The following is a 140,760-nucleotide window of genomic DNA, read 5'->3' on the forward strand; positions in this document are numbered from 1 at the left end:
GACTTTGTCTATGTCGGCCCCGAGTTAGAAAACGAGTGATTGCTTTACATGACATGGCTTTTCTCAACTGCTCTTTGACTGGTTTCGTACGCATTGGCTCCAACTATGACCAAGTATATGATATCTAATTTTACTAGTGTCAGATGTTTCTTGTCTTAATTAAATATCATTTTCTTGACAGTGATGTGTGGTGCATTTTCTAGGAATCAGTCCTGCATGCATTTCGGGACTCAGGTGAGATGGAGAAACATTCATAATTACTACTCAGCCGAACACATCACCACAGAGTAGCTATTATATGGCTGTATACCCTGCATTGCTTCTTTGAAGGGAAAACATGTCTTAAAAGGTAACTCATAAAGTTTATATAAAATAGTTTAATCAGCCATCATAGACCATTTCAATATGTTGGTCGGTTCCAGTTGGCCAAGTCTATTATTGCTCACGAGTTCATGCACTGCTTGCTGCGCCTATATAAACACATACATTCCCGGCATATCCAAACCATCACTCACGCCACAACCACAAACAGGAACACAAGACAGGGAAATCAATAAGATGGCATCCTCCTGTTCCTTCCTTCTCCTCGCTGCTCTTCTTGCGTTGGTCTCATGGCAGGCCACTTCCTCCGACCCTAGCCCACTCCAAGACTTTTGTGTGGCCGACATGCATTCACCAGGTACAGTACGGCTTCTTACCATGCTTTCACCAAATACATATGCTGAAATTAATTTCTAAAAATTATATGCATGTTCATATCACTTCCTAGTAATACCCAAGCTTACACTCTACATCTCCTCTATTCACCAGTGCGTGTAAATGGGTTTGTTTGCAAGAACCCTATGGATGTAAACGCTGATGACTTCTTCAAGGCAGCCGCCCTCGACAAGCCTAGGGTGACAAACAAGGTTGGCTCCAACGTCACCTTGATCAACGTCATGCAGATTGCTGGACTCAACACCCTCGGCATCTCAATTGCGCGCATCGACTATGCTCCCTTGGGTCAGAACCCGCCACATACGCACCCTCGCGCCACTGAGATCCTCACGGTACTCGAGGGGACACTGTATGTCGGATTTGTCACATCCAACCTGCCTGCACCCAACAGAAACAAGTTCCTCTCGAAGGTGCTCAACAAAGGTGATGTATTTGTCTTCCCCGTGGGGCTCATTCACTTTCAGTTCAACCCCAACCCCCACCAGCCCGCTATTGCAATTGCCGCGCTCAGCAGCCAGAACCCAGGGGCTATCACAATTGCCAATGCAGTGTTTGGGTCAGACCCAGCAATATCAGATGATGTTCTTGCCAAGGCGTTTCAGGTGGAAAAGAATACTATAGACTGGCTCCAGGCTCAGTTCTGGGAGAACAACCACAATTAAGTCACACATTGGGTGATTACACACGTGCGTAAATTAAGGGCATGGTTGAGTTCCTAGATATGCATCCTAATTTATAAAATAAAAGGAGCATATGTAATTGTGTGCCTGTAATCAGTGAATGTATTTCTACCTTTTAAATAATCAAAAATATCGTTTTTTATCACACTGATATGATCTCACATGCTTTTTTTTGGTTCTACTGTGTCGTATTTCTCATAATTGATCAATATTTTGGGTTCTTTTCCCCTTATTCTGAAATAATATATGATTAGGTTAAAAAAAAGAAACAATACAAGATTATTTGGTAATGCAGTATTTGTTTGACGCTGGTGTTGAACACGTATTATTATCTGGCAATACATGTGAAGTATGCGATGGGTGGAGCCCGATTGTGCTCAGGATTTAAATGTGAATGTGGAATGTGCAAAAGTTGCTTCCTGGACTTGTTGTTCTGGTCTCTCGCTTTCTGGTGCATGAAATTAGAAATATACAGTTCCTCCATGTAATATTTTTAGCTTCCTTTTGGTTCAAAGCTCTTGTAAGTTTGATTGACGGCTGCTTTGATGGAAATCGATGAGGTGGCTCATTTTATCTAAATTCTTATGAGTAGTATTTTTGATTTTCTTAAGTTGGGAACTAAAAACATGTTTTTTTTAATAAGTTTTGGAAACTGGGCACAACGGAGTCGAGATTTTAAACATTAGCTCCAACATACATATAAAAAATATGCATAAATGTAGAAAATAAACTTATTACCGGAAGTGCCTAATGACACACCTCCAGCATGCTGGCGGAAGGGAGCAGATGAGAAGCTGGACCACCTTAAGACTCAACCAGGACCGACGACGACATTCATCCACGAGCCACCTGGAAGAAAACACTTGACTTCGTCGTACTGTCACCTTTGAACTACAGTTGCATGTCGGAGACGACCCGCTGCTTAAACCAAGTAGTGTCTTGACCATACCAGCAGACATGATGAAAGGAGGACATTGTTGCATGTACTACAAGATATATGCATGCAATACCGTGAGTCATTTGATTTAAGGCAGGGTCGATTGGATCGCCATACCATTCCGAACACACCACCGTAAATGGAGAGTGTTGATTGCACACATTCTGTAGCAACTTAAAAGAATGGAGAGTGTTAGAACTAGCCGCTTGCCGTAGATCAGATCGCCGTCGTACGCCAACACGACTATAACCGAAACTAGAACAAAACCTGCACGCTACGAGCTAAAAGCAAGCAAGCTGGCTGGTGGATCGATTGTTGGGCTAGCTAGCTATGGAACTGATGTATTCTGCCGTCCGGCTAGATAAATCTCAATCGGGACTACACCAAAGTATAGCACGCAAACACACGAGATAATCTTACAGGAGAGTAGATCAAGCTAAGCAGACGACTTTGTCTGTGTAGAAAACGATTGCTTTACATAACTTACATCTCTCAACTCCTCTTTGACCTCGTGTGCATCAGTTCTCACCATGACCAAGTATACGTATATGATATCTAATAAACTATGATGATGGGTGGCGACTTTTCATGAAACCAGCGCTCCATGCATTGTGCTGACTTGGTTGAGATGGATAAATAATTGTAATTACTACTCAGCCATACATCGGATGATGCATTAGCGCTTAAGCATATTAAAAAGCAAACTTGAAAATTTTATGCAAAATACTATTCAGAAGCCAATAGATGATTATTTAGTAATGTGCTCAGAGGTTTCAACGTGCAAGTTGAATGTGCAAACGTTGCTTCCTTGAGTCGTTGTTGTGGTCTGCCTTTCCAGGGCATGTAATAAGTAGTTTACGGTAGTTCCTGGAGTATAGCCCACATACTTGGGCTATACTTCTCTCAGTGATAAAACTTCTCTCTGTGTACCATCACGAGTTTACTCATAGATTTCTTCCGTAACTAATAGTGTCAAGTTATACACTTATATATACCTTAGTTTTCTCTAAAAGAAACAGATATACCTTACTTGATGTCCTTCTCTTAATCTAGAAAGGTGTTAATTATAAATATTTCCATCTTGAGTGTTTGTATCCTCCGTATATGTTTTGATTACAGGCTCAGAGTTTCAATTGAAGGTTTTCTTGATGTTTTTTATCCCAATACATCTGGGACTCCAACGGGAATATTTACAACTTGCACTGAGATTCGTTGTATTCTCTGTCTCCTAGAAATTTGAGGACACTGTTTATTTTGTGAAGAAATGAATAAGACGGACGACTCTAGGGCGGTAGTTATCTTTTTTATGGGGCACTGAACCTTTATGCCTTTCTGTTGTAATTCTGAATATGCCTTATTTTTCTCGCAAAAAATAAAGAATATGCCTTGTTTTTATGCAGTCGTCTAGCTTTGAATGTGTTCCAATGTCGGTTTTGGAGCGAGTAAATAACTTTCTGAATGTAAGCACTTGAACTTGAGCTATCTTGTCGTGTTGGCTTGAAACTGCCCAGCCCTGGACGAGTTCTCGTTCCCGGAGAAGACGATGGTGGTGCTGGGCAGTTAGGAGGGCATCCCGGTGGACATCATCCAGGAGGCGGTGGACGTGTGCGTTGAGATCCTGCAGCTGGGCGTCGTCCGGTCGCTCAACGTCCATGTCAACGCCGCCATCGCAATCTGGGACTACACCCGCCAACAGCGGGCCCGCTCCTCCTCCTCCTCGGGGTTGGTAGCTTCCCGTTCTTCCTTGTTGGAGTGTAAATCAGCCACGCTTCTTGTTGTAAGATACATGGACCAGAACATCCATGACAAAAACTAGTCATGAACCTTTGTCAGGACTAGATCGTTAGATTTATGCACTGAATTGGTCATGATGAGATCTCTTTGACAAGGAAATTTTAACTGCTCTTGCTCTCCTTCATCCATTAATTAATGTCGTTGCTTCTTCCTGCAAAGTACACAACCATTTGGAGAGAAATTTGACCAGGCAACTCTATATCTGGTTGATGTAATCATATGATACGTAATAGGCGCGTTATTGCGTGGATCGACCCGCCATGATTTTGTCCTTGTTTGACACAATCAAAACTATACCTCATAGTAATTGTTACTAAGAGGTCTATGTCAGATGGAGTACCTTAATTTGCTTCTTCATATTTAAATTTATTATTAAAGGGGAAATGTGTCGCTTTGGCATATTAATTACAAATGGGAGATCTGATGATAATACATCAAAGATTTGAATATGGCTGACCACATCTCAAAAGTTTATGCAGACTAATCTACATCAGACCATTTCTATCTGTTGCGAGGTTCCACTTGACTATATCTATTGCTCACGAGTTCCCACTAGTCACCGTGCCTATATAAACACATACATCCCCTGCATACTCAAACCATCACTCACCCAACAAACACAACAGGAATACAAGAGAAAAGAAGATCCGAAGGAGCCGAAAACAAATGGCATCCTCCCCTACCTACCTTCTCCTCGTTGCTCTTTTCGCCTTGGTCTCATGGCAGGCTGTTGCCTCCGACCCTGGCCCGCTCCAGGACTTTTGTGTCGCCGACATGCATTCACCAGGTACTGCCTACTTCCTGCTTTCCCGTCCTACTATCACCAAATACGCATGTTGAAATTAATTTATAAAAATTATATGCATGTTAAAATAAATTTCTAGTAATACCTAAGCTGACACTCTACATCTCCTCTGTGCACCAGTGCGTGTCAATGGGTTTGTTTGCAAGAACCCAATGGATGCCAACGCTGATGACTTCTTCAAGGCAGCCGCCCTCGACAAGCCTAGGGTGACCAACAAGGTTGGGTCCAACGTTACCTTGATCAACGTCATGCAGATTGCTGGACTCAACACCCTCGGCATCTCAATTGCACGCATCGACTATGCTCCCTTGGGTCAGAACCCACCACACACGCACCCTCGTGCCACTGAGATCCTCACGGTGCTCGAGGGGACACTATATGTCGGATTTGTCACGTCCAACCTGCCCGCCCCCAACAGAAACAAGTTCCTCTCCAAGGTGCTCAACAAAGGTGATGTGTTTGTCTTCCCCGTGGGGCTCATTCACTTTCAATTCAACCCCAACCCCCACCAGCCCGCCGTTGCCATTGCCGCGCTCAGCAGCCAGAACCCAGGGGCTATCACAATTGCCAATGCTGTTTTTGCGTCAGACCCAACAATATCAGATGATGTTCTTGCCAAGGCGTTTCAGGTGGAAAAGAATACAATAGATTGGCTCCAGGCTCAGTTCTGGGAGAACAACCAAAACTAAGTCAGGCATTGGGTGATTACCCGGAAGATTAGTGCATAAACCAAGGAATTAGTTAAGTTTCTAGACATGCATCTTAAGCTGTAAAATTAATGGAGCACATGTCAGGTCGGTGTGTGTATGTAAACATTGAATGCATTTCTTCCTTCCAAATAATTGACAATACCATTTTTTTTATCACACTGATATGATCTCATATGCTTTTTTGGTTATGATGTCTCGTATTTCTCACAACAAATCAAAATTTCGGTTCTTTTCCCCTTGTTCTGAAACAATAGATGATTAGGTTAAAAAAGAAACAATACACAATTATGTGGTAATTTAAATATGTTTGATGCTAGGGTTGAACACCTAGGACTTTCTTGCAATACATGTGAAGTATGCGATGGTTGGAGCCCGATTGTGCTCATGATTGAAACGTGAAAGTTGAGTGTGCAAAAGTTGCTTCCTTGAGTCGTTGTTCTGGTATCTCGCTTTCTGGTGCATGTAATAGGAAATTTACGGTTCCTATGTAATGTTTTAGATTCATATTGGTTCAAACTCTTGCAAGTTCGATTGGCGGATGCTTTGATGGGAGTTAATGAGGTGATTCGTTTTATCAAAAAACTCGTAGCATTATTTGTTTTTCTTAAGTTGAGAACTAGAAATACTCCCTCGATTCCTAAATATAGATCTTTGTAGAGGCTCCTACATGGACTATATACGGATGTGTGTAGACATATTTTAGAGTGTAGTCCATATTAAAATCTCTAGAAATACTTATATTTAAGAAGAGAGGGAGTACGATTTTCACCCAAGTTCTAGAACCTGGATATACCGGAGACCAGGTTCAAAAAATCAGCTCCATCAATATACAGAATAAACGATTATTACCTACCCCCTCCCCCCCCCCCCCAAAATAACAGATTATAATTTGAGTTGCTTGTTTGTAACAAGCTTGTCATAGAAGTATTTTATCCCTAAAACGTACTTCGGCCTGCTTCCCATACATAAAGTCCAATGCTTACAAGGTGTGGAGGAAATCATCATACACGATGATGGAAGAAAGCTTGGCAAAACAAGCCAAACATGCTAACAAGCACATGAAGTGCACAATTAGATGCCTCCAACATGCCATCGAGAGGAAGAACATGAGAGGTTGGACCAACTGAAGATTCAACTAGCACCGCTGACGACATTCAACCACGCGCCAGTTGGAGGAAACTGCTGGACTTCATCGCGCCATCGCCAGCCAATGGATGTCGAAGAGGACCATCTAACTAAAGCAAGGAACGTTGACTGCGAGCAGACATGATGAAAGGATGACGTTGTTGCGTGTAGAAGATAGGTGCAAGCAAAACCGTGAGTCACGGGAGGTGAGGTAGGGTCAATTGTTTCGTCATATCGTTCCAAACAAGCCACCACAAATGAAGGACAACTGCACTCACTAGTGACTCCCCGAAGAGGGTCACGACGCAATACGCCGCTGTTGGAATTATGCCCTAGAGGCAATAATAAATATAGTTATTATTATAATTCCTGTATCAAGATAATAGTTTATTATCCATGCTATAATTGTATTGAATGAAGACTCATTTACATGTGTGGATACATAGACAAAACACCATCCCTAGCATGCCTCTAGTTGGCTAGCCAGTTGATCGATGATAGTCAGTGTCTTCTGATTATGAACAAGGTGTTGTTGCTTGATAACTGGATCACGTCATTGGGAGAATCACGTGATGGACTAGACCCAAACTAATAGACGTAGCATGTTGATCGTGTCATTTTGTTGCTACTGTTTTCTGCGTGTCAAGTATTTATTCCTATGACCATGAGATCATATAACTCACTGACACCGGAGGAATGCTTTCTGTGTATCAAACGTTGCAACGTAACTGGGTGACTATAAAGATGCTCTACAGGTATCTCCGAAGGTGTTAGTTGAGTTAGTATGGATCAAGAGTGGGATTTGTCACTCCGTGTGACGGAGAGGTATCTCGGGGCCCACTCGGTAATACAACATCACACAAAAGCCTTGCAAGCAATGTGACTTAGTGTAAGTTGCGGGATCTTGTATTACGGAACGAGTAAAGAGACTTGCCGGTAAACGAGATTGAAATAGGTATGCGGATACTGACGATCGAATCTCGGGCAAGTAACATACCGAAGGACAAAGGGAATGACATACGGGATTATACGAATCCTTGGCACTGAGGTTCAAACGATAAGATCTTCGTAGAATATGTAGGATCCAATATGGGCATCCAGGTCCCGCTATTGGATATTGACCGAGGAGTCTCTCGGGTCATGTCTACATAGTTCTCGAACCCACAGGGTCTGCACACTTAAGGTTCGACGTTGTTTTATGCGTATTTGAGTTATATGGTTGGTTACCGAATGTTGTTCGGAGTCCCGGATGAGATCACGGACGTCACGAGGGTTTCCGGAATGGTCCGGAAACGAAGATTGATATATAGGATGACCTCATTTGATTACCGGAAGGTTTTCGGAGTTACCGGGAATGACGAATGGGTTCCGGGAGTTCACCGGGGGGGGGGGCAACCCACCCCGGGGAAGCCCATAGGCATTGGGGGAGCCACACCTGGGCTGGTGGGACAGCCCACAAGTGTCCTATGCGCCAAGGAGAAGAAAATCAAGAGAGAAAGAAAAAAAAAGGAGGAGGTGGGAAGGAAGGGGGACTCCCTCCCACCAAACCTAGTCCAACTCGGTTTGGGGGGGGGGGGGAGAGTCCTCCCCCTTGGACTCGGCCGACCCCCTTGGGGCTCCTTGAGCCCCAAGGCAAGGCCCCCTCCCTCCCACCTATATATAAGGAGGTTTTAGGGCTGATTTGAGACGACTTTTCCACGGCAGCCCGACCACATACCTCCACGGTTTTTCCTCTAGATCGCGTTTCTGCGGAGCTCGGGCGGAGCCCTGCTGAGACAAGGTCATCACCAACCTCCGGAGCGCCGTCACGCTGCCGGAGAACTCTTCTACCTCTCCGTCTCTCTTGCTGGATCAAGAAGGCCAAGATCATCGTCGAGCTGTACGTGTGCTGAACGCGGAGGTGCCGTCCGTTCGGTACTAGATCGTGGGACTGATCGCGGGATTGTTCGCGGGGCGGATCGAGGGACGTGAGGACGTTCCACTACATCAACCGCATTCTCTAACGCTTCTGCTGTACGGTCTACGAGGGTACGTAGATCACTCATCCCCTCTCGTAGATGGACATCACCATGATAGGTCTTCGTGCGCGTAGGAAATTTTTTGTTTCCCATGCGACGTTCCCCAACAGCCGCCACCATCCATCTGTATGTGCGCATAAGGGTTTTCACCTTGAGTTGAGAGGGCGAGAGAGCCATGGCGACGACCCCAAGAGGGACATGACTACCAAGACATCACGTTACCAGCACGGAGGCGTCGAGCTTTCGCTTGGACCACAACTCACACTTAGTCAAGGGGACTTGGGCCACCAGATCCACCATGATGGGCCCCAGACTCCAGATTAGGCTCGACCAGGCCCAAGCCCACGACCATGAACAGATCCAGTCGAGCCTAGTAGTGCCGACGAACCCACCTAACCATTCCAGGTGGGTGCAGGGAGGAGCTCACCGGTGGCGGAACCTCTCCCATGAGAGGTGATGGGCAACCACGTCATGTCTGACCACAGTCACCCCTCACAAGTCAACGACCATGATGCTGGTTGATCTGGGAAAACACCGACTTTTGGCAGAGTTCCGTTACCCAGTCATGAACCAGGTGAACCACGTTCCCACAAGCCACGCCTTGCAACCTCATGCCAACGGCTTGCTTCGGCTGTGAGGGATAGCAGCGCCAAAAGTGTGAGGTCCTAGGAGCAACCCAGAGAGACCAGGGAGTGGAGTGGAGAGACGGGACACAACGCTGCTGCCTAAAGTAACCCCGGGCTTTGCTGTGCATGATGTTGATCGACGACGGTGTGGGAAGGATGAGAGTGTGGGGTCCTAGGGACGGCGGCCGAGATCGTCTCTCATGTCGTCCACGAGGATGATGTTGGGTCATGTATTTTTTGGATGCATTTTATTTGTCTGATGGGAACATATTTTTTGTATCAAAACTACCAACAACACTTAATGTAATTAACCATTTTAACAAAATTTTGACCGAGTAATATCTTATTGATGTGATGATAACAGGCGCAGTACATATAATAGTTGTGTATTAGGTGCATTCATGCATGGAGTAACACACCTCTGACTTATTCCTCATTGACACATGCGTCATCTTCCAACCTAATATTTTTTTATATCACTAGATGACTCAAATTGCAAAGTTTTTCAGTTTATTTTTTCCATTGGTTTTGATGAATGGTAAGATATTGCATTATATCTCTGGCCACGCTTTTTACCATATGTATGTTAAGTTGTTAACGCACATCGCTAAATGTATAATTATGTGAATGTTCTTTTTATCCCATGACATATCTCGTGCATAGTGTTGTTCATGACTAATCCGGTGGCAAATATATAGTTTGCTTATGTTAGTGGCCACATCTTGAAAAGCTTGATTGCATGCATTCTGTAGCAACTTAAAATAATGGAGAGAATAGACCAAGCTAACAAGGTGACCTTTTCTAGGTAGAAAACGATTGCTTTACATAACTTCACATATCTCAACTGCTCTTTGATCTCGTGCGCATCAATTCTCACTATGACCAAGTATAAGTATATGGTACCTAATAAACTATGGTGGTGGTTGGTGCCTTTTCATGGAACCAACCCTGCATGCATTGTGCTGACTTGGATGAGATGGATAACGTAATTACTACTGATATGTACATAAAAAGATTCAGTAGCGCTTAAGCAAATTAAAAGCAAACTTGAGAAGTTTATGACAAAATTAATCAGAAGCCAATAGACAATTATATGATTATATGGTAATGTGCTCACAGGTTGCAATGTGCAAGCTGAATGTGCAAAAGTTGCTTCCTGGAGTCGTTGTTATGGTCTGCCTTTCCTGGTGCATGTCATAAGTAGTTTACGGTATTTCTATTTTTCTTGAGTGTTTTGTTTTAGCTTCCTTTTGGTTCAAAAATCTAAGTTTGATTGATCATTCCCCAGCAAACTTTTTTAGATATTTGACCCCACAATAAAACTATTATTTGAGTTCTTTTTCTAACCAGCTTGTGATAGAAGTAATTAAATCATTTGATGAAAACTTCTTTCTATCTAAAACAGCCAACACACACCTCGAAGAAATTAATAAGTTTATGACTGGTTGCCCGACCTAGTCTAGTCATTGGATGAGTACTTACTGGTGCCGTGAACCTAGTCACGAAGGCAAACCAGATTGTTAGATTTATACACTGAACTGGTCATGCATGATAAAACTCTTAGCAAGAGGGTGTTGACTAGTCTTGCTAAGATCGTATGGAAACTTCCTGCTCTCCATCATCATGACCTTTGTATCAACTCTCCTTTTGGTTGGGTATTTCGTGCATTAATGTCGCCGCTTCTTCCTGTAATTAAGTACTCAACCACTTCGAGAGACATCTGACAAAGTAAATATCGAATTGACATGTTGATAACGTACAGGGGCTGCTATAAATCCTCTAACTACTCCGTCGTCTTATGTTGCTGGATTTCATGACAAATATATTGGCAAATAATATATAGTTTCATAGTTTGAAAAGCGGGACTGCGCACATGATTCTATATCAACTTCTGGAAAGAACCTGTAGTAGTAGTCACTCTGTATGTCTTTAGAAGTCATGCAGACATGAATCAAGCGCATGTGCAAATAGGTGACTTTGTCTATGTCGGCCCCGAGTTAGAAAATGAGTGATTGCTTTACATGACATGGCTTTTCTCAACTGCTCTTTGACTGGTTTCGTACGCATTGGCTCCAACTATGACCAAGTATATGATATCTAATTTTACTAGTGTCAGATGTTTCTTGTCTTAATTAAATATCATTTTCTTGACAGTGATGTGTGGTGCATTTTCTAGGAATCAGTCCTGCATGCATTTCGGGACTCAGGTGAGATGGAGAAACATTCATAATTACTACTCAGCCGAACACATCACCACAGAGTAGCTATTATATGGCTGTATACCCTGCATTGCTTCTTTGAAGGGAAAACATGTCTTAAAAGGTAACTCATAAAGTTTATATAAAATAGTTTAATCAGCCATCATAGACCATTTCAATATGTTGGTCGGTTCCAGTTGGCCAAGTCTATTATTGCTCACGAGTTCATGCACTGCTTGCTGCGCCTATATAAACACATACATTCCCGGCATATCCAAACCATCACTCACGCCACAACCACAAACAGGAACACAAGACAAGGAAATCAATAAGATGGCATCCTCCTGTTCCTTCCTTCTCCTCGCTGCTCTTCTTGCGTTGGTCTCATGGCAGGCAACTTCCTCCGACCCTAGCCCACTCCAAGACTTTTGTGTGGCCGACATGCATTCACCAGGTACAGTACGGCTTCTTACCATGCTTTCACCAAATACATATGCTGAAATTAATTTCTAAAAATTATATGCATGTTCATATCACTTCCTAGTAATACCCAAGCTTACACTCTACATCTCCTCTATTCACCAGTGCGTGTAAATGGGTTTGTTTGCAAGAACCCTATGGATGTAAACGCTGATGACTTCTTCAAGGCAGCCGCCCTCGACAAGCCTAGGGTGACAAACAAGGTTGGCTCCAACGTCACCTTGATCAACGTCATGCAGATTGCTGGACTCAACACCCTCGGCATCTCAATTGCGCGCATCGACTATGCTCCCTTGGGTCAGAACCCGCCACATACGCACCCTCGCGCCACTGAGATCCTCACGGTACTCGAGGGGACACTGTATGTCGGATTTGTCACATCCAACCTGCCTGCACCCAACAGAAACAAGTTCCTCTCGAAGGTGCTCAACAAAGGTGATGTATTTGTCTTCCCCGTGGGGCTCATTCACTTTCAGTTCAACCCCAACCCCCATCAGCCCGCTGTTGCAATTGCCGCGCTCAGCAGCCAGAACCCAGGGGCTATCACAATTGCCAATGCAGTGTTTGGGTCAGACCCAGCAATATCAGATGATGTTCTTGCCAAGGCGTTTCAGGTGGAAAAGAATACTATAGACTGGCTCCAGGCTCAGTTCTGGGAGAACAACCACAATTAAGTCACACATTGGGTGATTACACGGACGACACGTGCGTAAATTAAGGGCATGATTGAGTTCCTAGATATGCATCCTAATTTATAAAATAAAAGGAGCATATGTAATTGTGTGCCTGTAATCAGTGAATGTATTTCTACCTTTTAAATAATCAAAAATATTGTTTTTTATCACACTGATATGATCTCACATGCTTTTTTTTGGTTCTACTGTGTCGTATTTCTCATAATTGATCAATATTTTGGGTTTTTTTCCCCTTATTCTGAAATAATATATGATTAGGTTAAAAAAAAGAAACAATACAAGATTATTTGGTAATGCAGTATTTGTTTGACGCTGGTGTTGAACACGTATTATTATCTGGCAATACATGTGAAGTATGCGATGGGTGGAGCCCGATTGTGCTCAGGATTTAAATGTGAATGTGGAATGTGCAAAAGTTGCTTCCTGGACTTGTTGTTCTGGTCTCTCGCTTTCTGGTGCATGAAATTAGAAATATACAGTTCCTCCATGTAATATTTTTAGCTTCCTTTTGGTTCAAAGCTCTTGTAAGTTCGATTGACGGCTGCTTTGATGGAAATCGATGAGGTGGCTCATTTTATCTAAATTCTTATGAGTAGTATTTTTGATTTTCTTAAGTTGGGAACTAAAAACACGTTTTTTTACTAAGTTTTGGAAACTGGGCACAACGGAGTCGAGATTTTAAACATTAGCTCCAACATACATATAAAAAATATGCATAAATGTAGAAAATAAACTTATTACCGGAAGTGCCTAATGACACACCTCGAGCATGCTGGCGGAAGGGAGCAGATGAGAAGCTGGACCACCTTAAGACTCAACCAGGACCGATGACGACATTCATCCACGAGCCACCTGGAAGAAAACACCTGACTTCGTCGTACTGTCACCTTTGAACTACAGTTGCATGTCGGAGACGACCCGCTGCTTAAACCAAGTAGTGTCTTGACCATACCAGCAGACATGATGAAAGGAGGACATTGTTGCATGTACTACAAGATATGTGCATGCAATACCGTGAGTCATTTGATTTAAGGCAGGGTCGATTGGATCGCCATACCATTCCGAACACACCACCGTAAATGGAGAGTGTTGATTGCACACATTCTGTAGCAACTTAAAAGAATGGAGAGTGTTAGAACTAGCCGCTTGCCGTAGATCAGATCGCCGTCGTACGCCAACACAACTATAACCGAAACTAGAACAAAACCTGCACGCTACGAGCTAAAAGCAAGCAAGCTGGCTGGTGGATCGATTGTTGGGCTAGCTAGCTATGGAACTGATGTATTCTGCCGTCCGGCTAGATAAATCTCAATCGGGACTACACCAAAGTATAGCACGCAAACACACGAGATAATCTTACAGGAGAGTAGATCAAGCTAAGCAGACGACTTTGTCTGTGTAGAAAACGATTGCTTTACATAACTTACATCTCTCAACTCCTCTTTGACCTCGTGTGCATCAGTTCTCACCATGACCAAGTATACGTATATGATATCTAATAAACTATGATGATGGGTGGCGACTTTTCATGAAACCAGCGCTCCATGCATTGTGCTGACTTGGTTGAGATGGATAAATAATTGTAATTACTACTCAGTCATACATCGGATGATGCATTAGCGCTTAAGCATATTAAAAAGCAAACTTGAAAAGTTTATGCAAAATACTATTCAGAAGCCAATAGATGATTATTTAGTAATGTGCTCAGAGGTTTCAACGTGCAAGTTGAATGTGCAAACGTTGCTTCCTTGAGTCGTTGTTGTGGTCTGCCTTTCCGGGGCATGTAATAAGTAGTTTACGGTAGTTCCTGGAGTATAGCCCACATACTTGGGCTATACTTCTCTCAGTGATAAAACTTCTCTCTGTGTACCATCACGAGTTTACTCATAGATTTCTTCCGTAACTAATAGTGTCAAGTTATACACTTATATATACCTTAGTTTTCTCTAAAAGAAACCGATATACCTTACTTGATGTCCTTCTCTTAATCTAGAAAGGTGTTAATTATAAATATTTCCATCTTGAGTGTTTGTATCCTCCGTATATGTTTTGATTACAGGCTCAGAGTTTCAATTGAAGGTTTTCTTGATGTTTTTTATCCCAATACATCTGGGACTCCAACGGGAATATTTACAACTTGCACTGAGATTCGTTGTATTCTCTGTCTCCTAGAAATTTGAGGACACTGTTTATTTTGTGAAGAAATGAATAAGACGGACGACTCTAGGGCGGTAGTTATCTTTTTTATGGGGCACTGAACCTTTATGCCTTTCTGTTGTAATTCTGAATATGCCTTATTTTTCTCGCAAAAAATAAAGAATATGCCTTGTTTTTATGCAGTCGTCTAGCTTTGAATGTGTTCCAGTGTCGGTTTTGGAGCGAGTAAATAACTTTCTGAATGTAAGCACTTGAACTTGAGCTATCTTGTCGTGTTGGCTTGAAACTGCCCAGCCCTGGACGAGTTCTCGTTCCCGGAGAAGACGATGGTGGTGCTGGGCAGTTAGGAGGGCATCCCGGTGGACATCATCCAGGAGGCGGTGGACGTGTGCGTTGAGATCCTGCAGCTGGGCGTCGTCCGGTCGCTCAACGTCCATGTCAACGCCGCCATCGCAATCTGGGACTACACCCGCCAACAGCGGGCCCGCTCCTCCTCCTCCTCGGGGTTGGTAGCTTCCCGTTCTTCCTTGTTGGAGTGTAAATCAGCCACGCTTCTTGTTGTAAGATACATGGACCAGAACATCCATGACAAAAACTAGTCATGAACCTTTGTCAGGACTAGATCGTTAGATTTATGCACTGAATTGGTCATGATGAGATCTCTTTGACAAGGAAATTTTAACTGCTCTTGCTCTCCTTCATCCATTAATTAATGTCGTTGCTTCTTCCTGCAAAGTACACAACCATTTGGAGAGAAATTTGACCAGGCAACTCTATATCTGGTTGATGTAATCATATGATACGTAATAGGCGCGTTATTGCGTGGATCGACCCGCCATGATTTTGTCCTTGTTTGACACAATCAAAACTATACCTCATAGTAATTGTTACTAAGAGGTCTATGTCAGATGGAGTACCTTAATTTGCTTCTTCATATTTAAATTTATTATTAAAGGGGAAATGTGTCGCTTTGGCATATTAATTACAAATGGGAGATCTGATGATAATACATCAAAGATTTGAATATGGCTGACCACATCTCAAAAGTTTATGCAGACTAATCTACATCAGACCATTTCTATCTGTTGCGAGGTTCCACTTGACTATATCTATTGCTCACGAGTTCCCACTAGTCACCGTGCCTATATAAACACATACATCCCCTGCATACTCAAACCATCACTCACCCAACAAACACAACAGGAATACAAGAGAAAAGAAGATCCGAAGGAGCCGAAAACAAATGGCATCCTCCCCTACCTACCTTCTCCTCGTTGCTCTTTTCGCCTTGGTCTCATGGCAGGCTGTTGCCTCCGACCCTGGCCCGCTCCAGGACTTTTGTGTCGCCGACATGCATTCACCAGGTACTGCCTACTTCCTGCTTTCCCGTCCTACTATCACCAAATACGCATGTTGAAATTAATTTATAAAAATTATATGCATGTTAAAATAAATTTCTAGTAATACCTAAGCTGACACTCTACATCTCCTCTGTGCACCAGTGCGTGTCAATGGGTTTGTTTGCAAGAACCCAATGGATGCCAACGCTGATGACTTCTTCAAGGCAGCCGCCCTCGACAAGCCTAGGGTGACCAACAAGGTTGGGTCCAACGTTACCTTGATCAACGTCATGCAGATTGCTGGACTCAACACCCTCGGCATCTCAATTGCACGCATCGACTATGCTCCCTTGGGTCAGAACCCACCACACACGCACCCTCGTGCCACTGAGATCCTCACGGTGCTCGAGGGGACACTATATGTCGGATTTGTCACGTCCAACCTGCCCGCCCCCAACAGAAACAAGTTCCTCTCCAAGGTGCTCAACAAAGGTGATGTGTTTGTCTTCCCCGTGGGGCTCATTCACTTTCAATTCAACCCCAACCCCCACCAGCCCGCCGTTGCCATTGCCGCGCTCAGCAGCCAGAACCCAGGGGCTATCACAATTGCCAATGCTGTTTTTGGGTCAGACCCAACAATATCAGATGATGTTCTTGCCAAGGCGTTTCAGGTGGAAAAGAATACAATAGATTGGCTCCAGGCTCAGTTCTGGGAGAACAACCAAAACTAAGTCAGGCATTGGGTGATTACCCGGAAGATTAGTGCATAAACCAAGGAATTAGTTAAGTTTCTAGACATGCGTCATAAGCTGTAAAATTAATGGAGCACATGTCAGGTCGGTGTGTGTATGTAAACATTGAATGCATTTCTTCCTTCCAAATAATTGACAATACCATTTTTTTTATCACACTGATATGATCTCATATGCTTTTTTGGTTATGATGTCTCGTATTTCTCACAACAAATCAAAATTTCGGTTCTTTTCCCCTTGTTCTGAAACAATAGATGATTAGGTTAAAAAAGAAACAATACACAATTATGTGGTAATTTAAATATGTTTGATGCTACGGTTGAACACCTAGGACTTTCTTGCAATACATGTGAAGTATGCGATGGTTGGAGCCCGATTGTGCTCATGATTGAAACGTGAAAGTTGAGTGTGCAAAAGTTGCTTCCTTGAGTCGTTGTTCTGGTATCTCGCTTTCTGGTGCATGCAATAGGAAATTTACGGTTCCTATGTAATGTTTTAGATTCATATTGGTTCAAACTCTTGCAAGTTCGATTGGCGGATGCTTTGATGGGAGTTAATGAGGTGATTCGTTTTATCAAAAAACTCGTAGCATTATTTGTTTTTCTTAAGTTGAGAACTAGAAATACTCCCTCGATTCCTAAATATAGATCTTTGTAGAGGTTCCTACATGGACTATATATGGATGTGTGTAGACATATTTTAGAGTGTACGTTCACTCCTTTTGCTCCGTATGTAGTCCATATTAAAATCTCTAGAAATACTTATATTTAAGAAGTGAGGGAGTACGATTTTCACCCAAGTTCTAGAACCTGGACATACCGGAGACCAGGTTCAAAAAATCAGCTCCATCAATATACAGAATAAACGATTATTACCTACCCCCTACCCCCCCCCCCCAAAATAACAGATTATAATTTGAGTTGCTTGTTTGTAACAAGCTTTTCATAGAAGTATTTTATCCCTAAAACGTACTTCGGCCTGCTTCCCATACATAAAGTCCAATGCTTACAAGGTGTGGAGGAAATCATCATACACGATGATGGAAGAAAGCTTGGCAAAACAAGCCAAACATGCTAACAAGCACATGAAGTGCACAATTAGATGCCTCCAACATGCCATCGAGAGGAAGAACATGAGAGGTTGGACCAACTGAAGATTCAACTAGCACCGCTGACGACATTCAACCACGCGCCAGTTGGAGGAAAATGCTGGACTTCATCGCGCCATCGCCAGCCAATGGATGTCGAAGAGGACCATCTAACTAAAGCAAGGAACGTTGACTGCGAGCAGACATGATGAAAGGATGACGTTGTTGCGTGTAGAAGATAGGTGCAAGCAAAACCGTGAGTCACGGGAGGTGAGGTAGGGTCAATTGTTTCGTCATACCGTTCCAAACAAGCCACCACAAATGAAGGACAACTGCACTCACTAGTGACTCCCCGAAGAGGGTCACGACGCAATACGCCGCTGTTGGAATTATGCCATAGAGGCAATAATAAATATAGTTATTATTATAATTCCTGTATCAAGATAATAGTTTATTATCCATGCTATAATTGTATTGAATGAAGACTCATTTACATGTGTGGATACATAGACAAAACACCATCCCTAGCATGCCTCTAGTTGGCTAGCCAGTTGATCGATGATAGTCAGTGTCTTCTGATTATGAACAAGGTGTTGTTGCTTGATAACTGGATCACGTCATTGGGAGAATCACGTGATGGACTAGACCCAAACTAATAGACGTAGCATGTTGATCGTGTCATTTTGTTGCTACTGTTTTCTGCGTGTCAAGTATTTATTCCTATGACCATGAGATCATATAACTCACTGACACCGGAGGAATGCTTTGTGTGTATCAAACGTCGCAACGTAACTGGGTGACTATAAAGATGCTCTACAGGTATCTCCGAAGGTGTTAGTTGAGTTAGTATGGATCAAGACTGGGATTTGTCACTCCGTGTGACGGAGAGGTATCTCGGGGCCCACTCGGTAATACAACATCACACAAAAGCCTTGCAAGCAATGTGACTTAGTGTAAGTTGCGGGATCTTGTATTACGGAACGAGTAAAGAGACTTGCCGGTAAACGAGATTGAAATAGGTATGCGGATACTGACGATCGAATCTCGGGCAAGTAACATACCGAAGGACAAAGGGAATGACATACGGGATTATACGAATCCTTGGCACTGAGGTTCAAACGATAAGATCTTCGTAGAATATGTAGGATCCAATATGGGCATCCAGGTCCCGCTATTGGATATTGACCGAGGAGTCTCTCGGGTCATGTCTACATAGTTCTCGAACCCGCAGGGTCTGCACACTTAAGGTTCGACGTTGTTTTATGCGTATTTGAGTTATATGGTTGGTTACCGAATGTTGTTCGGAGTCCTGGATGAGATCACGGACGTCACGAGGGTTTCCGGAATGGTCCAGAAACAAAGATTGATATATAGGATGACCTCATTTGATTACCGGAAGGTTTTCGGAGTTACCGGGAATGACGAATGGGTTCCGGGAGTTCACCGGGGGGGGGGGGGGGCAACCCACCCCGGGGAAGCCCATAGGCATTGGGGGAGCCACACCAGCCCTTAGTGGGCTGGTGGGACAGCCCACAAGTGCCCCATGCGCCAAGGAGAAGAAAATCAAGAGAGAAATAAAAAAAGGAGGAGGTGGGAAGGAAGGGGGACTCCCTCCCACCAAACCTAGTCCAACTCGGTTTGGGGGGGGAGAGTCCTCCCCCTTGGACTCGGCCGACCCCCTTGGGGCTCCTTGAGCCCCAAGGCAAGGCCCCCTCCCTCCCACCTATATATAAGGAGGTTTTAGGGCTGATTTGAGACGACTTTTCCACGGCAGCCCGACCACATACCTCCACGGTTTTTCCTCTAGAGCGCGTTTCTGCGGAGCTCGGGCGGAGCCCTGCTGAGACAAGGTCATCACCAACCTCCGGAGCGCCGTCACGCTGCCGGAGAACTCTTCTACCTCTCCGTCTCTCTTGCTGGATCAAGAAGGCCGAGATCATCGTCGAGCTGTACGTGTGCTGAACGCGGAGGTGCCGTCCGTTCGGTACTAGATCGTGGGACTGATCGCGGGATTGTTCGCGGGGCGGATCGAGGGACGTGAGGACGTTCCACTACATCAACCGCGTTCTCTAACGCTTCTGCTGTACGGTCTACGAGGGTACGTAGATCACTCATCCCCTCTCGTAGATGGACATCACCATGATAGGTCTTCGTGCGCGTAGGAAATTTTTTGTTTCCCATGCGACGTTCCCCAACAGCCGCCACCATCCATCTGTATGTGCGCATAAGGGTTTTCACCTTGAGTTGAGAGGGCGAGAGAGCCATGGCGACGACCCCAAGAGGGACATGACTACCAAGACATCACGTTACCAGCACGGAGGCGTCGAGCTTTCGCTTGGACCACAACTCACACTTAGTCAAGGGGACTTGGGCCACCAGATCCACCATGATGGGCCCCAGACTCCAGATTAGGCTCGACCAGGCCCAAGCCCACGACCATGAACAGATCCAGTCGAGCCTAGTAGTGCCGACGAACCCACCTAACCATTCCGGGTGGGTGCAGGGAGGAGCTCACCGGTGGCGGAACCTCTCCCATGAGAGGTGATGGGCAACCACGTCATGTCTGACCACAGTCACCCCTCACAAGTCAACGACCATGATGCTGGTTGATCTGGGAAAACACCGACTTTTGGCAGAGTTCCGTTACCCAGTCAATGACCAGGTGAACCACGTTCCCACAAGCCACGCCTTGCAACCTCATGCCAACGGCTTGCTTCCGGCTGTGAGGGATAGCAGCGCCAAAAGTGTGAGGTCCTAGGAGCAACCCAGAGAGACCAGGGAGTGGAGTGGAGAGACGGGACACAACGCTGCTGCCTAAAGTAACCCCGGGCTTTGCTGTGCATGATGTTGATCGACGACGGTGTGGGAAGGATGAGAGTGTGGGGTCCTAGGGACGGCGGCCGAGATCGTCTCTCATGTCGTCCACGAGGATGATGTTGGGTCATGTATTTTTTGGATGCATTTTATTTGTCTGATGGGAACATATTTTTTGTATCAAAACTACCAACAACACTTAATGTAATTAACCATTTTAACAAAATTTTGACCGAGTAATATCTTATTGATGTGATGATAACAGGCGCAGTACATATAATAGTTGTGTATTAGGTGCATTCATGCATGGAGTAACACACCTCTGACTTATTCCTCATTGACACATGCGTCATCTTCCAACCTAATATTTTTTTATATCACTAGATGACTCAAATTGCAAAGTTTTTCAGTTTATTTTTTCCATTGGTTTTGATGAATGGTAAGATATTGCATTATATCTCTGGCCACGCTTTTTACCATATGTATGTTAAGTTGTTAACGCACATCGCTAAATGTATAATTATGTGAATGTTCTTTTTATCCCATGACATATCTCGTGCATAGTGTTGTTCATGACTAATCCGGTGGCAAATATATAGTTTGCTTATGTTAGTGGCCACATCTTGAAAAGCTTGATTGCATGCATTCTGTAGCAACTTAAAATAATGGAGAGAATAGACCAAGCTAACAAGGTGACCTTTTCTAGGTAGAAAACGATTGCTTTACATAACTTCACATATCTCAACTGCTCTTTGATCTCGTGCGCATCAATTCTCACTATGACCAAGTATAAGTATATGGTACCTAATAAACTATGGTGGTGGTTGGTGCCTTTTCATGGAACCAACCCTGCATGCATTGTGCTGACTTGGATGAGATGGATAACGTAATTACTACTGATATGTACATAAAAAGATTCAGTAGCGCTTAAGCAAATTAAAAGCAAACTTGAGAAGTTTATGACAAAATTAATCAGAAGCCAATAGACAATTATATGATTATATGGTAATGTGCTCACAGGTTGCAATGTGCAAGCTGAATGTGCAAAAGTTGCTTCCTGGAGTCGTTGTTATGGTCTGCCTTTCCTGGTGCATGTCATAAGTAGTTTACGGTATTTCTATTTTTCTTGAGTGTTTTGTTTTAGCTTCCTTTTGGTTCAAAAATCTAAGTTTGATTGATCATTCCCCAGCAAACTTTTTTAGATATTTGACCCCACAATAAAACTATTATTTGAGTTCTTTTTCTAACCAGCTTGTGATAGAAGTAATTAAATCATTTGATGAAAACTTCTTTCTATCTAAAACAGCCAACACACACCTCGAAGAAATTAATAAGTTTATGACTGGTTGCCCGACCTAGTCTAGTCATTGGATGAGTACTTACTGGTGCCGTGAACCTAGTCACGAAGGCAAACCAGATTGTTAGATTTATACACTGAACTGGTCATGCATGATAAAACTCTTAGCAAGAGGGTGTTGACTAGTCTTGCTAAGATCGTATGGAAACTTCCTGCTCTCCATCATCATGACCTTTGTATCAACTCTCCTTTTGGTTGGGTATTTCGTGCATTAATGTCGCCGCTTCTTCCTGTAATTAAGTACTCAACCACTTCGAGAGACATCTGACAAAGTAAATATCGAATTGACATGTTGATAACGTACAGGGGCTGCTATAAATCCTCTAACTACTCCGTCGTCTTATGTTGCTGGATTTCATGACAAATATATTGGCAAATAATATATAGTTTCATAGTTTGAAAAGCGGGACTGCGCACATGATTCTATATCAACTTCTGGAAAGAACCTGTAGTAGTAGTCACTCTGTATGTCTTTAGAAGTCATGCAGACATGAATCAAGCGCATGTGCAAATAGGTGACTTTGTCTATGTCGGCCCCGAGTTAGAAAATGAGTGATTGCTTTACATGACATGGCTTTTCTCAACTGCTCTTTGACTGGTTTCGTACGCATTGGCTCCAACTATGACCAAGTATATGATATCTAATTTTACTAGTGTCAGATGTTTCTTGTCTTAATTAAATATCATTTTCTTGACAGTGATGTGTGGTGCATTTTCTAGGAATCAGTCCTGCATGCATTTCGGGACTCAGGTGAGATGGAGAAACATTCATAATTACTACTCAGCCGAACACATCACCACAGAGTAGCTATTATATGGCTGTATACCCTGCATTGCTTCTTTGAAGGGAAAACATGTCTTAAAAGGTAACTCATAAAGTTTATATAAAATAGTTTAATCAGCCATCATAGACCATTTCAATATGTTGGTCGGTTCCAGTTGGCCAAGTCTATTATTGCTCACGAGTTCATGCACTGCTTGCTGCGCCTATATAAACACATACATTCCCGGCATATCCAAACCATCACTCACGCCACAACCACAAACAGGAACACAAGACAAGGAAATCAATAAGATGGCATCCTCCTGTTCCTTCCTTCTCCTCGCTGCTCTTCTTGCGTTGGTCTCATGGCAGGCAACTTCCTCCGACCCTAGCCCACTCCAAGACTTTTGTGTGGCCGACATGCATTCACCAGGTACAGTACGGCTTCTTACCATGCTTTCACCAAATACATATGCTGAAATTAATTTCTAAAAATTATATGCATGTTCATATCACTTCCTAGTAATACCCAAGCTTACACTCTACATCTCCTCTATTCACCAGTGCGTGTAAATGGGTTTGTTTGCAAGAACCCTATGGATGTAAACGCTGATGACTTCTTCAAGGCAGCCGCCCTCGACAAGCCTAGGGTGACAAACAAGGTTGGCTCCAACGTCACCTTGATCAACGTCATGCAGATTGCTGGACTCAACACCCTCGGCATCTCAATTGCGCGCATCGACTATGCTCCCTTGGGTCAGAACCCGCCACATACACACCCTCGCGCCACTGAGATCCTCACGGTACTCGAGGGGACACTGTATGTCGGATTTGTCACATCCAACCTGCCTGCACCCAACAGAAACAAGTTCCTCTCGAAGGTGCTCAACAAAGGTGATGTATTTGTCTTCCCCGTGGGGCTCATTCACTTTCAGTTCAACCCCAACCCCCATCAGCCCGCTGTTGCAATTGCCGCGCTCAGCAGCCAGAACCCAGGGGCTATCACAATTGCCAATGCAGTGTTTGGGTCAGACCCAGCAATATCAGATGATGTTCTTGCCAAGGCGTTTCAGGTGGAAAAGAATACTATAGACTGGCTCCAGGCTCAGTTCTGGGAGAACAACCACAATTAAGTCACACATTGGGTGATTACACGGACGACACGTGCGTAAATTAAGGGCATGATTGAGTTCCTAGATATGCATCCTAATTTATAAAATAAAAGGAGCATATGTAATTGTGTGCCTGTAATCAGTGAATGTATTTCTACCTTTTAAATAATCAAAAATATTGTTTTTTATCACACTGATATGATCTCACATGCTTTTTTTTGGTTCTACTGTGTCGTATTTCTCATAATTGATCAATATTTTGGGTTCTTTTCCCCTTATTCTGAAATAATATATGATTAGGTTAAAAAAAAGAAACAATACAAGATTATTTGGTAATGCAGTATTTGTTTGACGCTGGTGTTGAACACGTATTATTATCTGGCAATACATGTGAAGTATGCGATGGGTGGAGCCCGATTGTGCTCAGGATTTAAATGTGAATGTGGAATGTGCAAAAGTTGCTTCCTGGACTTGTTGTTCTGGTCTCTCGCTTTCTGGTGCATGAAATTAGAAATATACAGTTCCTCCATGTAATATTTTTAGCTTCCTTTTGGTTCAAAGCTCTTGTAAGTTCGATTGACGGCTGCTTTGATGGAAATCGATGAGGTGGCTCATTTTATCTAAATTCTTATGAGTAGTATTTTTGATTTTCTTAAGTTGGGAACTAAAAACACGTTTTTTTACTAAGTTTTGGAAACTGGGCACAACGGAGTCGAGATTTTAAACATTAGCTCCAACATACATATAAAAAATATGCATAAATGTAGAAAATAAACTTATTACCGGAAGTGCCTAATGACACACCTCGAGCATGCTGGCGGAAGGGAGCAGATGAGAAGCTGGACCACCTTAAGACTCAACCAGGACCGATGACGACATTCATCCACGAGCCACCTGGAAGAAAACACCTGACTTCGTCGTACTGTCACCTTTGAACTACAGTTGCATGTCGGAGACGACCCGCTGCTTAAACCAAGTAGTGTCTTGACCATACCAGCAGACATGATGAAAGGAGGACATTGTTGCATGTACTACAAGATATGTGCATGCAATACCGTGAGTCATTTGATTTAAGGCAGGGTCGATTGGATCGCCATACCATTCCGAACACACCACCGTAAATGGAGAGTGTTGATTGCACACATTCTGTAGCAACTTAAAAGAATGGAGAGTGTTAGAACTAGCCGCTTGCCGTAGATCAGATCGCCGTCGTACGCCAACACAACTATAACCGAAACTAGAACAAAACCTGCACGCTACGAGCTAAAAGCAAGCAAGCTGGCTGGTGGATCGATTGTTGGGCTAGCTAGCTATGGAACTGATGTATTCTGCCGTCCGGCTAGATAAATCTCAATCGGGACTACACCAAAGTATAGCACGCAAACACACGAGATAATCTTACAGGAGAGGAGATCAAGCTAAGCAGACGACTTTGTCTGTGTAGAAAACGATTGCTTTACATAACTTACATCTCTCAACTCCTCTTTGACCTCGTGTGCATCAGTTCTTACCATGACCAAGTATACGTATATGATATCTAATAAACTATGATGATGGGTGGCGACTTTTCATGAAACCAGCGCTCCATGCATTGTGCTGACTTGGTTGAGATGGATAAATAATTGTAATTACTACTCAGCCATACATCGGATGATGCATTAGCGCTTAAGCATATTAAAAAGCAAACTTGAAAAGTTTATGCAAAATACTATTCAGAAGCCAATAGATGATTATTTAGTAATGTGCTCAGAGGTTTCAACGTGCAAGTTGAATGTGCAAACGTTGCTTCCTTGAGTCGTTGTTGTGGTCTGCCTTTCCGGGGCATGTAATAAGTAGTTTACGGTAGTTCCTGGAGTATAGCCCACATACTTGGGCTATACTTCTCTCAGTGATAAAACTTCTCTCTGTGTACCATCACGAGTTTACTCATAGATTTCTTCCGTAACTAATAGTGTCAAGTTATACACTTATATATACCTTAGTTTTCTCTAAAAGAAACCGATATACCTTACTTGATGTCCTTCTCTTAATCTAGAAAGGTGTTAATTATAAATATTTCCATCTTGAGTGTTTGTATCCTCCGTATATGTTTTGATTACAGGCTCAGAGTTTCAATTGAAGGTTTTCTTGATGTTTTTTATCCCAATACATCTGGGACTCCAACGGGAATATTTACAACTTGCACTGAGATTCGTTGTATTCTCTGTCTCCTAGAAATTTGAGGACACTGTTTATTTTGTGAAGAAATGAATAAGACGGACGACTCTAGGGCGGTAGTTATGTTTTTTATGGGGCACTGAACCTTTCGGCCTTTCTGTTGTAATTCTGAATATGCCTTATTTTTCTCGCAAAAAATAAAGAATATGCCTTGTTTTTATGCAGTCGTCTAGCTTTGAATGTGTTCCAGTGTCGGTTTTGGAGCGAGTAAATAACTTTCTGAATGTAAGCACTTGAACTCGAGCTATCTTGTCGTGTTGGCTTGAAACTGCCCAGCCCTGGACGAGTTCTCGTTCCCGGAGAAGACGATGGTGGTGCTGGGCAGTTAGGAGGGCATCCCGGTGGACATCATCCAGGAGGCGGTGGACGTGTGCGTCGAGATCCCGCAGCTGGGCGTCGTCCGGTCGCTCAACGTCCGTGTCAGCGCCGCCATCGCCATCTGGGACTACACCCGCCAGCAGCGGGCCCGCTCCTCCTCCTCGCGGTAGGTAGCTTCCCGCTCTTCCTTGTTGGAGTGTAAATCAGCCATGCTTGTTGTTGTAAGATGCATGGACCTGAACATCCATGGCAAAAACTAGTCATGAACCTTAGTCAGGACTAGATTGTTAGATTTATGAACTGAATTGGTCATGACGAAAATTCTTTGGCAAGAAAATTTTAACTGCTCTTGCTCTCCATCGTCCATTAATTAATGTCGTTGCTTCTTCCTTCAAGTACTCAACCATTTGGAGAGAAATTTGACCAGGCAACTGTATATCTGGTTGACGTAATCATATGATACGTATTAGGTGCGTTAATGCATGGATCGACGCGCCATGATTTCTTCCTTGTTTGACACAATCAAAACTATTGCTCATAGAAATTGTTACTAAGAGGTCTACATCACATGGAGTACCTTAATTTGCTTCTCTATTTATTAAAGGGAAAAACGTGTATCAAAGATTTGAATATGGCTGACCACATCTCAAAAGTTTATGCAGACTAATCTAGTCGGCAGCCAAAGACCATTTCTATCCGTTGGGCGGTTCCACTTGACTATGTCCATTACTCATGAGTTCCACCTGCTCGCCATGCCTATATAAAAACATACATCCCCAGCATGTTCCAACCATCACTCACCCAACAAACATCTCAGGAATATAGGAGAAAACAAGACCCAAAGGAGCTGAAAAAATGGCATCCTCCCCTACCTTCCTTCTCCTCGTTGCTCTTTTCGCCTTGATCTCATGGCAGGCTGTTGCCTCCGACCCTGGCCCGCTCCAGGACTTTTGTGTTGCCGACATGCATTCACCAGGTACTGCTTACTTCCCGCTTTCCCGTCGTACTATCACCAAGAAATGAATTTCTGAAAATTACCTGTATGTTAAAATCACTTCCTAGTAATACCTAAGCTTACACCCTACATCTCCTCTATGCACCAGTGCGTGTCAATGGGTTTGTTTGCAAGAACCCGATGGATGTCAACGCTGATGACTTCTTCAAGGCAGCCGCCCTCGACAAGCCTAGGGTGACCAACAAGGTTGGGTCCAACGTTACCTTGATCAACGTCATGCAGATTGCTGGACTCAACACCCTCGGCATCTCAATTGCACGCATCGACTATGCTCCTTTGGGTCAGAACCCACCACACACGCACCCTCGTGCCACTGAGATCCTCACGGTACTCGAGGGGACACTGTATGTCGGATTTGTCACGTCCAACCTGCCCGCCCCCAACAGAAACAAGTTCCTCTCCAAGGTGCTCAACAAAGGTGATGTGTTTGTCTTCCCCATGGGGCTCATTCACTTTCAGTTCAACCCCAACCCCCACCAGCCCGCCGTTGCCATTGCCGCGCTCAGCAGCCAGAACCCAGGGGCTATCACAATTGCCAATGCTGTTTTTGGGTCAGACCCAACAATATCAGATGATGTTCTTGCCAAGGCGTTTCAGGTGGAAAAGAATACAATAGATTGGCTCCAGGCTCAGTTCTGGGAGAACAACCAAAACTAAGTCAGGCATTGGGTGATTACCCGGAAGATTAGTGCATAAACCAAGGAATTAGTTAAGTTTCTAGACATGCATCATAAGCTGTAAAATTAATGGAGCATATGTCAGGCCGGTGTGTGTATGTAAACATTGAATGCATTTCTTCCTTCCAAATAATTGACAATACCATTTTTTTATCACACTGATATGATCTCATATGCTTTTTTGGTTATGATGTCTCGTATTTCTCACAACAAATCAAAATTTCGGTTCTTTTCCCCTTGTTCTAAAACAATAGATGATTAGGTTAAAAAAGAAACAATACACAATTATGTGGTAATTTAAATATGTTTGATGCTAGGGTTGAACACCTACGACTTTCTTGCAATACATGTGAAGTATGCGATGGTTGGAGCCCGATTGTGCTCAAGATTGAAACGTGAAAGTTGAGTGTGCGAAAGTTGCTTCCTTGAGTCGTTGTTCTGGTATCTCGCTTTCTGGTGCATGCAATAGGAAATTTACGGTTCCTATGTAATGTTTTAGATTCATGTTGGTTCAAACTCTTGCAAGTTCGATTGGCGGATGCTTTGATGGGAGTTAATGAGGTGATTCGTTTTATCAAAAAACTCGTAGCATTATTTGTTTTTCTTAAGTTGAGAACTAGAAATACTCCCTCGATTCCTAAATATAGATCTTTGTAGAGGTTCCTACATGGACTATATACGGATGTGTGTAGACATATTTTAGAGTGTACGTTCACTCCTTTTTCTCCGTATGTAGTCCATATTAAAATCTCTAGAAATACTTATATTTAAGAAGAGAGGGAGTACGATTTTCACCAAGTTCTAGAACCTGGACATACCGGAGACCAGGTTCAAAAAATCAGCTCCATCAATATACAGAATAAACGATTATTACCTACCCCCTTGCCCCCCCCCCCCCCCCCCCAAAAAAAAACAGATTATAATTTGAGTTGCTTGTTTGTAACAAGCTTGTCATAGAAGTATTTTATCCCTAAAACGTACTTCGGCCTGCTTCCCATACATAAAGTCCAATGCTTACAAGGTGTGGAGGAAATCATCATACACGATGATGGAAGAAAGCTTGGCAAAACAAGCCAAACATGCTAACAAGCACATGAAGTGCACAATTAGATGCCTCCAACATGCCATCGAGAGGAAGAACATGAGAGGTTGGACCAACTGAAGATTCAACTAGCACCACTGGCGACATTCAACCACGCGCCAGTTGGAGGAAAATGCTGGACTTCATCGCGCCATCGCCAGCCAATGGATGTCGAAGAGGACCATCTAACTAAAGCAAGGAACGTTGACTGCGAGCAGACATGATGAAAGGATGACGTTGTTGCGTGTAGAAGATAGGTGCAAGAAAAACCGTGAGTCACGGGAGGTGAGGTAGGGTCAATTGTTTCGTCATACCGTTCCAAACAAGCCACCACAAATGAAGGACAACTGCACTCACTAGTGACTCCTCGAAGAGGGTCACGACGCAATACGCCGCCACCATCCATCTGTATGTGCGCATAAGGGTTTTCACCTTGAGTTGAGAGGGCGAGAGAGCCATGGCGACGACCCCAAGAGGGACATGACTACCAAGACATCACGTTACCAGCACGGAGGCGTCGAGCTTTCGCTTGGACCACAACTCACACTTAGTCAAGGGGACTTGGGCCACCAGATCCACCATGATGGGCCCCAGACTCCAGATTAGGCTCGACCAGGCCCAAGCCCACGACCATGAACAGATCCAGTCGAGCCTAGTAGTGCCGACGAACCCACCTAACCATTCCGGGTGGGTGCAGGGAGGAGCTCATCGGTGGCGGAACCTCTCCCATGAGAGGTGATGGGCAACCACGTCATGTCTGACCACAGTCACCCCTCACAAGTCAACGACCATGATGCTGGTTGATCTGGGAAAACACCGACTTTTCGCAGAGTTCCGTTACCCAGTCATGAACCAGGTGAACCACGTTCCCACAAGCCACGCCTTGCAACCTCATGCCAACGGCTTGCTTCCGGCTGTGAGGGATAGCAGCGCCAAAAGTGTGAGGTCCTAGGAGCAACCCAGAGAGACCAGGGAGTGGAGTGGAGAGACGGGACACAACGCTGCTGCCTAAAGTAACCCCGGGCTTTGCTGTGCATGATGTTGATCGACGACGGTGTGGGAAGGATGAGAGTGTGGGGTCCTAGGGACGGCGGCCGAGATCGTCTCTCATGTCGTCCACGAGGATGATGTTGGGTCATGTATTTTTTGGATGCATTTTATTTGTCTGATGGGAACATATTTTTTGTATCAAAACTACCAACAACACTTAATGTAATTAACCATTTTAACACAATTTTGACCGAGTAATATCTTATTGATGTGATGATAACAGGGGCGGTACATATAATAGCTGTGTATTAGGTGCATTCATGCATGGAGTAACACACCTCTGACTTATTCCTCATTGACACATGCGTCATCTTCCAACCTAATATTTTTTTATATCACTAGATGACTCAAATTGCAAAGTTTTTCAGTTTATTTTTTCCATTGGTTTTGATGAATGGTAAGATATTGCATTATATCTCTGGCCACGCTTTTTACCATATGTATGTTAAGTTGTTAACGCACATCGCTAAATGTATAATTATGTGAATGTTCTTTTTATCCCATGACATATCTCGTGCATAGTGTTGTTCATGACTAATCCGGTGGCAAATATATAGTTTGCTTATGTTAGTGGCCACATCTTGAAAAGCTTGATTGCACGCATTCTGTAGCAACTTAAAATAATGGAGAGAATAGACCAAGCTAACAAGGTGACCTTTTCTAGGTAGAAAACGATTGCTTTACATAACTTCACATATCTCAACTGCTCTTTGATCTCGTGCGCATCAATTCTCACTATGACCAAGTATAAGTATATGGTACCTAATAAACTATGGTGGTGGTTGGTGCCTTTTCATGGAACCAACCCTGCATGCATTGTGCTGACTTGAATGAGATGGATAACGTAATTACTACTGATATGTACATAAAAAGATTCAGTAGCGCTTAAGCAAATTAAAAGCAAACTTGAGAAGTTTATGACAAAATTAATCAGAAGCCAATAGACAATTATATGATTATATGGTAATGTGCTCACAGGTTGCAATGTGCAAGCTGAATGTGCAAAAGTTGCTTCCTGGAGTCGTTGTTATGGTCTGCCTTTCCTGGTGCATGTCATAAGTAGTTTACGGTATTTCTATTTTTCTTGAGTGTTTTGTTTTAGCTTCCTTTTGGTTCAAAAATCTAAGTTTGATTGATCATTCCCCAGCAAACTTTTTTAGATATTTGACCCCACAATAAAACTATTATTTGAGTTCTTTTTCTAACCAGCTTGTGATAGAAGTAATTAAATCATTTGATGAAAACTTCTTTCTATCTAAAACAGCCAACACACACCTCGAAGAAATTAATAAGTTTATGACTGGTTGCCCGACCTAGTCTAGTCATTGGATGAGTACTTACTGGTGCCGTGAACCTAGTCACGAAGGCAAACCAGATTGTTAGATTTATACACTGAACTGGTCATGCATGATAAAACTCTTAGCAAGAGGGTGTTGACTAGTCTTGCTAAGATCGTATGGAAACTTCCTGCTCTCCATCATCATGACCTTTGTATCAACTCTCCTTTTGGTTGGGTATTTCGTGCATTAATGTCGCCGCTTCTTCCTGTAATTAAGTACTCAACCACTTCGAGAGACATCTGACAAAGTAAATATCGAATTGACATGTTGATAACGTACAGGGGCTGCTATAAATCCTCTAACTACTCCGTCGTCTTATGTTGCTGGATTTCATGACAAATATATTGGCAAATAATATATAGTTTCATAGTTTGAAAAGCGGGACTGCGCACATGATTCTATATCAACTTCTGGAAAGAACCTGTAGTAGTAGTCACTCTGTATGTCTTTAGAAGTCATGCAGACATGAATCAAGCGCATGTGCAAATAGGTGACTTTGTCTATGTCGGCCCCGAGTTAGAAAATGAGTGATTGCTTTACATGACATGGCTTTTCTCAACTGCTCTTTGACTGGTTTCGTACGCATTGGCTCCAACTATGACCAAGTATATGATATCTAATTTTACTAGTGTCAGATGTTTCTTGTCTTAATTAAATATCATTTTCTTGACAGTGATGTGTGGTGCATTTTCTAGGAATCAGTCCTGCATGCATTTCGGGACTCAGGTGAGATGGAGAAACATTCATAATTACTACTCAGCCGAACACATCACCACAGAGTAGCTATTATATGGCTGTATACCCTGCATTGCTTCTTTGAAGGAAAAACATGTCTTAAAAGGTAACTCATAAAGTTTATATAAAATAGTTTAATCAGCCATCATAGACCATTTCAATATGTTGGTCGGTTCCAGTTGGCCAAGTCTATTATTGCTCACGAGTTCATGCACTGCTTGCTGCGCCTATATAAACACATACATTCCCAGCATATCCAAACCATCACTCACGCCACAACCACAAACAGGAACACAAGACAAGGAAATCAATAAGATGGCATCCTCCTGTTCCTTCCTTCTCCTCGCTGCTCTTCTTGCGTTGGTCTCATGGCAGGCAACTTCCTCCGACCCTAGCCCACTCCAAGACTTTTGTGTGGCCGACATGCATTCACCAGGTACAGTACGGCTTCTTACCATGCTTTCACCAAATACATATGCTGAAATTAATTTCTAAAAATTATATGCATGTTCATATCACTTCCTAGTAATACCCAAGCTTACACTCTACATCTCCTCTATTCACCAGTGCGTGTAAATGGGTTTGTTTGCAAGAACCCTATGGATGTAAACGCTGATGACTTCTTCAAGGCAGCCGCCCTCGACAAGCCTAGGGTGACAAACAAGGTTGGCTCCAACGTCACCTTGATCAACGTCATGCAGATTGCTGGACTCAACACCCTCGGCATCTCAATTGCGCGCATCGACTATGCTCCCTTGGGTCAGAACCCGCCACATACGCACCCTCGCGCCACTGAGATCCTCACGGTACTCGAGGGGACACTGTATGTCGGATTTGTCACATCCAACCTGCCTGCACCCAACAGAAACAAGTTCCTCTCGAAGGTGCTCAACAAAGGTGATGTATTTGTCTTCCCCGTGGGGCTCATTCACTTTCAGTTCAACCCCAACCCCCATCAGCCCGCTGTTGCAATTGCCGCGCTCAGCAGCCAGAACCCAGGGGCTATCACAATTGCCAATGCAGTGTTTGGGTCAGACCCAGCAATATCAGATGATGTTCTTGCCAAGGCGTTTCAGGTGGAAAAGAATACTATAGACTGGCTCCAGGCTCAGTTCTGGGAGAACAACCACAATTAAGTCACACATTGGGTGATTACACGGACGACACGTGCGTAAATTAAGGGCATGATTGAGTTCCTAGATATGCATCCTAATTTATAAAATAAAAGGAGCATATGTAATTGTGTGCCTGTAATCAGTGAATGTATTTCTACCTTTTAAATAATCAAAAATATTGTTTTTTATCACACTGATATGATCTCACATGCTTTTTTTTGGTTCTACTGTGTCGTATTTCTCATAATTGATCAATATTTTGGGTTCTTTTCCCCTTATTCTGAAATAATATATGATTAGGTTAAAAAAAAGAAACAATACAAGATTATTTGGTAATGCAGTATTTGTTTGACGCTGGTGTTGAACACGTATTATTATCTGGCAATACATGTGAAGTATGCGATGGGTGGAGCCCGATTGTGCTCAGGATTTAAATGTGAATGTGGAATGTGCAAAAGTTGCTTCCTGGACTTGTTGTTCTGGTCTCTCGCTTTCTGGTGCATGAAATTAGAAATATACAGTTCCTCCATGTAATATTTTTAGCTTCCTTTTGGTTCAAAGCTCTTGTAAGTTCGATTGACGGCTGCTTTGATGGAAATCGATGAGGTGGCTCATTTTATCTAAATTCTTATGAGTAGTATTTTTGATTTTCTTAAGTTGGGAACTAAAAACACGTTTTTTTACTAAGTTTTGGAAACTGGGCACAACGGAGTCGAGATTTTAAACATTAGCTCCAACATACATATAAAAAATATGCATAAATGTAGAAAATAAACTTATTACCGGAAGTGCCTAATGACACACCTCGAGCATGCTGGCGGAAGGGAGCAGATGAGAAGCTGGACCACCTTAAGACTCAACCAGGACCGATGACGACATTCATCCACGAGCCACCTGGAAGAAAACACCTGACTTCGTCGTACTGTCACCTTTGAACTACAGTTGCATGTCGGAGACGACCCGCTGCTTAAACCAAGTAGTGTCTTGACCATACCAGCAGACATGATGAAAGGAGGACATTGTTGCATGTACTACAAGATATGTGCATGCAATACCGTGAGTCATTTGATTTAAGGCAGGGTCGATTGGATCGCCATACCATTCCGAACACACCACCGTAAATGGAGAGTGTTGATTGCACACATTCTGTAGCAACTTAAAAGAATGGAGAGTGTTAGAACTAGCCGCTTGCCGTAGATCAGATCGCCGTCGTACGCCAACACAACTATAACCGAAACTAGAACAAAACCTGCACGCTACGAGCTAAAAGCAAGCAAGCTGGCTGGTGGATCGATTGTTGGGCTAGCTAGCTATGGAACTGATGTATTCTGCCGTCCGGCTAGATAAATCTCAATCGGAACTACACCAAAGTATAGCACGCAAACACACGAGATAATCTTACAGGAGAGGAGATCAAGCTAAGCAGACGACTTTGTCTGTGTAGAAAACGATTGCTTTACATAACTTACATCTCTCAACTCCTCTTTGACCTCGTGTGCATCAGTTCTCACCATGACCAAGTATACGTATATGATATCTAATAAACTATGATGATGGGTGGCGACTTTTCATGAAACCAGCGCTCCATGCATTGTGCTGACTTGGTTGAGATGGATAAATAATTGTAATTACTACTCAGCCATACATCGGATGATGCATTAGCGCTTAAGCATATTAAAAAGCAAACTTGAAAAGTTTATGCAAAATACTATTCAGAAGCCAATAGATGATTATTTAGTAATGTGCTCAGAGGTTTCAACGTGCAAGTTGAATGTGCAAACGTTGCTTCCTTGAGTCGTTGTTGTGGTCTGCCTTTCCGGGGCATGTAATAAGTAGTTTACGGTAGTTCCTGGAGTATAGCCCACATACTTGGGCTATACTTCTCTCAGTGATAAAACTTCTCTCTGTGTACCATCACGAGTTTACTCATAGATTTCTTCCGTAACTAATAGTGTCAAGTTATACACTTATATATACCTTAGTTTTCTCTAAAAGAAACCGATATACCTTACTTGATGTCCTTCTCTTAATCTAGAAAGGTGTTAATTATAAATATTTCCATCTTGAGTGTTTGTATCCTCCGTATATGTTTTGATTACAGGCTCAGAGTTTCAATTGAAGGTTTTCTTGATGTTTTTTATCCCAATACATCTGGGACTCCAACGGGAATATTTACAACTTGCACTGAGATTCGTTGTATTCTCTGTCTCCTAGAAATTTGAGGACACTGTTTATTTTGTGAAGAAATGAATAAGACGGACGACTCTAGGGCGGTAGTTATGTTTTTTATGGGGCACTGAACCTTTCGGCCTTTCTGTTGTAATTCTGAATATGCCTTATTTTTCTCGCAAAAAATAAAGAATATGCCTTGTTTTTATGCAGTCGTCTAGCTTTGAATGTGTTCCAGTGTCGGTTTTGGAGCGAGTAAATAACTTTCTGAATGTAAGCACTTGAACTTGAGCTATCTTGTCGTGTTGGCTTGAAACTGCCCAGCCCTGGACGAGTTCTCGTTCCCGGAGAAGACGATGGTGGTGCTGGGCAGTTAGGAGGGCATCCCGGTGGACATCATCCAGGAGGCGGTGGACGTGTGCGTCGAGATCCCGCAGCTGGGCGTCGTCCGGTCGCTCAACGTCCGTGTCAGCGCCGCCATCGCCATCTGGGACTACACCCGCCAGCAGCGGGCCCGCTCCTCCTCCTCGCGGTAGGTAGCTTCCCGCTCTTCCTTGTTGGAGTGTAAATCAGCCATGCTTGTTGTTGTAAGATGCATGGACCTGAACATCCATGGCAAAAACTAGTCATGAACCTTAGTCAGGACTAGATTGTTAGATTTATGAACTGAATTGGTCATGACGAAAATTCTTTGGCAAGAAAATTTTAACTGCTCTTGCTCTCCATCGTCCATTAATTAATGTCGTTGCTTCTTCCTTCAAGTACTCAACCATTTGGAGAGAAATTTGACCAGGCAACTGTATATCTGGTTGACGTAATCATATGATACGTATTAGGTGCGTTAATGCATGGATCGACGCGCCATGATTTCTTCCTTGTTTGACACAATCAAAACTATTGCTCATAGAAATTGTTACTAAGAGGTCTACATCACATGGAGTACCTTAATTTGCTTCTCTATTTATTAAAGGGAAAAACGTGTATCAAAGATTTGAATATGGCTGACCACATCTCAAAAGTTTATGCAGACTAATCTAGTCGGCAGCCAAAGACCATTTCTATCCGTTGGGCGGTTCCACTTGACTATGTCCATTACTCATGAGTTCCACCTGCTCGCCATGCCTATATAAAAACATACATCCCCAGCATGTTCCAACCATCACTCACCCAACAAACATCTCAGGAATATAGGAGAAAACAAGACCCAAAGGAGCTGAAAAAATGGCATCCTCCCCTACCTTCCTTCTCCTCGTTGCTCTTTTCGCCTTGATCTCATGGCAGGCTGTTGCCTCCGACCCTGGCCCGCTCCAGGACTTTTGTGTTGCCGACATGCATTCACCAGGTACTGCTTACTTCCCGCTTTCCCGTCGTACTATCACCAAGAAATGAATTTCTGAAAATTACCTGTATGTTAAAATCACTTCCTAGTAATACCTAAGCTTACACCCTACATCTCCTCTATGCACCAGTGCGTGTCAATGGGTTTGTTTGCAAGAACCCGATGGATGTCAACGCTGATGACTTCTTCAAGGCAGCCGCCCTCGACAAGCCTAGGGTGACCAACAAGGTTGGGTCCAACGTTACCTTGATCAACGTCATGCAGATTGCTGGACTCAACACCCTCGGCATCTCAATTGCACGCATCGACTATGCTCCTTTGGGTCAGAACCCACCACACACGCACCCTCGTGCCACTGAGATCCTCACGGTACTCGAGGGGACACTGTATGTCGGATTTGTCACGTCCAACCTGCCCGCCCCCAACAGAAACAAGTTCCTCTCCAAGGTGCTCAACAAAGGTGATGTGTTTGTCTTCCCCATGGGGCTCATTCACTTTCAGTTCAACCCCAACCCCCACCAGCCCGCCGTTGCCATTGCCGCGCTCAGCAGCCAGAACCCAGGGGCTATCACAATTGCCAATGCTGTTTTTGGGTCAGACCCAACAATATCAGATGATGTTCTTGCCAAGGCGTTTCAGGTGGAAAAGAATACAATAGATTGGCTCCAGGCTCAGTTCTGGGAGAACAACCAAAACTAAGTCAGGCATTGGGTGATTACCCGGAAGATTAGTGCATAAACCAAGGAATTAGTTAAGTTTCTAGACATGCATCATAAGCTGTAAAATTAATGGAGCATATGTCAGGCCGGTGTGTGTATGTAAACATTGAATGCATTTCTTCCTTCCAAATAATTGACAATACCATTTTTTTATCACACTGATATGATCTCATATGCTTTTTTGGTTATGATGTCTCGTATTTCTCACAACAAATCAAAATTTCGGTTCTTTTCCCCTTGTTCTAAAACAATAGATGATTAGGTTAAAAAAGAAACAATACACAATTATGTGGTAATTTAAATATGTTTGATGCTAGGGTTGAACACCTACGACTTTCTTGCAATACATGTGAAGTATGCGATGGTTGGAGCCCGATTGTGCTCAAGATTGAAACGTGAAAGTTGAGTGTGCGAAAGTTGCTTCCTTGAGTCGTTGTTCTGGTATCTCGCTTTCTGGTGCATGCAATAGGAAATTTACGGTTCCTATGTAATGTTTTAGATTCATGTTGGTTCAAACTCTTGCAAGTTCGATTGGCGGATGCTTTGATGGGAGTTAATGAGGTGATTCGTTTTATCAAAAAACTCGTAGCATTATTTGTTTTTCTTAAGTTGAGAACTAGAAATACTCCCTCGATTCCTAAATATAGATCTTTGTAGAGGTTCCTACATGGACTATATACGGATGTGTGTAGACATATTTTAGAGTGTACGTTCACTCCTTTTTCTCCGTATGTAGTCCATATTAAAATCTCTAGAAATACTTATATTTAAGAAGAGAGGGAGTACGATTTTCACCAAGTTCTAGAACCTGGACATACCGGAGACCAGGTTCAAAAAATCAGCTCCATCAATATACAGAATAAACGATTATTACCTACCCCCTTGCCCCCCCCCCAAAAAAAACAGATTATAATTTGAGTTGCTTGTTTGTAACAAGCTTGTCATAGAAGTATTTTATCCCTAAAACGTACTTCGGCCTGCTTCCCATACATAAAGTCCAATGCTTACAAGGTGTGGAGGAAATCATCATACACGATGATGGAAGAAAGCTTGGCAAAACAAGCCAAACATGCTAACAAGCACATGAAGTGCACAATTAGATGCCTCCAACATGCCATCGAGAGGAAGAACATGAGAGGTTGGACCAACTGAAGATTCAACTAGCACCACTGGCGACATTCAACCACGCGCCAGTTGGAGGAAAATGCTGGACTTCATCGCGCCATCGCCAGCCAATGGATGTCGAAGAGGACCATCTAACTAAAGCAAGGAACGTTGACTGCGAGCAGACATGATGAAAGGATGACGTTGTTGCGTGTAGAAGATAGGTGCAAGAAAAACCGTGAGTCACGGGAGGTGAGGTAGGGTCAATTGTTTCGTCATACCGTTCCAAACAAGCCACCACAAATGAAGGACAACTGCACTCACTAGTGACTCCCCGAAGAGGGTCACGACGCAATACGCCGCCACCATCCATCTGTATGTGCGCATAAGGGTTTTCACCTTGAGTTGAGAGGGCGAGAGAGCCATGGCGACGACCCCAAGAGGGACATGACTACCAAGACATCACGTTACCAGCACGGAGGCGTCGAGCTTTCGCTTGGACCACAACTCACACTTAGTCAAGGGGACTTGGGCCACCAGATCCACCATGATGGGCCCCAGACTCCAGATTAGGCTCGACCAAGCCCAAGCCCACGACCATGAACAGATCCAGTCGAGCCTAGTAGTGCCGACGAACCCACCTAACCATTCCGGGTGGGTGCAGGGAGGAGCTCATCGGTGGCGGAACCTCTCCCATGAGAGGTGATGGGCAACCACGTCATGTCTGACCACAGTCACCCCTCACAAGTCAACGACCATGATGCTGGTTGATCTGGGAAAACACCGACTTTTCGCAGAGTTCCGTTACCCAGTCATGAACCAGGTGAACCACGTTCCCACAAGCCACGCCTTGCAACCTCATGCCAACGGCTTGCTTCCGGCTGTGAGGGATAGCAGCGCCCAAAAGTGTGAGGTCCTAGGAGCAACCCAGAGAGACCAGGGAGTGGAGTGGAGAGACGGGACACAACGCTGCTGCCTAAAGTAACCCCGGGCTTTGCTGTGCATGATGTTGATCGACGACGGTGTGGGAAGGATGAGAGTGTGGGGTCCTAGGGACGGCGGCCGAGATCGTCTCTCATGTCGTCCACGAGGATGATGTTGGGTCATGTATTTTTTGGATGCATTTTATTTGTCTGATGGGAACATATTTTTTGTATCAAAACTACCAACAACACTTAATGTAATTAACCATTTTAACACAATTTTGACCGAGTAATATCTTATTGATGTGATGATAACAGGGGCGGTACATATAATAGTTGTGTATTAGGTGCATTCATGCATGGAGTAACACACCTCTGACTTATTCCTCATTGACACATGCGTCATCTTCCAACCTAATATTTTTTTATATCACTAGATGACTCAAATTGCAAAGTTTTTCAGTTTATTTTTTCCATTGGTTTTGATGAATGGTAAGATATTGCATTATATCTCTGGCCACGCTTTTTACCATATGTATGTTAAGTTGTTAACGCACATCGCTAAATGTATAATTATGTGAATGTTCTTTTTATCCCATGACATATCTCGTGCATAGTGTTGTTCATGACTAATCCGGTGGCAAATATATAGTTTGCTTATGTTAGTGGCCACATCTTGAAAAGCTTGATTGCACGCATTCTGTAGCAACTTAAAATAATGGAGAGAATAGACCAAGCTAACAAGGTGACCTTTTCTAGGTAGAAAACGATTGCTTTACATAACTTCACATATCTCAACTGCTCTTTGATCTCGTGCGCATCAATTCTCACTATGACCAAGTATAAGTATATGGTACCTAATAAACTATGGTGGTGGTTGGTGCCTTTTCATGGAACCAACCCTGCATGCATTGTGCTGACTTGAATGAGATGGATAACGTAATTACTACTGATATGTACATAAAAAGATTCAGTAGCGCTTAAGCAAATTAAAAGCAAACTTGAGAAGTTTATGACAAAATTAATCAGAAGCCAATAGACAATTATATGATTATATGGTAATGTGCTCACAGGTTGCAATGTGCAAGCTGAATGTGCAAAAGTTGCTTCCTGGAGTCGTTGTTATGGTCTGCCTTTCCTGGTGCATGTCATAAGTAGTTTATGGTATTTCTATTTTTCTTGACTGTTTTGTTTTAGCTTCCTTTTGGTTCAAAAATCTAAGTTTGATTGATCATTCCCCAGCAAACTTTTTTAGATATTTGACCCCACAATAAAACTATTATTTGAGTTCTTTTTGTAACCAGCTTGTGATAGAAGTAATTAAATCATTTGATGAAAACTTCTTTCTATCTAAAACAGCCAACACACACCTCGAAGAAATTAATAAGTTTATGACTGGTTGCCCGACCTAGTCTAGTCATTGGATGAGTACTTACTGGTGCCGTGAACCTAGTCACGAAGGCAAACCAGATTGTTAGATTTATACACTGAACTGGTCATGCATGATAAAACTCTTAGCAAGAGGGTGTTGACTAGTCTTGCTAAGATCGTATGGAAACTTCCTGCTCTCCATCATCATGATCTTTTTATCAACTCTCCTTTTGGTTGGGTATTTCGTGCATTAATGTCGCCGCTTCTTCCTGTAATTAAGTACTCAACCACTTTGAGAGATATCTGACAAAGTAAATATCGAATTGACATGTTGATAACGTACAGGGGCTGCTACAAATCCTCTAACTACTCCGTCGTCTTATGTTGCTGGATTTCATGACAAATATATTGGCAAATAATATATAGTTTCATAGTTTGAAAAGCGGGACTGCGCACATGATTCTATATCAACTTCTGGAAAGAACCTGTAGTAGTAGTCACTCTGTATGTCTTTAGAAGTCATGCAGACATGAATCAAGCGCATGTGCAAATAGGTGACTTTGTCTATGTCGGCCCCGAGTTAGAAAACGAGTGATTGCTTTACATGACATGGCTTTTCTCAACTGCTCTTTGACTGGTTTCGTACGCATTGGCTCCAACTATGACCAAGTATATGATATCTAATTTTACTAGTGTCAGATGTTTCTTGTCTTAATTAAATATCATTTTCTTGACAGTGATGTGTGGTGCATTTTCTAGGAATCAGTCCTGCATGCATTTCGGGACTCAGGTGAGATGGAGAAACATTCATAATTACTACTCAGCCGAACACATCACCACAGAGTAGCTATTATATGGCTGTATACCCTGCATTGCTTCTTTGAAGGGAAAACATGTCTTAAAAGGTAACTCATAAAGTTTATATAAAATAGTTTAATCAGCCATCATAGACCATTTCAATATTTTGGTCGGTTCCAGTTGGCCAAGTCTATTATTGCTCACGAGTTCATGCACTGCTTGCTGCGCCTATATAAACACATACATTCCCGGCATATCCAAACCATCACTCACGCCACAACCACAAACAGGAACACAAGACAGGGAAATCAATAAGATGGCATCCTCCTGTTCCTTCCTTCTCCTCGCTGCTCTTCTTGCGTTGGTCTCATGGCAGGCCACTTCCTCCGACCCTAGCCCACTCCAAGACTTTTGTGTGGCCGACATGCATTCACCAGGTACAGTACGGCTTCTTACCATGCTTTCACCAAATACATATGCTGAAATTAATTTCTAAAAATTATATGCATGTTCATATCACTTCCTAGTAATACCCAAGCTTACACTCTACATCTCCTCTATTCACCAGTGCGTGTAAATGGGTTTGTTTGCAAGAACCCTATGGATGTAAACGCTGATGACTTCTTCAAGGCAGCCGCCCTCGACAAGCCTAGGGTGACAAACAAGGTTGGCTCCAACGTCACCTTGATCAACGTCATGCAGATTGCTGGACTCAACACCCTCGGCATCTCAATTGCGCGCATCGACTATGCTCCCTTGGGTCAGAACCCGCCACATACGCACCCTCGCGCCACTGAGATCCTCACGGTACTCGAGGGGACACTGTATGTCGGATTTGTCACATCCAACCTGCCTGCACCCAACAGAAACAAGTTCCTCTCGAAGGTGCTCAACAAAGGTGATGTATTTGTCTTCCCCGTGGGGCTCATTCACTTTCAGTTCAACCCCAACCCCCATCAGCCCGCTGTTGCAATTGCCGCGCTCAGCAGCCAGAACCCAGGGGCTATCACAATTGCCAATGCAGTGTTTGGGTCAGACCCAGCAATATCAGATGATGTTCTTGCCAAGGCGTTTCAGGTGGAAAAGAATACTATAGACTGGCTCCAGGCTCAGTTCTGGGAGAACAACCACAATTAAGTCACACATTGGGTGATTATACACGTGCGTAAATTAAGGGCATGGTTGAGTTCCTAGATATGCATCCTAATTTATAAAATAAAAGGAGCATATGTAATTGTATGCCTGTAATCAGTGAATGTATTTCTACCTTTTAAATAATCAAAAATATTGTTTTTTATCACACTGATATGATCTCACATGCTTTTTTTTGGTTCTACTGTGTCGTATTTCTCATAATTGATCAATATTTTGGGTTCTTTTCCCCTTATTCTGAAATAATATATGATTAGGTTAAAAAAAAGAAACAATACAAGATTATTTGGTAATGCAGTATTTGTTTGACGCTGGTGTTGAACACGTATTATTATCTGGCAATACATGTGAAGTATGCGATGGGTGGAGCCCGATTGTGCTCAGGATTTAAATGTGAATGTGGAATGTGCAAAAGTTGCTTCCTGGACTTGTTGTTCTGGTCTCTCGCTTTCTGGTGCATGAAATTAGAAATATACAGTTCCTCCATGTAATATTTTTAGCTTCCTTTTGGTTCAAAGCTCTTGTAAGTTCGATTGACGGCTGCTTTGATGGAAATCGATGAGGTGGCTCATTTTATCTAAATTCTTATGAGTAGTATTTTTGATTTTCTTAAGTTGGGAACTAAAAACACGTTTTTTTTAATAAGTTTTGGAAACTGGGCACAACGGAGTCGAGATTTTAAACATTAGCTCCAACATACATATAAAAAATATGCATAAATGTAGAAAATAAACTTATTACCGGAAGTGCCTAATGACACACCTCCAGCATGCTGGCGGAAGGGAGCAGATGAGAAGCTGGACCACCTTAAGACTCAACCAGGACCGATGACGACATTCATCCACGAGCCACCTGGAAGAAAACACTTGACTTCGTCGTACTGTCACCTTTGAACTACAGTTGCATGTCGGAGACGACCCGCTGCTTAAACCAAGTAGTGTCTTGACCATACCAGCAGACATGATGAAAGGAGGACATTGTTGCATGTACTACAAGATATGTGCATGCAATACCGTGAGTCATTTGATTTAAGGCAGGGTCGATTGGATCGCCATACCATTCCGAACACACCACCGTAAATGGAGAGTGTTGATTGCACACATTCTGTAGCAACTTAAAAGAATGGAGAGTGTTAGAACTAGCCGCTTGCCGTAGATCAAATCGCCGTCGTACGCCAACACGACTATAACCGAAACTAGAACAAAACCTGCACGCTACGAGCTAAAAGCAAGCAAGCTGGCTGGTGGATCGATTGTTGGGCTAGCTAGCTATGGAACTGATGTATTCTGCCGTCCGGCTAGATAAATCTCAATCGGGACTACACCAAAGTATAGCACGCAAACACACGAGATAATCTTACAGGAGAGTAGATCAAGCTAAGCAGACGACTTTGTCTGTGTAGAAAACGATTGCTTTACATAACTTACATCTCTCAACTCCTCTTTGACCTCGTGTGCATCAGTTCTCACCATGACCAAGTATACGTATATGATATCTAATAAACTATGATGATGGGTGGCGACTTTTCATGAAACCAGCGCTCCATGCATTGTGCTGACTTGGTTGAGATGGATAAATAATTGTAATTACTACTCAGTCATACATCGGATGATGCATTAGCGCTTAAGCATATTAAAAAGCAAACTTGAAAAGTTTATGCAAAATACTATTCAGAAGCCAATAGATGATTATTTAGTAATGTGCTCAGAGGTTTCAACGTGCAAGTTGAATGTGCAAACGTTGCTTCCTTGAGTCGTTGTTGTGGTCTGCCTTTCCAGGGCATGTAATAAGTAGTTTACGGTAGTTCCTGGAGTATAGCCCACATACTTGGGCTATACTTCTCTCAGTGATAAAACTTCTCTCTGTGTACCATCACGAGTTTACTCATAGATTTCTTCCGTAACTAATAGTGTCAAGTTATACACTTATATATACCTTAGTTTTCTCTAAAAGAAACCGATATACCTTACTTGATGTCCTTCTCTTAATCTAGAAAGGTGTTAATTATAAATATTTCCATCTTGAGTGTTTGTATCCTCCGTATATGTTTTGATTACAGGCTCAGAGTTTCAATTGAAGGTTTTCTTGATGTTTTTTATCCCAATACATCTGGGACTCCAACGGGAATATTTACAACTTGCACTAAGATTCGTTGTATTCTCTGTCTCCTAGAAATTTGAGGACACTGTTTATTTTGTGAAGAAATGAATAAGACGGACGACTCTAGGGCGGTAGTTATCTTTTTTATGGGGCACTGAACCTTTATGCCTTTCTGTTGTAATTCTGAATATGCCTTATTTTTCTCGCAAAAAATAAAGAATATGCCTTGTTTTTATGCAGTCGTCTAGCTTTGAATGTGTTCCAGTGTCGGTTTTGGAGCGAGTAAATAACTTTCTGAATGTAAGCACTTGAACTTGAGCTATCTTGTCGTGTTGGCTTGAAACTGCCCAGCCCTGGACGAGTTCTCGTTCCCGGAGAAGACGATGGTGGTGCTGGGCAGTTAGGAGGGCATCCCGGTGGACATCATCCAGGAGGCGGTGGACGTGTGCGTTGAGATCCTGCAGCTGGGCGTCGTCCGGTCGCTCAACGTCCATGTCAACGCCGCCATCGCAATCTGGGACTACACCCGCCAACAGCGGGCCCGCTCCTCCTCCTCCTCGGGGTTGGTAGCTTCCCGTTCTTCCTTGTTGGAGTGTAAATCAGCCACGCTTCTTGTTGTAAGATACATGGACCAGAACATCCATGACAAAAACTAGTCATGAACCTTTGTCAGGACTAGATCGTTAGATTTATGCACTGAATTGGTCATGATGAGATCTCTTTGACAAGGAAATTTTAACTGCTCTTGCTCTCCTTCATCCATTAATTAATGTCGTTGCTTCTTCCTGCAAAGTACACAACCATTTGGAGAGAAATTTGACCAGGCAACTCTATATCTGGTTGATGTAATCATATGATACGTAATAGGCGCGTTATTGCGTGGATCGACCCGCCATGATTTTGTCCTTGTTTGACACAATCAAAACTATACCTCATAGTAATTGTTACTAAGAGGTCTATGTCAGATGGAGTACCTTAATTTGCTTCTTCATATTTAAATTTATTATTAAAGGGGAAATGTGTCGCTTTGGCATATTAATTACAAATGGGAGATCTGATGATAATACATCAAAGATTTGAATATGGCTGACCACATCTCAAAAGTTTATGCAGACTAATCTACATCAGACCATTTCTATCTGTTGCGAGGTTCCACTTGACTATATCTATTGCTCACGAGTTCCCACTAGTCACCGTGCCTATATAAACACATACATCCCCTGCATACTCAAACCATCACTCACCCAACAAACACAACAGGAATACAAGAGAAAAGAAGATCCGAAGGAGCCGAAAACAAATGGCATCCTCCCCTACCTACCTTCTCCTCGTTGCTCTTTTCGCCTTGGTCTCATGGCAGGCTGTTGCCTCCGACCCTGGCCCGCTCCAGGACTTTTGTGTCGCCGACATGCATTCACCAGGTACTGCCTACTTCCTGCTTTCCCGTCCTACTATCACCAAATACGCATGTTGAAATTAATTTATAAAAATTATATGCATGTTAAAATAAATTTCTAGTAATACCTAAGCTGACACTCTACATCTCCTCTGTGCACCAGTGCGTGTCAATGGGTTTGTTTGCAAGAACCCAATGGATGCCAACGCTGATGACTTCTTCAAGGCAGCCGCCCTCGACAAGCCTAGGGTGACCAACAAGGTTGGGTCCAACGTTACCTTGATCAACGTCATGCAGATTGCTGGACTCAACACCCTCGGCATCTCAATTGCACGCATCGACTATGCTCCCTTGGGTCAGAACCCACCACACACGCACCCTCGTGCCACTGAGATCCTCACGGTGCTCGAGGGGACACTATATGTCGGATTTGTCACGTCCAACCTGCCCGCCCCCAACAGAAACAAGTTCCTCTCCAAGGTGCTCAACAAAGGTGATGTGTTTGTCTTCCCCGTGGGGCTCATTCACTTTCAATTCAACCCCAACCCCCACCAGCCCGCCGTTGCCATTGCCGCGCTCAGCAGCCAGAACCCAGGGGCTATCACAATTGCCAATGCTGTTTTTGCGTCAGACCCAACAATATCAGATGATGTTCTTGCCAAGGCGTTTCAGGTGGAAAAGAATACAATAGATTGGCTCCAGGCTCAGTTCTGGGAGAACAACCAAAACTAAGTCAGGCATTGGGTGATTACCCGGAAGATTAGTGCATAAACCAAGGAATTAGTTAAGTTTCTAGACATGCATCTTAAGCTGTAAAATTAATGAAGCACATGTCAGGTCGGTGTGTGTATGTAAACATTGAATGCATTTCTTCCTTCCAAATAATTGACAATACCATTTTTTTTATCACACTGATATGATCTCATATGCTTTTTTGGTTATGATGTCTCGTATTTCTCACAACAAATCAAAATTTCGGTTCTTTTCCCCTTGTTCTGAAACAATAGATGATTAGGTTAAAAAAGAAACAATACACAATTATGTGGTAATTTGAATATGTTTGATGCTAGGGTTGAACACCTAGGACTTTCTTGCAATACATGTGAAGTATGCGATGGTTGGAGCCCGATTGTGCTCATGATTGAAACGTGAAAGTTGAGTGTGCAAAAGTTGCTTCCTTGAGTCGTTGTTCTGGTATCTCGCTTTCTGGTGCATGTAATAGGAAATTTACGGTTCCTATGTAATGTTTTAGATTCATATTGGTTCAAACTCTTGCAAGTTCGATTGGCGGATGCTTTGATGGGAGTTAATGAGGTGATTCGTTTTATCAAAAAACTCGTAGCATTATTTGTTTTTCTTAAGTTGAGAACTAGAGATACTCCCTCGATTCCTAAATATAGATCTTTGTAGAGGTTCCTACATGGACTATATACAGATGTGTGTAGACATATTTTAGAGTGTAGTCCATATTAAAATCTCTAGAAATACTTATATTTAAGAAGAGAGGGAGTACGATTTTCACCCAAGTTCTAGAACCTGGATATACCGGAGACCAGGTTCAAAAAATCAGCTCCATCAATATACAGAATAAACGATTATTACCTACCCCCTTCCCCCCCCCCCCCCCCAAAATAACAGATTATAATTTGAGTTGCTTGTTTGTAACAAGCTTGTCATAGAAGTATTTTATCCCTAAAACGTACTTCGGCCTGCTTCCCATACATAAAGTCCAATGCTTACAAGGTGTGGAGGAAATCATCATACACGATGATGGAAGAAAGCTTGGCAAAACAAGCCAAACATGCTAACAAGCACATGAAGTGCACAATTAGATGCCTCCAACATGCCATCGAGAGGAAGAACATGAGAGGTTGGACCAACTGAAGATTCAACTAGCACCGCTGACGACATTCAACCACGCGCCAGTTGGAGGAAAATGCTGGACTTCATCGCGCCATCGCCAGCCAATGGATGTCGAAGAGGACCATCTAACTAAAGCAAGGAACGTTGACTGCGAGCAGACATGATGAAAGGATGACGTTGTTGCGTGTAGAAGATAGGTGCAAGCAAAACCGTGAGTCACGGGAGGTGAGGTAGGGTCAATTGTTTCGTCATATCGTTCCAAACAAGCCACCACAAATGAAGGACAACTGCACTCACTAGTGACTCCCCGAAGAGGGTCACGACGCAATACGCCGTTGTTGGAATTATGCCCTAGAGGCAATAATAAATATAGTTATTATTATAATTCCTGTATCAAGATAATAGTTTATTATCCATGCTATAATTGTATTGAATGAAGACTCATTTACATGTGTGGATACATAGACAAAACACCATCCCTAGCATGCCTCTAGTTGGCTAGCCAGTTGATCGATGATAGTCAGTGTCTTCTGATTATGAACAAGGTGTTGTTGCTTGATAACTGGATCACGTCATTGGGAGAATCACGTGATGGACTAGACCCAAACTAATAGACGTAGCATGTTGATCGTGTCATTTTGTTGCTACTGTTTTCTGCGTGTCAAGTATTTATTCCTATGACCATGAGATCATATAACTCACTGACACCGGAGGAATGCTTTCTGTGTATCAAACGTTGCAACGTAACTGGGTGACTATAAAGATGCTCTACAGGTATCTCCGAAGGTGTTAGTTGAGTTAGTATGGATCAAGACTGGGATTTGTCACTCCGTGTGACGGAGAGGTATCTCGGGGCCCACTCGGTAATACAACATCACACAAAAGCCTTGCAAGCAATGTGACTTAGTGTAAGTTGCGGGATCTTGTATTACGGAACGAGTAAAGAGACTTGCCGGTAAACGAGATTGAAATAGGTATGCGGATACTGACGATCGAATCTCGGGCAAGTAACATACCGAAGGACAAAGGGAATGACATACGGGATTATACGAATCCTTGGCACTGAGGTTCAAACGATAAGATCTTCGTAGAATATGTAGGATCCAATATGGGCATCCAGGTCCCGCTATTGGATATTGACCGAGGAGTCTCTCGGGTCATGTCTACATAGTTCTCGAACCCACAGGGTCTGCACACTTAAGGTTCGACGTTGTTTTATGCGTATTTGAGTTATATGGTTGGTTACCGAATGTTGTTCGGAGTCCCGGATGAGATCACGGACGTCACGAGGGTTTCCGGAATGGTCCGGAAACGAAGATTGATATATAGGATGACCTCATTTGATTACCGGAAGGTTTTCGGAGTTACCGGGAATGACGAATGGGTTCCGGGAGTTCACCGGGGGGGGGGGGGGGCAACCCACCCCGGGGAAGCCCATAGGCATTGGGGGAGCCACACCTGGGCTGGTGGGACAGCCCACAAGTGCCCTATGCGCCAAGGAGAAGAAAATCAAGAGAGAAAGAAAAAAAAAGGAGGAGGTGGGAAGGAAGGGGGACTCCCTCCCACCAAACCTAGTCCAACTCGGTTTGGGGGGGGGGGAGAGTCCTCCCCCTTGGACTCGGCCGACCCCCTTGGGGCTCCTTGAGCCCCAAGGCAAGGCCCCCTCCCTCCCACCTATATATAAGGAGGTTTTAGGGCTGATTTGAGACGACTTTTCCACGGCAGCCCGACCACATACCTCCACGGTTTTTCCTCTAGATCGCGTTTCTGCGGAGCTCGGGCGGAGCCCTGCTGAGACAAGGTCATCACCAACCTCCGGAGCGCCGTCACGCTGCCGGAGAACTCTTCTACCTCTCCGTCTCTCTTGCTGGATCAAGAAGGCCGAGATCATCGTCGAGCTGTACGTGTGCTGAACGCGGAGGTGCCGTCCGTTCGGTACTAGATCGTGGGACTGATCGCGGGATTGTTCGCGGGGCGGATCGAGGGACGTGAGGACGTTCCACTACATCAACCGCATTCTCTAACGCTTCTGCTGTACGGTCTACGAGGGTACGTAGATCACTCATTCCCTCTCGTAGATGGACATCACCATGATAGGTCTTCGTGCGCGTAGGAAATTTTTTGTTTCCCATGCGACGTTCCCAACAGCCGCCACCATCCATCTGTATGTGCGCATAAGGGTTTTCACCTTGAGTTGAGAGGGCGAGAGAGCCATGGCGACGACCCCAAGAGGGACATGACTACCAAGACATCACGTTACCAGCACGGAGGCGTCGAGCTTTCGCTTGGACCACAACTCACACTTAGTCAAGGGGACTTGGGCCACCAGATCCACCATGATGGGCCCCAGACTCCAGATTAGGCTCGACCAGGCCCAAGCCCACGACCATGAACAGATCCAGTCGAGCCTAGTAGTGCCGACGAACCCACCTAACCATTCCGGGTGGGTGCAGGGAGGAGCTCACCGGTGGCGGAACCTCTCCCATGAGAGGTGATGGGCAACCACGTCATGTCTGACCACAGTCACCCCTCACAAGTCAACGACCATGATGCTGGTTGATCTGGGAAAACACCGACTTTTGGCAGAGTTCCGTTACCCAGTCAATGACCAGGTGAACCACGTTCCCACAAGCCACGCCTTGCAACCTCATGCCAACGGCTTGCTTCCGGCTGTGAGGGATAGCAGCGCCAAAAGTGTGAGGTCCTAGGAGCAACCCAGAGAGACCAGGGAGTGGAGTGGAGAGACGGGACACAACGCTGCTGCCTAAAGTAACCCCGGGCTTTGCTGTGCATGATGTTGATCGACGACGGTGTGGGAAGGATGAGAGTGTGGGGTCCTAGGGACGGCGGCCGAGATCGTCTCTCATGTCGTCCACGAGGATGATGTTGGGTCATGTATTTTTTGGATGCATTTTATTTGTCTGATGGGAACATATTTTTTGTATCAAAACTACCAACAACACTTAATGTAATTAACCATTTTAACAAAATTTTGACCGAGTAATATCTTATTGATGTGATGATAACAGGCGCAGTACATATAATAGTTGTGTATTAGGTGCATTCATGCATGGAGTAACACACCTCTGACTTATTCCTCATTGACACATGCGTCATCTTCCAACCTAATATTTTTTTATATCACTAGATGACTCAAATTGCAAAGTTTTTCAGTTTATTTTTTCCATTGGTTTTGATGAATGGTAAGATATTGCATTATATCTCTGGCCACGCTTTTTACCATATGTATGTTAAGTTGTTAACGCACATCGCTAAATGTATAATTATGTGAATGTTCTTTTTATCCCATGACATATCTCGTGCATAGTGTTGTTCATGACTAATCCGGTGGCAAATATATAGTTTGCTTATGTTAGTGGCCACATCTTGAAAAGCTTGATTGCATGCATTCTGTAGCAACTTAAAATAATGGAGAGAATAGACCAAGCTAACAAGGTGACCTTTTCTAGGTAGAAAACGATTGCTTTACATAACTTCACATATCTCAACTGCTCTTTGATCTCGTGCGCATCAATTCTCACTATGACCAAGTATAAGTATATGGTACCTAATAAACTATGGTGGTGGTTGGTGCCTTTTCATGGAACCAACCCTGCATGCATTGTGCTGACTTGGATGAGATGGATAACGTAATTACTACTGATATGTACATAAAAAGATTCAGTAGCGCTTAAGCAAATTAAAAGCAAACTTGAGAAGTTTATGACAAAATTAATCAGAAGCCAATAGACAATTATATGATTATATGGTAATGTGCTCACAGGTTGCAATGTGCAAGCTGAATGTGCAAAAGTTGCTTCCTGGAGTCGTTGTTATGGTCTGCCTTTCCTGGTGCATGTCATAAGTAGTTTACGGTATTTCTATTTTTCTTGAGTGTTTTGTTTTAGCTTCCTTTTGGTTCAAAAATCTAAGTTTGATTGATCATTCCCCAGCAAACTTTTTTAGATATTTGACCCCACAATAAAACTATTATTTGAGTTCTTTTTCTAACCAGCTTGTGATAGAAGTAATTAAATCATTTGATGAAAACTTCTTTCTATCTAAAACAGCCAACACACACCTCGAAGAAATTAATAAGTTTATGACTGGTTGCCCGACCTAGTCTAGTCATTGGATGAGTACTTACTGGTGCCGTGAACCTAGTCACGAAGGCAAACCAGATTGTTAGATTTATACACTGAACTGGTCATGCATGATAAAACTCTTAGCAAGAGGGTGTTGACTAGTCTTGCTAAGATCGTATGGAAACTTCCTGCTCTCCATCATCATGACCTTTGTATCAACTCTCCTTTTGGTTGGGTATTTCGTGCATTAATGTCGCCGCTTCTTCCTGTAATTAAGTACTCAACCACTTCGAGAGACATCTGACAAAGTAAATATCGAATTGACATGTTGATAACGTACAGGGGCTGCTATAAATCCTCTAACTACTCCGTCGTCTTATGTTGCTGGATTTCATGACAAATATATTGGCAAATAATATATAGTTTCATAGTTTGAAAAGCGGGACTGCGCACATGATTCTATATCAACTTCTGGAAAGAACCTGTAGTAGTAGTCACTCTGTATGTCTTTAGAAGTCATGCAGACATGAATCAAGCGCATGTGCAAATAGGTGACTTTGTCTATGTCGGCCCCGAGTTAGAAAACGAGTGATTGCTTTACATGACATGGCTTTTCTCAACTGCTCTTTGACTGGTTTCGTACGCATTGGCTCCAACTATGACCAAGTATATGATATCTAATTTTACTAGTGTCAGATGTTTCTTGTCTTAATTAAATATCATTTTCTTGACAGTGATGTGTGGTGCATTTTCTAGGAATCAGTCCTGCATGCATTTCGGGACTCAGGTGAGATGGAGAAACATTCATAATTACTACTCAGCCGAACACATCACCACAGAGTAGCTATTATATGGCTGTATACCCTGCATTGCTTCTTTGAAGGAAAAACATGTCTTAAAAGGTAACTCATAAAGTTTATATAAAATAGTTTAATCAGCCATCATAGACCATTTCAATATGTTGGTCGGTTCCAGTTGGCCAAGTCTATTATTGCTCACGAGTTCATGCACTGCTTGCTGCGCCTATATAAACACATACATTCCCGGCATATCCAAACCATCACTCACGCCACAACCACAAACAGGAACACAAGACAAGGAAATCAATAAGATGGCATCCTCCTGTTCCTTCCTTCTCCTCGCTGCTCTTCTTGCGTTGGTCTCATGGCAGGCAACTTCCTCCGACCCTAGCCCACTCCAAGACTTTTGTGTGGCCGACATGCATTCACCAGGTACAGTACGGCTTCTTACCATGCTTTCACCAAATACATATGCTGAAATTAATTTCTAAAAATTATATGCATGTTCATATCACTTCCTAGTAATACCCAAGCTTACACTCTACATCTCCTCTATTCACCAGTGCGTGTAAATGGGTTTGTTTGCAAGAACCCTATGGATGTAAACGCTGATGACTTCTTCAAGGCAGCCGCCCTCGACAAGCCTAGGGTGACAAACAAGGTTGGCTCCAACGTCACCTTGATCAACGTCATGCAGATTGCTGGACTCAACACCCTCGGCATCTCAATTGCGCGCATCGACTATGCTCCCTTGGGTCAGAACCCGCCACATACGCACCCTCGCGCCACTGAGATCCTCACGGTACTCGAGGGGACACTGTATGTCGGATTTGTCACATCCAACCTGCCTGCACCCAACAGAAACAAGTTCCTCTCGAAGGTGCTCAACAAAGGTGATGTATTTGTCTTCCCCGTGGGGCTCATTCACTTTCAGTTCAACCCCAACCCCCATCAGCCCGCTGTTGCAATTGCCGCGCTCAGCAGCCAGAACCCAGGGGCTATCACAATTGCCAATGCAGTGTTTGGGTCAGACCCAGCAATATCAGATGATGTTCTTGCCAAGGCGTTTCAGGTGGAAAAGAATACTATAGACTGGCTCCAGGCTCAGTTCTGGGAGAACAACCACAATTAAGTCACACATTGGGTGATTATACACGTGCGTAAATTAAGGGCATGGTTGAGTTCCTAGATATGCATCCTAATTTATAAAATAAAAGGAGCATATGTAATTGTATGCCTGTAATCAGTGAATGTATTTCTACCTTTTAAATAATCAAAAATATTGTTTTTTATCACACTGATATGATCTCACATGCTTTTTTTTGGTTCTACTGTGTCGTATTTCTCATAATTGATCAATATTTTGGGTTCTTTTCCCCTTATTCTGAAATAATATATGATTAGGTTAAAAAAAAGAAACAATACAAGATTATTTGGTAATGCAGTATTTGTTTGACGCTGGTGTTGAACACGTATTATTATCTGGCAATACATGTGAAGTATGCGATGGGTGGAGCCCGATTGTGCTCAGGATTTAAATGTGAATGTGGAATGTGCAAAAGTTGCTTCCTGGACTTGTTGTTCTGGTCTCTCGCTTTCTGGTGCATGAAATTAGAAATATACAGTTCCTCCATGTAATATTTTTAGCTTCCTTTTGGTTCAAAGCTCTTGTAAGTTCGATTGACGGCTGCTTTGATGGAAATCGATGAGGTGGCTCATTTTATCTAAATTCTTATGAGTAGTATTTTTGATTTTCTTAAGTTGGGAACTAAAAACACGTTTTTTTTAATAAGTTTTGGAAACTGGGCACAACGGAGTCGAGATTTTAAACATTAGCTCCAACATACATATAAAAAATATGCATAAATGTAGAAAATAAACTTATTACCGGAAGTGCCTAATGACACACCTCCAGCATGCTGGCGGAAGGGAGCAGATGAGAAGCTGGACCACCTTAAGACTCAACCAGGACCGATGACGACATTCATCCACGAGCCACCTGGAAGAAAACACTTGACTTCGTCGTACTGTCACCTTTGAACTACAGTTGCATGTCGGAGACGACCCGCTGCTTAAACCAAGTAGTGTCTTGACCATACCAGCAGACATGATGAAAGGAGGACATTGTTGCATGTACTACAAGATATGTGCATGCAATACCGTGAGTCATTTGATTTAAGGCAGGGTCGATTGGATCGCCATACCATTCCGAACACACCACCGTAAATGGAGAGTGTTGATTGCACACATTCTGTAGCAACTTAAAAGAATGGAGAGTGTTAGAACTAGCCGCTTGCCGTAGATCAAATCGCCGTCGTACGCCAACACGACTATAACCGAAACTAGAACAAAACCTGCACGCTACGAGCTAAAAGCAAGCAAGCTGGCTGGTGGATCGATTGTTGGGCTAGCTAGCTATGGAACTGATGTATTCTGCCGTCCGGCTAGATAAATCTCAATCGGGACTACACCAAAGTATAGCACGCAAACACACGAGATAATCTTACAGGAGAGTAGATCAAGCTAAGCAGACGACTTTGTCTGTGTAGAAAACGATTGCTTTACATAACTTACATCTCTCAACTCCTCTTTGACCTCGTGTGCATCAGTTCTCACCATGACCAAGTATACGTATATGATATCTAATAAACTATGATGATGGGTGGCGACTTTTCATGAAACCAGCGCTCCATGCATTGTGCTGACTTGGTTGAGATGGATAAATAATTGTAATTACTACTCAGTCATACATCGGATGATGCATTAGCGCTTAAGCATATTAAAAAGCAAACTTGAAAAGTTTATGCAAAATACTATTCAGAAGCCAATAGATGATTATTTAGTAATGTGCTCAGAGGTTTCAACGTGCAAGTTGAATGGGCAAACGTTGCTTCCTTGAGTCGTTGTTGTGGTCTGCCTTTCCGGGGCATGTAATAAGTAGTTTACGGTAGTTCCTGGAGTATAGCCCACATACTTGGGCTATACTTCTCTCAGTGATAAAACTTCTCTCTGTGTACCATCACGAGTTTACTCATAGATTTCTTCCGTAACTAATAGTGTCAAGTTATACACTTATATATACCTTAGTTTTCTCTAAAAGAAACCGATATACCTTACTTGATGTCCTTCTCTTAATCTAGAAAGGTGTTAATTATAAATATTTCCATCTTGAGTGTTTGTATCCTCCGTATATGTTTTGATTACAGGCTCAGAGTTTCAATTGAAGGTTTTCTTGATGTTTTTTATCCCAATACATCTGGGACTCCAACGGGAATATTTACAACTTGCACTGAGATTCGTTGTATTCTCTGTCTCCTAGAAATTTGAGGACACTGTTTATTTTGTGAAGAAATGAATAAGACGGACGACTCTAGGGCGGTAGTTATCTTTTTTATGGGGCACTGAACCTTTATGCCTTTCTGTTGTAATTCTGAATATGCCTTATTTTTCTCGCAAAAAATAAAGAATATGCCTTGTTTTTATGCAGTCGTCTAGCTTTGAATGTGTTCCAATGTCGGTTTTGGAGCGAGTAAATAACTTTCTGAATGTAAGCACTTGAACTTGAGCTATCTTGTCGTGTTGGCTTGAAACTGCCCAGCCCTGGACGAGTTCTCGTTCCCGGAGAAGACGATGGTGGTGCTGGGCAGTTAGGAGGGCATCCCGGTGGACATCATCCAGGAGGCGGTGGACGTGTGCGTTGAGATCCTGCAGCTGGGCGTCGTCCGGTCGCTCAACGTCCATGTCAACGCCGCCATCGCAATCTGGGACTACACCCGCCAACAGCGGGCCCGCTCCTCCTCCTCCTCGGGGTTGGTAGCTTCCCGTTCTTCCTTGTTGGAGTGTAAATCAGCCACGCTTCTTGTTGTAAGATACATGGACCAGAACATCCATGACAAAAACTAGTCATGAACCTTTGTCAGGACTAGATCGTTAGATTTATGCACTGAATTGGTCATGATGAGATCTCTTTGACAAGGAAATTTTAACTGCTCTTGCTCTCCTTCATCCATTAATTAATGTCGTTGCTTCTTCCTGCAAAGTACACAACCATTTGGAGAGAAATTTGACCAGGCAACTCTATATCTGGTTGATGTAATCATATGATACGTAATAGGCGCGTTATTGCGTGGATCGACCCGCCATGATTTTGTCCTTGTTTGACACAATCAAAACTATACCTCATAGTAATTGTTACTAAGAGGTCTATGTCAGATGGAGTACCTTAATTTGCTTCTTCATATTTAAATTTATTATTAAAGGGGAAATGTGTCGCTTTGGCATATTAATTACAAATGGGAGATCTGATGATAATACATCAAAGATTTGAATATGGCTGACCACATCTCAAAAGTTTATGCAGACTAATCTACATCAGACCATTTCTATCTGTTGCGAGGTTCCACTTGACTATATCTATTGCTCACGAGTTCCCACTAGTCACCGTGCCTATATAAACACATACATCCCCTGCATACTCAAACCATCACTCACCCAACAAACACAACAGGAATACAAGAGAAAAGAAGATCCGAAGGAGCCGAAAACAAATGGCATCCTCCCCTACCTACCTTCTCCTCGTTGCTCTTTTCGCCTTGGTCTCATGGCAGGCTGTTGCCTCCGACCCTGGCCCGCTCCAGGACTTTTGTGTCGCCGACATGCATTCACCAGGTACTGCCTACTTCCTGCTTTCCCGTCCTACTATCACCAAATACGCATGTTGAAATTAATTTATAAAAATTATATGCATGTTAAAATAAATTTCTAGTAATACCTAAGCTGACACTCTACATCTCCTCTGTGCACCAGTGCGTGTCAATGGGTTTGTTTGCAAGAACCCAATGGATGCCAACGCTGATGACTTCTTCAAGGCAGCCGCCCTCGACAAGCCTAGGGTGACCAACAAGGTTGGGTCCAACGTTACCTTGATCAACGTCATGCAGATTGCTGGACTCAACACCCTCGGCATCTCAATTGCACGCATCGACTATGCTCCCTTGGGTCAGAACCCACCACACACGCACCCTCGTGCCACTGAGATCCTCACGGTGCTCGAGGGGACACTATATGTCGGATTTGTCACGTCCAACCTGCCCGCCCCCAACAGAAACAAGTTCCTCTCCAAGGTGCTCAACAAAGGTGATGTGTTTGTCTTCCCCGTGGGGCTCATTCACTTTCAATTCAACCCCAACCCCCACCAGCCCGCCGTTGCCATTGCCGCGCTCAGCAGCCAGAACCCAGGGGCTATCACAATTGCCAATGCTGTTTTTGCGTCAGACCCAACAATATCAGATGATGTTCTTGCCAAGGCGTTTCAGGTGGAAAAGAATACAATAGATTGGCTCCAGGCTCAGTTCTGGGAGAACAACCAAAACTAAGTCAGGCATTGGGTGATTACCCGGAAGATTAGTGCATAAACCAAGGAATTAGTTAAGTTTCTAGACATGCATCTTAAGCTGTAAAATTAATGGAGCACATGTCAGGTCGGTGTGTGTATGTAAACATTGAATGCATTTCTTCCTTCCAAATAATTGACAATACCATTTTTTTTATCACACTGATATGATCTCATATGCTTTTTTGGTTATGATGTCTCGTATTTCTCACAACAAATCAAAATTTCGGTTCTTTTCCCCTTGTTCTGAAACAATAGATGATTAGGTTAAAAAAGAAACAATACACAATTATGTGGTAATTTAAATATGTTTGATGCTACGGTTGAACACCTAGGACTTTCTTGCAATACATGTGAAGTATGCGATGGTTGGAGCCCGATTGTGCTCATGATTGAAACGTGAAAGTTGAGTGTGCAAAAGTTGCTTCCTTGAGTCGTTGTTCTGGTATCTCGCTTTCTGGTGCATGTAATAGGAAATTTACGGTTCCTATGTAATGTTTTAGATTCATATTGGTTCAAACTCTTGCAAGTTCGATTGGCGGATGCTTTGATGGGAGTTAATGAGGTGATTCGTTTTATCAAAAAACTCGTAGCATTATTTGTTTTTCTTAAGTTGAGAACTAGAAATACTCCCTCGATTCCTAAATATAGATCTTTGTAGAGGTTCCTACATGGACTATATACGGATGTGTGTAGACATATTTTAGAGTGTAGTCCATATTAAAATCTCTAGAAATACTTATATTTAAGAAGAGAGGGAGTACGATTTTCACCCAAGTTCTAGAACCTGGATATACCGGAGACCAGGTTCAAAAAATCAGCTCCATCAATATACAGAATAAACGATTATTACCTACCCCCTTCCCCCCCCCCCCCCCCCCAAAATAACAGATTATAATTTGAGTTGCTTGTTTGTAACAAGCTTGTCATAGAAGTATTTTATCCCTAAAACGTACTTCGGCCTGCTTCCCATACATAAAGTCCAATGCTTACAAGGTGTGGAGGAAATCATCATACACGATGATGGAAGAAAGCTTGGCAAAACAAGCCAAACATGCTAACAAGCACATGAAGTGCACAATTAGATGCCTCCAACATGCCATCGAGAGGAAGAACATGAGAGGTTGGACCAACTGAAGATTCAACTAGCACCGCTGACGACATTCAACCACGCGCCAGTTGGAGGAAAATGCTGGACTTCATCGCGCCATCGCCAGCCAATGGATGTCGAAGAGGACCATCTAACTAAAGCAAGGAACGTTGACTGCGAGCAGACATGATGAAAGGATGACGTTGTTGCGTGTAGAAGATAGGTGCAAGCAAAACCGTGAGTCACGGGAGGTGAGGTAGGGTCAATTGTTTCGTCATACCGTTCCAAACAAGCCACCACAAATGAAGGACAACTGCACTCACTAGTGACTCCCCGAAGAGGGTCACGACGCAATACGCCGCTGTTGGAATTATGCCCTAGAGGCAATAATAAATATAGTTATTATTATAATTCCTGTATCAAGATAATAGTTTATTATCCATGCTATAATCGTATTGAATGAAGACTCATTTACATGTGTGGATACATAGACAAAACACCATCCCTAGCATGCCTCTAGTTGGCTAGCCAGTTGATCGATGATAGTCAGTGTCTTCTGATTATGAACAAGGTGTTGTTGCTTGATAACTGGATCACGTCATTGGGAGAATCACGTGATGGACTAGACCCAAACTAATAGACGTAGCATGTTGATCGTGTCATTTTGTTGCTACTGTTTTCTGCGTGTCAAGTATTTATTCCTATGACCATGAGATCATATAACTCACTGACACCGGAGGAATGCTTTGTGTGTATCAAACGTCGCAACGTAACTGGGTGACTATAAAGATGCTCTACAGGTATCTCCGAAGGTGTTAGTTGAGTTAGTATGGATCAAGACTGGGATTTGTCACTCCGTGTGACGGAGAGGTATCTCGGGGCCCACTCGGTAATACAACATCACACAAAAGCCTTGCAAGCAATGTGACTTAGTGTAAGTTGCGGGATCTTGTATTACGGAACGAGTAAAGAGACTTGCCGGTAAACGAGATTGAAATAGGTATGCGGATACTGACGATCGAATCTCGGGCAAGTAACATACCGAAGGACAAAGGGAATGACATACGGGATTATACGAATCCTTGGCACTGAGGTTCAAACGATAAGATCTTCGTAGAATATGTAGGATCCAATATGGGCATCCAGGTCCCGCTATTGGATATTGACCGAGGAGTCTCTCGGGTCATGTCTACATAGTTCTCGAACCCGCAGGGTCTGCACACTTAAGGTTCGACGTTGTTTTATGCGTATTTGAGTTATATGGTTGGTTACCGAATGTTGTTCGGAGTCCCGGATGAGATCACGGACGTCACGAGGGTTTCCGGAATGGTCCAGAAACGAAGATTGATATATAGGATGACCTCATTTGATTACCGGAAGGTTTTCGGAGTTACCGGGAATGACGAATGGGTTCCGGGAGTTCACCGGGGGGGGGGGGGGGGCAACCCACCCCGGGGAAGCCCATAGGCATTGGGGGAGCCACACCAGCCCTTAGTGGGCTGGTGGGACAGCCCACAAGTGCCCCATGCGCCAAGGAGAAGAAAATCAAGAGAGAAAGAAAAAAAGGAGGAGGTGGGAAGGAAGGGGGACTCCCTCCCACCAAACCTAGTCCAACTCGGTTTGGGGGGGGGGGGAGAGTCCTCCCCCTTGGACTCGGCCGACCCCCTTGGGGCTCCTTGAGCCCCAAGGCAAGGCCCCCTCCCTCCCACCTATATATAAGGAGGTTTTAGGGCTGATTTGAGACGACTTTTCCACGGCAGCCCGACCACATACCTCCACGGTTTTTCCTCTAGATCGCGTTTCTGCGGAGCTCGGGCGGAGCCCTGCTGAGACAAGGTCATCACCAACCTCCGGAGCGCCGTCACGCTGCCGGAGAACTCTTCTACCTCTCCGTCTCTCTTGCTGGATCAAGAAGGCCGAGATCATCGTCGAGCTGTACGTGTGCTGAACGCGGAGGTGCCGTCCGTTCGGTACTAGATCGTGGGACTGATCGCGGGATTGTTCGCGGGGCGGATCGAGGGACGTGAGGACGTTCCACTACATCAACCGCATTCTCTAACGCTTCTGCTGTACGGTCTACGAGGGTACGTAGATCACTCATCCCCTCTCGTAGATGGACATCACCATGATAGGTCTTCGTGCGCGTAGGAAATTTTTTGTTTCCCATGCGACGTTCCCCAACAGCCGCCACCATCCATCTGTATGTGCGCATAAGGGTTTTCACCTTGAGTTGAGAGGGCGAGAGAGCCATGGCGACGACCCCAAGAGGGACATGACTACCAAGACATCACGTTACCAGCACGGAGGCGTCGAGCTTTCGCTTGGACCACAACTCACACTTAGTCAAGGGGACTTGGGCCACCAGATCCACCATGATGGGCCCCAGACTCCAGATTAGGCTCGACCAGGCCCAAGCCCACGACCATGAACAGATCCAGTCGAGCCTAGTAGTGCCGACGAACCCACCTAACCATTCCAGGTGGGTGCAGGGAGGAGCTCACCGGTGGCGGAACCTCTCCCATGAGAGGTGATGGGCAACCACGTCATGTCTGACCACAGTCACCCCTCACAAGTCAACGACCATGATGCTGGTTGATCTGGGAAAACACCGACTTTTGGCAGAGTTCCGTTACCCAGTCATGAACCAGGTGAACCACGTTCCCACAAGCCACGCCTTGCAACCTCATGCCAACGGCTTGCTTCGGCTGTGAGGGATAGCAGCGCCAAAAGTGTGAGGTCCTAGGAGCAACCCAGAGAGACCAGGGAGTGGAGTGGAGAGACGGGACACAACGCTGCTGCCTAAAGTAACCCCGGGCTTTGCTGTGCATGATGTTGATCGACGACGGTGTGGGAAGGATGAGAGTGTGGGGTCCTAGGGACGGCGGCCGAGATCGTCTCTCATGTCGTCCACGAGGATGATGTTGGGTCATGTATTTTTTGGATGCATTTTATTTGTCTGATGGGAACATATTTTTTGTATCAAAACTACCAACAACACTTAATGTAATTAACCATTTTAACAAAATTTTGACCGAGTAATATCTTATTGATGTGATGATAACAGGCGCAGTACATATAATAGTTGTGTATTAGGTGCATTCATGCATGGAGTAACACACCTCTGACTTATTCCTCATTGACACATGCGTCATCTTCCAACCTAATATTTTTTTATATCACTAGATGACTCAAATTGCAAAGTTTTTCAGTTTATTTTTTCCATTGGTTTTGATGAATGGTAAGATATTGCATTATATCTCTGGCCACGCTTTTTACCATATGTATGTTAAGTTGTTAACGCACATCGCTAAATGTATAATTATGTGAATGTTCTTTTTATCCCATGACATATCTCGTGCATAGTGTTGTTCATGACTAATCCGGTGGCAAATATATAGTTTGCTTATGTTAGTGGCCACATCTTGAAAAGCTTGATTGCATGCATTCTGTAGCAACTTAAAATAATGGAGAGAATAGACCAAGCTAACAAGGTGACCTTTTCTAGGTAGAAAACGATTGCTTTACATAACTTCACATATCTCAACTGCTCTTTGATCTCGTGCGCATCAATTCTCACTATGACCAAGTATAAGTATATGGTACCTAATAAACTATGGTGGTGGTTGGTGCCTTTTCATGGAACCAACCCTGCATGCATTGTGCTGACTTGGATGAGATGGATAACGTAATTACTACTGATATGTACATAAAAAGATTCAGTAGCGCTTAAGCAAATTAAAAGCAAACTTGAGAAGTTTATGACAAAATTAATCAGAAGCCAATAGACAATTATATGATTATATGGTAATGTGCTCACAGGTTGCAATGTGCAAGCTGAATGTGCAAAAGTTGCTTCCTGGAGTCGTTGTTATGGTCTGCCTTTCCTGGTGCATGTCATAAGTAGTTTACAGTATTTCTATTTTTCTTGAGTGTTTTGTTTTAGCTTCCTTTTGGTTCAAAAATCTAAGTTTGATTGATCATTCCCCAGCAAACTTTTTTAGATATTTGACCCCACAATAAAACTATTATTTGAGTTCTTTTTCTAACCAGCTTGTGATAGAAGTAATTAAATCATTTGATGAAAACTTCTTTCTATCTAAAACAGCCAACACACACCTCGAAGAAATTAATAAGTTTATGACTGGTTGCCCGACCTAGTCTAGTCATTGGATGAGTACTTACTGGTGCCGTGAACCTAGTCACGAAGGCAAACCAGATTGTTAGATTTATACACTGAACTGGTCATGCATGATAAAACTCTTAGCAAGAGGGTGTTGACTAGTCTTGCTAAGATCGTATGGAAACTTCCTGCTCTCCATCATCATGACCTTTGTATCAACTCTCCTTTTGGTTGGGTATTTCGTGCATTAATGTCGCCGCTTCTTCCTGTAATTAAGTACTCAACCACTTCGAGAGACATCTGACAAAGTAAATATCGAATTGACATGTTGATAACGTACAGGGGCTGCTATAAATCCTCTAACTACTCCGTCGTCTTATGTTGCTGGATTTCATGACAAATATATTGGCAAATAATATATAGTTTCATAGTTTGAAAAGCGGGACTGCGCACATGATTCTATATCAACTTCTGGAAAGAACCTGTAGTAGTAGTCACTCTGTATGTCTTTAGAAGTCATGCAGACATGAATCAAGCGCATGTGCAAATAGGTGACTTTGTCTATGTCGGCCCCGAGTTAGAAAATGAGTGATTGCTTTACATGACATGGCTTTTCTCAACTGCTCTTTGACTGGTTTCGTACGCATTGGCTCCAACTATGACCAAGTATATGATATCTAATTTTACTAGTGTCAGATGTTTCTTGTCTTAATTAAATATCATTTTCTTGACAGTGATGTGTGGTGCATTTTCTAGGAATCAGTCCTGCATGCATTTCGGGACTCAGGTGAGATGGAGAAACATTCATAATTACTACTCAGCCGAACACATCACCACAGAGTAGCTATTATATGGCTGTATACCCTGCATTGCTTCTTTGAAGGGAAAACATGTCTTAAAAGGTAACTCATAAAGTTTATATAAAATAGTTTAATCAGCCATCATAGACCATTTCAATATGTTGGTCGGTTCCAGTTGGCCAAGTCTATTATTGCTCACGAGTTCATGCACTGCTTGCTGCGCCTATATAAACACATACATTCCCGGCATATCCAAACCATCACTCACGCCACAACCACAAACAGGAACACAAGACAAGGAAATCAATAAGATGGCATCCTCCTGTTCCTTCCTTCTCCTCGCTGCTCTTCTTGCGTTGGTCTCATGGCAGGCAACTTCCTCCGACCCTAGCCCACTCCAAGACTTTTGTGTGGCCGACATGCATTCACCAGGTACAGTACGGCTTCTTACCATGCTTTCACCAAATACATATGCTGAAATTAATTTCTAAAAATTATATGCATGTTCATATCACTTCCTAGTAATACCCAAGCTTACACTCTACATCTCCTCTATTCACCAGTGCGTGTAAATGGGTTTGTTTGCAAGAACCCTATGGATGTAAACGCTGATGACTTCTTCAAGGCAGCCGCCCTCGACAAGCCTAGGGTGACAAACAAGGTTGGCTCCAACGTCACCTTGATCAACGTCATGCAGATTGCTGGACTCAACACCCTCGGCATCTCAATTGCGCGCATCGACTATGCTCCCTTGGGTCAGAACCCGCCACATACGCACCCTCGCGCCACTGAGATCCTCACGGTACTCGAGGGGACACTGTATGTCGGATTTGTCACATCCAACCTGCCTGCACCCAACAGAAACAAGTTCCTCTCGAAGGTGCTCAACAAAGGTGATGTATTTGTCTTCCCCGTGGGGCTCATTCACTTTCAGTTCAACCCCAACCCCCATCAGCCCGCTGTTGCAATTGCCGCGCTCAGCAGCCAGAACCCAGGGGCTATCACAATTGCCAATGCAGTGTTTGGGTCAGACCCAGCAATATCAGATGATGTTCTTGCCAAGGCGTTTCAGGTGGAAAAGAATACTATAGACTGGCTCCAGGCTCAGTTCTGGGAGAACAACCACAATTAAGTCACACATTGGGTGATTACACGGACGACACGTGCGTAAATTAAGGGCATGATTGAGTTCCTAGATATGCATCCTAATTTATAAAATAAAAGGAGCATATGTAATTGTGTGCCTGTAATCAGTGAATGTATTTCTACCTTTTAAATAATCAAAAATATTGTTTTTTATCACACTGATATGATCTCACATGCTTTTTTTTGGTTCTACTGTGTCGTATTTCTCATAATTGATCAATATTTTGGGTTCTTTTCCCCTTATTCTGAAATAATATATGATTAGGTTAAAAAAAAGAAACAATACAAGATTATTTGGTAATGCAGTATTTGTTTGACGCTGGTGTTGAACACGTATTATTATCTGGCAATACATGTGAAGTATGCGATGGGTGGAGCCCGATTGTGCTCAGGATTTAAATGTGAATGTGGAATGTGCAAAAGTTGCTTCCTGGACTTGTTGTTCTGGTCTCTCGCTTTCTGGTGCATGAAATTAGAAATATACAGTTCCTCCATGTAATATTTTTAGCTTCCTTTTGGTTCAAAGCTCTTGTAAGTTCGATTGACGGCTGCTTTGATGGAAATCGATGAGGTGGCTCATTTTATCTAAATTCTTATGAGTAGTATTTTTGATTTTCTTAAGTTGGGAACTAAAAACACGTTTTTTTACTAAGTTTTGGAAACTGGGCACAACGGAGTCGAGATTTTAAACATTAGCTCCAACATACATATAAAAAATATGCATAAATGTAGAAAATAAACTTATTACCGGAAGTGCCTAATGACACACCTCGAGCATGCTGGCGGAAGGGAGCAGATGAGAAGCTGGACCACCTTAAGACTCAACCAGGACCGATGACGACATTCATCCACGAGCCACCTGGAAGAAAACACCTGACTTCGTCGTACTGTCACCTTTGAACTACAGTTGCATGTCGGAGACGACCCGCTGCTTAAACCAAGTAGTGTCTTGACCATACCAGCAGACATGATGAAAGGAGGACATTGTTGCATGTACTACAAGATATGTGCATGCAATACCGTGAGTCATTTGATTTAAGGCAGGGTCGATTGGATCGCCATACCATTCCGAACACACCACCGTAAATGGAGAGTGTTGATTGCACACATTCTGTAGCAACTTAAAAGAATGGAGAGTGTTAGAACTAGCCGCTTGCCGTAGATCAGATCGCCGTCGTACGCCAACACAACTATAACCGAAACTAGAACAAAACATGCACGCTACGAGCTAAAAGCAAGCAAGCTGGCTGGTGGATCGATTGTTGGGCTAGCTAGCTATGGAACTGATGTATTCTGCCGTCCGGCTAGATAAATCTCAATCGGGACTACACCAAAGTATAGCACGCAAACACACGAGATAATCTTACAGGAGAGTAGATCAAGCTAAGCAGACGACTTTGTCTGTGTAGAAAACGATTGCTTTACATAACTTACATCTCTCAACTCCTCTTTGACCTCGTGTGCATCAGTTCTCACCATGACCAAGTATACGTATATGATATCTAATAAACTATGATGATGGGTGGCGACTTTTCATGAAACCAGCGCTCCATGCATTGTGCTGACTTGGTTGAGATGGATAAATAATTGTAATTACTACTCAGTCATACATCGGATGATGCATTAGCGCTTAAGCATATTAAAAAGCAAACTTGAAAATTTTATGCAAAATACTATTCAGAAGCCAATAGATGATTATTTAGTAATGTGCTCAGAGGTTTCAACGTGCAAGTTGAATGTGCAAACGTTGCTTCCTTGAGTCGTTGTTGTGGTCTGCCTTTCCGGGGCATGTAATAAGTAGTTTACGGTAGTTCCTGGAGTATAGCCCACATACTTGGGCTATACTTCTCTCAGTGATAAAACTTCTCTCTGTGTACCATCACGAGTTTACTCATAGATTTCTTCCGTAACTAATAGTGTCAAGTTATACACTTATATATACCTTAGTTTTCTCTAAAAGAAACCGATATACCTTACTTGATGTCCTTCTCTTAATCTAGAAAGGTGTTAATTATAAATATTTCCATCTTGAGTGTTTGTATCCTCTGTATATGTTTTGATTACAGGCTCAGAGTTTCAATTGAAGGTTTTCTTGATGTTTTTTATCCCAATACATCTGGGACTCCAACGGGAATATTTACAACTTGCACTGAGATTCGTTGTATTCTCTGTCTCCTAGAAATTTGAGGACACTGTTTATTTTGTGAAGAAATGAATAAGACGGACGACTCTAGGGCGGTAGTTATGTTTTTTATGGGGCACTGAACCTTTCGGCCTTTCTGTTGTAATTCTGAATATGCCTTATTTTTCTCGCAAAAAATAAAGAATATGCCTTGTTTTTATGCAGTCGTCTAGCTTTGAATGTGTTCCAGTGTCGGTTTTGGAGAGAGTAAATAACTTTCTGAATGTAAGCACTTGAACTTGAGCTATCTTGTCGTGTTGGCTTGAAACTGCCCAGCCCTGGACGAGTTCATCCAGGAGGCGGTGGACGTGTGCGTTTAGATCCTGCAGCTGGGCGTCGTCCGGTCGCTCAACGTCCATGTCAACGCCGCCATCGCAATCTGGGACTACACCCGCCAACAGCGGGCCCGCTCCTCCTCCTCCTCGGGGTTGGTAGCTTCCCGTTCTTCCTTGTTGGAGTGTAAATCAGCCATGCTTCTTGTTGTAAGATACATGGATCAGAACATCCATGACAAAAACTAGTCATGAACCTTTGTCAGGACTAGATCGTTAGATTTATGCACTGAATTGGTCATGATGAGATCTCTTTGACAAGGAAATTTTAACTGCTCTTGTAATGTTTTAGATTCATGTTGGTTCAAACTCTTGCAAGTTCGATTGGCGGATGCTTTGATGGGAGTTAATGAGGTGATTCGTTTTATCAAAAAACTCGTAGCATTATTTGTTTTTCTTAAGTTGAGAACTAGAAATACTCCCTCGATTCCTAAATATAGATCTTTGTAGAGGTTCCTACATGGACTATATATGGATGTGTGTAGACATATTTTAGAGTGTACGTTCACTCCTTTTGCTCCGTATGTAGTCCATATTAAAATCTCTAGAAATACTTATATTTAAGAAGAGAGGGAGTACGATTTTCACCAAGTTCTAGAACCTGGACATACCGGAGACCAGGTTCAAAAAATCAGCTCCATCAATATACAGAATAAACGATTATTACCTACCCCCTTCCCCCCCCCCCCCCCCCCAAAAAAAAACAGATTATAATTTGAGTTGCTTGTTTGTAACAAGCTTGTCATAGAAGTATTTTATCCCTAAAACGTACTTCGGCCTGCTTCCCATACATAAAGTCCAATGCTTACAAGGTGTGGAGGAAATCATCATACACGATGATGGAAGAAAGCTTGGCAAAACAAGCCAAACATGCTAACAAGCACATGAAGTGCACAATTAGATGCCTCCAACATGCCATCGAGAGGAAGAACATGAGAGGTTGGACCAACTGAAGATTCAACTAGCACCGCTGACGACATTCAACCACGCGCCAGTTGGAGGAAAATGCTGGACTTCATCGCGCCATCACCAGCCAATGGATGTCGAAGAGGACCATCTAACTAAAGCAAGGAACGTTGACTGCGAGCAGACATGATGAAAGGATGACGTTGTTGCGTGTAGAAGATAGGTGCAAGCAAAACCGTGAGTCACGGGAGGTGAGGTAGGGTCAATTGTTTCGTCATACCGTTCCAAACAAGCCACCACAAATGAAGGACAACTGCACTCACTAGTGACTCCCCGAAGAGGGTCACGACGCAATACGCCGCCACCATCCATCTGTATGTGCGCATAAGGGTTTTCACCTTGAGTTGAGAGGGCGAGAGAGCCATGGCGACGACCCCAAGAGGGACATGACTACCAGGACATCACGTTACCAGCACGGAGGCGTCGAGCTTTCGCTTGGACCACAACTCACACTTAGTCAAGGGGACTTGGGCCACCAGATCCACCATGATGGGCCCCAGACTCCAGATTAGGCTCGACCAGGCCCAAGCCCACGACCATGAACAGATCCAGTCGAGCCTAGTAGTGCCGGCAAAACCATCTAACCATTCCGGGTGGGTGCAGGGAGGAGCTCGCCGGCGGCGGAACCCCACCTCCCCAAATGAATATCTTTTTAGTTGTTTCAGTGTAACAAGCCTCCTCTGGAAGCATTTTTATCACGAAACGGACTTCGCTCGCTTGGCTGAACGATACATGGTGCTGAGGAGCTCAAAAAAGAAACAAGCCTCCTCTAGGAGCCAGCTTGGGTTCTTTTCACCTTATTCCGAAACGATATATGATCGGTTGAAAAAAGAAACAATGCTCGACTATTTTGTAATGAAGTATATGTCTGATGCTACAGTTATGGACGTATTATAATCTTGCAATACATGTGAAGTATGCAATGGGTGGAGCCCGATTGTGCTCATGATTTAAATGTGAAAGTGGAATGTGCAAACGTTGCTTCCTGGAGTAGTTGTTCCAGTCTCTTGCTTTCTGGTGCATGAAACTAGAAATATACGTTCCTGCATGTATTTTTTAGCTTCCTTTTGGTTCAAAACTCTTGTAAGTTTGATTGACGGTTGCTCTAATGGAAATATATGAGGTGGCTTGTTTTATCTAAATTCTTATGAGCATTATTTTTGTTTATCTTAACTTGAGAACTAAAAATACGATTATTACTAAGTTTTTCAAACTGGGCAAATCGGAGATCAGGTTCCAAAAATTAGCACCAAGATACATATAGAAAACATGCATATAAATATATAAAAGAAATGATTATTACCTAATTAACCCTAATTTGGAGCATTCTATTTTGCAATTTTCACCTCCTGAGATTATTGATAAAGCTACGGCTATCGGGGTTTCGCTTGGTAATTCGAACGCTGAAATTGCGAAATCTACTAATGAGTTATTGGACCTAGAGGTAGATATGGCTCTGGATATTGTTAGGAACCTGGCTACGGTCAAACCGATGACCGATGCAGAGATTAGTGACCTTGGGGGGCTGAATTCTTTATGTCAGAATTTGTATCCCATAGATGAGCTTAAGGAGGGTCAGGATTCGTTTCTTGATAATACTTTAGGTGCCCAGGGTGCTGTTCAAATTGACTCAGGTCCTCCTGGTTATACGGACCAGGGACATGGGGAGAAAACTAAACGGACATGGAATTGAAAAGTTTATCCGGTGTCGGCTATCCGTAGGAGTTCCCGCTTTGAGACTGCTAAGAAATTTTACGATGAAAGATGTGAGGAATTTTTTGGAATAGCAGAGGTCTACGTGACTTGGCTAAAACAAGATTCCTCGCTGACGCTACGGTGGAGCATCAGCTAGACTTTATCGCCGTTTTGGAGACAGGGAGAGATAAGTTCTCTTCTCAGTTTCTGAGTTCTCTTTCCGCAGGGATTGATTTTGATTGGCATTGCCTACCCCCAAGAGGAAGATCCGGAGGGATCTTACTTGGAGTCAGATGTGACACACTCCAGGTTAGGGAAGTAGTGTTTGGCGATTTTGCGGTCAAATTCAAAATTACATCCAAAATGGATGGTTTTAAGTGGGCTCTAGTAGCGGTTTATGGGGCTGCTCAGCCTGAACTTAAATCTGAATTCTTGGCGGATTTAGTTCGCATATGCGACGATCAATTGCCATTACTGATAGGCGGTGATTTCAAAATTATGCGATGGCCGTATGAAAAGGATAATAACAATTTTGATGGTAAATGGCCATTTTTGTTCAATACTATTATTGAGAGCCTTGAATTGCGGGAGATTGAACTCACAGGTAGGAATTTCACTTGGGCAAATTCTCTGCCAAATCAAACTTTTGAAAAGTTAGATAGAGTTCTTACCAGTGTAGATTGGGAACATAAGTTCCCTTTGGTTTCAGTCCGTGCACCCCAAAGGGCGATTTCCGATCATACCCCCTTGCTGTTGGATACTGGGGATGCATCGCATCTGGGTAATCGAGACAGTTTCTCTTTCGAATCCAGCTGGTTCTTAAGGGAGGGCTTTCTGGAGTTGATTGACAGGGAATGGAATAGGACTTCGGGGGGTTCATCGAGTGTACAACGATGGCAAAATAAAATTAGACACCTGAGACAATACCTTCGTGGCTGGGCTAAGCATGTCTCGGGGACATATAAAGATGAGCGGGAAAGGCTCATTAACTTTATTGATGAGCTGGATAGAAAGGCTGAGTACAACGTGCTGAATGATAATGATCGTCAACTTAGATTTGAGGCTGAACAAAGGCTTCGCACTCTTCTTAGAGAGGAGGAGATGAAGTGGGCGAATAGAGCAAAAGTAAAAGCTATTTTACTTGGGGATAATAACACTAAGTTCTTCCATTTAGTAGCCAATGGCAAGCACAGGAAGAAGAGGATAGTGCAGCTTGAACAGGATGATGGTACAATAGTTGGTCATGAGAACTTAAAATTGTACATCTCAAACTATTATAAACAACTTTTTGGTGCTCATCATGATAGTTCTGTGACTATGGACGAGCACCAGGTTGCAGATATTCCCCAAGTTAGGGAGGCTGATAATGAGTCTTTATCTGCTCCTTTCTCGGAGAAAGAGGTGCTAGACGCGATAGGAGGTTTGAAGTGTGGCAAGGCCCCTGGTCCAGATGGGTTTCCGGCGGAGTTTTACAAACATTGTTGGCACATCATTAAGAAGGATCTTATGGCAATGTTCGATGATTTGTATGCTGGTAATCTCCAACTTTTCCATTTGAATTTTGGTACTATTACGTTGATACCAAAGAAGGAAGGGGCATCACGTATTGAGCAGTTTCGCCCGATCTGTTTGCTTAATGTTAGTTTCAAAATATTCACAAAGGTTGGAACAGATAGACTAACAAAGATGGCGCATTCCGTGGTACAATCTTCGCAAACCGCATTTATGCCCGGGCGTAATATCCTTGAAGGGGTAGTGGTTCTTCATGAGACTCTGCACGAAATTCACTCAAAAAAACTTGATGGAGTTATCTTTAAAGTGGATTTCGAAAAGGCATATGACAAAGTGAAATGGTCCTTCTTGCAACAAACACTACGGATGAAGGGGTTCGATGAGGTTTGGAGAAAGCACATAGATTCCTTTACTACAAGAGGGAGTGTTGGGATCAAGGTCAATGATGATATTGGTCACTTCTTCTAGACACGTAAGGGGCTAAGACAAGGGGATCCTATGTCCCCTATTCTCTTTAATATTGTTGCGGATATGTTGGCTCTGTTGATCAAGAGAGCTAACGAAAAGGACCTTGTAGCTGGATTAGTACCTTATCTGGTGGATGGGGGTGTATCTATTCTACAATATGCTGATGATACGATTATCTTTATGGAGCATGATTTAGTCAAAGCTAAAAACCTTAAGCTCATCTTGTCCCTTTTTGAACAGTTATCTGGATTGAAGATTAACTTCAATAAAGTGAGTTGTTTTGTTTTGGTGAAGCCAAAAACCAACAACATATCTATAATCAGCTGTTTGGATGTGTGGCAGGGGAATTTCCTTTTACGTACTTAGGGATTCCCATTCACCATCGCAAACTAACAAATGCTGAGTGGAAATGCATTGAGGAACGGTTTGAAAAGAAACTAAGTACTTGGAAAGGCAAGCTTCTTTATTACGGAGGTAGGTTAGTGTTGGTTAATTCAGTATTAACAAGTATGCCTATGTTCCTCTTATCTTTTTTTGAGATACCTGTGGGGGTACGGAAAAGATTGGATTTCTACCGGTCTCGCTTTTTCTGGCAGAGTGATGAGGTTAAGACTAAATATAGGTTGGCGAAATGGGATATTATCTGCCGTCCTAAAGATCAAGGAGGCTTAGGTATTGAGAATTTGGAGACCAAAAATAGATGTCTTCTCAGCAGGTGGCTGTTCAGATTGTCGATGGAATCCGAAGGAATGTGGGTACAAATTCTGACCAATAAGTACCTTCATTCCAAATCTTTATCTCAGGTTGAAGCGAGACCTTTTGACTCGCCATTCTGGAAGGGTCTGATGCGGGTAAAAAGCTCATTCTGCCATAGATCGAGGTTTATCATTGGGAATGGGGAATTGACTAGATTCTGGGAAGACACCTGGCTAGGAGAAGCGCCTTTGGCTCTTCAATATCCGCGGTTATACCATATTGCCCAGCGTCGCCAAGTGTCAGTTGCGGTAGTATTGCGTGAGAGTCCCCTTAATATTCAATTCCGCAGATCTCTAGTTGGGGATAGATGGATTTCTTGGTTGCATCTAGTTAGAAGGTTAATGGAGATTAACCTTTCTGCTAGGAGTGATAGAATCTCCTGGAGATTAACACTGAATGGGTTGTTTACGGTTAAATCCATGTATTCTGATCTCATTGATTCAGTGCCTATTCCAAATTCCAAACATATTTGGAAGGTTAGAGTTCCTCTTAGAATTAAAGTTTTCTTGTGGTTTGTTCACAAGGGAGTTATTTTAACTAAGGATAATTTGGCCAAACGGAATTGGAAAGGTAGCCCCAGATGTTGTTTCTGTCCAAGAGTAGAGAATATTCAGCACCTCTTTCTCGATTGTCCTATGGCTAAACTTGTTTGGCGCTCAATTCATATTGCTTTTAACATCTCTCCTCCTGTTAACTTGAACTCGTTATTTGGAACGTGGTTACAGGGAGTTGATGTTCAATTGGCTAAATCTAGTCGTGTCGGAGCATGTGCTCTTCTTTGGGCTTTATGGAATAGCAGAAATGATTTGGTTTTTAACAGAATTCGTGATATTCACTTTCTGCAGGTTATCTACAGAATTACTGCACTGATCCGTACATGGTCGTTACTAACTCCTGTGGCAGCCAGGGAGCCTATGGTTACTCGGTGTGTCCGCTGGGAGATGATAGCATAGGGTATATTCAACCGGTTTGGATGGCGGCATATTAATAGGATAGGTGTTTAGTCATCTTTACCTTTTAGCCATTTCAGGCCGAGGCGCGATGTTCGCCATGTACCTTTTTTCCCCTTTTATATACTTTGTACTTCTTGAACACTATGTTTACTTAATATATGGCTGTATGCATCCCTCGATGCAGAGGCCGGGACGAGGCCTCCTTAAAAAACCCTAAAATGAATATCATTTGAGTTGTTTCTTTGTAACAAGCCTGTTATAAATGCATTTTATCACGAAACAGACTTCAGCTCACTTTGTTGAATGATACATGGTGTTGAGGAAATCGTCATAAAAGATGATCAAAGTTAGCATGAAAAAATAAGGCAAACAGGCTAATAACCACCGGAAGTGCCTAATTACACGCCTCCAGCATGCCGGCGGGGGAAACTTAGGAGAGGTTGGACCACCTGAAGACTCAAGCAGGACCGACCACGACATTCAACCACGCGCCATCTAGAATAAAACACTGGTTGTCGCACCGTCAGCACCCAACTGTTGTCGGAGAGGACCGACGCCTAAACCAAGGAGCGTGTTGACCGTACCAGCAAGCATACATGATCAAAGGAGGACATTGTTGCGTGTACTAGAGGGTCACGACAGCCACCACGTTCGTCAGGGCGGACAAGGGTTTTCACCGTGAGCTAGGAAGGCGGGAGAGCCATGGTGACGACACTAAGAGGGAAGTGACTACCAAGATATCGCAGCCACGAGTGTCGAGGTGCTGAGCTTTCGCTTGGACCGCCCCGAAAACCTCGCCAAGGGGAATCAGGCTACAAGAGCTTACTTCGAGACCTTGATTTTACTGTTCATCCGAGCTCATTTGAGCTCGGGCTGTGAAACTCCACGTCCGATAGAGTATCCTTATATGGTTGTATACGCTGCATTGCTTCTTTGAAGGGAAAACATGTCTTAAAAGGTAGCTTGTAAAGTTTATGAAAAATAGTTGAATCAACAACCAGAGACTATTTCAATCTGATGTCCGTTCCAATTGGCTAAGTACACTATTCCTCAGGAGTGAGGGCGCTCCCATCTGCGTCTATATCATCACATACATCCTCAGCATGTCCAATCCATCACTCACACAACACCAACAAAAGGAAAAAATGAGAGTGTGTGTGTGCGCGCGCGTGTGGGAGAGAGAGATTAGATGGCATCCTCCTCTTCCTTCGTTATCTTCGCTGCTCTTGTTTTGCTGGTCATATAAGCTTTTTATCACGAAACGGACTTCAGACCACTTGGTTGAATGATACACGATGCTGAGGAAATCGCCATACAAGATGATCAAAGAAAGCACGACAAAACAAGCCAAACACGTTAACAAGCATCAGAAGTGCACAATTAGACACCTTCAGCATACAGCCGAGATGAAGCACATGAGAGGTTGTACCACCTCATACTCAACCATGACGGATAATGACATTGAACTATGCGCCACCTGGAAGAAAATAATGGACTTCGTCGCGCCGTCACAACCTAAATGTTGTGGGAGAGGACCCTCTGCCTAAACTAAGGAGCATTGGCCGTAGGGACGAGCAGACACGGTGAAAGGAGCACATTGTGGCTTACCGTGAGTAACCAGATTTGAGGTAGGGTTGAAAGGATCACAATACCATTCCGAAAAGGCTAGTGCGACTTAAAGACAACTACACTCACCGGTGACTCCCCCAAGAGAGTTATGATGCAATGCGCTGCCATCATCACGTCCATCGGTGCATGTTGGCTTTGATCTGCAGCTAGCTATGCACGTGCAAGAAAGCAGGCACACAAGCTGGTGGATGGATCCTCTCGAGCTAGCTTGAGGCTGTGCTATCCATGCGGTTGTACAAGCGCAAATACGTATAGGCGAGACACGGCGCGGGAGTTGATAGCTAAACAGGAGCTTGTCGTCCCTGTTGCTTTATTTCTTTGATCTGAATCTGGTTGATCTGGTGTTACAAGGGGTAGGGATACAAGTATATATATAGGTATAGAAGAGCCTACCAGCAAACCTACTCGGAAACGTATACCAGTACGACCCGGACGTTGGGTTTAATCCCTACATTCACCCCCCTAAACACAATGTCCTTACTTTACAGTTTGGACGCCGATCTTTTCTCGCATCTCCAAGAACTTCTGTCGTCCGAGAGACTTCGTGAGAATATCGGCAAGCTGGTCTTTCGTGTTCACGTGCTGAACTTCGATCAACCCCTCCTCAATGCACTCCCGGATGTGATGGTATTGGGTATCTATGTGCTTGCTCCTTTCGTGATGAACCGGATTTTTGCACAATGAGATTGCAGCTTGGTTGTCGATCTTCAGTGACACCTTCCGCACCTCGCGCTTCGCAAGAATAGCTAGGAGTCTTCTCAGCCACACTGCTTGACAAGCCGATCTGCTTGCCGCTATGTATTCTGCCTCGCATGAAGACAGTGCCACCACCTTTTGCTTCTGAGAATTCCAGCTAATCGGATTCGGGCCAAGGTAGAAAACCATGCCCGTTGTGCTCTTTCGGTCATCAACATCACCTGCCATGTCACTATCTGAATATCCACGAAGGATCAATCCTTCCTTTCCCTTTCTGTACGTGCAACCAAGATTAATGGTGCCTTTCACATAGCGCAAGATTTGATTGACCGTGCTCATGTGCTCAGTTGTCGGATTCTCCATGAAACGACTCACGATCCCGACTGAATAAGCCAAGTCAGGTCGGGTATGCATCAAATATCTTAGGCTGCCCACAACGCTTCGATACATTGTGGTGTCCACCAGCGGATTTGAGCTACGCTTGCTCAACTTGTGACGTTGGTCCATTAGAACTTGTGTCTCGTAGCAATCTGACATGCCACACTTTTCCAATAACTTGACCGCATAAGCCGATTGACATAGGGAAATCTCTCCGGAGCTTTGCTTCACTTCGATGCCCAAGTAATAGCTTAGTAATCCTAGATCACTCATGCTGAACTTGTTCTTCATTTGCGCCTTGAAACGTTCAATTTCTTGTACGCTTTCTCCGGTGATAATCAGATCGTCAACATAAACTCCAACTAGCAGGTTTGAGCCTTTAGAGTTCTTTGTATAGACTGCGTGCTCGAGGGGACATCTCTTGAACCCGAGCGAGACCAGACTTCGGTCTAACTTTGAGTTCCAAGATCTTGGTGCTTGCTTCAACCCATAAAGTGCCTTCTTGAGCTTGTAAACTTTCCCTTCTTCGCCTTTCTTCTCGTAGCCGAGGGGTTGTTCCACGTACACTTCTTCTGTGAGATCGCCGTTGAGGAAAGCGGATTTAACATCCATATGATGAACCTTCCAATCCTCTTGTGCTGCCAAAGCTAGGAGCACTCTCACCGTCTCGATTCGAGTAACCGGTGCAAACACCTCATCATAGTCAACTCCTTGACGTTGAATGTAGCCCTTTGCAACGAGTCTTGCCTTGTACTTCACAATATCACCCTGTGTGTCCTTCTTTAACTTGTAAACCCACTCCAAACCAATCGCCTTTTGGTTTGGAGGACGGGTTACCAAAGTCCACGTGCCATTGCTCTCAATCTCCTTCATCTCCTCATCCATGGCGTGCGTCCAGCTAGGACTTTTGCTCGCCTCTACGAAGTTCGCCGGCTCCTCAACTCCGAACAGACATAGTCCAGAGTACTCGAGTGTAACTGGCTTTGTGTACTTGTAGACTTTCTTGAGGGTCTTGTAGCGACGAGGCCCTGAGGAATCCGTTGTGGCTTGCGAAGGAGGCGACACAAATTGTGTCGGTGTTGATGCACTTGAGGAAGATAGCTGAGACACGGGCGTGTCATCGACATCCGTGTCGTCGGCGTAGTCGTCCTGACCGTGACCATCATCTTGATTGTCGTCGTCACTACGCGCCTCGTTGTCGATGTTGTCGTCGAGATCTCCGCCTGTGTCGTGTGCGGCGTTGTCGTTATCTCCTTGCGACCTATGCACGCCGTCGTCGGTGTCGGCGCCATGATGATCACTACCATTGTGGTCACCTTGGTTGGGCGTCTTGCCAACCACCTGGACATCCTCCCCTGCATCATCATCAGTTGGAAATTCAATCGTGAATATGTTACCGTTTGGAGCACCGTCGGCTGCGGCGCTCCAATTCCACGCTTGGTTTTCTTCAAACACGACGTCGCGTGAAATCCGTAGACGCTTGGTTTGTGGATCGTAGAAACGGTATGCCTTGGTGCCATAACTGCTCTCGTATCCGATGAACACCATCTTGGTGCTACGATCAGCAAGCTTTGAGAGATGTGGCTCCGTCATCTTCACATGTGCCACGCACCCGAACGTCCGTAAATGAGACACATTCGGCTTACGTCCGTAAATTGCTTCATACGGAGTCTTGCCGATCACCACCCTCGTTGGAGCCCGGTTAAGAAGATAGACTGCCGTCGAGACAGCTTCCCCCCAAAAAATCCCCGGCAGGTTCTTGCTCTTGAGTAAACTCCTTGCCATGTCAACGACGGTTCGATTGCGCCTTTCAACGACCCCATTCTGCTGCGGCGTGTAAGGTGCCGCGAGGAACCTCTTTATGCCAATCTTCTCGCAGTAATCGTTGAATTCGTTCGATGTAAACTCTCCGCCGCGATCTGTCCGTAGAGCGCGAACATTCAACTTGTGTTCCATCTCCGTTGCAGCCTTCAGCTTCTTGAACACTTCAAACGCCTCAACTTTAGATCGTAGGAGAACGACCCACATATATCTCGAGTAGTCGTCTACCACGAGGAAGAAATACTTCTTTCCCGCGTGAGTTGCTGGGGTGATAGGGCCACATAGATCACCATGGAGCTGCTCGAGTGCATCACTTGCACGATAGGTAGACTGAGCAGGGAACGGCCTGCAGTGCTGTTTTCCAACCAAGCACCCATCACATACTCGATCAACATGTTCGATAAATGGCATCCCGGATACCATCTCCATCTTTGACATCTTCTTCAAGGCGTAGAAGCTAACGTGTCCAAATCTAGCATGCCATAACCACGAATCATCATCACTCTTGGCGAGCCAACACTCCGGTTGAGATTGATCAAGGTTGAGGATATAGAGCCTATTCCGTGTGCGATTAACACGAGCTAGCATGTTTCGGAGGTTGTCGAAGATCGTCATCACTCCGTTCTCGATATTCACCTTGCATCCATTCTCGTCAAGCTTCCCAATAGAGATGATGTTGTTGCGAAGCCGTGGGATGTAGTACACTCCGGTGAGTATGCGATGTTCGCCTGTGAGACCCTCGAATAGGATAGATCCTTGCCCGCAAATCTCCACAGCTGAACCATCACCGAACTTGACCGAGCCTTCAACATCGTATTCCAGCTCGAGGAATTTCTCCTTGCACCCCGTCATGTGGTTACTGGCACCCGTGTCGAGATACCACGACACGTTCTGATCACCGGATAACTTTGGTGTCACTTTTTCCTCATGAAGTAGCACCTTCCGGCTTGGTTTCACAACCGCCTTTTCAGCGAGATCACAAACTTCGGCCATCAGAAGACCTGGACCTTCGTCTTCCTACTTTGCCAAATTTGCCTTGATCTTCCGGTTGTTAGGCTTCGGAGAATCCTTTGCAAAGTGACCCATCTCGTTGCAGTTATAGCACTTGACCTCGGACATATCCAAGTTTCGTTGCTTCCGCCCTTTAGATCGGTCTGCCTTGACACGATCTTGTGGCTTTCCTTTTCCTTTGCCTTTTCCGGTTTGTCCATCGCACTTCACGTTGCTTGAGCCTTCGCCATCATCACGCCTTCCTTTGCTACTTGGGGCCTCCCAATCTGCGCGCGAGTACATGAGTTGGTCACTTCCTCCTCCTTTGCCTTTCCAACAGCCACGAGCATTCTCTTCCCATGTCCGCAGGCGTCCGATCGCCTCCGTTATGGTCATGTCGTCGATGTCGTAAAGCTCTCGAGCGTGCCGATGATGTACGTGAATTTGTCAGACACCGAACTGAAAAATTTCTCCACGATCTCAGTCTCCTCGAGCTTTGAACCAAGCGCGCGGATCTCTCCCTCCAGAGTAGTAAGACGCATGGCGTAGTCGTTCACCGATTCAGTTTCCTCCATCTGCAACTTGTGAAATTGGCGCTTCAGCACTTGTGCCCGTGCCTTGGTGACGTGATCTTCTCCGATCCTCATCTCCTTGAGTGCGTTCCACGCCTCTCTTGCCGTCTCGAACTCCGCCAATGTCATCAGCACGGAATCCGGCACAGACTGGGCTATGGCGGCCATGGCACCTTCGTCGCGCTCCTCATCGACGTCGTCGTCCGTGATGGCCTCCCACACTCGAAGGGACCAAAGAATAATCTTCATCTTCACCGCCCACACGCCGTAGTTGGCGTCTGTGAGCATCGGTTACTGGATTGCGATGTTGCGATGCGCCTGGAAGTTGGCGCCGCTCGTTCCTCCACCACTGGTTGCTGACTTGACGCCCTTCTTCACCTTGTCGCCGTTCTTGTTCCCCTTGGCACCGCCGCTGCCAGACTTGACCGACTCAGCGTCGCTGTCCGTCATCGTAGATCGTAGATGGTCGAGGCTCTAGATACCAATTGTTGGCTTTGATCTCGTATATCAAATCACCCAGCAGCTAGCTATGCACGTGCAAGAAAGCAGGCACACAAGCTGGTGGATGGATCCTCTCGAGCTAGCTTGAGGTTGTGCTATCGATGCGGCTGTACAAGCGTAAATACGTATAGGCGAGACACGGCACGAGAGTTGATAGCCAAACAGGAGCTTGTCGTCCCTGTTGCTTTATTGCTTTGATCTGAATCTGGTTGATCTGGTGTTACAAGGGGTAGGGATACAAGTATATATATCTCTCCCTAATAATAAAGCAAATAGGGTTTCTGGTCGTCCGTCATGGCGTTTTTGCAGAAAAGTCCCCCTGTTTGTTCGAAATCAACCCGCGGTCCTTCAATAAGTGGAAAAAACGTTACATTTTTTGGAAAAAGCCCCTAGGCAGTTGTCACTCCGGTGCATATCGCGTCCGCCCCTCCCCGATTCTCCTCCTTCCCTCGCCGCCGACCGTTTGCGTCCTTCGGGCAAAGCCTCCGCGTGGATCTGTGTTGTAGAACGTCGCATGGGAAACAAAAAATTTCCTACGCGCACGAAGACCTATCATGGTGATGTCCATCTACGAAAGGGGATTTCCGATCTACGTACCCTTGTAGATCGCACAGCAGAAGCGTTAAGAAACGCGGTTGATGTAGTGGAACGTCCTCACGTCCCTCGATCCGCCCCGCGAACCGTCCCACGAACCGTCCCGCGATCCGTCCCACGATCCGCTCCGATCTAGTGCCGAACGGACGGCACCTCCGCGTTCAGCACACGTACAGCTCGACGATGATCTCGGCCTTCTTGATCCAGCAAGAGAGACGGAGAGGTAGATGAGTTCTCCGGCAGCGTGACGACGCTCCGGAGGTTGGTGGTGATCTAATCTCAGCAGGGCTCCGCCCGACCTCCGCAGAAACGCGATTTAGAGGTAAAACCGTGGAGGTATGTGGTCGGGCTGCCGTGGAAAAAGTTGTCTCAAATCAGCCCTAATAGCTCCATATATATAGGAGAAGGGGAGGGGAGGCTTGCCTTGAGGCTCAAGGAGCCCCAAGGGCTGCGCCACCAAGGGGAGGAGGAGTCCTCCTCCAATCCTAGTCCAACTAGGATTGGAAGGTGGAGTCCTTCTCTTCCTTCCCACCTCTTTTTTTTCTTTTCTCTTTGATTTTCTATCTATGGCGCATAGGGCCTTCTTGGGCTGTCCCACCAGCCCACCAAGGGCTGGTGCGCCACCCCCAAGGCCTATGGGCTTCCCGGGGGTGGGCTGCCCCCCCCCCCCCCCCCCCCGGTGAACATCTGGAACCCATTCGTCATTCCCGGTACATTCCCGGTAACTCCGAAAACCTTCCGGTAATCAAATGAGGTCATCCTATATATCAATCTTCGTTTCCGAACCATTCCGGAAACCCTCGTGACGTCCGTGATCTCATCCGGGACTCCGAACAACATTCGGTAACCAACCATATAACTCAAATACGCATAAAACAACGTCGAACCTTAAGTGTGCAGACGCTGCGGGTTCGAGAACTATGTAGACATGACCCGAGTGACTCCTCAGTCAATATCCAATAACGGGGCCTGGATGCCCATATTGGATCCTACATATTCTACGAAGATCTTATCGTTTGAACCTCAGTGCCAAGGATTCATATAATCTCGTATGTCATTCCCTTTGTCCTTCGGTATGTTACTTGCCCGAGATTCGATCGTCAGTATCCGCATACCTATTTCAATCTCGTTTACCGGCAAGTCTCTTTACTCGTTCCGTAATACCAGATCCCGCAACTTACACTAAGTCACATTGGTTGCAAGGCTTGTGTGTAGAGCATCTTTATAGTCACCCAGTTACGTTGCGACGTTTGATACACACAAAGCATTCCTCCTGTGTCAGTGAGTTATATGATCTCATGGTCATAGGAAGAAATACTTGACACGCAAAAAACAGTAGCAACAAAATGACACGATCAACATGCTACGTCTATTAGTTTGGGTCTAGTCCATCACGTGATTCTCCTAATGATGTGATCCCGTTATCAAGTGACAACACTTGCCTATGGTCAGGAAACCTTGACCATCTTTGATCAACGAGCTAGTCAACTAGAGGCTTACTAGGGACAGTGTTTTGTCTATGTATCCACACATGCACTGTGTTTCCAATCAATACAATTATAGCATGGATAATAAACGATTATCATGAACAAATAAATATAATAATAACTAATTATTATTGCCTCTAGGGCATATTTCCAAGATAGATATGACTACCAAGACATCACTGACACCAACATCGTGGCGCCAAGTTTTCAGTTCGACCATCCCGCACATCTAGACAAGAGGAATCGGGCCACCAGATCCACCATGATTTGTCAAGGACTCTAGATCAGGATCAAGGCTTGGCCACCACCGCTGACGGCAACTTCGCCATGTGCACCTTCCACGACACACCTCGAAACCCCCATGGACAAGGGACAATGACAACAACACTTCTATGCTACTAGCAGGAGAGCCAAACATGCAACCTACCATCCATGGTCGCCGCATCAACGTTTGCGACCCCAAACCCACGCACCAACACGAAGTTGTTCGTAGGATGTCACTGAATAAAGGCATCAAACCCTAGCAAAGCTCGACCAGGACCAAGTCCACTAAGATGAACAAATTCGGTCGGTCCTAGGACTGCCAACGAACCCACCTGACAATTCCGGGTGGGGGTAGGGAGGATCTCACAGTCGGCGAAACTTCACCAATGAGAGGCGATGGGCAACCACATGCGTGTGACAGAGTTCAGCCCTCACAGGTCGACGACCACGATGCTGCTAGATGCCGGATAGCACTGGCTCCGGACAAAGTTCCCTGATCCATGCATGAACCAGGTGAAACCCACGACTCCACTAGACACGCCATGCAATTTCAGCTCAGTGGGCCACCTCCGACAGCAGGGGATAGCAGCGGCGACAGTGTGAAGTTCTAGAGTTACCCCAAAGAGACCAGGTAGTGGAGCAGACAGAAGTGTTTCTAGAGATATCCCACAGAGACTAGGGAGTGGAGCAGACAGAAGGGACATCTTGTTGCCGCCTATCGTCACCCGGGGCTTTGCTCGGCGTGGTGCCGTTCGACGGGGAGGCTGAGAGTGTGAGGGCCTAGGGACGGAGGCTGAGATCACCTCTACTGTCGTCCACCACGAGGATGATGTTGGGGCCATCTGATGGAAACAAGTTTTCTGTATCAAAACTACAAATACACACCTCAAAGTAAATAATTAGTTTATGAGTGGCCACCCAGCTTAGGCATTGGATGTACTCCCTCCGTCCGGAAATACTTGTCCTAAAGATGAATGTATCTAGACTTATTTTAGTTATAGATACATTCATTATATCCATTTCTAGGACAAGTATTTTCGGACGGAGGGAGTACTATTTACTCTAACAAAAGAGGCAGGTGAGGTGTGTGATGAGCCTAATCAAGAAAGACCGACTAGATCATCAGATTTATGCACTAAAATGGTCATGATCAAACTCTTAGCAAGAGGATGTTAACTACCCTTACTAAGATCACATGAATGGGGCCGTATGCATCGTTCTGATGCAGAGGCCGAAGGCAATCCTTCTTTAAAAAAAAACTAAGATTCACATGAATTGTTTGTGCTCTCTATTTTCATTGTTTATGCATGCGTGGATTAATGTAATTAACCCTTTTGAGAAAATTGTGACCAAGTTGTGTATTATGTGCGTTCATGAACGGAATGGCGTACCTATGCTTTCTTCCTCATTTACACAATCCATTAATTACCGCCTCATCTTGCAACCAAATAATTTATAATTTTTAGGGTCAATTACATCCCTGGTGCTGGAAGTTGGAACATGCCTTTTTGCTTCATCCTGCGGGATCGAAAGAGGGACAAAACGTATGATGAATGTCTTTTATGTATGAAACTGAAACGGACACCTCCAAGAAATTAATCAGTTTATGAATACTGTTTACTCTAAAAAATAAGCAGCTGAGGCCTGATTCTTAGATTTAAAAATGCAATGAACTGGTCATGATTGAATCGTAGCAAGGAGGAAACTAACTACTCTTACTAATTAAGATCATATGAAATGTTCCTCCCGGGTCACACTTTCCTTTTGGTTAGCTAGGAACGTCCACTAAGCACTAACATCGTTGCTTTCTTCCTACAAGTACTCAACAACTGACCAAGTAAGTGTCTGATTGACTGGGTTATCCTCCTTTTCTAAATAAAAATAAACGATTGATGTCGTCATGGTAACAGGGGCTGCTAAAAATAGCAGGTGTATTATGTGGATTCATGCATGGACCAACGCGCCTTGATTTCTTCCCTGTTGACACAATCCGCTAACTACTGTGTCGTCTTATGCTGCCGGGTTTCATGGTAAATAATCTAGTGGCAAATCCACAATTTCATAGTTTGAAAAGCTCGATTGCACGCGATCCTATAGCAACCTCTGCAAAGAAAACGATTGCCCTGCATGACTTGGCTTTCATTAACTGCTCTTTTCCTGCCCACCAGTTCAGACTATGACCAAGTATATGATAGTACCACAGAAATGCAAGCTAATAACATATCTATAAAAATTAAACGTGTCTTAAAAGGGAACCTGTAAACTTTATGCAAATATTTTAATTAGCAGCAAGAGACCAGTTCAATCGGTTGGTCGGTTCCACTTGAATAAATCTATTATTGCTCAAGAGTCCAGGCGCTGCTCGCTGCGCTTATATAAACACATACATCCCCGGTATGTCTGAACCATCACTCACAACACAACCACAAACAGGAACACAAGAGAGAGAAACAATAAGATGTCATCCTCCTCTTCCTTCCTTGTCCTCGCTTCTCTTCTTGCATTGGTCTCATGGCAGGCCACTGCCTCCGATCCTAGCCCACTCCAAGACTTTTGTGTGGCCGACATGCATTCACCAGGTATCGTCTGGTTTCTCCCCATGTTTTCACAGAATACATACGTTGACATGAATTTCTGAAAATTATTTGCAAATCGAAACAACTTTCTCGGATTTGAGCTTACATGTTGCATCTCCTCTATGCACCAGTGCGTGTCAATGGGTTTGTTTGCAAGAACCCGATGGAAGTTAACGCAGACGACTTCTTCAAGGCAGCCAATCTCGACAAGCCAAGGATGACCAACAAGGTTGGATCCAACGTCACCTTGATCAACGTCATGCAGATTGCTGGACTCAACACCCTCGGCATCTCAATTGCGCGCATTGACTATGCTCCCTTGGGTCAGAACCCGCCACATACGCACCCTCGCGCCACTGAGATCCTCACGGTACTCGAGGGGACACTGTATGTTGGCTTTGTCACATCCAACTTGCCCGCCCCCAACAGAAACAAGTTCCTCTCGAAGGTGCTCAACAAAGGTGATGTGTTTGTCTTCCCAGTGGGCCTCATTCACTTCCAATTCAACCCCAACCCCCACAAGCCCGCCGTAGCAATTGCCGCACTCAGCAGCCAGAACCCAGGGGCTATCACAATTGCCAATGCAGTGTTTGGGTCAAACCCACCAATATCGGATGATGTTCTTGCCAAAGCATTTCAGGTGGAAAAGAATACAATAGACTGGCTTCAGGCTCAGTTCTGGGAGAATAATCACAATTAAGTCAGACATTGGTTGACTTCATCGGAAGATGAGTGCATAAACCAAGGACTTGGTTGAGCTTCTAGCCATGCTTCCTGATCTATAGAATAAATGAAGCCTATGTCATGATGGTGTGTCTGTAAGCCGTGAATGTATTTCAACCTTTTGAATAATCAACAATATGATTTATTTTCTTCACTCTGATATTGTGTCATATGCTATTTTGGTTTTCATGTGTCGTATTTGCCAAAAGAAACAAAAAATCAGGGTTCTTTTTTCTTCACCGAAACAATAGATGATTAGGTTAAAAATGTAAAAAACACATAATCATGTGGTAATTCAGTATATGTTTGATGCTAGGGTTTAATACATAGGATTATCCTGCAATACATGTGAAGCATGCTATAGTTGGAGCCTGATTGTGCTCGGGATTTAAATGTGGAAGTTGAATGCGCAAACTTTGCTTCCTAGAGTCGTCGTTCTTGTCTCTCGCTTTCACATTGTTTTCTCTTTTCTTTGTAGAGAGCAAGAAATACGTTTTTTACTATGTTTTAAAACTGAGAACACTGCAGACCACGTTCCAAAAATCTGCTCCAGCATACATACAAGAAGCATGCATAATATACAAACGAAACAGTTACGACCCCCCCTCCCCCACCCACCCCCCCCCCCCCAACACACACCAACACACAAGTAATAATTATTTGTGTTGTTTCTTTGTAACAACCTTGTCATAGAAGCATTTTATCACGACACTTACTTTTGCCCGCTTCATAAATAAAGTTCAATGGCTAAACAACATTTTATCATGAGGAAATCATCATACGAGATGATTAAACAAAACACAACAAAACAAGCCAAACACGGTAACAAGCATCGTAAGTGCACAATTGGAATGCCTCCAATATGCCACCGAGTGGAAACAAATGAGAGGCTGGATCGCCTCAAGAATCAACCAGGACTACTAATGACATTCAACCACACGCCACCTAGAAGAAATCACTAAACTTCGGCACACCGTGAGCACCCAACTACTGTCGGAGAAGACCCTCTGCCTAAACCAAGGAGAGTTGACCATACCAGTGAGCAGAGATGATGGAAGGAGGACGTTGTCGCACGTACAATATAGTGCAAACAATACCACCAGTCACCAAAGTTGAGGTAGGGTCGACTGGATCGCCATACCATTCCGAACACGCTACACGACTGCATGACAACTGCACTCACTGATGTTGCCCCCAAGAAGATCATGACACAATACGCTACCACCGCCGCGTCTGTTAGGGTGGATGGGGGTTTTCACCCTCAGCTAGGAGGATGGGAGAGCCATCGCGATTACCCCAAGAAGGACATGGCTACCAAGACATCGCCGCCACTAGTACTGAGCTTTTGCAAGATCCTGATGAAGGTCAAGATTGAAGAATTCGTCAAGGCAGCTGCCCTCGACAAGCCTAGTGTGACCAACAAGGTTGGATCCAACGTCACTTTGATCAACAACATGCAGATTGCTGGACTCAACACCCTCGGCATCTCTATTGCGTGTATCGATTATGCTCTCTTTGGTTAGGACCCACCACATACACACCCTCACGCCACTTAGATCCTCACGGTGCTCGAGGGGACAACATACATTGGCTTTGTCACATCCAACCAGCCCGCTCGCAATAGAAACAAGTTTACAACTCGTCTCAGGGGTGAATGTGTGATGTTATGCGTTTGGAAGATTGACGGTCTGCAAAACTAGTTGGGCTTTTTGCTGGAATACTTGATGTTGTAGTCTTCGATAGAGTGTTCCGTTTTGCGTCGGTTCTTGTTTCCGGTCGTGCAAACTTGCTTGATTCCTGCTTAATATTGTTGGATAGATGGTTATGGTGGGCATACTCTCGTCCCTTTCTTTTCTGCTATACCAAGTGAGGGGAGGGATAGTTTAGAGAGCTGCGGTGCTTTGATAATATGTTTCTTTAATTTCGGGACTGCTACGTGTCTATCGGTGGACGTTTGTTATATGTCTGCCACCTCGATGACCATTGGACCTATGCGCGGGAAGCGTCCGATCGATCTCCTGCCATGTCCCGCTTGTCCCCTTCCCCACTAATTAATTCCCGCAACAACTGCTTTGTTGCGGAAACATTTATAAACAAAGATTGTGTTGCAGATTCCCGCAACAACTGCTATGTGGCAGAAACATTTATAACAAATATTGTGTTGCAGAATTTTTATGCAACAAAGGTTGTGTTGCAGAATTTTTTGCAACACAAGTTGTGTTGCGGATTATTTATTTTTGCAACAAAGATATTGTTGCAGATTTTTTTTCAAACAAAGGTATATATCGACGGATGAAAAGTTTTGCAACATTAGTGATGTTGCAGACTATTTCTTGCAAGAAAGATGATGTTGGAAGAAAAAAAATCATCGCGAGTGAGGGAGTAGCAGCGGACGAAGGCTGCCAGCGCAGGCCGGTGGCAAGCACGGATGTTGGCTTTTGAACGTGCGTATGCAGCTGTACAGGCATGCCTACGCGATTCTTGCTTCGGCCGGCTACTTGACGGAACTTGCGTAACTAGCGACACATATAAAACTGATCGATGGATTTGATGGCTAAAGGCTCGTGTCGTGCCTTTGCTTTGTATTGCTTTTCGTTTTTCTGGTGTTACAATCAACACCCCTAGGGTGTCTTTTGTACACGTCCATAAGGGACTATAGAAATAGACTAGGACTAGGAATCCTAATACTACTAGGACTCGGTTTGGCTTTCTTTCCTAATCCTAAAGAAACAACATGATTAACTTCTACATTCACCTCCTTAATCTTGTTGCTTGACTTCACTTCTTGCACTCCGACTTTCCTCCTCATCTCGATGAACTTCTGTCGACCGAGGGACTTGGTGAAAATATCGACAAGTTGGAATTGCGTGTTCACATGTTGAACCTCGATCAACTCTTCTTCAATGCACTCCCGGATGTGGTGGAACCGGGAATCTATGTGCTTGCTCCTTTTGTGATGAACCGGATTTTTGCACAATGAGATTGCAGCTTGGTTGTCAATCTTCAATGACACCTTCTGCACCTCCCGCTTTGCAAGAATAGCTAGAAGTCTTCTCAGCCACACTGCTTGACAAGCCGCCGTGCTTGCCGCTATGTATTCTACCTCGCATGAAGACAGTGCCACCACCTTTTGCTTTTGAGAATTCCAGCTAATCGGATTCGGGCCAAGGTAGAAAACCATGCCCGTTGTGCTCTTTCGGTCATCAACATCACCTGCCATGTCGCTATCTGAATATCCACGAAGGATCAATCCTTCCTTTCCCTTTCTGTACGTGCAGCCAAGATTAATTGTGCCTTTCACATAGCGTAGAATTTGATTGACCGCGCTCATGTGTTCGGTTGTCGGATTCTCCATGAAATGACTCACGATCCCGATTGAATACGCCAAGTCAGGTTGGGTTTGCACCAAATATCTCAGGCTGCCCACAACGCTTCGATACATTGTGGTGTCCACCGGCGGATTTGAGCTACGCTTGCTCAACTTGTGACGTTGGTCCATTGAAACTTGGGTCGCGTAGCAATCTGACATGCCACACTTGTCCAATAACTTGACCGCGTAAGCCGATTGATATAGAAAAATCTCTCCGGAGCTTTGCTTCACTTCGATGCCCAAGTAATAGCTGAGTAATCCCAGATCGCTCATGCTAAGCTTGTTCTTCACTTGCGCCTTGAAACGTTCAATTTCTTGTACGCTATCTCCGGTGATAATCAGATCGTCGACATAAACTCCAACTAGCAGGTTTGAGCCTTTGGAGTTATTTGTATAGACTGCGTGCTCGAGGGGACATCTCTTGAACCCGAGCGAGACCAGACTTCGGTCTAACTTTGAGTTCCAAGCTCTTGGCGCTTGCTTCAACCCGTAAAGTGCCTTCTTGAGCTTGTAAACTTTCCCTTCTTTGCCTTTCTTCTCGTAGCCGAGGGGTTGTTCCACGTACACTTCTTCTGTGAGATCGCCGTTGAGGAAAGCGGATTTAACATCCATATGATGAACCTTCCAATCCTCTTGTTCTGCCAAAGCTAGGAGCACTCTCACCGTCTCGATTCGAGCAACCGGTGCAAACACCTCATCATAGTCAACTCCTTGACGTTGTACGTTGCCCTTTCCAACGAGTCTTGCCTTGTACTTCACAATGGCACCCTGTGTGTCCTTCTTTAACTTGTAAACCCACTTCAAACCTATCGCCTTTTGGTTTAGATGACGGGTTACCAAAGTCCACGTGCCATTGCTCTCAATCGCCTTCATCTCCTCATCCATGGCGTGCGTCCAACTACGGCTTTTGCTCGCCTCTACGAAGTTCGCCGGCTCCTCAACTCCGAACAGACATAGTCCGGAGTACTCGAGCGTATCTGGCTTTGTGTACTTGTAGACTTTCTTGAGGGTCTTGTAGCGACGAGGCCCTGAGGAATCCGTTGTGGCTTGCGAAGGAGGTGACACAAATTGTGTCGATGTTGATGCACTTGAGGAAGATGGCTGAGTCTCGGGCGTGTCATCGACATCCGCGTCGTCGGTGTAGTCGTCGTGATCATGATCATCATCTTGATTGTCATCGTCACTATGCGCCTCGTTGTCGATGTTGTCGTCGAGATCTCCACCCGTGCCGTGCGCTTCGTTGTCGCTATCTCCTTGCGACCTATGCACGTCGTCGACGGTGTCGGCACCATGATGATCACTACCATTGTGGTCACCTTGGTTGGGCGTCTTGCCAACCACCTGGACATCCTCCCCTGCATCATCATCAGTTGGAAATTCAACCGTGAATATGTTACCGTTTGGAGCATCGTCGGGTGCAGCGCTCCAATTCCACGCTTGGTTTTCTTCAAACACGACGTCACGTGAAATCCGTAGACGCTTGGTTTGTGGATCGTTGAAGCGGTATGCCTTGGTGCCGGAACTCCTCTCGTATCCGATGAACACCATCTTGGTGCTACGATCGGCAAGCTTTGAGAGATGCGGCTCCGCCGTCTTCTCATGTGCCATGCACCCGAACGTCCGTAGATGAGACACATTCGGCTTACGTCCGTAAATTGCTTCATCCGGAGTCTTCCTGACCACCGCCTTCGTTGGAGCCCGGTTGAGAAGATAGACCGCCGTCGAAACAGCTTCTCCCCAAAAAGTCCCCGGCAGGTTCTTGCTCTTGAGTAAACTCCTTGCCATGTCAACGACGGTTCGATTGCGCCTTTCAAAGACCCCGTTCTGCTGCAGCGTGTAAGGTGCCGTGAGGAACCTTTTTATGCCTATCTTCTCGCAGTAATCGTTGAATTCGTTCGACGTAAATTCTCCGCCGCGATCTGTCCGTAGAGCGCGAACCTTCAACTTGTGTTCCATCTCCGTTGCAGCCTTCAGCTTCTTGAACGCTTCAAACGCCTCATCTTTAGATCGTAGGAGAACGACCCACATATATCTCGAGTAGTCGTCTACCACGAGGAAGAAATACTTCTTTCCCGCGTGAGTTGCTGGGGTGATAGGGCCACATAGATCACCATGGAGCAGCTCGAGTGCATCACTTGCACGATAGGTAGACAGAGCAGGGAACGGCCTGCGGTGTTGTTTTCCAACCAAGCACCCGTCACATACTCGATCAACATGGTCGATAAATGGCATCCCGGATACCATCTCCATCTTTGACATCTTCTTCAAGGCGTAGAAGTTAACGTGTCCAAATCTAGCATGCCATAACCACGAATCATCATCACTCTTGGCGAGCCAACACTCCGGTTGAGATTGATCAAGGTTGAGGATATAGAGCCTATTCCGTGTGCGATTAACACGAGCTAGCACGTTTCGGAGGTTGTCGAAGATCGTCATCACTCCGTTCTCGATATTCACCTTGCATCCATTCTCGTCAAGCTTCCCAATAGAGATAATGTTGTTGCGAAGCCGTGGGATGTAGTACACTCCGGTGAGTATGCGATGTTCGCCTGTGAGACCCTCGAAGAGGACAGATCCTTGCCCGCAAATCTCCACAGCTGAACCATCACCGAACTTGACCGAGCCTTGAACATCATATTCCAGCTCGAGAAATTTCTCCTTGCATCCCGTCATGTGGTTACTCGCACCCGTGTCGAGATACCACGACACATTGTGATCCCCGGATAACTTAGGTGTCACATTCTTCTCATGAAGTAGCACCTTCCGGGTTGGTTTCACAACCACCGTTTCAGCCAGATCACATACTTTGGTCATCAGAAGACCTGGACCTTCGTCTTCCTGCTTTGCCAAATTTGCCTTGATCTCCCGCTTGTTAGGCTTCGGACAATCCTTTGCAAAGTGACCCATCTCGTTGCAGTTATAGCACTTAACATCGGATAAATCCAAGCTCCGTGGCTTCCGCCCTTTAGATTGGTCCGCCTTACCACGATCATGTGGCTTGCCTTTTCCTTTGCCTTTTCCGGTTTGTCCGTCGCGCTTCACGTTGCTTAAGCCTTCGCCACCATCACGCCTTCCTTTGCTACTTGGGGCCTCCCAATCTGCGCGCGAGTACATGAGTTGGTCACTACCTCCTCCTTTGCCTTTCCGACAGCCACGAGCATTTTCTTCCCATGTCCGCAAGCGTCCGATCGCCTCCGTTATGGTCATGTCGTCGATGTCGTAAAGCTGCTCGAGCGTGCCGATGATGTACGTAAATTTATCAGTCACTGAACTGAAAAACGTCTCCATGATCTCGGTTTCCTCGAGCTTTGAACCAAGTGCGCGGATCTCTCCCACCAGAGTAGTAAGACGCATGGCGTAGTCGTTCACCGATTCAGTTTCCTCCATCTGCAACTTGTGAAATTGGCGCTTCAGCACTTGTGCCCGAGCCTTGGTGACGCGATCTTCTCCGATCCTCATCTCCTTGAGTGCGTTCCACGCCTCTCTTGCCGTCTCGAACTCCGCCAATGTCATCATCACGGAATCCGACACAGACTGGGCTATGGCGGCCATGGCACCTTCCTCGGACTCGTCATCGACGTCGTCGTCCGTGATTGCCTGCCACACTCGAAGGGTTCGGAGAATAATCTTCATCTTCACCACCCACACGCCATAGTTGGCGTCGGTGAGCATCGGGTACTGGATGGGGATGTTGCGATGCGCCTGGACGTTGGCGCCGCCCGTTCCTCCACCACTGGTTGCTGACTTGCCGCCCTTCTTCACCTTGTCACCGTTCTTGTTCGCCTTGGCACCGTCCTTGCCGGACTTGACCGACTCAGCATCGCTGTCCGTCATCGTAGATCGTCGAGGCTCTAGATACCAATTATTGGCTTTGGATCGCTAGATCAAAGCTCCCTTACACGTACGTGCAAGCTAGCTATATAGCAACCAAGCAGACAAGCTGCTGGATGGATTAGCAATAGCACTCGCGTACGTATAAGCAACCTGAGCTAGCTTGCTGTGTATCGGATTAAACTCGGCGGAACCCTTAACTCTCTTGACGACGGCCGCGTAACTAGGAGTACGAGAGGAACGGAAACTGATTTTGGTGGTGCGTATAGCTAAAGGCTCGTGTCGTGCCTTTGCTTTGTATTGCTTTTCGTTTTTCTGGTGTTATAATCAACACCTTTAGGGTGTCTTTTATACACGTCCACAAGGGACTATAGAAATAGACTACGACTAGGAATCCTAATACTACTAGGACTCGGTTTGGCTCTTTTTCTTAATCCTAAAGAAACAACATAATTAACTTCTGCAACATGACTAGACTAGTAATCCTAATACTAGGCGTGTGAGTGTGTCGCGGTGGACGGCTGGCTCGGTCTGGTTAGGAAAGGGTGGAGAAGAAAAGAGGAGGAAGGAAGGACAACAACGAAGGGCGGCCTTGCCGGCGAACTATGGCCGATGGCGTGGACAGGGGGTGAGCGCGCTTTCAGCACGCGCATGGCCCCATTGGTGGACCTGAGAGGAACGAAAGAAAAGATGGAAAGGAGATCTGATGTTTCGTGAAATTTGTAGATAAGAACCTTGTCGTCTGATTGCAGTTGGTGGAAGGGTTCGAGGAGACCATCGGGCGGGGCAAGGGTTCGACGCGGCTGTACGCGACCATCGACATCGGCAGGGCGCGCGTGGGCCGCACGCGGGTCCTCGCCGGCGACCCGGTGAACCCGCGCTGGTACGAGGACTTCCACATCTACTGCGCGCACTTCGCCGCCGACGTCGTCTTCACCGTCAAGGCCGCGCAGCCCATCGGCGCCACCCTCATCGGCCGCGCTTATCTCCCTGTCCGGGAGCTGCTCGACGCCGACGGTAATGACATCCTCGACGCGACCAAGCAGAAGCTCGCCCACGGGCCCACGATTCAGGTGCGGCTCAGGTTCTGCGGCGTCACCTCAAGCCGTCGTGAGTGGGGCGCCGGCGTCGGCAGCGCGGGGAATCCCGGGGTGCCCTACACGTTTTTCTCCCGGCGGCCGGGGTGCAGGGTGACCCTGTACCAGGACGCGCACACCCCGGACGCGTTCGCGCCCGGGATCCCGCTCTCCGGCGGCCGGAGCTACAAGCAGGGACGGTGCTGGGAGGACGTGTTCGACGCCATCACCGACGCGCGCCACCTGGTGTACATCACCGTCTGGTCGGTGTACACCGAGATCACGCTGATACGGGACGGCGACCGGCCTCGCCCCGGCGGCGACGCCACCCTCGGCGAGCTCCTCAAGCGCAAGGCCAGCGAGGGCGTGCGCGTGCTCATGCTGGTCTGGGACGACCGCACCTCCGTCGAGTCCCTCGGCATGACGTGGGGGTACATGGACACGCACGACGCCGAGACGGCGAACTACTTCCGCGGCAGCGACGTGCAGTGCGTCCTCTGCCCGCGGAACCCCGACGCCGGCAGAAGCGCCGTCATGGGCTTGGAGACCGCCTACACGATCAGCCACCACCAGAAGATCATCGCGGTCGACCACGACATGCCGGTGAGGGGCAGCTCCAGCCGCCGCCGCATAGTCAGCTTCGTCAGCGGCCTCGACCTCTGCGACGGGCGCTACGACACGCAGTTCCACTCCCTGTTCAGGACGCTGGACACGGCGCACCACAAGGACTTCCACCAAGGCAGCATCGCCGACGCGTCCGTCGACAAGGGCGGGCCGAGGCAGCCATGGCACGACATCCATGCCAAGATCGAAGGTCCGGCCGCGTGGGACATTCTCTACAACTTCGAGCAGCGATGGAGGAAGCAACGCGGTGACCATGATCTCCTCGTCGATCTGGTAGCGTTGGAGAACTTGATCATGCCGCCATCGGCCGTGACGTTCCCCGACGACCAGGAGGCGTGGAAGGTGCAGGTGTTCCGGTCCATCGACGGCGGTGCGAGCTTCGGCTTTCCTAGCGCACCCGAGGAAGCCGCTCGATCAGGCATCGTCAGCGGCAAGAACAACACCATTGACAGGAGCATCCAGGACGCCTACATCCACGCGATACGCCGCGCGAAGCACTTCATCTACATCGAGAACCAGTACTTCCTAGGCAGTTCATTCGCGTGGAAAGCCGACGGCATAAGGCCGGAAGAAATCGAGGCGCTGCATCTGATTCCCAGAGAGCTTTCGCTCAAGATCGTGAGCAAGATTGAGGCCGGTGAACGCTTCGTGGTCTATGTCGTGGTGCCCATGTGGCCGGAAGGTGTTCCTGAACATGGATCTATGCAGGCAATACTAGATTGGCAGAGAAGGACCATGGACATGATGTACTATGACATCGCCATCGGGCTGGAGGCCAAGGGGACGATTGATGCAAACCCCAAGGATTACCTCGCCTTCTTTTGCTTAGGGAACAGGGAGGTGAAGAGGAGCGGAGAGTATGAACCCGCTGATCGTCCATTGCCTGGGCTGGGTCTCCCTATGAAATGGCGCAGAACGCTCGGCGGTTCATGATCTATGTGCACTCTAAGATGATGATAGGTACGTAGCCTAGGTATATATATATATATATATATATATATATATATATGCCCACTAGCTCCACCATGCATGTTGCAGAAAATTCTTGCACATCTATATATAGGCACTTCCAAGTAAAAAATTGCCTAACATGTTACTGTATTCTGTTTGATTTCCAGTGGACGACGAGTACATCATGGTCGGCTCTGCCAACATCAACCAGCGGTCGATGGACGGGGGCAGGGACTCGGAGATCGCCATGGGCGCATTCCAGCCTCACCACCTCAACGCCAACAAAGGCCAGGTTGCCAGAGGGCAGGTCCATGGCTTTCGGATGTCGTTGTGGTACGAGCACCTGGGCATGCTGCACGACGATTTCCTCAACCCGGGGAACCTGGGGTGCGTCCAGAGGGTGAACAAGATGGCTGACAAGTACTGGGATCTCTATGCGAGCGATGAGCTGAAGGACGACCTCCCTGGACACCTTCTCACCTACCCAGTTGCGGTGGCCAAGGACGGCACCGTCACGGAACTGCCTGGGTCCAAGTGCTTCCCCGACACAGCCGAGGCTCCGGTGCTCGGAACCAAATCCAAATTCATGCCCCCTATTCTCACCACATAAGGTATTTGCTCCGCATGCATTAATGCTACTCCCTCAGTTCCTAAATATAAGTCATTTAGAGTTTTTATTAATAGACTACATACAAAGCAAATGAATAAAACTATACTTTAAAATGTGTCTATATACATCTGTATGTAGTCTTCTAGTGCAACTTTTAAAAAGACTTATATTTAGAAACGGAGGGAGTAGATGATGCATGCTTCTATGATGAGATTCCCGCAGTGTAAGCATAGTTTTAAATAGCCCCGCTATAGCCTGGCTATAGCCTTTTCAGCAGGGTGCCGTTAAATGGTATCATGTACAAATACGCCGCTATAGCCCGCTATAGCGGAGGCTCGTCGCTATTTGCCGTAGCCCGCTATTTAAAACATTAAGTGTAAGCTTATATTCTGTTATTGCTACCTCCATATGATGGTTCTTCAGGCTGCAGGTGGGACTGGGCGATAACTAACAATCCATTAAAACTTAAGTAGATTAGTTGGAAATTAAATAAGTGGGATTCCACTAAACAGATGTATAACAACCTTTGTCGAGGAGGGAGCTCGCCATCTTGGGTGAGCGGATGGGACGGAGCTGAAGTTCAGCAAGTGGCTGCGCTCGAGGTGGTCAAGGAGGAGTTCATGGCGTAGCGCAAGTGTTCATCGGGCAAGGTAAAGTTGAGATCCTGTCATTGACGGCGGCAAGGTCGTCGTCTTCCTTGGCGACACCATGTTCCATGAAGACACGACACAACACTGCGCAAACCGACCTCACTCTCCGATGTAAACAGCCAAGTTGAGCCACTGCCGACGACGGCGAGCAATTCCCTGGCATTGACATTTGGGCCCCCGTGTGAGGCTCCCTGCTGATGATACGCGACGCCTCCTGAACCGGCGTCGATGGATCATCTCAGCCAGAGCACCAGTCGGAATGTTGTAGCCGTGGGCAGGGCGCCGGACCGTGGCAAAGCAGCCACTGACGTACTTGAAAGCGTCCTCACGCTCTAGACGAGGCGAGCCCTGTCGCCGCACAGCCACGGGCACAACCACAGTGCAGAGAGGCTCGACGCCTGCCTTCGTAGAGGAAATAAGATCATACCAGACTCGTAGTTGTTGCCTGCTGATGGGTTTGGGACGGGCATAGTATGTATGTGCATGGTCAGCAACAGCATGTTTGCACTGGTGTAGTGGGTTTCCGACGGGTTAAATAGGACAACCCACCTAATTTTACTGTTATCCAATGGAGTCTCACTAAGATGATTAAGTGGGATGGACTTAGTTAGTCCCACTTATGCCCACTCCTACCTGCAGTTTGTTGTCCGAATCTATAGCTAAACATTTTACCCCACAGCCTTATACTTTCGAGTCTCAATAGAAAGAGACACATCTAAATAAATAACTAATCATCTGCATATGCCTGGACAATTCATGAATTACAACCTAATGTCAATTACAAGTCCTCGGAGGTTGCTAGATCAAGCACATTTTCTCAATAAAACTATGAAGCTCCATCAACTATACCAAATGAAAATAACAGAAATGCAGGTAGTAGCAGGAAAAAAAAGTTATGGAAACCTAGATCCTAATGGACAGGGCATAATCACGAACAGAGGGTCCTATTTTTGGTACGGGTATGCTCAGGTCTCAGTCGACTGAGATTTAATAAAGTCTCAGAGTCAAATGACATTACATACAAAACAGAAAAAATAATAAAAAATAAAAAATGCACGGATCTTAATGTAAGATCTTACGGATATATCATCGACTGAGACTTAACAAAGACTCGGTCGACTCAGACTTAGAAAGACTGTTTTGGTATTGAATAACAAGGTGAAACCAAATCGCATGTCACCTATGTATGCGTATCTCAATGATACTGGACATAAGTCCTCTTAAACCACTTATGAGAAGTCCTGAAGGATGCCGATGCAGATCTCATGGCCATTCCTTCTTCTCGACTAGAACTTGCGGCCATGCCGTCATCAGCACGAAGAGAGGAGACCCCTTTTAGTCTAGCCCTAACTCAGGGAGTTTGGAACAGGGGCATGTGCCCAACAGGAGAATAGGAGGGGACATGACAGAGGAGAGCACCGCCTCTCAAAGAACTGGTGGGGACTTGAGAAAAGATGCAACCACACAAAAGTGATACTCCCTCCATCATGAAATAAGTGATTCAAAAATAACTTAATTTTATACTAACTTTAGTATAAAATTGAGTCACTTATTTTGGGACGGATGGAATACATGATAACGGTAATCTAGCCCGTACACTTTACATCCAACGGTAAAGGGTAAAATAGCTATTGCAACAGCAACGTCCAGCGTTGCTGCATCCGTCTTGCCCGGAGGGAGGACTGCACACACTCAAAGTTTAAAATATCATTGGCGCCGCTCCCGCGACCGCGTCGCCCCGGCGGGCGACCGGCCGCGGCCAACCTCCTCCTTCCTCCAGCCCCGCTCTCTTCCTCCCCTCTCTGCCATCGTCGCTAGCACCCGCGGCCGGTCTGGCCCCGGGTTCGCTGATGGCGGCGGCCCACGGCCCCTCCCCTCCCGATGGCTCTCCGACGCGGGGCGGAGCTGCAAGAGGGGGTGCTCCTAGGCGGCGGCGTTCCAGGTGGCGACGGGGCTCCCCGACGTGGCGTGGGTGGACGGCTCGGCGGCGACGGCGTTGTTGGCGGCAGGGTGACACTGCGGCGAGATCTAGCGGCGGCCGCCCAGCCCAGATCTAGGCCCTGTGGGGCCCATCTGGGCCTGGGCTGGCCAACGGCGGAGCGGGTCTGCGGCGGAGCTTCCGGGAGACGGGGGAGCAGCGACGGGCGGTTGGGTGCTGACGGCGCCGTTCCCAGCCCACTGCAGCATGTCCGACAGGGCTTAGCGGGCCTGATTCGGGCCCGGCTAGGCCAGGGGTTGCCTGGTATGCCCTGCTGCCATGTCCGGTTGGTGACCGCGGCGGTGCCGGAGGCGCGGGCCTCCCGCACGTCGGCGGTGGCGGTGGATCTCCTCCCGCTCGGATTCGGTGTTGCTGCTTCATCGTTTGGCGCAGCTCTCCGGTCTCTTTGGACTCGGGTTGGTGTTCGCAGTGAGACTGCATGGATAGTGGCGCAACCGTGCTGGCGGATCGGAGCCTCGGACTGTGGGGATTTGTCTCCGGAAGGCGCAGTAGTGGCGAATCTTCCGCTCTTTGTGAGTTAACGATGTTGGCATTTGTTTATTTTTTATTTTTTGGGCTTGATGTGCTGTTCAGCCCAGCAATGATCCATGTACGGTGTTGGTTGCTTTGTATACAAAGCGGGGAAACCCTTTTTGATAAAATATTGAAGATAATATTGTGTTAGATGTTAATGAAAACTTGATGCCAAATCTAATGATGATAAAGGATCTTCTGATTTAATTTCAACATTACAAACTGTTGATTAACTAGGCAAACTTTATATGGGTAAACATAAACATAAGAATACGCGAAACCTGTAGATACTACTTGTTGTAAAGAATATGAGCATTTAGAGTCTGAAAGTGAGTGAGAGAAAACTACTGATTTTTTTGGTACTGCTGAAACGACCAGATCCAAGCATATGGCGCCTGGTAGTTAAGGTGCTCGTCGTCTGGTCAGATCCGGGTCTTGTCAGCATCGGGACGACATCCAATGGTGGTGTTCGACGCCACGATAGAACTATACACCAGCGAGCGCAAGAGGGGCGGCACGCCATCACCACACCGTCGGGGTGGGGCGCGCAGCCCTCGATGGGGCTGAAGAGTGGGGCAGCAGCCGCAGAGTGCCATATGTGTCCCCAAAATTGTAAGAGCTCCGTACATTGGGGATTTTGGGGAAAAAAAAATCACAAAAGTGATTTCTAATGCGGTGAAAGAGCCAAATATCAATGGCCCTAGAAATAAAAGCAGCGCGACCATTACCAGAATAGGTATCACCGATGTTGACAAAAAGGTAGATGACAGTACATTCTTTTTACGGAGTAATTTCAAAAAAATAAAAATGGTAGTGAAGTCAAAAATTCATGAAACTTGTCATTTTCGAATATTTGTCCAAAAGGACCCCTGTCGAACGTGATTGCCAGAAAAGACCAGCTCGAACGCAAAAAAGGAAAGGACCTCCACCCCTCCGTGGCGGCAGGTGCACCAGGCGGCACGTGGCACTTGCCGCCACCGCCCGAGGCGGCTGGGGCCTGCCGCCACGAGCGCAGGCGGCGCATGCGAGATTCCGTTCCCGCGTCGCGGCAACGTAACGGGAATGAGAGGAGGGCCCTGCCGCCTCGGCATATGGCGGCCAGGTGGGACATGCCGCCTCGGGACGAAGCGGCGCGTACTGTTGCCGCGCTGATTGGCACTGACTGCGCTGAATTCCACTGACTGCGCTGATTTCGAGGCTCGTTGATTCCTACGCTGAGACAGTCTCCGCCGACGAAACAGTAGCACATTTTTCCCGCTCTTCACCGACGAAACAGTGTGAAACTTTTCTTTATAAACGAACTGTGTCACTGCCTCCTCTCTCACTCTCTTCTCCTGCCGTTGCCTTCTTTGTCACCCTCTTCTCTTTCTCTTTCTCACTCTCTTCTCGAGAACTAGTCCATATGAAGGTTTAAGTTGCGATTTTGGATGGTTTAAAGTTAGATTTTGAAGACGTTGCAGTTGAAGAAAAGATAGATCAAGGTAAGAGCTTTCCATTTCTTTTGGTCTTGTTTGCATGCATGATGTTTTATTTTGTTTGATTAGTTTCTAAGTATGTTCTTTCTTCTGTCTTAGGGAGTGTATTACCACTTTCGTGGAACTATTTTGAAGGCGTTGTAGTTGAAAAAAAGTTAGATCAAGGTAAGAGCTTTACATTTCTGTTGGTCGTGTTTGCATGCATGATGTTATATTTTGTTCGATTAGTTTCTAAGTATGTGTTTATCTTTTGTCTTAGGGAGTGTATTATCACTTTTGTGGAACTATTTTGTCATGCGATATGAACTACTAAGTTGAAGATCAAGGTATGAGACTCTGTTCATATTTGTGTTCATGTGATAATAGGTCGACTATGTTCATATATTACCGATGATCCATCATGGGGAGATGAACATACCCAGCGTGGCGTACAGAAAGAAATACTCACAGAAAACCATGATACTCAATGCACGTTCCCACGAATGATAAATGATTTTTTCGGGCAGGACGTTATTGGTCCATCTTATATCAATTCTTAGTCACAGCCATTCACCTACAATTTAGAATCATCATCTCAATATGGATTTCAGACTCCACCACCTATGCATGAGTCGCAGACACACGAACACGAGGGACAGTACGGTCGTGGTCTTCGTGAACACAGACCCCCTGAACGATTGTCACCCTCCGGTCGTCGGGCAAGGCCAGCTGGTCGTCGTCGCATAGGGTGATTCGTCTATGTATGTGTGCGAACTATTGCATCTCTCTATGTCAGTTTCAAACTTTCAGATGTACGTACAAGACATCTATGTAGTTTCATGAAATAAAAGTTCTCGATATATTTAAAGTTGCTTCCATAAAATAAGATACATAAAATAAGATTCATAAAATAAGATACATTAAGATGTAGAGTTCATAAAAAACTACATAAAGTCGTCGTCATCCTTCGACGATGCAGAGCTCTCGCCCTTTGACAAAGCGCTACTCTTGGCCTTCGTCGATGATGCGCACTTGGCCTTCGTCGATGATGCGCTCTTGGTACTCGGCATGAAGATATCGTCTTCGTCCTCACTATCGTCAATCCATAAAAAGGGATGTTTTACTCCACCTCCACCGCGTATGTGTTGGCCTTTCTTCTTTCATCTTTCATTCAACCGCAGAAGTTCTTTTCAAATCTCCTCATATGTCCTTCCAGGCCACCCCTTCCTAGCTAATGCGTGGGCAACCTCATTCAGTAGTGTGTCACTACTGATGAGTTCGTCCCATGAAACTATTCTATTATCTATCTTGAAATTGCTAGCTAAGCGCAGAAGACACTCGGACATACCACTGTGAAAACTACGATCGAAAGGATAATGAGACATTTTCAGCACACTCCTTACCCACCTTGGTCTGGAGGGGGTTTTATAGGTGCAGCAGAGCGAGACGAATAACTAATGGCGGGAAAACGAGGAGGGAAAGCGAGGCGGGAACAAAATGGCCGCAAAGCTATACGCGGGAAAAAAATGGCGGAAAGGCGAGGCGGGAAATAAATGGCGGGATAAAATGAACATACACGTAGCTGAAATTAAGATACCCATTGCAGAAATTAAGATACACATTGCTGAAAATAAGATACAATTTACCGAAATTAAGATACAACTTGCAGAAATTAAGATACAACTAACACAAATTAACATACAATAAAATAAATCTACTGAGTCCAACGTGGATATTTTCCTTTTCCATCACCAGCTTCTTCTGCTGCCTTGGCGGCACGAGCCCTTTCTCTCTTTCTCTGCCTCTCAGCTTCACGGGCCTGTTCCCGCTGTCTGTAAACCTCCTCCAGCCGAAGTTTCTCTTCTTGATTTTTCCTTTTCATCTCATCAAGAAAAGCCCTCTGCTCCACACAGTAATCTTCCCACTCTTTCTTCTGCTCTGCTTTCTCCTCTGCTTCAGCCTTCTCACGACGCTCTTCCAAGTCCAAGCTAGCCCATGCACGGCGACCTCTTTCACGAATCTCGGTCACCGCCCAGTCCGACATTTCTTGTCAATCCAACGATAGTACATGCACAGAGGAGGAGGAGACTAAAGGATGGATCAGATTCAAGTAAACAATAATATCAAATAACAATAATCTGAATGACTTGAGCATACCGGAGGCCTAACGTACGCAGAAATAGATTCGGGTGGATCAGATTCATAATTGGCGCACATGAAAAACTTCATGCCCAACCAATCTGAAAAATCCGTCACCTCCTTCACCTTGCAGACATCTCCGCACCAACATCGAACTGCTTCCACCCCCCGAGGCAAGCTTGCACTCTGCATTTTCCTAGGCCTAATGCTCTGATCCGAACAAGGCAAACTCATACTGACTATGGAGGTGCAGGTGCTATGGAGGTGCAGGTGCTTTGAAGTCTGGCTGATGGTGAAGAGAGTTTCAGTCCCTGCCTCCTTTTATAGGCTCTGCCGGATGTCTACGCGGGAAAAAACAGCGCGAAAACGAGAAACTTCAGCGGAAAACTTAGGCGGGAAAATAACGCGGGAAACTTAGACGGGAAAAAATTGCACTGCTCGTCCGTCGTTATCGCGTGCATGTGGCGGGAAGAAATACAGCAGACAGACTCAGTTAGTGCAATCAGCCTTTAGGCCCTGCTTGGAATGCCGTTCTATTTTTACAAATGCAATACTTTACAAAGGTGTGTATTATTTTTACAAGTGTACTCCCTCCGTTCCTAAATATAAGTCTTTTTAGATATGTTACTAGATGACTACATAAAAAGCAAAATGACAGAGTCTACATTCTAAAATAAGTCCATATACATCCATATGTAGTCTTGTAGTACAAACTCTTAAAAGACTTATATTTAGCAAATCTCCCTCCGTAAAAAAAACTCCATCCGTTCCTAAATATAAGGCATTTTAGAGATTGTGCAATAAAGTACATACGGATGTACATAGACATCTTTAGAGTATAGATTCACTCATTTTGCTCCGTATGTAGTCTCCTAGTGAAATACCTAAAAGGTCTTATATTTTGGAACGGAGGAACTACATCCAATACCGCATGCAAGTTAGAGCAGGAAAATTTTGAGCGGAAAGTTAGCGCCGTTTGCCCAGACAGCAGCCTCGTAGTCAGCGAAATCAACGTCCGTGTCACGAGCAGCGCGGAGATTCGGTCGGCCGCCGGGGGTGGTGGCGGCAGGGCCCACCCAGTCACTGTCCGTTACGGACCGGCGTGGAGGGAACGGGGTCCGCAGCCGGCCGCCTCGGCTGGTGGCGGCAGGCCCCAGCCGCCTCGGGCGGTGGCGGCAGGACCCACAGCCGCCTCGGGCGGTGGCGGCAGGTGCCACGTGCCGCCTGGCGCGCCTGCCGCCACCCGGGGAGCTGGTCCTTTCGCTCTTTAGCATTCGCAGGTGGTCTTTTCTGGCATTCACGTTCAAGAGGGGGTCCTTTTAGACAAAAATTTTGTGGTACATTGACCTCTATGCACTTTGGTTAAAACAATTGAACACCGTAACATTTGCAGACGCTTATATATGCACACTTTGGTTTAATTTTGATAGTGTTGCATTGAGTTTCCGATGTGGATTACTTGGATAGCCGATGCATTAGTTTGTTCCAACCAGATCAACTCCAAAACAAAGTCAGATGGTTCAGTTCTTCAAACTCATAGATACGGAGTTCCCTTTTTTTCTAGATGCTAGATATAAAGTTAGATGTTCCCTTGCATGGATGATAACATTTGGCATCTTAATTAGGCCGGTAATAATCAAATTCAAAGATATATCATATATATGTGTATATAAGTATAGATATATTAGCGGCGTTGTATGCACAACACGCGACACGTGAGGAAAGTTACATGCGTGTGAACACGATGCCACGCCACTAGTTTCTAGAACAATTCGGTCCACACTCCTTTGACGACTGGTCTCCCCTTCTATTAAATAATCAAACTCATATCTTCTTAATACTAACACTCCAAATCTATTGCACTCTGTTAAACTCATTCTCCTCTCCTCGACATGTCCCTTTGGGATGGTGGATGCGCCTCTTCGCGGCGACGTAGATTTGGAGGTTCCGGCGCCTTCGTCGCCATCAATCGTCGACGCACATCGCCGGGGGTCGACTCGGCATAACAAGGGTGGGCCTTTCCATCGTCATCTGGGAAGCGAGTTGCTTGAGACTAATGACACCTCGATAACGTGCTCCGGTTGTCGGGCGCCCCCGCCATCACACGGCCTTGGGTCATCGATGACATCTCCAACGCAGAATCTACCATCGGCGAGTTGGCCGGACAAAACGTGCATCTATAGACTAAACCCATCAGCTTATATAGATACTGGGTATCTATATTCAGTAGGATACAAAGTACTGATGATCTACCTCAAGATCGTATGAATGAACTCTAGTCTATAAACCTTGCCTCTACAGATTAAACCCATCGGCTTATATAGACACTGGGTATCTAGGGTTACAAATATGTCGGCTACAAGTAGGGATAACATGCTAATCATTCATATGTGCCTTAAAGTGTACACCAAATCTTCGAAGGATTTCATCTTGAGTATGGACGAGGGCCTGCATGACCCATTCTGTTGACAGGGTATCCTCGGCCTAGCCCTGCAATGGTGGGCTGGCGTGATGTGCATCCTCTAATCCAAGTCACAGTCACATCTCGCCTCCCGTGAAGCATTGTGGGAGTCCATTAATGGATGTAGCAAAATCCAGCAATGGTTGCAGCAAAATCATCGCCGTCGTCATCGCAAGGTCGCAACATCGCCTTGTTGGATGTAGCAAATAAGTTCTCCAGAAGTAGCAAAATGCAACTACAGTTGCAGCAAAATATCATCGCAACGGTCGCTGTGTCGCAGGTGCACCTTGATGGATGTAGCAAAAAAGTTAGCCGGTAGTAGCAAAATGCAACTACGGTTGCGACTTTCCTTGTTGGGCAGAGCCGGTTGAAGCTTTTTCTGTCTATGGTTGAAGCTTTTTTAAACAATAATTGAAGTTGTTTTAGATGACGGTTGCAACACTTGTATACGCGTGGTCTGGTCATGGCAACATGCGACGAGGGCGACAAGCGAAGGCTGGAACCGGCGATGAGGGCGGCCTGCGGGAGTGGGAACCGGCGATGCGGGCGGTCGATGGGGCACGCACCGATGATGCGGGTGACAGCAGCGCACGGGCGAGACGTTGGTGGACCCCCTCGGCCATGCGCCCTACCACGCGAGAGAAATCGGGCGCCGGATCAGAGGAGATCACAAGGGTCGCACACGACCTGCAAAAAACGATTTGGCCGGCGCTCCGGCCAGAAACGTTTTCCTAGATTCATATATGCACCAAAGTGGTCATGATTAAACTCGTAGCAAGAGGAAACAAACTACTCTTGCAGATATGAAATGTACCTGGTCAGCTCCATGGTCATTGCTCTCCATTTAGTTAGATAGGCTCGTCGAGTAATGTCGTTGCTTCTTCCTCCAAATACTCAACCACTGCGAGTAAATTTGACCAAGTAAATATCTGATCGACGTGATGATAACAGGGGCTGCTACAAATAGCAGGTGGATTTCTTGACAAATCTGTTGCCAAATACTATATAATTGCATAGTTTGAAAAGCTTGATTTTACGGATCATATACCAACTTTTGGAAAGAATAGGCATAGTAGTGGCTCTATATGTCTTTAAAAGTCATGAACCCTTGAAGCCCACGCATTAGTAGGTGACTTTGTCTATGCATGTCAGCCTCGAGGTAGAAAACGATTGATTGCTTTAGAGTACATGACTTGGCTTTTCTCAACTGCTCTTTGACTGATTTCGGGTGCACCGGTTCAGACTATGACCAGGTGTATGATAGCATGGTAGAAACGCAGGATATTTAGATATCTAATTGAACTAGTCGATTTCATTTGCAAAAAGATATCTAAACTATATACAGATGTATGTAAACATATTTTAGAATGTATGTTCATTCATTTTTCTTCGTATGTAGTCTTCTATTGAAATGTCTACAAAGACTTATATTTAAGAACGGAGGGAGTAATGGTTATGGATGGTGAACTTTCCTGGAATTAGCCATGCATGCATTTTATGGACAAACAATCCTAGTTACTACTGAGTCGTACATCACGTAGAGTTGCTTCATCCTTTTTCTATTGTATACGCTGGATCGTTTCTTGAAGGAAAAACGTGTAAAGGGGAACTTGTCAAGCTTGTGAAAAATAATTTAATCAAGAGCCAGAGACCCTTTCAATCTGTTGGTCGGTTTCACCTAACTATTTGTATTGCTCACGAGTTGGCACACAGCTCACTACGCCTATATAAACACATGCACCCCTGCATGTTCAAAGCATCACTCAGTCCACAAACACAAACAGGAACACAAAAGAAAAGAAGAGCCAAAGAAACTAAACACAAATGACAACCTCCTCTTCCATCCTTCTCCTTGCTGCCCTTCTTGCCTTGGTCTCATGGCAGGCCATTGCGTCCGATCCTGACCCACTCCAGGACTTTTGTGTCGCCGACATGCATTCACCAGGTACAACGTACTCCATGGTTTCATGTCATGTTATCGCCAGATACATATGTTGCTATTAGATTCTGAAAATTATATGCAAGTTGGAATGACTTTGTAACTTCTAATCTCACATGTTACATCTCCTTTATGCACCCAGTGCGTGTCAATGGGTTCGTTTGCAAGAACCCGATGGAAGTTAATGCAGATGACTTCTTCAAGGCAGCCAACCTCGACAAGCCTAGGGTGACCAACAAGGTTGGATCCAACGTCACTTTGATCAACGTCATGCAGATTGCTGGACTCAACACCCTCGGAATCTCAATTGCGCGCATCGACTATGCTCCCTTGGGCCAAAACCCACCACATACGCACCCTCGCGCCACTGAGATCCTCACGGTGCTCGAGGGGACACTGTACGTTGGCTTTGTCACATCCAACCAGCCCGCCCCCAACAGAAACAAGTTCCTTTCCAAGGTGCTCAACAAAGGTGATGTGTTTGTCTTTCCCGTGGGGCTCATCCACTTCCAATTCAACCCGAACCCCCACCAGCCTGCCGTTGCAATTGCCGCGCTCAGTAGCCAGAACCCAGGGGCTATCACAATTGCCAATGCAGTGTTTGGGTCAGACCCACCAATATCGGATGATGTTCTTTCCAAGGCATTTCAGGTTGAAAAGAATACAATAGACTATCTCCAGGCTCAGTTCTGGGAGAACAACCACAATTGATTGATTACACGGAATATGAGTGCATAAACCAAGGACTTGGTTGACTTTCTAGACATGCATCCTAATCTATAAAATAAATGGAGCATATATCATGTCATTGTGTGTTTGTAAGCCCTGAATGTATTTCAGTCCTATGAATAATCAAGAATATGTTTTTTTTCTCATCACTCTGATATGATGTTGTATGCTATTTTGGTTTTGATGTATCGTATTTCGCATAACAAATGAAATTCGGGGTTATTTTCCCCTTCTCCAAAGCAATAAATGATTATCTAGTTATTTAGTACTAACTTTTGGACCGTCTGAGGCAAAAAACGCAGCTTCAACAGACAGTCCATATGTAAAAAAAAATAGACCGCGGCCTCCTTGATGTAAAATGCAACACCTCGCGGTGCAAATTTACATCACGAGATGCATCTGGTCCAAAACCAGCCGCCGCCCGCGAACGCCCAACCGCCACTTCGTTTACTTTCCCGCCCGCCCGCTCGCGACCTTCCGCCCGTCCGCCGCCGCCCCGCCGCCTCCACAACCCGCCGCCGCCCCGCCGGACGCCGCCCGCATCAGATCCGGCCCCGCCCCGCCCCACACCACTGTTTCCACGCCGCCCCGCCGCCTCCACAACCCGTCGCCGCCTCGTCCGCCCCGTCCCGTCCGCCGCCCCTCAGCTCCGCCCCGCCCGGCTCCGTCCGCCACCGTCCCGCAGCTCCGCCCCGCCCGGCTCCGTCCGTCACCGCTCCGGCCGCATGCCGCCGCCGCTCCACCGCTCTCACCGCTCTCCGATGGCGCTGAAGAAGACGCCGAAGGGCAACTCGGGCTTCTTCGGCATGAGGCAGAAGCCCTCCGGTAACTGGGGAGTGGAGTTCTCCGATGCTGGGAGGCGTTGGTGGATCGGCACGTACCCCTCCGCCCACGAGGCCGCGCATGCCTACGACGTGGCGGTGTGGCGTGCCGAGAGGCCTCGGGAGCACCTCAACTTTCCAGAGATCGAGAGTCGGGTGGAAGCGGAGATGCTTGTGCCGCAAGGCATCAAGATGAAGGAGATCACGACGAAGAAGAAGGCGACGAAGAAGCTGTCGGTTGTCGTGAATGCCGGCGAGACCGACGAGGAAGCGATGGCGAGGTTTGCTCAGGAGCATCCGGAGTACGTCGAGGCCGAGCTGGAGCACTACTGGAAGCGTGAGGCGGAGCTGAAGAAGAAGGAGGACGCGCGAGGCCGGTCCCTCGACGGTGATCCCCATCGAGTCCTCTTCCGAGGAGGACTGGGCAGACTTCTCGGAGGAGGAGGGCGACAAGGAGGGGTGCGACGACCCGGAGAAGGAGGAGTTCTGGGAGCAGTTCCGCAGCTCCGACTATAAGGAGTAGTTTATCTAGTAGTTTGAAGTAGTAGTTGAATTTCATGTATGAAGCTATGTTGAATTTGATGTTTGAACTATGTTGAATGGACTAGTAGTTTGTCGTTTTAAGAAATTTTACATCTTCATTTTGGACCATCTATTGGAGTTGCTCTTTTCGACCATCAATTTGGACCATCTGTTGGAGTTGAGCTTTTTTCGAAGCTCCAAAACGTACTTTTTGGCAGTCCAAATTTTACATCTTTGATTTTGGACCGCCAAATTTTGGACCATCTATTGGAGATGCTCTTAGATTTATGGGCAGTACCGGCGCTGGCGCACCGGCCCGAAAACTTGACTGGTCGCAGCGCAGCCCTATGATTGGAGGCTCTCGCGTCGTTGGATCTTCCCTACTCCTTCGTCCTCCTCTAGCATCTCAACCAACACCCCGGTCCTGCCTCCCTACATCTCGCATGCGGCGTTACCCGCAGGCTCCCCGCGCTCTCGTCGTCGTCGTCCCCATTATCAGCCTGCTCACCGCGTTCGCCGCTGACGTCGTGGTTCGCAGCAACTCACAACCAACATCTCGCCTCCCGTGAAGCATTGTGGTAATCCAAATATGGTTGCAGCAAAATCATCATCGTCGTCGTCGCAAGGTCGCAACACCGTCCTGATGAATGTAGCAAAAAAGTTTGCCGGTACTAACAAAATGCAACTACGATTGCAGCAAAAAATCGTCGCAGCCGTCTCTAGGTCGCAGGTCCACCTTGATGGATGTAGCAAAAAAGTTAGCCGGCAGTAGCAAAATGCAATTACGGTTGCAGCTTTCCTTGCTGGGCAGAGCCGATTGAAACTATTTCTGTCTATGGTTGAATCTTTTTTTCACAACTTTTGAAGCTGCTTTAGATGATGGTTGCAACCCTTGTATACGCACGGCCCGTCCATGGTAGCAGACGACGACGAGGACGACAAGAGGAGGCTGGAACCAGCGATGTGGACGGCCGACGGGGGTGGAAACCGGCGATGCGGACGGACGACGGGGATGGAAACCGGCGATGCGGTCGGTCAACGGGGGCAGGCACCGGCGATGCGGACGGCAGCAGAGCGCACGGGGCGAGCCGTTGGTGGTCATGATTAAACTTGTAGCAAGAGGAAACAAACTACTCTTGCAGATATGAAATGTACCTGCTCAGCTCCATGCTCATAGCTCTCCATTTGGTTAGATAGGCTCGTCCAGTAATGTCGTTGCTTCTTCCTCCAAATACTCAACCACTGCGAGAAGATTTGACCAAGTAAATATCTGATCGACGTGATGATAACAGGGGCTGCTACAAATAGCAGGTGGATTTCTTGACAAATCTGTTGCCAAATACTATATAATTGCATAGTTTGAAATGCTTGATTTTAGGGATCATATACCAAGTTTTGGAAAGAATAAGCGTAGTAGTGAGTCCATATGTCTTCAAAAGTCATGAACCCATGAAGCCCACGCATTAGTAGGTGACTTTGTCTATGCATGTCAGCTTTTCTCAACTGCTCAACTGCTCTTTGACTGATTTCGTGTGCACCAGTTCAGACTATGACCAGGTAGAAACGCAGGATATTTAGATATCTAATTGAACTAGTCGATTCCATTCACAAAAAGATAACTGAACTAGTCGAACTCATTTGTTTATCCTGCCGGATGTTTCTTGTTTACAAATATTTTCCTTCATTAATAATGGTGATGGGTGGTGAACTTTCCTGGAATTAGCCATGCATGCATTGTGGACAAACAATCCTGGTTACTACTGAGTCGTACTCCCTCCGTTCCTAAATATAAGTCTTTTAAGCGATTTCACTAAGGGTCTACATACGAAACAAAATGATTGAATCTATACTCTAAAATATGTTTATATACATCTGTATGTAGTCCACTAGTGAAATCTCTACAAAGACTTATATTTAAGAACGGATGGAGTACATCACATAGAGTTGATTTATTCCTTTTCCTATTGTATACGCCGGATCGCTTCATTCAAGGAAAAACGTGTAAAGGGGAACTTGTAAAGCTTTTGGAAAATAATTTAATCAACAGCTAGAGATCGTTTCAATCTGTTGATCGGTTCCACCTGACTATTTCTATTGCTTACTATATTCGTACACAGATCACTACGCCTATATAAACACATATACCCCTGCATGTTCAAAGCATCACTCACGCCACAAACACAAACAGGAACACAAGAGAAAAGAAGAGCCAAAGAAACTAATTAACTCAAATGGCAACCTCCTCTTCCATCCTTCTCCTTGCTGCCCTTCTTGCCTTGGTCTCATGGCAGGCCATTGCGTCCGATCCTGACCCACTCCAGGACTTTTGTGTCGCCGACATGCATTCACCAGGTACAACGTACTCCATGGTTTCATGTCATGTTATCGCCAGATACATATGTTGCTATTAGATTCTGAAAATTATATGCAAGTTGGAATGACTTTGTAACTTCTAATCTCACATGTTACATCTCCTTTATGCACCCAGTGCGTGTCAATGGGTTCGTTTGCAAGAACCCGATGGAAGTTAACGCAGACGACTTCTTCAAGGCAGCCAATCTCGACAAGCCAAGGATGACCAACAAGGTTGGATCCAACGTCACCTTGATCAACGTCATGCAGATTGCTGGACTCAACACCCTCGGCATCTCAATTGCGCGCATTGACTATGCTCCCTTGGGTCAGAACCCGCCACATACGCACCCTCGCGCCACTGAGATCCTCACGGTGCTCGAGGGGACACTGTACGTTGGCTTTGTCACATCCAACCAGCCCGCCCCCAACAGAAACAAGTTCCTTTCCAAGGTGCTCAACAAAGGTGATGTGTTTGTCTTTCCCGTGGGGCTCATCCACTTCCAATTCAACCCGAACCCCCACCAGCCTGCCGTTGCAATTGCCGCGCTCAGTAGCCAGAACCCAGGGGCTATCACAATTGCCAATGCAGTGTTTGGGTCAGACCCACCAATATCGGATGATGTTCTTTCCAAGGCATTTCAGGTTGAAAAGAATACAATAGACTATCTCCAGGCTCAGTTCTGGGAGAGCAACCACAATTGATTGATTACACGGAATATGAGTGCATAAACCAAGGACTTGGTTGACTTTCTAGACATGCATCCTAGTCTATAAAATAAATGGAGCATATATCATGCCATTGTGTGTTTGTAAGCCCTGAATGTATTTCAGTCCTATGAATAATCAAGAATATGTTTTTTTTCTCATCACTCTGATATGATGTTGTATGCTATTTTGGTTTTGATGTATCGTATTTCGCATAACAAATGAAATTCGGGGTTATTTTCCCCTTCTCCAAAGCAATAAACGATTATCTAGTTATTTAATATAAGTTTACTTGTATGGTTGAATTCCTTGAGAAACTGAACATATATAGTGTTTGTATGCACTAGCGAGGTACGTACAACGATTGCCATTTGTTATGACGACACAATTTATGAACCAAAGTCACCTGGATCAACGTCACGCAGATTGTTGGTGTGTGTCTGGCATGAATTTTGTGTTCTTTTCTCATTGATCCAAAACAATAGATGATTATCTGGCACTTTAATGTAAGTTTGACGGAACACCTAGTGCAATATAGTGTGACACTGGATCTATAATTCTAGTAGCATATATAATAAGTATGCAAATTCTGCATGATATGAATATTATTAGATTTCTACCGGGTGTGAGAAGAATTAAAGAAATCCGGTGTCCTGGAATATGGAGTTGAGCCATCTACGCATGGTATCCACTCCCTTCGCACGGAATTAGTTGTCTCTCAAAAGGAAGTGTCTAGCCCCGTTAGTGGAATGATTTAGAGAAAATTGCCACTATACCACTAATGAAAACCGCAAGTGTCAAAATACCACTATAAAAAACCAAAGTGCCAAAATAACACTGCTCTCTTAGTTTTTCAGACCAGAATAACACTTCCGTTAGATGTCAAACATATTCTGTTAGTCAAACCGTTAGCATCTGTCAGTTTTTTTGGGTATTTCCAAAATGCCCCTGATCTCTCAACCTAGTCCCGTATTCCCCATCTCCCGGTCTCTATCCATGGCGTGCGTCCGCTCGCCCCGCCGCCCTCCCGCTCGCTCCGCCGCCCTCCCCTAGCTTCGCCCCCGACGACGCCGCCCTCCCGCTCGCCCCCGACGACGCCGCCCTCCCGCTCGCCCCCGACGAGGCCGCCCTCCGCTCGCCCCCGACGAGGCCGTCCTCCCGCTCGACCAGGCCCTCCGCTCGCCCCCGACGAGGCCGCCCTCCCGCTCTCCAGGGTCCCGACGCCGCCCTCCCGCTCGCCCCTCGACCAGGCCCTCGACGGCCTTGCTGCTGGCCCTCCCGCTCGCCCCTCGACCAGGCCAGCGACGGCCTTGCTGCTGGCCCTCTGGGTGAATATCTGATGCTTTAAATCTGATGTTTTTATTCTAAATGATGATCCTCTGTTTCCATTTTTAGATTCGATGGGCGTTTCAAAGTAGAAATAGATGTTCAATCTTACTTGACGGTTGTAGACGGCAGAAAAGTGTATACAAGGGGCAGAACATGGAATTTTCTGGCTGGTCGGGGCTTGTCCATTGCGCGGATAAAGGAGGTTGTGGAGGGGAGGTACACATGGTCTGCTGATCAGAGAATGGTCATTTGGTATGGATCCGGAGGTAACACCGTCCCATTGATCTCTGAATCAGAGATAGCTCAATTGTTTGACATATGTTCTAACACAAAAATAGTAAGGTTCGGTGTGACCATTGAGAGTAAACAACAACAGAATGAACCAGCCCATGTTATGACCGAGGAGATGGATGATCAGCCAGTTCACGCTCCATTCTTTGCTTGGCCTAAGCAAGCCTATGAAGGGGAGTACGAGGATGATGAGCCTGTGGGATGCAACGAGGAGAGCACCTATTTGCATGAGGAGAATGTTGAGTCAAAGGAGAATGCTGAGCCACAAAAGAATGTCGAGCCAAAGGCTGCAAGAGTTCCATTGGGAACACTGGATGTGGACAACTCTTATGATCCACAACATGTGCGAGGGGATGATGAGGCTTTACTTGCGAACAATATGGCTCCTACTTATATCCATGATAAAAACAATCCTCGAATTGAAGTAGGAGCCACATTTCCTAACTCTAAAGCATTTAAAGTTGCTTTGAGACAATTAGCAATTAGAGAAGATTGGTCCTTTGGCACGCAGTATAGTGACCCTCAAAGATTTAGGGCTAATTGCACTGATGAGGATTGCCCATGGAGGATACATGCCTCAAAATTACCTAACACAAAAACTTTCATGGTATTGTATAGGAGCTCTCATTGTATAGTGACCCTCAAAGATTTAGAGCTTATGTTATTGTTGATTTCTTTCTTTTTACTGTTGTTTATTTGGCACTTATGTTTCTTAATGTTATTGTAGGTAAAAAAACTCCCTTTTGGCCATACTTGTGGGAGTACCAATTGCAGCAAAGGAATGGCAAATAGAGATTGGCTTGCTGATAAAGGGAATGCTACACTTGAGGAGAATCCCACGGTGAGTGCAAAACAACTTAGAGAAACTTTGCAAAAGGAGTATGATATTAAGCTTCAGTACACCGATGTTTGGAAAGGAAGAGCTCGTGCAAAGGATCAATTGGAAGGTACATATAAGGAGAATTTCAAGCAATTGTGGAACTTTAGAGCCGAATTGTTGGCAACCAATCCTGGAAGTATATTTGAGATAGACATAAAAACAACTACCAACAAAAGGAGTGACGTTGTGCATGTTTTCAATAGGTTGTTCATTGCCTTCAAGCCATGCATTGATGGGTTCTTGGCAGGGTGTAGACCATATTTGGGGGTTGATGCAACATTTCTTAGTGGGAAATATACCGGACAATTGGCAGCCGCAATTGGTGTGGATGGGCATAGTTGGATGTTTCCGGTAGCATTTGGAATATTTGAGAAAGAAAATACAGAAAATTGGGTATGGTTCATGGAGCAGCTGAAATTGGCTGTTGGAGAGCCACAAGGGCTTGTAATCCATACAGATGCATGTAAGGGGTTGGAGAATGCCATTTCTAAGGTCTACCCAAATTGTGAACATAGAGAATGCATGATGCATCTAATGCTTAACTTCAAGAAAAAGTTCAAAGGTGACATACTAGATAATATGTGGCCTGCAGCTTGGACCTATAAAGTAGAGAAGCATGCATCTAGGATGGCAGAAATACAAGCACAAAGTGTTGAAGCAATAGCCTATTTGAATATGCATCACAACCGTGTGTGGACAAGAAGCAAATTTTCAGCAATGACAAAAGTTGAGTATGTCTGCAATAATTTGGCAGAGGTCTTCAATAATTGGATTAAGGACATGAAGCAACTTGCACTTGTTGAGATTTTGGACAACCTGAGGGAAATGATAATGAAATTGTTCAAGAAAAGGAGAGCCGTTGCCGAAACGCTGCTAGGTTACATACTACCTAGTGTGATAAAGGAGTTGAATTTGAAAAGCAAGGGGCTGCACTATTTGGAAGCAAGGGCATCACCAAATATAGCTGAGATTTCAGGAAATGGATGGAGGCACACCGTTAACTTGGAGAAAAACGAGTGCTCTTGTAGAAGATGGCAGATTTGTGGTAAGTCATGCACACATGCTCTTCGGTTCATATTCTCCAAAAAAGCCAAGCTAGAGGATTATATTGATGAGTGCTTCTCAGTGGCAAGGTTCAAAGCGGCATATGAGGGAATTCTCATGCCAATTAGGGGTAGGTCCCAATGGCCCAAGGTAAATCCTGGATTTGATATGATCCCTCCCAAGCTTACCAAGAGTGCTGGACGTCCAAGAACTAGGAGGATAAAGAATTACACTGAAGGTGGAACTGGCAGAAAACACAAATGCAAAAGGTGTGGAGCATTAGGTCATCTTCGAAAGACATGCAAGGAGCCAGAGATTGAAAGTGACGCGGACCGAGATGCTACTCCTCCACGGTAATTATTTCATGAGTCGAAATTTCTTTCACTTGCTGCCAAATGTCTTGCATATTAATTGTATTGAACTGTAGGAAAAAATCAAAGGTTGAAGCAAGCATCACAACTACTTCTTCTCCTAAGACACCAACTAAGCAAGGTACTCAGCTTGGTAGTCCTACAAGTCCAATGACAAGGCAAAGAGCAGCAGCTATTGCAATTGCTTCAACACCTCCTAGTGCATCTACAAGGAGCAAAATTGCTGCTCCTAGCCCTCTTCTGTGAGTTCAGTTCATTTGATTGTGAGAAGCATGATTTTTCTGTGAAAACATTCGGATTCCAAATTGCCTTCATCCTGATCTTTACTTTGTTTTCTCTCAAAACAGCAATGCCATGTGAAGGAGGATATCAGGAAGCTTTTGGATGTTGACCGTCCTAGATTATAACTTGTAGTAGATTAATTAGATGTTATGTAATCGGAGTCAGTACTAAGACTGTTTGCAACCGTGTATGCATGCATAGTAGGCACAATGGTGTACAGGAGGTGCTCTTTTGGTATGCTATACTGTGTCGTGACTTATATGAACCATTTTGTGTCTGTTTTCTATGTTGAAGAGGTAAGGGCATTCAAGTCTTTTTCAGATGATGTTAGTCTCAGTTATGAACCAGTGCTATTTTGGCAAGTTGGCTTTTACTAGTGGTATTTTGGCATGTTTGGTTTTGACTAGTGGTAGTTTGGCTATTGGCTCAATGATTTATGGAGAAGGCTACTCTGGATCAAGAAAATGGGAAGGCAGGAAAAATGAATTAGAATAAGGAATTGATAGACTAAAGACCAAGACAAATGCGGGTAACAAAAGAAACAAAAGGATTATGAGAATAAGGAATGCGTGAAACATGAAAATGTGTATGAACAAAGTGTATATTTAGGGCTATCTTACTAGGGCACTATCGTGATGCCACAATTGGATGCAGTCAAAATGAAAACAACTAAATTTTCTTCCTTGTAACGAGAAGAACGTAGCAAAATCACGGCTAAGAGGCACATGGAGGTAGTGGAGAAAAACGGACAAAGACAAGAAGAGGAAGGACGGAAGAAACAAGAAGAGAAGGAAGATAAGGAACATGAAGAAGAGGAGCAACTAATTTGTACTGAAAAAGATCAAAGGCTAAAATTTACACAAGAACAAAAGGAAGGACGAGAGAAACACAGAGGAAGTTGTGCTCCCTTATTTGCACTCTTTATCTAGCATAAAAAGGGCAAAGAAAAAACATAAAAGTATTTGGTATCTTCGGAACCATGGAGTGTTCGGGATTTGCTAAAACACAAAGGTTCATAAGACAACGCAGGGTGTGTCAACGGCTGGTGTACGTGCTCGAGGCGCGGTATGGCAGCTGCGCGGTGGGCAAGACCTAGTGGTCGCTTGCGTCGCTGGGTTTGGGTTGGATCATTTTAGATCTGGTGCTCAGACGTCGTCGGGCAGCATGGGGTGGTGGTATTCGTCGTCGGCTAGGTCAGATCCTCCTAGATGTGGCACCCAGATAGATCTGCGCCGGAGGCTTTCCTCAATCTTCCTTGTTGGCAGGTTGAGCCCCATGGCACTTTATTCTCCGTAGGTTTCAGTTCATGGCTCGTTGTCAGATCCGGAGCAGACAGATGTTGGTTGTATAGGATGGGAACCGGAGGAAACTTATGTTCGCTATCTCGGTCCGGCATCTGTGACGACCAGGACATCCTTATCGTCCTTAGAGTCGAAGCCGAGGTCCCTCCTATCCTCCTCCGACCCCCTTCTGGACGAAAGTCCAAAACCCGTCTTGGATTGGACGACAGCAGCGCCTTGCGCGTCGTACCCTCCATGGAGGGAGGCTTGGGTGTTCGGGGTGGAGTTTTTGTGGGTTGTGAGCTCCGCGTGGTGGCTCCAGCTGTGGAGGTTGGCGGGAGGAGCGGTGTTGTATCCACTGCCTCGACGTTGTCGGGTCTTGGCGGCTTGGTGCAACTGAGTCTCGGTGACAGAAGCGCCTGGATGGACTAGTCCGGGGCGGTGGCGCCGTCGTTGGACACCGTGGTGACTCCAATGGATGGCCGGACTAGAAAGGATGACGCATATCTCTTTCCTAGAGATGGGCCAGCGGTTCGATGATGGTGGTGGCTTCTAAAATGTGTGCATGTATTGGTTTGATGATGGTGGCTTCGGGTGGCCTTATTTATGTTCTTGCCTGATTTTTGTTGAATAATTAATAAAGATTGATGCATGCATTGATTGATGCAGATGTCGGGGGTTTAACCTGTTTTTCAAAAAAACTCACTCTGTACGAAATCACACAGCGGGAGTATATCTTTCATAATATTTTATGCGGATCAAAAACCCCTTAAGTTATTTGCTAGAGTTACTTAATTGTAGAATTTTCCATATCTTTTCAATAGGTACAGGTTCAGTCTGGTAAGCCTCCTCCCCGTTCCTCTCCTACCACTGCGGCCACGACCGCCTCCACTTTCAAGGTCAAGCCGATGATGGTGAAGATGGTGTTGGAGTGCGGCGGCGACATCTCGGCTTCCCACGAGGACATCCTCGCCAAATCCCCCTTCCTCGACGCCGGTAATGCTCCATCCGCCTTTGCCTCGCAGGCACGGCAGGACAAGGAGGAGGAGGAGGTCTTCGCCACCTCTCCTGACCACCCCAGCAAGACCCCATCACCAAGTGCAGCCTCCCATTCACCCCCACCCCCTCCCAGACCCAGTCGCCCATGCCTCCTCCCTCCGATGATGGCATCGCCAATCCTCGCCAGAAGCCAAATATCAGTGGGCTTGAAACAAAATCAGCGCTACAATGATCAGAATAGATATCACATGTGTTGATGAAAAGTTAGACGCCCCGACCCAGGTACATTTTTTGTACTGGATTATTTAAATTTTATAAAATGTTAGTGAAGTTAATAATTCATGAAACTCGACATGTTGTGTTATATTGACATGTATTGACCAGTTAAATTTGATAGTGTTGAATCGAATTTGGGATGTACACTATTTAGAAACTGATGCTTCAATTTGTTCCAACCGGATTAATCCAAGACAAAATCAGATGTTTCAATGCAAACTCGTAGAATTGGAGTTCCATTTTTAGATGGTAGATGCACGGTTGGATGTTCCCGTGTATAGATGATAACATTTGGCATTTTAGTTAGGCTGGTAATAATTAAATTCAAATATATGTCATTATATATATTGGTGTATTAGTGGTTGTGCATGCAGAACACGTGTCGCAGGAGGAACGTTACGGGCGTGTGAATACTTTGCAACACCACTATTTTTTAAATAATCCGGTCCACACTCTTTTGAGTGGTCGATCATTGGTATTCCACGTGTTTCAGAACCCCCTTCCCTCCCCCTCCCACACGACTCCGTAAGCACACAATGGCTGGCCACAACGACTCCTATCGTCAATGTTGCAGCGCTAGAATCTGTGCAGCCACCCTTGTGTGAATGGTGGACGAACCCCCTTCGCCACGACATGAATTCAGAGGTTGTGGCACCTCCTCCATAAGCAGTCGTCGCCTTGCACTACCAATGATCGGCTCGATCGATGCAGTCGGGCCTTCCTATCGCCGTCCGAGAGGCGGGTTGCTCGATGTCAGTGCCACCTCAACATCGAGCTTGTGCTTCGGTTATTGGGCGCTCCCGCCATCACCCGACCTTAGGTCAGTGATGACATCTCCGAGGCAGAATGTACGGTCAGCGAGCCAGCCAGGCAAAACATGCATGCGACGTCGTCCATCTACATGGCTCTTTGTCTCCTCCACCATCCTTGGGGGTGTCTACCATATAGACATCGTAGGTGGAGGTAGCCACCCACTTGTCGTTATTGGAGGTGACCAGGAGTGATATGCAATAGGACACATCGCCGGCATCTTCGTCCATGACATCTATCTCGTCGAAGGCCTAGTCCAATATGTCATTTAAGTCATCAACACTAGCGACTAGGTGGGTGGAGGCTGGGGAGAAGATTCATGTTTCTCCTGGTTTGCCTCCGATCTGATCGTAGACGGAGGTATGATCATCAAAAATTTCATGCCTCTAAATCTCATCGAACACCTCATTCAGTAGGGTAAGGTCGGCCTTGCCCACATCCTGACGATATGTGGGAATTACATGTAGTTTTCCCGAGGTGCCACCTGACGTAGCTTCGGGGCTTCTGTTGATTAGGCCTGATGTCTGGTCCTTTATTGCAGAGGTCAGGTCCGAGCTTGAAGCTCGAGCCGAGGCATGGCTTGATCCATGGCCATGATCCGAGATTGAATCTCTCATCGGGGCGGCTTCGCTTATAGGATCTACAGACTGGTCTAACATCCAACCCGAAAAAACCAAGCTCGCCACGAGAATCCGTGGCGTACTCCAAACTGCCAGACCTGATGATATGGCAGGGGGAGCAGTTCTCGACCTGGCCAAGGCGACCGACGAGTCGGTGTGTAGCACAAGGCTCCCAAAGGCAAAAGGCTCGTCGAGGGAAAAGGTACTCCCATAGTCGATGCCATCATTGATCCGAAGAAGATCCATTGAGCCTTTGCGACCACACAACGGGACATGTATGGGCTACCAATGTCTGTGCTAAAACTGACGGATCACAATATCACCCTGTGTGTCCTTCTTTAACTTGTAAACCCACTCCAAACCAATCGCCTTTTGGTTTGGAGGACGGGTTACCAAAGTCCACGTGCCATTGCTCTCAATCTCCTTCATCTCCTCATCCATGGCGTGCGTCCAGCTAGGACTTTTGCTCGCCTCTACGAAGTTCGCCGGCTCCTCAACTCCGAACAGACATAGTCCAGAGTACTCGAGTGTAACTGGCTTTGTGTACTTGTAGACTTTCTTGAGGGTCTTGTAGCGACGAGGCCCTGAGGAATCCGTTGTGGCTTGCGAAGGAGGCGACACAAATTGTGTCGGTGTTGATGCACTTGAGGAAGATAGCTGAGACACGGGCGTGTCATCGACATCCGTGTCGTCGGCGTAGTCGTCCTGACCGTGACCATCATCTTGATTGTCGTCGTCACTACGCGCCTCGTTGTCGATGTTGTCGTCGAGATCTCCGCCTGTGTCGTGTGCGGCGTTGTCGTTATCTCCTTGCGACCTATGCACGCCGTCGTCGGTGTCGGCGCCATGATGATCACTACCATTGTGGTCACCTTGGTTGGGCGTCTTGCCAACCACCTGGACATCCTCCCCTGCATCATCATCAGTTGGAAATTCAATCGTGAATATGTTACCGTTTGGAGCACCGTCGGCTGCGGCGCTCCAATTCCACGCTTGGTTTTCTTCAAACACGACGTCGCGTGAAATCCGTAGACGCTTGGTTTGTGGATCGTAGAAACGGTATGCCTTGGTGCCATAACTGCTCTCGTATCCGATGAACACCATCTTGGTGCTACGATCAGCAAGCTTTGAGAGATGTGGCTCCGTCATCTTCACATGTGCCACGCACCCGAACGTCCGTAAATGAGACACATTCGGCTTACGTCCGTAAATTGCTTCATACGGAGTCTTGCCGATCACCACCCTCGTTGGAGCCCGGTTAAGAAGATAGACTGCCGTCGAGACAGCTTCCCCCCAAAAAATCCCCGGCAGGTTCTTGCTCTTGAGTAAACTCCTTGCCATGTCAACGACGGTTCGATTGCGCCTTTCAACGACCCCATTCTGCTGCGGCGTGTAAGGTGCCGCGAGGAACCTCTTTATGCCAATCTTCTCGCAGTAATCGTTGAATTCGTTCGATGTAAACTCTCCGCCGCGATCTGTCCGTAGAGCGCGAACATTCAACTTGTGTTCCATCTCCGTTGCAGCCTTCAGCTTCTTGAACACTTCAAACGCCTCAACTTTAGATCGTAGGAGAACGACCCACATATATCTCGAGTAGTCGTCTACCACGAGGAAGAAATACTTCTTTCCCGCGTGAGTTGCTGGGGTGATAGGGCCACATAGATCACCATGGAGCTGCTCGAGTGCATCACTTGCACGATAGGTAGACTGAGCAGGGAACGGCCTGCAGTGCTGTTTTCCAACCAAGCACCCATCACATACTCGATCAACATGTTCGATAAATGGCATCCCGGATACCATCTCCATCTTTGACATCTTCTTCAAGGCGTAGAAGCTAACGTGTCCAAATCTAGCATGCCATAACCACGAATCATCATCACTCTTGGCGAGCCAACACTCCGGTTGAGATTGATCAAGGTTGAGGATATAGAGCCTATTCCGTGTGCGATTAACACGAGCTAGCATGTTTCGGAGGTTGTCGAAGATCGTCATCACTCCGTTCTCGATATTCACCTTGCATCCATTCTCGTCAAGCTTCCCAATAGAGATGATGTTGTTGCGAAGCCGTGGGATGTAGTACACTCCGGTGAGTATGCGATGTTCGCCTGTGAGACCCTCGAATAGGATAGATCCTTGCCCGCAAATCTCCACAGCTGAACCATCACCGAACTTGACCGAGCCTTCAACATCGTATTCCAGCTCGAGGAATTTCTCCTTGCACCCCGTCATGTGGTTACTGGCACCCGTGTCGAGATACCACGACACGTTCTGATCACCGGATAACTTTGGTGTCACTTTTTCCTCATGAAGTAGCACCTTCCGGCTTGGTTTCACAACCGCCTTTTCAGCGAGATCACAAACTTCGGCCATCAGAAGACCTGGACCTTCGTCTTCCTACTTTGCCAAATTTGCCTTGATCTTCCGGTTGTTAGGCTTCGGAGAATCCTTTGCAAAGTGACCCATCTCGTTGCAGTTATAGCACTTGACCTCGGACATATCCAAGTTTCGTTGCTTCCGCCCTTTAGATCGGTCTGCCTTGACACGATCTTGTGGCTTTCCTTTTCCTTTGCCTTTTCCGGTTTGTCCATCGCACTTCACGTTGCTTGAGCCTTCGCCATCATCACGCCTTCCTTTGCTACTTGGGGCCTCCCAATCTGCGCGCGAGTACATGAGTTGGTCACTTCCTCCTCCTTTGCCTTTCCAACAGCCACGAGCATTCTCTTCCCATGTCCGCAGGCGTCCGATCGCCTCCGTTATGGTCATGTCGTCGATGTCGTAAAGCTCTCGAGCGTGCCGATGATGTACGTGAATTTGTCAGACACCGAACTGAAAAATTTCTCCACGATCTCAGTCTCCTCGAGCTTTGAACCAAGCGCGCGGATCTCTCCCTCCAGAGTAGTAAGACGCATGGCGTAGTCGTTCACCGATTCAGTTTCCTCCATCTGCAACTTGTGAAATTGGCGCTTCAGCACTTGTGCCCGTGCCTTGGTGACGTGATCTTCTCCGATCCTCATCTCCTTGAGTGCGTTCCACGCCTCTCTTGCCGTCTCGAACTCCGCCAATGTCATCAGCACGGAATCCGGCACAGACTGGGCTATGGCGGCCATGGCACCTTCGTCGCGCTCCTCATCGACGTCGTCGTCCGTGATGGCCTCCCACACTCGAAGGGACCAAAGAATAATCTTCATCTTCACCGCCCACACGCCGTAGTTGGCGTCTGTGAGCATCGGTTACTGGATTGCGATGTTGCGATGCGCCTGGAAGTTGGCGCCGCTCGTTCCTCCACCACTGGTTGCTGACTTGACGCCCTTCTTCACCTTGTCGCCGTTCTTGTTCCCCTTGGCACCGCCGCTGCCAGACTTGACCGACTCAGCGTCGCTGTCCGTCATCGTAGATCGTAGATGGTCGAGGCTCTAGATACCAATTGTTGGCTTTGATCTCGTATATCAAATCACCCAGCAGCTAGCTATGCACGTGCAAGAAAGCAGGCACACAAGCTGGTGGATGGATCCTCTCGAGCTAGCTTGAGGTTGTGCTATCGATGCGGCTGTACAAGCGTAAATACGTATAGGCGAGACACGGCACGAGAGTTGATAGCCAAACAGGAGCTTGTCGTCCCTGTTGCTTTATTGCTTTGATCTGAATCTGGTTGATCTGGTGTTACAAGGGGTAGGGATACAAGTATATATATCTCTCCCTAATAATAAAGCAAATAGGGTTTCTGGTCGTCCGTCATGGCGTTTTTGCAGAAAAGTCCCCCTGTTTGTTCGAAATCAACCCGCGGTCCTTCAATAAGTGGAAAAAACGTTACATTTTTTGGAAAAAGCCCCTAGGCAGTTGTCACTCCGGTGCATATCGCGTCCGCCCCTCCCCGATTCTCCTCCTTCCCTCGCCGCCGACCGTTTGCGTCCTTCGGGCAAAGCCTCCGCGTGGATCTGTGTTGTAGAACGTCGCATGGGAAACAAAAAATTTCCTACGCGCACGAAGACCTATCATGGTGATGTCCATCTACGAAAGGGGATTTCCGATCTACGTACCCTTGTAGATCGCACAGCAGAAGCGTTAAGAAACGCGGTTGATGTAGTGGAACGTCCTCACGTCCCTCGATCCGCCCCGCGAACCGTCCCACGAACCGTCCCGCGATCCGTCCCACGATCCGCTCCGATCTAGTGCCGAACGGACGGCACCTCCGCGTTCAGCACACGTACAGCTCGACGATGATCTCGGCCTTCTTGATCCAGCAAGAGAGACGGAGAGGTAGATGAGTTCTCCGGCAGCGTGACGACGCTCCGGAGGTTGGTGGTGATCTAATCTCAGCAGGGCTCCGCCCGACCTCCGCAGAAACGCGATTTAGAGGTAAAACCGTGGAGGTATGTGGTCGGGCTGCCGTGGAAAAAGTTGTCTCAAATCAGCCCTAATAGCTCCATATATATAGGAGAAGGGGAGGGGAGGCTTGCCTTGAGGCTCAAGGAGCCCCAAGGGCTGCGCCACCAAGGGGAGGAGGAGTCCTCCTCCAATCCTAGTCCAACTAGGATTGGAAGGTGGAGTCCTTCTCTTCCTTCCCACCTCTTTTTTTTCTTTTCTCTTTGATTTTCTATCTATGGCGCATAGGGCCTTCTTGGGCTGTCCCACCAGCCCACCAAGGGCTGGTGCGCCACCCCCAAGGCCTATGGGCTTCCCGGGGGTGGGCTGCCCCCCCCCCCCCCCCGGTGAACATCTGGAACCCATTCGTCATTCCCGGTACATTCCCGGTAACTCCGAAAACCTTCCGGTAATCAAATGAGGTCATCCTATATATCAATCTTCGTTTCCGAACCATTCCGGAAACCCTCGTGACGTCCGTGATCTCATCCGGGACTCCGAACAACATTCGGTAACCAACCATATAACTCAAATACGCATAAAACAACGTCGAACCTTAAGTGTGCAGACGCTGCGGGTTCGAGAACTATGTAGACATGACCCGAGTGACTCCTCAGTCAATATCCAATAACGGGGCCTGGATGCCCATATTGGATCCTACATATTCTACGAAGATCTTATCGTTTGAACCTCAGTGCCAAGGATTCATATAATCTCGTATGTCATTCCCTTTGTCCTTCGGTATGTTACTTGCCCGAGATTCGATCGTCAGTATCCGCATACCTATTTCAATCTCGTTTACCGGCAAGTCTCTTTACTCGTTCCGTAATACCAGATCCCGCAACTTACACTAAGTCACATTGGTTGCAAGGCTTGTGTGTAGAGCATCTTTATAGTCACCCAGTTACGTTGCGACGTTTGATACACACAAAGCATTCCTCCTGTGTCAGTGAGTTATATGATCTCATGGTCATAGGAAGAAATACTTGACACGCAAAAAACAGTAGCAACAAAATGACACGATCAACATGCTACGTCTATTAGTTTGGGTCTAGTCCATCACGTGATTCTCCTAATGATGTGATCCCGTTATCAAGTGACAACACTTGCCTATGGTCAGGAAACCTTGACCATCTTTGATCAACGAGCTAGTCAACTAGAGGCTTACTAGGGACAGTGTTTTGTCTATGTATCCACACATGCACTGTGTTTCCAATCAATACAATTATAGCATGGATAATAAACGATTATCATGAACAAATAAATATAATAATAACTAATTATTATTGCCTCTAGGGCATATTTCCAAGATAGATATGACTACCAAGACATCACTGACACCAACATCGTGGCGCCAAGTTTTCAGTTCGACCATCCCGCACATCTAGACAAGAGGAATCGGGCCACCAGATCCACCATGATTTGTCAAGGACTCTAGATCAGGATCAAGGCTTGGCCACCACCGCTGACGGCAACTTCGCCATGTGCACCTTCCACGACACACCTCGAAACCCCCATGGACAAGGGACAATGACAACAACACTTCTATGCTACTAGCAGGAGAGCCAAACATGCAACCTACCATCCATGGTCGCCGCATCAACGTTTGCGACCCCAAACCCACGCACCAACACGAAGTTGTTCGTAGGATGTCACTGAATAAAGGCATCAAACCCTAGCAAAGCTCGACCAGGACCAAGTCCACTAAGATGAACAAATTCGGTCGGTCCTAGGACTGCCAACGAACCCACCTGACAATTCCGGGTGGGGGTAGGGAGGATCTCACAGTCGGCGAAACTTCACCAATGAGAGGCGATGGGCAACCACATGCGTGTGACAGAGTTCAGCCCTCACAGGTCGACGACCACGATGCTGCTAGATGCCGGATAGCACTGGCTCCGGACAAAGTTCCCTGATCCATGCATGAACCAGGTGAAACCCACGACTCCACTAGACACGCCATGCAATTTCAGCTCAGTGGGCCACCTCCGACAGCAGGGGATAGCAGCGGCGACAGTGTGAAGTTCTAGAGTTACCCCAAAGAGACCAGGTAGTGGAGCAGACAGAAGTGTTTCTAGAGATATCCCACAGAGACTAGGGAGTGGAGCAGACAGAAGGGACATCTTGTTGCCGCCTATCGTCACCCGGGGCTTTGCTCGGCGTGGTGCCGTTCGACGGGGAGGCTGAGAGTGTGAGGGCCTAGGGACGGAGGCTGAGATCACCTCTACTGTCGTCCACCACGAGGATGATGTTGGGGCCATCTGATGGAAACAAGTTTTCTGTATCAAAACTACAAATACACACCTCAAAGTAAATAATTAGTTTATGAGTGGCCACCCAGCTTAGGCATTGGATGTACTCCCTCCGTCCGGAAATACTTGTCCTAAAGATGAATGTATCTAGACTTATTTTAGTTATAGATACATTCATTATATCCATTTCTAGGACAAGTATTTTCGGACGGAGGGAGTACTATTTACTCTAACAAAAGAGGCAGGTGAGGTGTGTGATGAGCCTAATCAAGAAAGACCGACTAGATCATCAGATTTATGCACTAAAATGGTCATGATCAAACTCTTAGCAAGAGGATGTTAACTACCCTTACTAAGATCACATGAATGGGGCCGTATGCATCGTTCTGATGCAGAGGCCGAAGGCAATCCTTCTTTAAAAAAAAACTAAGATTCACATGAATTGTTTGTGCTCTCTATTTTCATTGTTTATGCATGCGTGGATTAATGTAATTAACCCTTTTGAGAAAATTGTGACCAAGTTGTGTATTATGTGCGTTCATGAACGGAATGGCGTACCTATGCTTTCTTCCTCATTTACACAATCCATTAATTACCGCCTCATCTTGCAACCAAATAATTTATAATTTTTAGGGTCAATTACATCCCTGGTGCTGGAAGTTGGAACATGCCTTTTTGCTTCATCCTGCGGGATCGAAAGAGGGACAAAACGTATGATGAATGTCTTTTATGTATGAAACTGAAACGGACACCTCCAAGAAATTAATCAGTTTATGAATACTGTTTACTCTAAAAAATAAGCAGCTGAGGCCTGATTCTTAGATTTAAAAATGCAATGAACTGGTCATGATTGAATCGTAGCAAGGAGGAAACTAACTACTCTTACTAATTAAGATCATATGAAATGTTCCTCCCGGGTCACACTTTCCTTTTGGTTAGCTAGGAACGTCCACTAAGCACTAACATCGTTGCTTTCTTCCTACAAGTACTCAACAACTGACCAAGTAAGTGTCTGATTGACTGGGTTATCCTCCTTTTCTAAATAAAAATAAACGATTGATGTCGTCATGGTAACAGGGGCTGCTAAAAATAGCAGGTGTATTATGTGGATTCATGCATGGACCAACGCGCCTTGATTTCTTCCCTGTTGACACAATCCGCTAACTACTGTGTCGTCTTATGCTGCCGGGTTTCATGGTAAATAATCTAGTGGCAAATCCACAATTTCATAGTTTGAAAAGCTCGATTGCACGCGATCCTATAGCAACCTCTGCAAAGAAAACGATTGCCCTGCATGACTTGGCTTTCATTAACTGCTCTTTTCCTGCCCACCAGTTCAGACTATGACCAAGTATATGATAGTACCACAGAAATGCAAGCTAATAACATATCTATAAAAATTAAACGTGTCTTAAAAGGGAACCTGTAAACTTTATGCAAATATTTTAATTAGCAGCAAGAGACCAGTTCAATCGGTTGGTCGGTTCCACTTGAATAAATCTATTATTGCTCAAGAGTCCAGGCGCTGCTCGCTGCGCTTATATAAACACATACATCCCCGGTATGTCTGAACCATCACTCACAACACAACCACAAACAGGAACACAAGAGAGAGAAACAATAAGATGTCATCCTCCTCTTCCTTCCTTGTCCTCGCTTCTCTTCTTGCATTGGTCTCATGGCAGGCCACTGCCTCCGATCCTAGCCCACTCCAAGACTTTTGTGTGGCCGACATGCATTCACCAGGTATCGTCTGGTTTCTCCCCATGTTTTCACAGAATACATACGTTGACATGAATTTCTGAAAATTATTTGCAAATCGAAACAACTTTCTCGGATTTGAGCTTACATGTTGCATCTCCTCTATGCACCAGTGCGTGTCAATGGGTTTGTTTGCAAGAACCCGATGGAAGTTAACGCAGACGACTTCTTCAAGGCAGCCAATCTCGACAAGCCAAGGATGACCAACAAGGTTGGATCCAACGTCACCTTGATCAACGTCATGCAGATTGCTGGACTCAACACCCTCGGCATCTCAATTGCGCGCATTGACTATGCTCCCTTGGGTCAGAACCCGCCACATACGCACCCTCGCGCCACTGAGATCCTCACGGTCCTCGAGGGGACACTGTATGTTGGCTTTGTCACATCCAACTTGCCCGCCCCCAACAGAAACAAGTTCCTCTCGAAGGTGCTCAACAAAGGTGATGTGTTTGTCTTCCCAGTGGGCCTCATTCACTTCCAATTCAACCCCAACCCCCACAAGCCCGCCGTAGCAATTGCCGCACTCAGCAGCCAGAACCCAGGGGCTATCACAATTGCCAATGCAGTGTTTGGGTCAAACCCACCAATATCGGATGATGTTCTTGCCAAAGCATTTCAGGTGGAAAAGAATACAATAGACTGGCTTCAGGCTCAGTTCTGGGAGAATAATCACAATTAAGTCAGACATTGGTTGACTTCATCGGAAGATGAGTGCATAAACCAAGGACTTGGTTGAGCTTCTAGCCATGCTTCCTGATCTATAGAATAAATGAAGCCTATGTCATGATGGTGTGTCTGTAAGCCGTGAATGTATTTCAACCTTTTGAATAATCAACAATATGATTTATTTTCTTCACTCTGATATTGTGTCATATGCTATTTTGGTTTTCATGTGTCGTATTTGCCAAAAGAAACAAAAAATCAGGGTTCTTTTTTCTTCACCGAAACAATAGATGATTAGGTTAAAAATGTAAAAAACACATAATCATGTGGTAATTCAGTATATGTTTGATGCTAGGGTTTAATACATAGGATTATCCTGCAATACATGTGAAGCATGCTATAGTTGGAGCCTGATTGTGCTCGGGATTTAAATGTGGAAGTTGAATGCGCAAACTTTGCTTCCTAGAGTCGTCGTTCTTGTCTCTCGCTTTCACATTGTTTTCTCTTTTCTTTGTAGAGAGCAAGAAATACGTTTTTTACTATGTTTTAAAACTGAGAACACTGCAGACCACGTTCCAAAAATCTGCTCCAGCATACATACAAGAAGCATGCATAATATACAAACGAAACAGTTACGACCCCCCCTCCCCCACCCCCCCCCCCCCCCCCCCCCAACACACACCAACACACAAGTAATAATTATTTGTGTTGTTTCTTTGTAACAACCTTGTCATAGAAGCATTTTATCACGACACTTACTTTTGCCCGCTTCATAAATAAAGTTCAATGGCTAAACAACATTTTATCATGAGGAAATCATCATACGAGATGATTAAACAAAACACAACAAAACAAGCCAAACACGGTAACAAGCATCGTAAGTGCACAATTGGAATGCCTCCAATATGCCACCGAGTGGAAACAAATGAGAGGCTGGATCGCCTCAAGAATCAACCAGGACTACTAATGACATTCAACCACACGCCACCTAGAAGAAATCACTAAACTTCGGCACACCGTGAGCACCCAACTACTGTCGGAGAAGACCCTCTGCCTAAACCAAGGAGAGTTGACCATACCAGTGAGCAGAGATGATGGAAGGAGGACGTTGTCGCACGTACAATATAGTGCAAACAATACCACCAGTCACCAAAGTTGAGGTAGGGTCGACTGGATCGCCATACCATTCCGAACACGCTACACGACTGCATGACAACTGCACTCACTGATGTTGCCCCCAAGAAGATCATGACACAATACGCTACCACCGCCGCGTCTGTTAGGGTGGATGGGGGTTTTCACCCTCAGCTAGGAGGATGGGAGAGCCATCGCGATTACCCCAAGAAGGACATGGCTACCAAGACATCGCCGCCACTAGTACTGAGCTTTTGCAAGATCCTGATGAAGGTCAAGATTGAAGAATTCGTCAAGGCAGCTGCCCTCGACAAGCCTAGTGTGACCAACAAGGTTGGATCCAACGTCACTTTGATCAACAACATGCAGATTGCTGGACTCAACACCCTCGGCATCTCTATTGCGTGTATCGATTATGCTCTCTTTGGTTAGGACCCACCACATACACACCCTCACGCCACTTAGATCCTCACGGTGCTCGAGGGGACAACATACATTGGCTTTGTCACATCCAACCAGCCCGCTCGCAATAGAAACAAGTTTACAACTCGTCTCAGGGGTGAATGTGTGATGTTATGCGTTTGGAAGATTGACGGTCTGCAAAACTAGTTGGGCTTTTTGCTGGAATACTTGATGTTGTAGTCTTCGATAGAGTGTTCCGTTTTGCGTCGGTTCTTGTTTCCGGTCGTGCAAACTTGCTTGATTCCTGCTTAATATTGTTGGATAGATGGTTATGGTGGGCATACTCTCGTCCCTTTCTTTTCTGCTATACCAAGTGAGGGGAGGGATAGTTTAGAGAGCTGCGGTGCTTTGATAATATGTTTCTTTAATTTCGGGACTGCTACGTGTCTATCGGTGGACGTTTGTTATATGTCTGCCACCTCGATGACCATTGGACCTATGCGCGGGAAGCGTCCGATCGATCTCCTGCCATGTCCCGCTTGTCCCCTTCCCCACTAATTAATTCCCGCAACAACTGCTTTGTTGCGGAAACATTTATAAACAAAGATTGTGTTGCAGATTCCCGCAACAACTGCTATGTGGCAGAAACATTTATAACAAATATTGTGTTGCAGAATTTTTATGCAACAAAGGTTGTGTTGCAGAATTTTTTGCAACACAAGTTGTGTTGCGGATTATTTATTTTTGCAACAAAGATATTGTTGCAGATTTTTTTTCAAACAAAGGTATATATCGACGGATGAAAAGTTTTGCAACATTAGTGATGTTGCAGACTATTTCTTGCAAGAAAGATGATGTTGGAAGAAAAAAAATCATCGCGAGTGAGGGAGTAGCAGCGGACGAAGGCTGCCAGCGCAGGCCGGTGGCAAGCACGGATGTTGGCTTTTGAACGTGCGTATGCAGCTGTACAGGCATGCCTACGCGATTCTTGCTTCGGCCGGCTACTTGACGGAACTTGCGTAACTAGCGACACATATAAAACTGATCGATGGATTTGATGGCTAAAGGCTCGTGTCGTGCCTTTGCTTTGTATTGCTTTTCGTTTTTCTGGTGTTACAATCAACACCCCTAGGGTGTCTTTTGTACACGTCCATAAGGGACTATAGAAATAGACTAGGACTAGGAATCCTAATACTACTAGGACTCGGTTTGGCTTTCTTTCCTAATCCTAAAGAAACAACATGATTAACTTCTACATTCACCTCCTTAATCTTGTTGCTTGACTTCACTTCTTGCACTCCGACTTTCCTCCTCATCTCGATGAACTTCTGTCGACCGAGGGACTTGGTGAAAATATCGGCAAGTTGGAATTGCGTGTTCACATGTTGAACCTCGATCAACTCTTCTTCAATGCACTCCCGGATGTGGTGGAACCGGGAATCTATGTGCTTGCTCCTTTTGTGATGAACCGGATTTTTGCACAATGAGATTGCAGCTTGGTTGTCAATCTTCAATGACACCTTCTGCACCTCCCGCTTTGCAAGAATAGCTAGAAGTCTTCTCAGCCACACTGCTTGACAAGCCGCCGTGCTTGCCGCTATGTATTCTACCTCGCATGAAGACAGTGCCACCACCTTTTGCTTTTGAGAATTCCAGCTAATCGGATTCGGGCCAAGGTAGAAAACCATGCCCGTTGTGCTCTTTCGGTCATCAACATCACCTGCCATGTCGCTATCTGAATATCCACGAAGGATCAATCCTTCCTTTCCCTTTCTGTACGTGCAGCCAAGATTAATTGTGCCTTTCACATAGCGTAGAATTTGATTGACCGCGCTCATGTGTTCGGTTGTCGGATTCTCCATGAAATGACTCACGATCCCGATTGAATACGCCAAGTCAGGTTGGGTTTGCACCAAATATCTCAGGCTGCCCACAACGCTTCGATACATTGTGGTGTCCACCGGCGGATTTGAGCTACGCTTGCTCAACTTGTGACGTTGGTCCATTGAAACTTGGGTCGCGTAGCAATCTGACATGCCACACTTGTCCAATAACTTGACCGCGTAAGCCGATTGATATAGAAAAATCTCTCCGGAGCTTTGCTTCACTTCGATGCCCAAGTAATAGCTGAGTAATCCCAGATCGCTCATGCTAAGCTTGTTCTTCACTTGCGCCTTGAAACGTTCAATTTCTTGTACGCTATCTCCGGTGATAATCAGATCGTCGACATAAACTCCAACTAGCAGGTTTGAGCCTTTGGAGTTATTTGTATAGACTGCGTGCTCGAGGGGACATCTCTTGAACCCGAGCGAGACCAGACTTCGGTCTAACTTTGAGTTCCAAGCTCTTGGCGCTTGCTTCAACCCGTAAAGTGCCTTCTTGAGCTTGTAAACTTTCCCTTCTTTGCCTTTCTTCTCGTAGCCGAGGGGTTGTTCCACGTACACTTCTTCTGTGAGATCGCCGTTGAGGAAAGCGGATTTAACATCCATATGATGAACCTTCCAATCCTCTTGTTCTGCCAAAGCTAGGAGCACTCTCACCGTCTCGATTCGAGCAACCGGTGCAAACACCTCATCATAGTCAACTCCTTGACGTTGTACGTTGCCCTTTCCAACGAGTCTTGCCTTGTACTTCACAATGGCACCCTGTGTGTCCTTCTTTAACTTGTAAACCCACTTCAAACCTATCGCCTTTTGGTTTAGATGACGGGTTACCAAAGTCCACGTGCCATTGCTCTCAATCGCCTTCATCTCCTCATCCATGGCGTGCGTCCAACTACGGCTTTTGCTCGCCTCTACGAAGTTCGCCGGCTCCTCAACTCCGAACAGACATAGTCCGGAGTACTCGAGCGTATCTGGCTTTGTGTACTTGTAGACTTTCTTGAGGGTCTTGTAGCGACGAGGCCCTGAGGAATCCGTTGTGGCTTGCGAAGGAGGTGACACAAATTGTGTCGATGTTGATGCACTTGAGGAAGATGGCTGAGTCTCGGGCGTGTCATCGACATCCGCGTCGTCGGTGTAGTCGTCGTGATCATGATCATCATCTTGATTGTCATCGTCACTATGCGCCTCGTTGTCGATGTTGTCGTCGAGATCTCCACCCGTGCCGTGCGCTTCGTTGTCGCTATCTCCTTGCGACCTATGCACGTCGTCGACGGTGTCGGCACCATGATGATCACTACCATTGTGGTCACCTTGGTTGGGCGTCTTGCCAACCACCTGGACATCCTCCCCTGCATCATCATCAGTTGGAAATTCAACCGTGAATATGTTACCGTTTGGAGCATCGTCGGGTGCAGCGCTCCAATTCCACGCTTGGTTTTCTTCAAACACGACGTCACGTGAAATCCGTAGACGCTTGGTTTGTGGATCGTTGAAGCGGTATGCCTTGGTGCCGGAACTCCTCTCGTATCCGATGAACACCATCTTGGTGCTACGATCGGCAAGCTTTGAGAGATGCGGCTCCGCCGTCTTCTCATGTGCCATGCACCCGAACGTCCGTAGATGAGACACATTCGGCTTACGTCCGTAAATTGCTTCATCCGGAGTCTTCCTGACCACCGCCTTCGTTGGAGCCCGGTTGAGAAGATAGACCGCCGTCGAAACAGCTTCTCCCCAAAAAGTCCCCGGCAGGTTCTTGCTCTTGAGTAAACTCCTTGCCATGTCAACGACGGTTCGATTGCGCCTTTCAAAGACCCCGTTCTGCTGCAGCGTGTAAGGTGCCGTGAGGAACCTTTTTATGCCTATCTTCTCGCAGTAATCGTTGAATTCGTTCGACGTAAATTCTCCGCCGCGATCTGTCCGTAGAGCGCGAACCTTCAACTTGTGTTCCATCTCCGTTGCAGCCTTCAGCTTCTTGAACGCTTCAAACGCCTCATCTTTAGATCGTAGGAGAACGACCCACATATATCTCGAGTAGTCGTCTACCACGAGGAAGAAATACTTCTTTCCCGCGTGAGTTGCTGGGGTGATAGGGCCACATAGATCACCATGGAGCAGCTCGAGTGCATCACTTGCACGATAGGTAGACAGAGCAGGGAACGGCCTGCGGTGTTGTTTTCCAACCAAGCACCCGTCACATACTCGATCAACATGGTCGATAAATGGCATCCCGGATACCATCTCCATCTTTGACATCTTCTTCAAGGCGTAGAAGTTAACGTGTCCAAATCTAGCATGCCATAACCACGAATCATCATCACTCTTGGCGAGCCAACACTCCGGTTGAGATTGATCAAGGTTGAGGATATAGAGCCTATTCCGTGTGCGATTAACACGAGCTAGCACGTTTCGGAGGTTGTCGAAGATCGTCATCACTCCGTTCTCGATATTCACCTTGCATCCATTCTCGTCAAGCTTCCCAATAGAGATAATGTTGTTGCGAAGCCGTGGGATGTAGTACACTCCGGTGAGTATGCGATGTTCGCCTGTGAGACCCTCGAAGAGGACAGATCCTTGCCCGCAAATCTCCACAGCTGAACCATCACCGAACTTGACCGAGCCTTGAACATCATATTCCAGCTCGAGAAATTTCTCCTTGCATCCCGTCATGTGGTTACTCGCACCCGTGTCGAGATACCACGACACATTGTGATCCCCGGATAACTTAGGTGTCACATTCTTCTCATGAAGTAGCACCTTCCGGGTTGGTTTCACAACCACCGTTTCAGCCAGATCACATACTTTGGTCATCAGAAGACCTGGACCTTCGTCTTCCTGCTTTGCCAAATTTGCCTTGATCTCCCGCTTGTTAGGCTTCGGACAATCCTTTGCAAAGTGACCCATCTCGTTGCAGTTATAGCACTTAACATCGGATAAATCCAAGCTCCGTGGCTTCCGCCCTTTAGATTGGTCCGCCTTACCACGATCATGTGGCTTGCCTTTTCCTTTGCCTTTTCCGGTTTGTCCGTCGCGCTTCACGTTGCTTAAGCCTTCGCCACCATCACGCCTTCCTTTGCTACTTGGGGCCTCCCAATCTGCGCGCGAGTACATGAGTTGGTCACTACCTCCTCCTTTGCCTTTCCGACAGCCACGAGCATTTTCTTCCCATGTCCGCAAGCGTCCGATCGCCTCCGTTATGGTCATGTCGTCGATGTCGTAAAGCTGCTCGAGCGTGCCGATGATGTACGTAAATTTATCAGTCACTGAACTGAAAAACGTCTCCATGATCTCGGTTTCCTCGAGCTTTGAACCAAGTGCGCGGATCTCTCCCACCAGAGTAGTAAGACGCATGGCGTAGTCGTTCACCGATTCAGTTTCCTCCATCTGCAACTTGTGAAATTGGCGCTTCAGCACTTGTGCCCGAGCCTTGGTGACGCGATCTTCTCCGATCCTCATCTCCTTGAGTGCGTTCCACGCCTCTCTTGCCGTCTCGAACTCCGCCAATGTCATCATCACGGAATCCGACACAGACTGGGCTATGGCGGCCATGGCACCTTCCTCGGACTCGTCATCGACGTCGTCGTCCGTGATTGCCTGCCACACTCGAAGGGTTCGGAGAATAATCTTCATCTTCACCACCCACACGCCATAGTTGGCGTCGGTGAGCATCGGGTACTGGATGGGGATGTTGCGATGCGCCTGGACGTTGGCGCCGCCCGTTCCTCCACCACTGGTTGCTGACTTGCCGCCCTTCTTCACCTTGTCACCGTTCTTGTTCGCCTTGGCACCGTCCTTGCCGGACTTGACCGACTCAGCATCGCTGTCCGTCATCGTAGATCGTCGAGGCTCTAGATACCAATTATTGGCTTTGGATCGCTAGATCAAAGCTCCCTTACACGTACGTGCAAGCTAGCTATATAGCAACCAAGCAGACAAGCTGCTGGATGGATTAGCAATAGCACTCGCGTACGTATAAGCAACCTGAGCTAGCTTGCTGTGTATCGGATTAAACTCGGCGGAACCCTTAACTCTCTTGACGACGGCCGCGTAACTAGGAGTACGAGAGGAACGGAAACTGATTTTGGTGGTGCGTATAGCTAAAGGCTCGTGTCGTGCCTTTGCTTTGTATTGCTTTTCGTTTTTCTGGTGTTATAATCAACACCTTTAGGGTGTCTTTTATACACGTCCACAAGGGACTATAGAAATAGACTACGACTAGGAATCCTAATACTACTAGGACTCGGTTTGGCTCTTTTTCTTAATCCTAAAGAAACAACATAATTAACTTCTGCAACATGACTAGACTAGTAATCCTAATACTAGGCGTGTGAGTGTGTCGCGGTGGACGGCTGGCTCGGTCTGGTTAGGAAAGGGTGGAGAAGAAAAGAGGAGGAAGGAAGGACAACAACGAAGGGCGGCCTTGCCGGCGAACTATGGCCGATGGCGTGGACAGGGGGTGAGCGCGCTTTCAGCACGCGCATGGCCCCATTGGTGGACCTGAGAGGAACGAAAGAAAAGATGGAAAGGAGATCTGATGTTTCGTGAAATTTGTAGATAAGAACCTTGTCGTCTGATTGCAGTTGGTGGAAGGGTTCGAGGAGACCATCGGGCGGGGCAAGGGTTCGACGCGGCTGTACGCGACCATCGACATCGGCAGGGCGCGCGTGGGCCGCACGCGGGTCCTCGCCGGCGACCCGGTGAACCCGCGCTGGTACGAGGACTTCCACATCTACTGCGCGCACTTCGCCGCCGACGTCGTCTTCACCGTCAAGGCCGCGCAGCCCATCGGCGCCACCCTCATCGGCCGCGCTTATCTCCCTGTCCGGGAGCTGCTCGACGCCGACGGTAATGACATCCTCGACGCGACCAAGCAGAAGCTCGCCCACGGGCCCACGATTCAGGTGCGGCTCAGGTTCTGCGGCGTCACCTCAAGCCGTCGTGAGTGGGGCGCCGGCGTCGGCAGCGCGGGGAATCCCGGGGTGCCCTACACGTTTTTCTCCCGGCGGCCGGGGTGCAGGGTGACCCTGTACCAGGACGCGCACACCCCGGACGCGTTCGCGCCCGGGATCCCGCTCTCCGGCGGCCGGAGCTACAAGCAGGGACGGTGCTGGGAGGACGTGTTCGACGCCATCACCGACGCGCGCCACCTGGTGTACATCACCGTCTGGTCGGTGTACACCGAGATCACGCTGATACGGGACGGCGACCGGCCTCGCCCCGGCGGCGACGCCACCCTCGGCGAGCTCCTCAAGCGCAAGGCCAGCGAGGGCGTGCGCGTGCTCATGCTGGTCTGGGACGACCGCACCTCCGTCGAGTCCCTCGGCATGACGTGGGGGTACATGGACACGCACGACGCCGAGACGGCGAACTACTTCCGCGGCAGCGACGTGCAGTGCGTCCTCTGCCCGCGGAACCCCGACGCCGGCAGAAGCGCCGTCATGGGCTTGGAGACCGCCTACACGATCAGCCACCACCAGAAGATCATCGCGGTCGACCACGACATGCCGGTGAGGGGCAGCTCCAGCCGCCGCCGCATAGTCAGCTTCGTCAGCGGCCTCGACCTCTGCGACGGGCGCTACGACACGCAGTTCCACTCCCTGTTCAGGACGCTGGACACGGCGCACCACAAGGACTTCCACCAAGGCAGCATCGCCGACGCGTCCGTCGACAAGGGCGGGCCGAGGCAGCCATGGCACGACATCCATGCCAAGATCGAAGGTCCGGCCGCGTGGGACATTCTCTACAACTTCGAGCAGCGATGGAGGAAGCAACGCGGTGACCATGATCTCCTCGTCGATCTGGTAGCGTTGGAGAACTTGATCATGCCGCCATCGGCCGTGACGTTCCCCGACGACCAGGAGGCGTGGAAGGTGCAGGTGTTCCGGTCCATCGACGGCGGTGCGAGCTTCGGCTTTCCTAGCGCACCCGAGGAAGCCGCTCGATCAGGCATCGTCAGCGGCAAGAACAACACCATTGACAGGAGCATCCAGGACGCCTACATCCACGCGATACGCCGCGCGAAGCACTTCATCTACATCGAGAACCAGTACTTCCTAGGCAGTTCATTCGCGTGGAAAGCCGACGGCATAAGGCCGGAAGAAATCGAGGCGCTGCATCTGATTCCCAGAGAGCTTTCGCTCAAGATCGTGAGCAAGATTGAGGCCGGTGAACGCTTCGTGGTCTATGTCGTGGTGC

The 140,760-nt window shown here is 45.8% G+C and overlaps 17 protein-coding genes and 3 pseudogenes across 17 annotated transcripts; all 20 read left to right on the top strand.

The window, feature by feature from the left end:
* The first annotated feature begins 493 nt into the window (after positions 1-493).
* LOC123450098 (germin-like protein 8-11) lies at positions 494-12,934 on the top strand. The gene is made up of 3 exons (XM_045127504.1): positions 494-679; positions 811-1,386; positions 12,772-12,934. The coding sequence occupies exons 1-2, from the start codon at positions 559-561 to the stop codon at positions 1,377-1,379; spliced, it is 690 nt and encodes a 229-aa protein (XP_044983439.1). The 5' UTR covers positions 494-558; the 3' UTR covers positions 1,380-1,386; positions 12,772-12,934.
* On the top strand, positions 4,717-5,801 carry LOC123450100 (germin-like protein 8-5). Its single transcript, XM_045127506.1, has 2 exons — positions 4,717-4,915; positions 5,054-5,801. The coding sequence occupies exons 1-2, from the start codon at positions 4,795-4,797 to the stop codon at positions 5,620-5,622; spliced, it is 690 nt and encodes a 229-aa protein (XP_044983441.1). The 5' UTR covers positions 4,717-4,794; the 3' UTR covers positions 5,623-5,801.
* LOC123450099 (germin-like protein 8-11) lies at positions 11,887-12,934 on the top strand. The gene is made up of 2 exons (XM_045127505.1): positions 11,887-12,064; positions 12,196-12,934. Exons 1-2 carry the CDS (start codon positions 11,944-11,946, stop codon positions 12,762-12,764), a joined length of 690 nt encoding a protein of 229 aa, XP_044983440.1. The 5' UTR covers positions 11,887-11,943; the 3' UTR covers positions 12,765-12,934.
* Positions 12,935-16,107: 3,173 nt separating this feature from the next.
* Positions 16,108-17,192, top strand: LOC123450105 (germin-like protein 8-5). The gene is made up of 2 exons (XM_045127509.1): positions 16,108-16,306; positions 16,445-17,192. The coding sequence occupies exons 1-2, from the start codon at positions 16,186-16,188 to the stop codon at positions 17,011-17,013; spliced, it is 690 nt and encodes a 229-aa protein (XP_044983444.1). The 5' UTR covers positions 16,108-16,185; the 3' UTR covers positions 17,014-17,192.
* A 6,115-nt stretch (positions 17,193-23,307) lies between these two features.
* On the top strand, positions 23,308-24,358 carry LOC123450103 (germin-like protein 8-11). Its single transcript, XM_045127507.1, has 2 exons — positions 23,308-23,488; positions 23,620-24,358. Exons 1-2 carry the CDS (start codon positions 23,368-23,370, stop codon positions 24,186-24,188), a joined length of 690 nt encoding a protein of 229 aa, XP_044983442.1. The 5' UTR covers positions 23,308-23,367; the 3' UTR covers positions 24,189-24,358.
* A 3,061-nt stretch (positions 24,359-27,419) lies between these two features.
* On the top strand, positions 27,420-28,550 carry LOC123450104 (germin-like protein 8-5). Its single transcript, XM_045127508.1, has 2 exons — positions 27,420-27,678; positions 27,806-28,550. The coding sequence occupies exons 1-2, from the start codon at positions 27,558-27,560 to the stop codon at positions 28,372-28,374; spliced, it is 690 nt and encodes a 229-aa protein (XP_044983443.1). The 5' UTR covers positions 27,420-27,557; the 3' UTR covers positions 28,375-28,550.
* Positions 28,551-32,859: 4,309 nt separating this feature from the next.
* Positions 32,860-33,906, top strand: LOC123450107 (germin-like protein 8-11). The gene is made up of 2 exons (XM_045127510.1): positions 32,860-33,036; positions 33,168-33,906. The coding sequence occupies exons 1-2, from the start codon at positions 32,916-32,918 to the stop codon at positions 33,734-33,736; spliced, it is 690 nt and encodes a 229-aa protein (XP_044983445.1). The 5' UTR covers positions 32,860-32,915; the 3' UTR covers positions 33,737-33,906.
* Positions 33,907-36,967: 3,061 nt separating this feature from the next.
* LOC123450108 (germin-like protein 8-5) lies at positions 36,968-38,098 on the top strand. The gene is made up of 2 exons (XM_045127511.1): positions 36,968-37,226; positions 37,354-38,098. Exons 1-2 carry the CDS (start codon positions 37,106-37,108, stop codon positions 37,920-37,922), a joined length of 690 nt encoding a protein of 229 aa, XP_044983446.1. The 5' UTR covers positions 36,968-37,105; the 3' UTR covers positions 37,923-38,098.
* Positions 38,099-42,389: 4,291 nt separating this feature from the next.
* LOC123450109 (germin-like protein 8-11) lies at positions 42,390-43,438 on the top strand. Its single transcript, XM_045127512.1, has 2 exons — positions 42,390-42,575; positions 42,707-43,438. Exons 1-2 carry the CDS (start codon positions 42,455-42,457, stop codon positions 43,273-43,275), a joined length of 690 nt encoding a protein of 229 aa, XP_044983447.1. The 5' UTR covers positions 42,390-42,454; the 3' UTR covers positions 43,276-43,438.
* Positions 43,439-46,612: 3,174 nt separating this feature from the next.
* On the top strand, positions 46,613-47,690 carry LOC123450110 (germin-like protein 8-5). The gene is made up of 2 exons (XM_045127514.1): positions 46,613-46,811; positions 46,950-47,690. Exons 1-2 carry the CDS (start codon positions 46,691-46,693, stop codon positions 47,516-47,518), a joined length of 690 nt encoding a protein of 229 aa, XP_044983449.1. The 5' UTR covers positions 46,613-46,690; the 3' UTR covers positions 47,519-47,690.
* A 6,098-nt stretch (positions 47,691-53,788) lies between these two features.
* LOC123450111 (germin-like protein 8-11) lies at positions 53,789-66,238 on the top strand. Its single transcript, XM_045127515.1, has 3 exons — positions 53,789-53,966; positions 54,098-54,673; positions 66,076-66,238. Exons 1-2 carry the CDS (start codon positions 53,846-53,848, stop codon positions 54,664-54,666), a joined length of 690 nt encoding a protein of 229 aa, XP_044983450.1. The 5' UTR covers positions 53,789-53,845; the 3' UTR covers positions 54,667-54,673; positions 66,076-66,238.
* LOC123450113 (germin-like protein 8-5) lies at positions 58,004-59,088 on the top strand. Its single transcript, XM_045127517.1, has 2 exons — positions 58,004-58,202; positions 58,341-59,088. The coding sequence occupies exons 1-2, from the start codon at positions 58,082-58,084 to the stop codon at positions 58,907-58,909; spliced, it is 690 nt and encodes a 229-aa protein (XP_044983452.1). The 5' UTR covers positions 58,004-58,081; the 3' UTR covers positions 58,910-59,088.
* Positions 65,191-66,238, top strand: LOC123450112 (germin-like protein 8-11). The gene is made up of 2 exons (XM_045127516.1): positions 65,191-65,368; positions 65,500-66,238. Exons 1-2 carry the CDS (start codon positions 65,248-65,250, stop codon positions 66,066-66,068), a joined length of 690 nt encoding a protein of 229 aa, XP_044983451.1. The 5' UTR covers positions 65,191-65,247; the 3' UTR covers positions 66,069-66,238.
* A 20,048-nt stretch (positions 66,239-86,286) lies between these two features.
* Positions 86,287-87,331, top strand: LOC123450114 (germin-like protein 8-11). Its single transcript, XM_045127518.1, has 2 exons — positions 86,287-86,457; positions 86,586-87,331. The coding sequence occupies exons 1-2, from the start codon at positions 86,337-86,339 to the stop codon at positions 87,152-87,154; spliced, it is 690 nt and encodes a 229-aa protein (XP_044983453.1). The 5' UTR covers positions 86,287-86,336; the 3' UTR covers positions 87,155-87,331.
* Positions 87,332-94,990: 7,659 nt separating this feature from the next.
* On the top strand, positions 94,991-98,965 carry LOC123450943 (annotated as a pseudogene).
* Positions 98,966-108,596: 9,631 nt separating this feature from the next.
* Positions 108,597-109,672, top strand: LOC123450115 (germin-like protein 8-5). The gene is made up of 2 exons (XM_045127519.1): positions 108,597-108,800; positions 108,937-109,672. The coding sequence occupies exons 1-2, from the start codon at positions 108,680-108,682 to the stop codon at positions 109,503-109,505; spliced, it is 690 nt and encodes a 229-aa protein (XP_044983454.1). The 5' UTR covers positions 108,597-108,679; the 3' UTR covers positions 109,506-109,672.
* A 612-nt stretch (positions 109,673-110,284) lies between these two features.
* Positions 110,285-110,867, top strand: LOC123447958 (annotated as a pseudogene).
* Positions 110,868-113,043: 2,176 nt separating this feature from the next.
* LOC123447622 (germin-like protein 8-5) lies at positions 113,044-114,090 on the top strand. The gene is made up of 2 exons (XM_045124230.1): positions 113,044-113,218; positions 113,355-114,090. The coding sequence occupies exons 1-2, from the start codon at positions 113,098-113,100 to the stop codon at positions 113,921-113,923; spliced, it is 690 nt and encodes a 229-aa protein (XP_044980165.1). The 5' UTR covers positions 113,044-113,097; the 3' UTR covers positions 113,924-114,090.
* A 16,216-nt stretch (positions 114,091-130,306) lies between these two features.
* Positions 130,307-131,342, top strand: LOC123450116 (germin-like protein 8-11). Its single transcript, XM_045127520.1, has 2 exons — positions 130,307-130,468; positions 130,597-131,342. Exons 1-2 carry the CDS (start codon positions 130,348-130,350, stop codon positions 131,163-131,165), a joined length of 690 nt encoding a protein of 229 aa, XP_044983455.1. The 5' UTR covers positions 130,307-130,347; the 3' UTR covers positions 131,166-131,342.
* A 7,663-nt stretch (positions 131,343-139,005) lies between these two features.
* LOC123450944 overlaps positions 139,006-140,760 on the top strand; it is a 3,985-nt pseudogene continuing 2,230 nt past the window's right edge.

Source organism: Hordeum vulgare, chromosome 4H (assembly GCF_904849725.1).
Source record: "Hordeum vulgare subsp. vulgare chromosome 4H, MorexV3_pseudomolecules_assembly, whole genome shotgun sequence".
Classification (NCBI taxonomy): domain Eukaryota; kingdom Viridiplantae; phylum Streptophyta; class Magnoliopsida; order Poales; family Poaceae; genus Hordeum; species Hordeum vulgare.

Bases quoted from the DNA above. Each gene is read 5' to 3' on its own strand.
- LOC123450099 (XM_045127505.1), top strand. From the start codon at position 11,944: ATGGCATCCTCCTGTTCCTTCCTTCTCCTCGCTGCTCTTCTTGCGTTG. The intron at 12,065-12,195 runs GTACAGTACGGC...TCTATTCACCAG, and splicing joins GGCCGACATGCATTCACCAG to TGCGTGTAAATGGGTTTGTT.
- LOC123450098 (XM_045127504.1), top strand. From the start codon at position 559: ATGGCATCCTCCTGTTCCTTCCTTCTCCTCGCTGCTCTTCTTGCGTTG. The intron at 680-810 runs GTACAGTACGGC...TCTATTCACCAG, and splicing joins GGCCGACATGCATTCACCAG to TGCGTGTAAATGGGTTTGTT.
- LOC123450116 (XM_045127520.1), top strand. From the start codon at position 130,348: ATGTCATCCTCCTCTTCCTTCCTTGTCCTCGCTTCTCTTCTTGCATTG. The intron at 130,469-130,596 runs GTATCGTCTGGT...TCTATGCACCAG, and splicing joins GGCCGACATGCATTCACCAG to TGCGTGTCAATGGGTTTGTT.
- LOC123450112 (XM_045127516.1), top strand. From the start codon at position 65,248: ATGGCATCCTCCTGTTCCTTCCTTCTCCTCGCTGCTCTTCTTGCGTTG. The intron at 65,369-65,499 runs GTACAGTACGGC...TCTATTCACCAG, and splicing joins GGCCGACATGCATTCACCAG to TGCGTGTAAATGGGTTTGTT.
- LOC123450108 (XM_045127511.1), top strand. From the start codon at position 37,106: ATGGCATCCTCCCCTACCTTCCTTCTCCTCGTTGCTCTTTTCGCCTTG. The intron at 37,227-37,353 runs GTACTGCTTACT...TCTATGCACCAG, and splicing joins TGCCGACATGCATTCACCAG to TGCGTGTCAATGGGTTTGTT.
- LOC123450114 (XM_045127518.1), top strand. From the start codon at position 86,337: ATGTCATCCTCCTCTTCCTTCCTTGTCCTCGCTTCTCTTCTTGCATTG. The intron at 86,458-86,585 runs GTATCGTCTGGT...TCTATGCACCAG, and splicing joins GGCCGACATGCATTCACCAG to TGCGTGTCAATGGGTTTGTT.
- LOC123450105 (XM_045127509.1), top strand. From the start codon at position 16,186: ATGGCATCCTCCCCTACCTACCTTCTCCTCGTTGCTCTTTTCGCCTTG. The intron at 16,307-16,444 runs GTACTGCCTACT...TCTGTGCACCAG, and splicing joins CGCCGACATGCATTCACCAG to TGCGTGTCAATGGGTTTGTT.
- LOC123450104 (XM_045127508.1), top strand. From the start codon at position 27,558: ATGGCATCCTCCCCTACCTTCCTTCTCCTCGTTGCTCTTTTCGCCTTG. The intron at 27,679-27,805 runs GTACTGCTTACT...TCTATGCACCAG, and splicing joins TGCCGACATGCATTCACCAG to TGCGTGTCAATGGGTTTGTT.
- LOC123447622 (XM_045124230.1), top strand. From the start codon at position 113,098: ATGGCAACCTCCTCTTCCATCCTTCTCCTTGCTGCCCTTCTTGCCTTG. The intron at 113,219-113,354 runs GTACAACGTACT...TTATGCACCCAG, and splicing joins CGCCGACATGCATTCACCAG to TGCGTGTCAATGGGTTCGTT.
- LOC123450107 (XM_045127510.1), top strand. From the start codon at position 32,916: ATGGCATCCTCCTGTTCCTTCCTTCTCCTCGCTGCTCTTCTTGCGTTG. The intron at 33,037-33,167 runs GTACAGTACGGC...TCTATTCACCAG, and splicing joins GGCCGACATGCATTCACCAG to TGCGTGTAAATGGGTTTGTT.
- LOC123450100 (XM_045127506.1), top strand. From the start codon at position 4,795: ATGGCATCCTCCCCTACCTACCTTCTCCTCGTTGCTCTTTTCGCCTTG. The intron at 4,916-5,053 runs GTACTGCCTACT...TCTGTGCACCAG, and splicing joins CGCCGACATGCATTCACCAG to TGCGTGTCAATGGGTTTGTT.
- LOC123450115 (XM_045127519.1), top strand. From the start codon at position 108,680: ATGACAACCTCCTCTTCCATCCTTCTCCTTGCTGCCCTTCTTGCCTTG. The intron at 108,801-108,936 runs GTACAACGTACT...TTATGCACCCAG, and splicing joins CGCCGACATGCATTCACCAG to TGCGTGTCAATGGGTTCGTT.
- LOC123450111 (XM_045127515.1), top strand. From the start codon at position 53,846: ATGGCATCCTCCTGTTCCTTCCTTCTCCTCGCTGCTCTTCTTGCGTTG. The intron at 53,967-54,097 runs GTACAGTACGGC...TCTATTCACCAG, and splicing joins GGCCGACATGCATTCACCAG to TGCGTGTAAATGGGTTTGTT.
- LOC123450110 (XM_045127514.1), top strand. From the start codon at position 46,691: ATGGCATCCTCCCCTACCTACCTTCTCCTCGTTGCTCTTTTCGCCTTG. The intron at 46,812-46,949 runs GTACTGCCTACT...TCTGTGCACCAG, and splicing joins CGCCGACATGCATTCACCAG to TGCGTGTCAATGGGTTTGTT.
- LOC123450103 (XM_045127507.1), top strand. From the start codon at position 23,368: ATGGCATCCTCCTGTTCCTTCCTTCTCCTCGCTGCTCTTCTTGCGTTG. The intron at 23,489-23,619 runs GTACAGTACGGC...TCTATTCACCAG, and splicing joins GGCCGACATGCATTCACCAG to TGCGTGTAAATGGGTTTGTT.
- LOC123450109 (XM_045127512.1), top strand. From the start codon at position 42,455: ATGGCATCCTCCTGTTCCTTCCTTCTCCTCGCTGCTCTTCTTGCGTTG. The intron at 42,576-42,706 runs GTACAGTACGGC...TCTATTCACCAG, and splicing joins GGCCGACATGCATTCACCAG to TGCGTGTAAATGGGTTTGTT.
- LOC123450113 (XM_045127517.1), top strand. From the start codon at position 58,082: ATGGCATCCTCCCCTACCTACCTTCTCCTCGTTGCTCTTTTCGCCTTG. The intron at 58,203-58,340 runs GTACTGCCTACT...TCTGTGCACCAG, and splicing joins CGCCGACATGCATTCACCAG to TGCGTGTCAATGGGTTTGTT.